Here is a 144,179-nt window from a genome sequence, read left to right as displayed (position 1 = left end):
ATTTGGTTCTTTAACCAGCCCAGTTGATCTCAAAGGAATATTGTTCTGTCCTAAGAAACTGCCTGGTGTGCGCTCTATTTTAGAAGTACACTTATTGTTGCTCCTGAAATGCCATTTTGCCTTTGGAATCGCTTATAGGAAGCAGCATTCACAAGGTGAAAAGATTTGCGAAAGCCTGAAAATTTCTCTGCAGGAACTCCAATTCTCAAAAATCTCAAAGAGAACACAGACTGGGCCATAGTTAGTCCAAACACAGTAAGAGACGGGAAATATCATTCAAACTATAAAGTCGTGGCAATTGTGATGCAATACAACAATGAGAAAAAAAATTATTATTAACATTAGTTACCACACATTGTGTTAAGTGCTTGAAACTCAGTATCCCTATCTTTACCATAGGCTCTTTAAATGTAGAAAGTAAAGCTCAGAGAATTTATGCACTGTAGTCATGATTACACAGGCAATATATTATTTAATACAGATTTGAACCATATTAGCTGTTGTTCCAGTCATCCTTAAAATAAGTAACTTAACTTATGCAATGATATGGTGAAAAATAAGTCCCTTTTGATAATTTTTTCATGTGAAGTATTTCATCCATAGACATTTATTGCTTTCAGAGTTTCAGTGCAGAATAGCAAGATGATGGAATTCTGAAAATACATTAATAATTGACCTATGCCTACTAGATATCATGTACTTTCCATTTTTCTCGTTTTTAAAACTGTCTGTCATGTTACCTGGTACAATTGGCATTTAGCATGTGTGAATAGGAAAGGTGGATGAGGGTCATGGATCTAGAATGTGATTTCTTATATTCCTAAGAATCTTCAAGCATTCTTTGGTGTCTTAGCAACTTGTGACATTTTGATACTGATGCTCTTATTAACCTAGATTTTCTTAATAATTATCTTGGCATAAACTATATCCAAGTTATCATAAAATAAATACTACCATAGAAGCTATTCAGAAAAATAGACAAGAGTAACTATTTAAAATAATTTTATATTAGTGTGACATTATAACTTCTTATTGCACTACTGATTCAATCAATTATTTTTAATAAAACTCAAGAAAATTTTACTTGTCAGTATATAGTTGTAAATGTATACATATATTATATAAAAGTTTAGGGTTGGGGCACAAATATCAGTTTCCTGTGGATGCAAATGTCTTCCTTTTTCCTTGAATTTACAGAAACTTGTTATCAAAATTACTTACTGACATAGTGGTTCTTTGTTACAAATGATCACTATATTCAGGGGCTTTAACATAGATAGTTTATTTAATTCCTCAAGCTAAAGACTGAAAATAGAAATGGGCTAATACATACTTAATTGTTCAATATACATTATTTGGTGATAGTTAAATGTGACAAGGCTAAATGCCATTTATTATAAAGTAGTATACACCAGTAATATTGCTAGATTGAAAGAAGAGTAGTAAGTGAATAAACAACCCTGAAAACAACATTTTAAAGTATCTGCTTAGATTGAGCCTTTTCCTCTCCTATCAGTTAAATAATGACAAGGCCTAGGGAATAATATACAAAGAACACAATATATAAGAAGATTTGGTACAGATTACTACAAATGTGATCTCTATCTATCATCTATCTATCTATCTATCTATCATCTATCTATCATCTATCTATCATCTATCCATCTACCGATCAATCAATAATTCTCTCAATCTATCTGTACTTCTGTCCATCCTTCTTCCTGTCTCTCTGTTCATATATAGTCTTGTCATGATTATTCATACCATTCTATATGCAAAATACTCTTTTCTCCAAACCCATGACTCAGTTTTGTGAATACTTCAAAATCTCATGTTTGTTAAACATGTAGCAATTCTCGCTGTGAATGCAGCCTGTACCATACAAATGAGTGGTAGATGTTGCTGAACTATAATCCAATCACATGTAGCTTTTACCCTCAACCTCTGAAACAGGGTTGTTTTTCTAACTTTCCTGGTCATTTTTGAAAAAAAAAAAACATTTAGAAACATCAGTTCTAAACAACTCTTTAATTAAATTCCAAAACTTTAAAGGTCTGGAAGCTTTGGATAATTTTATAGTCCCATCTTTTTAAAAATCTTAGTTGTTCCTTAGATGGTTAGACTTTCATATAGACACAAGTCATGTCTCCTCCACTGGCTAATGAATGACTGGAACCATTATTCTTCTGAAAGTGGTCTTCTAGTTCTGGGGGCTTCATTAGTATTTCTTAGGTCTGCCAACCCTCCAATCTAATGTTCTTAACATCCATAAAAATATTTTTCTAGATGAACGAGTTTACAAGTTGTTATAAAGTTCTATATAGTCTACAAACATGCTTTTGTTTTAAGTACTAAGAATACAGGCCTTTCAGCTCCCAACCTTTAAACTTTAACCTTTATCTCCCAGTTGTTGCACTTTACCACACACAGAAAATAGGATACAGATATTTTCAATATTGTTCCTAGCAGTACCATTTTAAACACAGTCCTGCGTACACACACACACACACACACACACACACACACACACACACACACACACAGGTTGTATGCCTTCTGTATCCTAGGTAACTGCATATTACATCACAGTTTTTCCCATTACGTGTTTCTCCTTACAAACATTTTAGCTGCATCTATTTCTATACTTTCTTTAGTCACTCACATATATTTATGCTTTCATTACCACATCAGTTTGATTCTAAATTCAAATTCTTGTATTTGCCATCCAATACTGTAAGATTTCTTCATAACCAACCAATCTCTTCTCAGTAATTTTAACTATTAGCCACTTGTTTAGCTCACAAAAAAAACATTTAGTAATGATTTAGAAATGATTCTCTTGGGCCATTATTCAGACTGTAGTTGGCCTCACAAGCACATTTGGAGGCTGACTGGCTGCCATCCAGGGTACCAGCCATGACTAAGCCATGTATCTTACCTTATACAGCAGCTAACTTGACATTTCTATTATGAGGGCACACACACACACACACACACACACACACACACACACAAAAACAGTATAAGAAATAGACATTCCATGTAAAGTTCTGAGGATCTGACTTCTTTCTATTTTCTTTTTTAATTTCTTAAAATTTAGTTTTTGAAAATTTCAAACTGTTTTCGAATGTTTCATTGGCAAAATTAGTTTCTTAGCCAAGCCCAGAATTGATGTAGGAAGGTACTGCCAAAACTGTCAACATGAGAAGACAGGAAAAATTGCAGTCATTAATACAGTAAATGTGGCATATTTGAAATGTAACTGTCTCAATTATGAATACTTAATTTCTTTCAAATAAAATTATAGATGTTTTGAAAAATGAATTGTGGCAATTTTTGTTTTTAGTAGTGATTTAGCATTTATCTTCTAAAATAGATGATAAGGACAGAAAAATAGTTCAAGAAGATGACAAACTATTCAAGAGTTTTCAGCATCCAACAGAAATATAATATAATAATTAAAGAATCTAGTGTACTCAGTAAATAGGGTGGCCTTGAAATTGACATAGTCCAGCTAAAAGCACTATTTTTCCATTGCACCATAGCACCCAAATAAACTGTCAGGTATTCAGTAATTTTTCTCAAATGAGGACTGAAATCTAGATTTTGATGTAACATGCTTTAAAAACTGTGGCTAAAAAATCCATGAAAAATAAATATACTACTAACAATATTCTTATTCTTTTTTTTAAAGTAAATTTTATTAAATTATAAAAGTTTCCATTTCCGCCCCTCTTCCTAACACCCTCCCACTCCCCCCACTCCCTCTCCTCCTCCCTCTTCCTCCCTTAGGGCAGTCAGGGTTTCCTGCCCTGTGGGAAGTTCAAGTTCCTCCCCCCTCCCTCCAGGTCCAGGAAGGTGAGTATCCAAACAGACTGGATCCCCAAAATCCAGTATATGCAGAGGAAACAAGTCCCAGTATCATAGTCAATGGCTTTTCAGAAAGACTTCGGGCCAGCCACATTCAGAGAATCCGGCCAAATTCCGAGAATCTGGTTAGATCACGTCCTCGTTCAGTCCCAGTCCAACTGGCCTTGGTAAACTCTCATTAGATCCGTTCCCTTGTATCAGTGGGTGATAGCATCGCTCGCAGTCCTGATTTCCTTTTTCATGTTCTTCGTCCTTCTGCTCCTCATTTGGACCTTGGGGGGCTCAGTCCGGTGCTCCAATGTGGGTCTCCGTCTGTATCGCCGTCCTTCCCCAGATGAAGGATCTATGGTGATAAGCAAAATATACATCAGTATGGTTATGGGCCACGGCCGGTTCAGGCACCCTCTCCTCTGTCCAGAGAACAATCTGGGGGATCTCTCCTTGGACCTGGGATCCCATATATAATCAAGTCTCCTGTAAACCCTAAAATGACTCCCTTAGTTGAAATATATTCTTCCCTGATCCCATATTCATCCTTCCTCCCCCCCCTCCATCCCAGGCCACCGAGCTTTCCCCATTCCTCCCCTACTCCCTTCTCTCTAACCCTTTCCCCTTCCATGAACCCTCCCACCCCCCAACCCATGCACCCGAGGTTACCTGGGACTCTTGTCTATTTCCTACCTCCTGGCGGATAGGAACACGGTATGTATTCACTCATAAGTGGATTCTAACCATAATTAAAGGTCTTTGAGCCTATTATTCGTGATCCTAGAGAAGCTAAATAAGAAGATGAACCTGATGAAGATTATTTAGCTATTCTTATTCTTATAATCAATCACAGAAGAAGAATCTACAGCTTAAGTCAAGATCAGTCCTGTGGCTTGACAGATGATCAAGTTTACTTTAGGCATTTGTCCACAGATATTTTAGAAGGATTTTTGTGTGGTTATGAGAATAAAAACAAGGTCTCATACTTGCTATGTAAATGTTTTACTGTTCATCTGTATGAACAGACAAGCAAATGGTTCTTGATTTGAAATTCAACATGTCACAAATTGTTCTAATCTGGCAATAAACTCCTAGGAATTAGCATATAATCAATGACTTTTTAACTTTCTAGTAATACTACATAGGTATTCAGATATTTTCTTAATTTCATGATGGCCATACAAAAAAAGTGGCAATTCAGTCAAAAGCCTGTTTGAAAATCATTTAGGCTCAATATAAAGCTCATAAATCTATCTAGCACCAAATAGATAGCTGAAAATAGCCAGTGACTGTATGAAATTCTTAAGTTCATTCTTCCATGTAATATATGGGAAAAAAGGTATGTGAAAATAGTACAGAGTAGTGAACCGAAATTAAACAAATTTAATTGTCACTACTTAAACTTTAGAAATCACTCCATGCTGTCATACATTAAATAAATAAGAACAAATCTCTTCTTGGACTCAAAAATAGCAAGTTATTTTAGCAATTTGATGCACAAATGATACAAACAATACAATTTTTATCTTATATTGAGTTTGCATTTAAAAAATGAAGTTCCATTTCAGGATACATTTACAACAGAGTGAAGATGATAGTAATGTACAATGACTTACTGTTCCAGTATTCTGGAAACGGAAGTGGTTCCCTAGAAGTACAGCTTTCAGTGTCAAAACAAGCAGAACAAACTTACAGTAGGAGGGCCTTCTGTCTATGTATTACTTTCATTGGTTAAATAAAGAGACTGCTTTAGCCTTTTGATAGGACAGCAATTTAGATAGGCGGAGTAGACAGAACAGAAAGGAGGCAGAGGCAGAGAGCCGTCCACCATGAAGCTGCCAGATATGCTGAATCTTTCCTGGTAAGCCCTGAGCTCATGGTGACATACAGATTATTAGATGGCTTGAATCAATATGTGGGGTTAGCCAATAAGAGGCTAGAGCTAATGGCAAGGCAGTGTTTTAATGAATACAATTTGTGTGTTGTTATTTTGGGATATAAGCTAGCCAGGTGGTCAGGAGTCAGGCAGAGGCAAGCGGCCCACCGTTCCTTTTACTACAAAACTAATACAATGTGAGCATTATAGAGGAAATTTAAAACAACACTAAGGAAATAAATACTAAAAAAGGATGCCAACACACATATCCCAAAGAAGAGCATAGAGCAGGCATTTTCAGCTTTTCTGTGTATATTTGAAAGGATGTTGCCATTATTTATGTGTATGATTGTGGGTTGATAAGGGCAAGTAGGTAACTATGTAGGTAGACATAGATTGTTTTAATATAAGAAAAATTATCTTTCCTACCCGAAGACTGAATTGAATAGATCAGGGGATAGTCTTTGATGAGATTCCTCAAGTAATGGACGAACATCATAATGATTCTTTAATAATGCTAATATTGCTTTAGTAATTACTACTAAACATCCATGTAAAGGAGACTTAAATTTTTGATGTAGAAGAAATATCAGCTCTTTATTTTCAAATTGGTTTATGTGTGATTCAATTAAGAGAATATTTTTATTTAGCTAAATAGCAAGTACACATTTAAATATCTTATATTTACCATCAAAAAGGAGTAAGAAACTTTGCAAAGGGCAGTAATGAAACTAATATCAGTCTGGGGTTAGTGTAGCAACTGATGTAAGCTGTCAAGCCACTTTTGAAGCAGCCTTGGATAAAAGACCAGCCATGGATGAAGAAAGACCATATTAGAAGAGAATGAGAAACAGTCACAGAGGATAGTGAAATAATTCAAGCATTAAATTAATTCTTACATGTTTACCAAAGGGATGACGAGAAATATGCCTCCTTTTCTACTTCTCAAAGAGTGTTTAAGCTACTAGAGCGATTGAAATGTCAACTACCCAGATAGCATCAGTGCCCCATTTAAACCTGAGTTTTGCCTGAACCAATTTCTGTATCATTCACCTAAAGAAAAAAATCTTAAGCCTTATCCATAACCTCTTACATTTGGGTCAAATAGCACCAGGAAGTGGTAATATGGAAGCCTTAGTCACATTTCAAAATACTTCCATCTGCCAGACACTGCCAGTTTTATTACCCACAGGACAGAGCAGCCCTTCAGGAGATTGAATGAAAAAGAATTGGCTATACACCAGATCCCTAGGCAGTAATACAAATCTCAATTTTGTTATCAAAATTATTGCTTACATAACACAGTATATATGAGTTTGCTAATTTACAATACTCCCCCATCCTTATTTCCTTATTTGATGTAAGGTTAAGGTTGTTTTCAGATTACTAATTGCATGAGAGTAAGCTACAGTGAGATACGAATAAGGTTGCGAAGACCAACAGAAGCTAAACTTATTGTGCTCTGAATAAATGCAGTTCTGTATATAACTTTCATGGAGCTACAGAGAAAAAAGTAAGAACACAACCTGAATTTCTGAAGCTTGCACTTTCTGCAGCAAGACAAAACAAAAGATTCCAATTTGACAAGTATCAGTGCAACACATACTAAAGACTTAAAAATCTTAACAGGTTCACCTTAGAGTGGAAATGCACCAAAATTTACAGGTGAAGAAAGGAGAAGTGTCCACTTGGTGATGCTTATGTGTCTTTCTGCTTTACATCTTCATTTGCCTATTTTAAATAATATCTTGTTTTAATCCCCAAATCTCCCGTTTTGATGATAAATTATGTGTTCATCCCAATTATTGGTGTAATAGGTGTCAGAATCCTTGTTTTGTCTCTTCTTTTGAGCATGAACTTAAACTGGAAATTATATTATAAGAATCTGAGCGAAACCAGTTGCTGCCTTCCGAAAGCACTTTGTGAATATTGTCATTTTCAGATCCTCATTCGTCTTTATGCACACACCCTTAATTCTCCACACCTGAGGCTCTCTGCTCTGTCATCCTTATCTATTCTCTCCCACCATTATTACAGTCACTACTACAAATTTCAACTGTGGACATTAGAAATTTAATATTCACATTGTTGATTCATCCATCAGTCCATCAGCCCAATTTCAAAATTCTTTGACTCTGAACTAACAATTGAGTTGGTTGGTACACTCAATCTCATGACTGTTTATTAGGTGGATATAAGCTGACTATAAGGATTATTTTACCTCAGAAAACCTAAAAATTCAGCATACTCACACACAAAAACTTTATCTTATTGCTGAAGTAAAATGATGATATAATTCTTACCTAACAAACTTGCTTTAAGCTCCTGGAAATTTTATATTTATTGACTCCAATGTTTTCTGCCAAATAAACAACATACACCTGGTCTTGCTTTCTTTTTACCTAGAGTAGAAGTGAAAATATCTTTTTTATATTATTGTTTTATATATATTTTGACAACACTGAAACGAGGAAATATATTTGTACCATATGGCTTCCCATAAAACCTGGATCAAAACCATTACTCAATAAATGTATTGTGAAAAAACATAAAGTAATTATCACAGTGGATATTTCTGGTTCTTTGACAACATTTTATCCTTTCAATTCTCAGAGTTACAAATAGTACATCTAAAAAGACTCTCTGGTACAGCACTGTTATAATGACTCAACTTCTCAGGTGAACCAATTTGCTTTCAATTCCACATAAATTATTCTTAATCTTTGCACAGCTGCGCAATTTACTATTAATTTTGTGTCTTGATTTGTAAGGTTCACACTTCTACAAGTGTTTATTATTTAGTCTCCCCTCAATACGTGACAGTTCCTAGACTTGGGATTCATACTATAAGCAGTTTTTTTCCCCATAGCAATGCACATTGCTTATGGGGCATTATAATTTACTGACAGATGAGCATGTTTTCTTTCTCTTTGAAAGAAAGGTAATAGGATTATATGAAATTCTTGTATAGCAACATAAAAAGGAGTGTTTAAGAGAGAATGTCACATTCAGCAACCAGTCTTTTTCAAAATATGGATACATTCATATAGTGAAATTGCTTATGTTTAAACATTTAAGTGTTTTAAATTATTCTACAATGTAATTAGTCCTTTGTGAAGGACATCTTTTTTTACTCACCATGAAATTGCTTTTCCAGGCCAGGTTGTTCATGACTTGACAACCTCTAACCAGTTTCACTTCATTACCTCTTGGTAGAAAAGCTTCTGGCAATGTCAGCCTTGCTGTTTCAGAACAATTGCTCTTTTGAGGACATACAAAAATTATGGACAAACCAAGAAATAACATTAGATTCATACTAATAATTTTAAAGTATAAATTGTATATAATAATGTCCAGATACTGTAATATATAATTATATTTAGATATTATACATAATTTGATAATAAAATAACTATAAATTAGAGTTTACAATTATGAAAGAGGAAGGTTTCAGTTAGATATCTCAGACATTCAACTGGGAAGCCAAAGGGGCTGAATACCTGAGTAAGGATGAAGTTGAGTAGATAAAACTTTATAAAGATAGTTACTGGATAAAAAACATTATAATTTAAAAAGATTGTGATTATTTTCACTGAGCAAAGTGCAGAAGTCAAAACTAGATAATTTCTGCAGTAAAATAATATCTAAAAACTGAATTATTCTACAATGTTCGATGTAATTGTTTGGCAATAAATCATAATCATAACAAACTATGCCCAAAGGAAATCATGTCATGAACTAAAATTTCATTGTCAACTGTAAATAAGGTATTAATATACTAAATTATCAGACAATGACTATAGAAAAATGATTATTATAGAATTTTTAAATCTTGTGAGAACCAGAAATTTTAAAACATTGTATGCTAACTTTATTATTTAAAAAGTAGATAATTGAGAAAACTCAAAATATGCTTAAAAATAAGATACAAGCAAAGGAATAATGAAGTAGAATATTGGATATTACTCTATAAAATTATTTATTTGAAAGCACTGAAGCAAAAAGAAATTAATGTAAGTATGCAATTTGTTTACTTCTCCAAACACGTGTGAGTCTGCTATATTTGCTAAATGAACCCTTGTTTACTTTAGAGGACCTGTGAGTTAGCACACAGGACATGATTTTATAAGAATAATAAGATTGTTAATGGCACAAAAATTAAATGTTGTGATAATTGTATTTCAAAGAAATCTCATACGTCTGTCCTCTTATCTCAAACAGGTTTATTTGCATCATATGAAAGTCAGACAAAGAGAAGCTTTATTACTTTGATGTCCATTCTCAAAATAATGTCCTATCTAGTGAATTGTCTTTGAACTAGTATCAATAATTCTGGTGCAATCATAACAATAAATAAAGTAATAAAACCAAAAATTTAGAAATTAAGAACATATGAACAGAGTGGGAAAAGAAAATTGGGCAGAGCGATATTGAGGCATAATAACTAAAAGGTTAGAGACTGATAAAAAGCTTGAAACTATAGAATAAAAAACAATTGTGAATTCCCAAATATGAGTAAAATAAAACAGCACCTATGGATATCATAGGAATAATAAAAATAAAATACAAGGGAGAAGTATTGACTCCAACAGCAAAAAAAAAAAAAAAAGACGTAATACCTAGTCAAAGAAGCAACAATATAAATACGGATAGCTTATATTAATGTCATATTTTGTTGCTGTGATAAAATGCACTGACGATAGCAGTTTCAAGGGATGAAGGGCTTATATTAGGATAAGGGTCTAAAGTGGATTCTGTCTGTCTTTGTGTGGAAGTAATGGCCATTGGAGCTTTAAGTTGAACAGCTATATTGTATTGTTAGGAAGAGAAAGTTGGACAGATAGATAGTGGGGCCAGGATATAAAATCTCAAAGGTCACTCCAGTAGCATATTTCTCCCAACAAGGCCCTACATGCTAAAGGTTTCATAACCTTCCAAACAGTACCACCATCTGGGACCCTCTAAGAGTTTAAACACCTGAGACTCAGAATGACATTTTCCGTATAAATCACAGCCCTTATTTACAGAAAGAATGTGATGATGTTGTCAGAGTTCAAAAATAATAAAAGTTTTGAACCTATAGATATACTCAATTAAAAAGAATTTTTATCTTATGAATGGGAATTTAAACTTCTACTTTTGTCTTAGGTGGAATAGCACATATCAATAAAACGTTTGATAATGCTGAAATTAGAGGTACAACAGAGAAAAGTATTCTGATAATTGATAAAGATATGACAAAGATAGGTGATAAGACCCTTAAATGAATGCAACTCAGAGAAAAAAAGAAAAGGTAAATAACACTAGAGTCAATAAGACTAAGATGACGATTCTATTAAATCTTCTTCCTATAATAAATGCAGCTTCACAAAGAACAGAGCTTCCAAGTTTCTATTCATGTCTAAAAAATATTCAATTAAAATCAACAAAAATGGTATTAAATCCAAGAGAAAACTCCAACAGTAGAAATAGATTTGGTTGTAATCAACTCATTGAAGTTATAAAATGGAAACATAAACAATTATGATGGATTTTATCCTAGCATATAGAAATATTTCAGAGATGATTACACAATTAAAATAAAGAAATTAGCATCTTGGGAATAAATAATAAAATAGTTGCAATTAAAAACTAGATATTTTTTAATTACCATTTTAGACAAAATGGAGTAGAAAAAATACTTGTTTGAAAGACAGATTAGTTTTAAAAAGGCCCAAGATAAAGTATAGGAAGAAAAGTTATTTTAGTAACATTTGACTATGCTCATCAGAGGTATTGGTCTGTAGTTTTTGTATTTTTATTTGGTTTAAGTATTCTATATAAGACTGGCTTCCTGGAGTGAGAATGGGAGTGATATTTCACTTTTATTTTTTGTCTATCATATATTATTTTTTTAAAAAATTTGAAACATAATTCTGTCACTTTCTCCTCTTTCCTCCTATTTCCTTTAAGTTACCCTCCCTTGAACTCCTCCAATATTTCCCACTCTCAAGTTGATAGCCCATTTTCCTTTGATTATTATTGTTACATGTGGTTGTGTGTGTGTGTGTGTGTGTGTGTGTGTGTGTGTGTGTGTGTGTGTGTTCACAAACATATACAAACATAATCTTCTGGATCTGTTTTTGTTGTTTATGTGTATATGGTTTCAGGACTGACTATTCTGCATTAGACAGCCAATAAGGGATTTCACTCCTGGGTATGCTCCTGGCCTTTATGTTGTTGTCGTTGTTGTTCCATGGGCATTTCTAAATTTAATAATTTTGATTCTTACATTTTCTGTTTTGTTCTTTTTTTCTTTTTTTAAAGGTTTCAAGATGTACTAGTTGTAATTATTCTTTGAAAGTGTGGGAGAATTCTGCTATAAATCCATCTGGTCCTGGGTTTTTGTTTTAAGTTAGTAGGATTTTTATTACTGTCTTCATCTCTGGTTTTGTTATTAGTCTGTTTAGGATGTTGGTCTACTCTTAGTTTACTTTTAGTGGTTTGAGTGTATCAAATTCATCCATTTCTTTTAGATTTTCTCATCTAATGGAATAAAGGTTTTTAAAATATCAGCTTATAGCTGTGCAGTGGTAGCATATGTCTTTAATCCCAACACTTGGGAGGCAGAGGCAGGCTGACCTCTGTGCATTCAAGGAGAGCCTGGTCTACAAGAGCTAATTTCAGGATAGGCTCCAAAGCTACATAGAGAAAACCAGTCTTGAAAAAAAACAAAAAATCCCACTTATATTAGAAATATTCTCTATTTCTTTGGTTTCTGTTGTAAAGCTTTCCTGTTCATATCTGATTCTGTTAATTTATACACTCTCTTTTATTTAGGATTTGTCTAGCATGTTTATCTTCTTTATAGGTTTTTAATTTATTAATTCTGCATATTATTTTTTGTTTCTATTTCATTAACTCCTTGTTTGAGTTTTCATTTTTTGTTGCCATCTACTGGATTTGGGCTTGGTTTTGGCTTGTTCTTGTTTTTTCAAATTTTTCATTGCATCCTAAAGTCTTTCATGTTTATTCTTGGTTTGGATATAGGTACTAGGTCTATAAACTTCCCTTTATAACTGTATTTAATATACCATGGTAGTCTTGTTTTACTGTGTTTTTTCTTTCCATTTACTTCCAGGAATATTTAATTACTTCCTTTGTTGCTTCTTTGACTCATTTGTCACTCAGTAATAAACTGCTTAAACTCTATGTGTTTATGTACTTATTAGAGTTTTGTTTGCTTTTGAATTCTTTACTATATAATGGTCCAGAAGAATACCTGGGATTATGACTTCTTGCAATTTTCAGACATCCTTATAGATTCTTTACTTATTCCTTCTTCTATATTCATCTTTCTTCCCTTCCACAAAGAGCCCCAGATTCTACCACTTCTCCATCAAATCATTTTACCTTTCATTCCTCTTTATCTTCTTCCCTCTTTCTTTCTGTACTAAAACTCCTCTATTTCCCAAAGGGACCCCTTTTGCTTTTTCTAAGATCAGATTACTTGTACCCTGTAATATTCCTCTCTAACGTTCTCCAACTACCTTATCCTGGCAAATGACACCTTTATTTTCCTGGTTTCTGTAGTTAGTATAGGCAGTATATTCACATCTGAAGATTTGGAACTAGGTACCTCTAATATTAAAGAACATATGTTTGTCTTGATGGGTCTGAGTTACATCATGCAGTATGATCAATTTACATGTAAAGTTCATGAATTCCTTATTCTTTACTGTTGTCTACTATACTATAGTATATATTTACAGTATTTTTATTATCCATTTGTCAGTAATATGGCATTCAGGTTGTATCCATTTCCTAGCTGTTGTGAATTGAGTGGCAATTAACCTGGCTGACTAAGTATTGGTGGAGTAGGATATTGGATATATTGGTGGAGTAGGATATTGAATACTTACTGCATATGTCATAGAGTGGGTCATGGTAGATTTATTTTTACATTTTTGAGAATTATCCACACTGATTAACATAGAGGCTGCACAAGTTCACAATCTTACCAATGCTAAATGAGGATTCCATTTCCCTAAATTCCTTTTCTGCATTGTTGTTCTATTGAACTTTATCATTCTGACTGGGATAAAATAAAATTTCAAAGTTGTTTTGATTTGCATTTCTCTAATTCCTAGGCATTATGATTACTTTTGAGATATAACTTAGCTACTCTTTTTTCTTTCTTCCTTCCTTCCTCCCTTTTCTTTCTTTCTTTCTTTCTTTCTTTCTTTCTTTCTTTCTTTCTTTCTTTCTTTCTTTCTTTCTTTCTTCTTTTTTCCTGTTACTTATTTCTTTTTTTTTTGAGTACTTTATATTCAATAACCAGACCCAATTTTTGACTGGTGATTTTGACTCTTTGTTTTTTGAGTTCTTTGTATATTCTGTCTTTTGAGGCCACTGATACTTAGAGTTATAACTGGAAAGTCTACATAGATTTCTGTCATCTTGTTGTTGTTATATTTTTGCTATTTTGTGTTATTTGTTGTAGTTTGTCAATAGGCCAAGCAGTGGTGTAACAGTACAGTTTCTGTGTGGTTATTTTGGGTGTGGGTGGCCAGGAAACAAATGAGCAACTTTCCTCAACATATTGACACAAGAACCTTTTTGATAAATCAAAAGCCTTGTGGTAAAATATAAAATAATAGAAAAGCATTAATTTAAGATGTAAGAGCTAGCTAGAAACATACTTAAGCTATTGGCCAAACATTATCCCAAGTTAAATATATACATTTTTTTTCACCCAACAGAAAGCAGGAAGCAGTTTGCACAGAATTACACCCAAATTACCAAAAAAATGCTTATAAATGTTTATTTACATTTAAAGGAAGATATGATATAGAGATGAATACTTTGCATTTGTATGGGTCTTGATCTAATGATACAAATTTAAGGTCAAATTTGTTGTATTATATGTCTGCTCTTTATTAAGGCATTGTGCATTTGTGCAGCTCATTTAAAAATGTAATGTATAATTAAGAAATACAGGTTAATAGATAGCAATCTATAATAGTCAAGCTTGTAGTCATGTTAACGAGACTCAAGATATACAGAGATATAGTTCAGAAGGATAATTATTCTTCAAATCTTTCAAAGACTAAAAGAATATGGCATTTAAAATGTTTTTAAAACTTAGGACTTTTCATAACAGTGTGATATATCTATTCCTGGCAGCACCAGTTACTTCAAGAGGAAGACAGGCATTTAAAAAGCTGTTTATGGAGTTTGCTAGCCATTTGGGCAAGAAACTGTTCTTTTCTGGACTGCTTGATGGAATGATTTATGAACTAGACATGCAGAATCCACAGAAAAATGGCTGCTGAACTTGCCTAATGGTGAGACGGTCCTTCGGGGTTCTTGTTTCATGAAAGACTCTGCAAGACATTATGCAGGACACAGAAGAAAGTGACTGACAAACTGCCAATATAGGTGAAAATGTCTTTGAAATTTCCTGCTTCATGGAAATATGGGCCAGATATTATAGACCTGTAGACTGAAGGTGGGTGCCCCAATGTTACAGTAGAACTTTGGGTGACTGTCCAGGCAGCGAGATGTCTCTGTCAATTCTAGAGTTTTGGAAGTTTATTACAATGAACTTCCTATTTACTTAGGTAGTATTATATTCTTCTGGAGTCTTTGATGAGTAGATAGTTATAATTATAGTTTTCCTTAGTTATGATAAAAGATAAAGTAGATATAAATATTATAACTATAATTCTTGCTCAATGCCTGTTTTGTTATGTGCAATTTCAATATGTTAAAATTACAACCTTCCTTTTTATTTGGACAGAAAAGGTGATGTGGGATTTCTCTCTGTATGCTATGAATATGTTTTATTGCCATTGGTAAATAAAGTAGCTATGTTCAGCCAATAGCCTAACAGAGTACAGCCAGGCTGGAAAAGGTATATGTAGAGAGTAGGCTGAGTCAATAAGAAGCCATGTAGTTGCCACAGGAGGCACCAACCCCAGATGGAACCTAACCAGTAGGCCACAATCACATGGTAATATACAGATTAATAGAAATGGGTTAATTTAAGACATAAGAACTAGCCAATAAGAAGCATGAGTTAATAGGCCAAGTAGTATGGTAATAATACAGTTTTGTGTGGTTATTTTGGGTCTGGAAAGCTGAGAAACAAACAAATTGCCTCTGTCAACATTTTGTTTTTCATTACATTAATAATTTTTTTCTAGAGTTTTTAGATATGCATATTTATAATGTCTGTTACATTTTATGTGTAAGTGTACTATAGAAAAAGGAGAAAACATAGATCTGAAAAATATTTATAACAGTTTTATAAACACACATTAGAAAAACACACATAAAGTTGCATATGTTTAGTATTCTAATTTCTGAGATGCAAAGAAATTTGTGATATCATCTAAAGGAAATTTTTTAAGAGACCAGTTACATTTCAAAGAATAACAGTATGTGTGACAACCTTTTTACACTGACATGATGGACAAATACAACAGTTCTTTAAAGAAATGAAAGCAAATGATTATAAAATCACAATTGAATATAAATTTAAAACATCCAATATTCTATCAGGCAAAAATAACTTCCTGATAAAGTAAACTTAAAAACATAATTAATATTAGATCAGTCCCACAGTCTCAGTGAGTATACGCACCCCTTGTGATCCTGACTTCCTTGCTCACATTCTCCCTCCTTCTGCTCCTCATTTGAACCTAGGGAGCTAAGTCCAGTGCTCCATTGCGGGTCTCTGTCTCTATCTCCATCCATCGGCAGATGAAGATTCTATGGTGATATGCAAAATATTCATCAGTATGGTTATGGGACGAGGCCAGTTCATGCACCCTCTCCTCTGCTGCCCAGGGAACAAGATCTAATGGGAGCTCGCCAAGACTAGCTGGACTGGGAGTGATGGAGCATGTGATCAAAATGGACTTTCTGAACGTGGCTGGCAATGAAGGCTGACTGAGAAGCCAAGGACAATGGCATTGGGATTTAATTCTACTTCATGGTTTGACTTTGTGGGAGCCTGGTTTGTTTGGATGTTCACCTTTAAAGACCTGTATTAATGGGGGAGGACCTTGGACTTCCCAAGGGGCAGGGAACTCTGACTGCTCTTAAGACTAGAGAGGTAGGGGGAGGTGGGGAGGGGAAGGTGAGGAAGGGGAGGTGGGGAGGGGAAGGGAAAAGGGAGCCAAGGAAGAGGTGGAAATTTTTAATAAATAAATTTAAAAAAGAAAAGAAACAAAAACAAAAACAAAAAAAAACATAATTAACAGAAGTTTCATATTAAGACCGTCTTGAAAAGGAAATATTTATGAGGAAAATTATGCAGTGTAGAAGTAACAGTAATGCAGAAGAATGAGGAATTCCTGAAAGGATAAATTCATGTACATATTGGTAATTAAAATAACATTAATTAGTAAATACATGGTTTAATATATAAGTGAAATAAAAAAAATCCTAGGCACCAAGATGAAAATATTTGTAGAGGGTAAATTTTAAAGTGAAAATGAAGTGGAAGTAATAACAGACCATTGCATTATTTAATAATTAGCAAATTTACTCATTCACATTTCACATTAATGAGAAAAGAATTCATGTTATAATGTTTAGGGTAACTATTAAAAAGCACAAAGACTATTAACTGTCAAGATTGTAAAAATAAATAGAATAATAGTAATGGAGATAAGAAGAATGTAGACAAGATAGGTATATTAAATGATAATGACTAAAGATTTTAGTTACAGACAAATGTTGTCAGACTGAAAATAAAGATACAATACAAATGCTGCTTCCTAGAGATAAACCAACTATGAAGAAATATAAAAGAATACTGAGGTGACAAAGAGTTGAGGTAAAAAAAAACCATGTAGTAGGATACTCCACTCTCTAGGACCTCCACAGTGGGATGAAACACTGGGCATCTTCCCCAACCCCCTCAGCTTTTCTAGCCAATCATAAGGAGAGTTTCCCGCAGGTAGACTCCACCAATACCCAACCCCATCCACCTGAACCTCCAAGCTACTAGCCCCACCCTGCCCCCAAACCTGCCTACCTTCCTGTAACCTTGGTACAACTCTGAAATACAGCTTGCTCCAATACTTAAGAGACTACAAGATTGCTTTAATACTGAGGGGACTAAGAGCTTGCTATAACACTGAGGGGACCAAGAGAGAGGAACAATTGAGCAAACCAGGAGAAAAGACAAAGAGAGAAGGCTTAAAGAAACCTCAGAGACTTCTGGAGATACATACATTAACAGTACAGAGCAGATCAAGAAAAATTTCCAAACACCCAGATTGCCACTGAAAGGATTGGATCAAGACAAAAAGACACTGTCAGCCTCATTTGAAGGAAGAGATGGGTAGGTGCCAATACAGGGATCCATCCAACACCCTTAAAAGGAACATGGTAACACCAGAACCCAGTGGTCACATGACAGGAAGACTTGATCATCCAAACACAGAAAAGCAGAAATAAATAACATTAAATGTAACTTTATGAAAATGATGGAGACTTTTAAAGAGAAAATGAAAAGTTCTCATAACGAAATGGAGGAAAAGGCAAACAAAAATTTGGAAGAAATTAAAAAATCACTCAAAGAAATCCAAGAAAACCAAGAAAAAACAATCAAACAAATGAAAGAAACAGTTCAAGACTTGAAGACAGAAATAGAAGACAGAAACCAAGGGAATTCTCTGTAATAAGGAGGAGCAGGCCACGTCCCACTGCCTGGCTACCTTAACCCCCAAAATAATCACACAGAAACTGTATTAATTAAATTACTACCTGGCCCATTATCTCTAGCCTCTTATTGACTAATTCTCACATCTTATTTTAACCCATTTCTAGTAAATTGTGTATTACCATGAGGTCATGGCTTACCGGGAATGATTCTAACCAGCATCAGCCTCAGCCAGGAGCTTCATGGTGGCTGCCACTCTGCCTTTCTTCCCAGAATCCAGTTTTGTCTTTCCTGCCTATCTAAGTTATGCTCTATCAAAAGGCCAAGGCAGTTTCTTTATTCAACCAATGAAAGCAACACAAATACAGAAGGAATTCCTACACCAATTCTGGTTATGAAAAATCTGGGTAAATGAACAGGAACTACAGAGACAAGTATAAACAACAGAATGCAAGAAGTAAAAGAAAGAAGCTCAGGGGTTGAGGATAATATAGAGCAAATAGACTCATTGGTAAAAGAAAACATTAAATATAACAAATTCTTAAAACAAAACATTCAGGAAATCTGAAACACCATGAAAAGACCAAATCTAAGAATAATAAGGGTAGAAGGAAGAGATAAACTCCATCTCAACTGCACAGAAAATATATTCAACAAAATCATAGAAGAAAACCTTCCCTACCTAAAGAAGAAAATCCTTATGAAGGACAATAAGCTTACATAGTGGATGAAAAAAAGTCCCCTTGCCATATAAGAATCAAATTGTAAAGCATACAGAATAAAGAAAATATATTAAGAGATACAAACAAAAAAGGTCAAGTAACATTTAAAGGTAGAGCTATCAGAATTTCATCTAAATTCTCAGTGGAAACCATGAAAGTCAGAAGATCCTAGACAGATATGCTGCAAACACTAAGAGATCATGGATGCGAGCCCAGACTACTATATCCAGCAAAGCTTTCAATCACCATCGATGGAGAAAACAAGATATTCCAAGACTTATTCCAGATTTAACAATACATATCCGCAACCTCAGTGTTACAGAAAGTACTAAAACATCGAATTTTGACCAAAAAAAGCTAAAATTATACAATGGAAAAAAGAAAGTATCTTCAACAAATGGTGCTAGCATAACTGCATGTCAACATTAAGAAGAATGAAAATGAATCCATATCTATCCCCATGCACAAAACTCAAGTCCAAATGGATTAAAGACCTCAATGTAAATCTGAACACACTGAATATGATAGAACAGAAAGTGGGAAGTAGTCTTCATTGCATGGCACAAGAGACCACTTTGTAAATTTAACCCCAGTAGCATGAACACTGAAAACAACAATAAATAAATGGGACCTCCTGAAAATTAGAAACTTCTGTAAAGCAAAGGACACAGTCAGTAAGTAAAAAAGGCAGCCTACTGAATGGTAAAAGAGCTTCACCAACCCCACATCAGACAAAGGACTGAACTCCAAAATACATAAAGATCTCAAGAAATTATAGCCCTATTAAAAATGGAGTACAGAATTAAACAGAGAATTCTCAACAGAAGAATCTCAAATGGCCAAAAGTTACTTAAGTAAATGTTCAACATCCTTAGTCATCAGGGAAATGCAAATCAAAATAATTCTGAGATAGCAGAGATACATCTGTCAAAATGGTTAAAATCAAAAACACCAATCATAGTTTATGCTGGAGAGGATGTGGAGTAAGAGAAAGTTTCTTCTATTGCTGGTGGGAATGCAAACTTGTACAAACACTTTGGAAATAATTATGGCAGTTTCTCACAAAATTGGGGATCAACCTACCTCAGGATCCAGCAATAGCATTCTTGGGCATATACCCAAAAGATGCTCAATCATACTACAAAGGCATTTGTTCTACTATGTTCATATCAGCATTATTTGTAATAGCCAGAACCAGGAAACAACCTAGATGCCCCTCAACCAAAGATTGGTTAAAGAAAATGTGGCATATTTACACATTAGAGTACTACACAGTGGTAAAAAAAAAAAAAACACAATGATACCTTGAATTTTACTGAAAAATGGTTGGAATTAAAAACCACTATCCTTAGTGAAGTAACCCAGACCCCAAAAAATGAATATGGCATATACTCACTCATAAGAGGATACTCACTATAAACAGGATATTGAACCTAAAAATCATGATCCTAGAGAAGCTAAGTAGTAAGGTAAACCCTATGAAAAACATTTATAGATTTACCTGGAAATTGGAAACAGACATCGCCTGACAAAGTTGGGAACATGGGGGTAGGGAAAGAAGGGAGTATGGAAGGGGAAGAGAAGGGAAGAAGGGGAGGGGTTAGGAGAACTTGAGGAAATGGAATAGTTGAGATGGAGGATGGACAGTTATGAAAGCTAGGAAAGATATATGTTGATTGAGGGAGCCATTATGGGGTTAGCAAGAAGATGGCTCTAGAGAAATTCCCATAAATCAATGAGGATGACCCCAGCTAAGACCCTAAGCAACAGAGGAGAGGGGGCCCAATATTAACTTGCCCTGTAGTCAGTTTCATGAATATCTTAAATGTCACCATAGAACCTTCATCCAGCAACTAATGGAAACAGAGGCAGAGACCCACAGTGGAGCACAGGACTGAGCTCCCAAAGTCCAGTTTAAGAGTGCAGAGAATGAGAATATAAGCAAAGAGATCAAGACCATGATGGACACACCCATTGAAACAGTCTACCTGAGCTATTGGGAGCTTACTAACTCCAGCCAGACAGGGTAGGAATGCATAGGACCAAACTAGTCTCTCTGAATGTGGTTGACAGTTGCATGGCTGGGTCAGACTGAGGGGCCACTGGTAGTGGCACCAGGATTTATCCCTACTGCATGTATTGACTTTGGGGAAACCTTCTCTCTTTGGATGGTGCCTTTTTCAGCCTAAATATTGTAGAGAGGGCCTTGGAACTTTACCATAGCAATATCCCTTACCCTCTCTGAAGACTGGATGGAGGTTGGATGTGAGGGTATGTGGAGAGAGTGGAAAAATGGGAGGAAGTGGGAACTTGGATTGGTGTGTGTAATGAAAGGAAAGAGTCGGTTTTCTTTTTAAAAAATAAATAATGAAATAAAATGATGGGGAAAAAGGAAATATAAAACTTAAAAGAGGATGAAAATATATTATTTATACAACTAGCCCAGAGAAAGTTCATTAATTTCATTAATATCACAAACACTGAAGTAAAAAAATAAAAAGGAAAATGGTAACATGACAAACTTCATCTTAGCATAATCATGAGTCAATATGAAACAACGATTCTAAGTAAACATGTCTTAAATGCATAGTTTGTATATATATGCTATTCATTTTCAGAAAAGAAATATAAAATTATGTTAATTTCACTTAAATGAAAAAACCTGGAGACTTCTTAAGGAAAATATGTAGGTTTGCTTGTTGGGGGTTTCTTTCCTCCCACCAGGTTCCACAGCCATTTAGTCCCAAAGAAAGTCACACAGAGGTTTGCATAAGTTATAAACTGATTGACCCATTAGCTCAGGCTTCGTATTAGCTCTTATAGCATATTAACCCATTATTCTTATCTATGTTAGCCACATGGCTCGGTACCATTTTCAGCAGGGCAGGTCTCATCTTCCTTCTTTCTTGCTCTGGGCAGGATTGGGGAAAGAGTTTCCTTCTTCCCAGAATTCTCCTATACTCCTTGCCCCACCTCTACTTCCTCTCTGGTTGCTGTCCAATCAGTGTTTACTTAAAACATAATTGATAGAATACAGAATTGTCTAGCACTAGAATGACATTTAGCTTGAGCTATTACTGTGTGATGCTGTAAGAATGGAGATTTTTTTTGTGTGTCACCCATCTGTAAGAAAGAACTTTAAACTATTATACTTTTTCAGGTATTTTGATATGCGCCTTTAATCACAGTACTAGAGAGGTAGAGGCAGGTGGATCTCTGTGAGTATGAGTCCAGACTGGATTATATAAGAATTTCCAGGACAGCTAAGGCTGCATATGTTTTTGTCTCAAAAACAGCAACAAAAAAATTAAAACATCTGGGCTAAATAAATGATTCAGTGAATAAAGTTCCTTGCCACCAATTCTGATGACTTAAGCCTGATCCCTGTGGAGCACATTGCAGAAAGACACAATCAACTCCAAGTTGATATGATCTCCACAAGTATGCCACAATGTGCACCAGTTCTTACATGCACAAATTCAATAGAAATAATAATAATTTCCTCAGCATTATATCAACAAAAGGATAAAGGAGAATATACCTAGAACCATTAGTTATACATGTTCTTCTAAAGGGTATAAATTAAGGACTGCTTCTTATGGTTATAAATTCTCCAGCCGTTTTAGTCTGCCATTTTGTGTATATGAGCAGCATGACCTTTCATTATGCTGTAATGCTATCAAATAAAGGATTACTTCAAATTGCTAGTAAGGCAGAACACAAGATAGTGTCCTCTGGATATATATGAGACCTTGATGGCATCTGCTACAAGAGTAAAGAAAAATAACCCAATTGACATTTATAGACATTGAGCTGAATTCTGTAGCACACACATTATTTCCAAGTGCAAAAAGAACATTTACTAAAGTAGCACATATGCTAGGCAATAAAGCAAATCCCAACAAATTTTAAATAACCAAGCACATAATGAACATGTTCACTGACCATAGTAAAATTCAACTAGAATTTAATAAGGAAATGATAGAGAAATCTAAAAATGTTATATTATCCTCCAAAGCAACCAATGCTCTAATTCTTAGATAAATATATTATGTTTTTCCTGAGGTAGAAAAACTTATCATGAAACACAGAAATCTGTCAGAGAATAATGGCAGTGATAAAGACAATAGAATATGTGGAGGGTATAGAAGTCAAGGGAAGCATGAGCACTGTACACAGAAAACATCCGTATAGGTAAGCATAAAACTGGAAACAAAATATTGGTGACAATATACCTGAATGAAATTCACACTTCCAGATATCTGTGAAGAATTCAGCTGAGAAACTAGCACAGAACATGCTAATTGTACAGATGGCAAAGCTTGGAGCTATAACCTAATATAAAAGACATAATCATGCATATACTTGTGTCGTATGACTCTTTCCCAAGAGAGGTATAAATAGATTCTTTAAATGTAATTTAAAATGTAATTTTACTGGCATTGATATTAAAAGCTACTGAATGACTATATCCTTTAATAGTATATACAAAACTGGTCTACCACCAATTATAGAAAACACATTTTTATGTTTAGTATTTACTATAACAGCACATTGTTATCTAGCCCCTAGTAACAGCTTGTTACAGTAGACCTAGCTCATCCTGCCTATCCTTGTGGTTCCACAAGGTGCCAGAACAGACTGCAGTGGTTAATTCAATATTCTGAATATTTGTCATACACAAATAGGGCTATGAATCATCTACAAAATTTAGTCAAAATACAAGTCATATAATGTAGATCAAGAATTCAAAAAATATATACTAATATTTGCTTTCAGGTAATTTCAGTTTATCTCTCTTTAATGATTCATAAATCTAATTGTGATGTTTCAGGTAGAATCTTGGGATCATCTATAGAAGTTTCCAGAGTAAGTCTTCAGAAGCACATGTTCAATGGTATGCGATCTACATAATCGACAAATTAGTCTGGGCAGTGCATATTCAGTAGTCAGTGGTCAAAGACTATATGCATTACCTGGTTCATTATTACATTATCTGCAAAAATAGAATGGAAAAATCTTGTTTCCAATAACGGTTAATGGATAAAAAAGTGGAAAACATATACACAGTGGAATATCATTTAACCTTGAGAAGAAGAAAGTCCTGTCATTTGCAACAAATGAAATAAACACAAACACACCTGAACTGCATAATCTCACTCACATGAGGATTTTTTTTCTTTTCTATTGATTTTATTGAGCTCTACAATTTTCTCTGCTCCCCTTCCTGTCACTCCCCTTCAACCCTCTCCCAAGGACCCTTGCTCCTAATTTACTCAGGAAATCTTGTCTTTTTCTACTTCCCATGTAGATTAGATTCATGTAGGTCTCTCTTAGGGTCCTCATTTTTGTCGAGGTTCTCAGGGATTGTGATTTGAAGGCTGGTTTTCTTTGATTTATGTTTAAAAACCACTTATGAGTGTGTACATAATTATCTTTCTGGGTCTGGGTTACCTCACTCAATATGATGTTTTTTAGATCCATTCATTTGCCTGCAAATTTCAAGATGTCATTATTTTTTTCTGCTTTGTACTACCCCATTGTGTAAATGTACAACATTTTCCTTGTCCATTCTTTGGTCAAAGGGAATTTAGGTTGTTTCCACATTCTGGCTATGACAAACAAAGCTGCTATGAACATAGCTGAGTACATGCCCTTGTGGTATGATTGAGCATCCTTTGGATATATACCCAAAAGTGGTATTTCTGGGTCTTGAGGTAGGTTGATTCCTAATTTTCTGAGAAATCACCACACTGATATCCAAAATAACTGTACCAACTTACACTCCTACCAGCAATGCAGGAGTGTTTCCTTTACCCCACATCCTCTCCAGCATAAATTGTCATCAGTGTTTTTGATCTTGGTAATTCTTAAAGGTGTAAGATGGAATCTCAGAGTTGTTTTGATTTGCAATTCTCTGATGACTAAGGATGTTGAACATTTCCTTAAGTGTCTTTCAGCCATTTTAGATTCCTCTGCTGAAAGTTCTCTGTTTATGTCTTACTCCATTTTGTTATTGGATTATGTGTTCTTTTGATGACCAATTTCTTGAGTTCTTTGTATGTTTTGGAGATCAGACCTCTGCCTGATGTGGGGTTAGTGAAAATCTTTTCCTATTCTGTAGGTTGTCATTTTTGTCTTGTTGAACATGTTCTTTGCTTTACAGGAAATTTTCAGTTTCAGAAGTTCCCATTTATTCCAGAGTCTGTGCTCCTGGGGTTATATATAGAAAGTGTTCTCCTATGTCAACGTGTTCAAGTGTACATCCCACTTTCTCTTCTATAAGGTACAATGTGGCTGGCTTTAAATTGAGGTCTTTGATCCATTTGGACTTGAGTTTTGTGCATGGTGATAGATATGGATCTATTTTCATTTTTCTATGGTGATATCCAGTTATGCCAGCTCCATTTGTTAAATATGTTTTCTTTTTTCCATTTTATATATTTTGCATCTTTGTCAAAAATCAGGTGTTCATAGGTATGTAGATTAATATCAAGGTCTTTGATTTGGTTCCATTGGTCCTCCTGTCTGTTTTTATGTCAATACCAAGCTGTTTTCAGTACTGTAACTCTGTAGTAGTGTTTGAAGTCAGGGATTGTGATGCCTCTAGAAGTTCTTTTATTGTACAGGATTGTTTTGGCTATCTTGAGTTTTTTGCTTTACCATATAAAGCTGAGTACCGTTCTATCAAGGTATATAAAGAATTTTGCTGGGATTTTGATGGACATTGCCTTGAATCTATAGATTGCTTTTGGTAAGCTTGCCATTTTTACTATGTTAATTCTACCTACCCAAGAGCATGAGAGATCTTTCCACTTCCTAGTGTCTTCTTCAATTTATTTTTTTTCAATTTATATCCCCTTGATATCCTCTTGTTGTCTTATTCCTCCACCTAGAGCCTCAAGAACAATATTGAATACATATAGAGAGAGTGGACAACCTTGTCTTGTTCCTGATTTCAGTGGGATTGCTGGGAGTTTCTCTCCATTTAGTTTGATGTTGGCTGTGGACTTCCTGCTTATTGCCTTTATTATGTTTAGGTATGTTCTTTGTATCTCTGCTCTCTCCAAAACTTTTATCATGAAGGGATATTGAATTTTGTCGAAAGATTTTTCAACGTCTGATGAGATGATGATGTAGTTTTGATTTTTCAATTTGTTCATATGGTGGATTACATTGAGAGAATTTCGTATGTTGAACCATCCTTGCAGCTCTGGAATGAAGCCTACTTGATCATGGTGGATGATGGTCTTGATGTGTTCTTGGAATCGATCTGCAAGTATTTTATTTAGTATTTTTGCATTAATATTCATGAGTGATACTGGTCTCTAATTACTATTCTTAGTAATATCTTTATGTAGTTTGGGTATCAGCGTAATTGTAGCCTCATAAAAAGAGTTTGGCAATGTTCCGTCTGTTTTTATTGTGTGGAACAATTTGAGGAGTATTGGTATTAGTTCTTTGAAAATCTTGTAGAATTCTGAGTGGAAACCATCTGCTCCTGGGCTTTTTTTGTTTGGGAGACTTTTGATGACTCTATTTTTCTTTTAGTAGCTATCTGTCTATTTAACTTGCTTATCCCATTTTGATTTAATTTTGGTAAGTGATATTTATCCAAAAAGTTGTCCACTTCCTTTAAGATTTCCAATTTTGTGAAGTACAAGTTTTTGAAATATGACCTGATGATTCTCTGGATTTCCTCAGTGTCTGTTGTTATGTCCTCCTTTTATTTCTGATTTTGTTAATTTGGATATTATGGCTCTGCCTTTTGATTCCTTATATTGCTTTCTTTGTTTCTATTTTGTTGATTTTAGCTCTCAATTTGATTACTTCCTGCCATCTAGTTCTCTTTGGTAAGTTTGCTTCTTTTTGTTGTAAAGTTTTCAAATGTTCTGCGAATTCACTAGTGTGACATTTTTCCAGTTTCTTTATGTAGGCATTTAGTGCTATGATCTTTTCTCTTAATACTTCATTCAGTGTGTCCCATAAATTTGAGTATGTTGTGTGGTGATTTTCATTGAATTTTAGAAAGTCTTAAATTTCTCCCTTTATTTCTTCCTTGACACATTGATGGTTCAAATGAGCATCGTTTAATTTCCATGTGTTTGTGGGCTTTCTGGAATTAGTGTTGCTGTTGAATTCTAATTTTAGACATGATGATCTGATAAGATACATGGGGCTATTGTATTTTATTTTGTATTTGTTCAGGTTTTGTTCCTTTGAGTATGTGGTCAATTTTTTAGAAGGTTCCACGAGGTGATGAGAAGAAGGTGTATTCTTTTTTTGAATAGAATGTTTTATAGATGTCTGTTAAGTTCATTTGAGTCATAACATCTATTATTTCCTTTATTTCTTTGTCAATTTTTTTGTCTGACTGACGTGTCCAATGGTGAGAGTGGAGTGTTGAGGTCTCCCACAATTAGTATGTGGGGTTTAATGTATGATTTTAAGCTTTAGAAGTGTTTCTTTTGCATATGAGGCTGCCCTTGTATTTGGGGCATAGATGTTCAGTACTGAGATTTCCTCTTGATGGATTTTTTTATGTGACTAATATGAAATGTCCTTCCTTGTCTCTTTTGATTGATTTTAGTTTGAAGTTTATTTTGTTAGACTAATATCTAACACCTTCTTGTTTCTTAGGTCCATTTGACTTGAAATTTAATTTCCCAACACTTTACTCTGAGGTGATTTCTGTCTTTGAGGTTGTGGTATGTTTCTTATATGCAGAGAAGGATGGATTCTGTTTTTGTATCTAACTTGTTAATCTGTGTCTTTTTAATGGTAAATTGAGTCCATTTATATTAAGGGATATTAATGACCAGTGATTGCTATCTCCTGTTAATTTAGTTTTCATTGTTGGTGATGTTATTTTGTGTGTTTTTCCTTTCCTTGGGATTTGCTGCTGTGAGGTCATCAATCTTCTGTGTTTATGTTCAGTAGCCAAATTCTTGGGGTTGGAGTTTTACTTCTAGTACTTTGTGTGGACTGGGATTGTGGCTAGGTATTGGTTAAATCTGGTTTGGTCATGAAATATTTTGTTTTGTCCTTTTATGGTAATTGAAAGCTTTGATGGGTATAGTAGTCTGTGTTGGCATCTGTGGTCTCTTAATGTTTGCAAAATACTTGACCATGACCTTATGACTTTCATTGTTTCCATTGAGAAGTCAGGTGTAATTCTGATATGTCTGCCTTTATGTATTACTTAGACTTTTTCCTTTCTGGCTCTTAATATTCTTTCTTTATTATGTATGTGTTTTGATTATTATATGGTGAGGTGATTTTTTTATGCAGTCTATTTGGTGTTCTGTAAGCTTTTTGTATCTTCATAGGCATATCTTTATGTTGGAAAAGTTTTCATCTATGATTTTGTTAAATATATTTTCTGTGCATTTGAGTTGAACTTCTCTTTCTTTTATACCTATTATTCTTAGGTTTGTTCTTTTCATGGTGTACCATATTTCTTGGATATTTTGGGTTAAGGTTTTGTTAGATTTAATGTGTTCTTTGACTGATGAGTCTATTTCCTCTTCTGTATCTTCAGCTCTGGAGACTCACTATCCCATCTCTTGTATTCTGCTGTTTAGGTTTGCATTTGTGGTTCCTGATAGTTTTCTCATGGTTTCTGTTTCTATAATTCCCTTGGCTGTTGTTTTCTTTATTGTCTCTATTTCAGTTTTCAAGTCTTGAATAGTTTCTTTCATATGTTTGATTGCTTTTTCTTGTTTTTTTAAGGGATTTTTAATGTCTTTCAATTTTTTGTTTGTCTTTTCCACCATTTCTTTCAGATAATTTTTCATTTCCTCTTTAAGGGTCTCAAGCATTCTCATAAAGTTGCTTTTTAGGTCATTTTCTTCTGCTTCATCTATATTTGGTTGCTCAAGTCTTGCTGTTGTAGGGTCACTAGCTTTTACTGGTGTCATGTTGTTCTTTGTGGTGTTGCATGTGTTATTGCATTGTCTACAGATCTTTTCCTCTAATTGGTATAATTGGGGCTGTCTGTGACTCTTGTGATCAATCTTCCTGGTGCCAGTGGATTCAAGGCTCAGATGGTTGCTCCTCATGGTGCAGTCAGAGCCACAGTTCCAGTCACCCCATTGGTTACTCCGTGTCCCTGGAGGTCGCTTGGCACTCATGGGGTTTGTTCTGCTCCTTGGAGTTTGCTGTCTCAGGTCTGTTATGGCCTAGGTGGCTGCCTCAGTCTTGTTTCTATAAATGTCCTTGATCTGTGGAGGTGCCTGCCTTGAGGTGTGGCCTTGTTGGAAAAGTTATGTAACTGGGGAAGGCTTAAGTTTTAAAAAAGGTTAGGGATATATTCAGTGTAGTCTCTAGCGGTCACTCTCCCTCTCTCCCTCTCTCTCTCTCTCTCTGTCTCTCTATCTCTCTCTATTTTCTTTTTATCAGATCCAGATGTGACCTTTCAGCTGTTGCTCTAGCTCCATGCCTGCCAGTCTGTTGCCTTACTCCCCAACATGATGACAATGAACTCCTACCTTTCTGAAATAGTAAGCACAAAAAACACCTTCTTTTTATAATGTGTCTGTGATGGCTAGTTTTATGTCGACTTGACACAGGTAAAAGTCATATAAAAAGAGGAAACCTTTAATGAGAAAATGCCTCCATTAGTTCAGGTTGTAGGAAAGCCTGTAGAGCATTTTCTTAAGTAGTGACTGATGGAAGATGGCTCAGCCTATTTTGATTGATTCCATCCCTAGGCTGGTGGTACTGGTTCTATAAGAAAGCAGACTGAACAAGCCATATGAGAAAATAATTAACCAGCACCCCTCCATTACTACTGTATCATCTCCTACATCCAGATCCCTGTTCTGTTTGAGTTCTTGTCATGAATTTCTTTAATAATAAACAGTGATATGTAAGCATAAACTAAATAAACCCATTTTTTTCAACTTGTTTTTGGTCATGTTGTTTCATCACAATAACAGTAATCCTAAGGCATTGCCATGGTCATTTATTTTAGCATAGCAATAGAAAATTAACCAATTCCCTTATGAAAAACTTCATGATAGATATTTCTCAAAATGAGTTTTCTTCTTTTTAGTTGAAACTTCAATATGTTCTGATGGTGCAGGAGAAAATTTCTATATTCTGTCAATTATATTTTATTTTTTTTGAAAGTAATTTTATTCAATTATAAAAGTTTCCATTTCCACCCCTCTTCCCAACACCCTCCCACTCCCCCCACTCCCTCTCCTCCTCCCTCTTTGTCCCTTAGGGCAGTCAGGGTTTCCTGCCCTGTGGGAAGTTCAAGTTCCTCCCCCCTCCCTCCAGGTCCAGGAAGGTGAGAATCCAAACAGACTAGGATCCCAAAATCCAGTATATGCAGAGGAAACAAGTCCCAGTGTCATTGTCAATGGCTTTTCAGAAAGACTTCGGGCCAGCCACATTCAGAGAATCCGGCCAAATTCCAAGAATCTGGCTAGATCACGTCCTTGTTCAGTCCAAGTCCAACTGGCTTTGGCAAACTCTCATTAGATCCCTTCCCTTATATCAGTGGGTGATAGCATCCCTCGCAGTCCTTATTTCCTTTTTCATTTTCTTCGTCCTTCTGCTCCTCATTTGGACCTTGGGGGGCTCAGTCCGGTGCTCCAATGTGGGTCTCCATCTGTATCGCCATCCTTCTACAGATGAAAGATCTATGGTGATAAGCAAAATATTCATCAGTATGGTTATGGGCCAAGGCCGGTTCAGGCACCCTCTCCTCTGTCCAGAGAACAATCTGGGGATCTCTCCTTGAACCTGGGATCCCATATATAATCAAGTCTCCTGTAAACCCTAAAATGACTCCCTTAGTTGAAATATATTCTTCCCTGATCCCATATTAATCCTTCCTCCCTCCCCCCAATCCCGGTCCACTGAGCTTTCCCCATTCCTCCCCTACTCCCTTCTCTCTAACCCTCTCCCCTTCCAACAACCCTCCCACACCCCCCCCCATGCAACCGAGGTTACCTGGGACTCTTGTCTATTTCCTACCTCCTGGCTGATAGCTAAATAATCTTCATCACGATCGTCTTCTTATTTAGCTTCTCTAGGATCACGAATAATAGGCTCAAAAACCTTTAATTATGGTTAGAATCCACTTATGAGTGAATACATACTGTGTTCCTCTTTTTGGGTCTGACTTACCTCACTCAGTAAAGTGTTTTCTATTTCCATCCATTTGCATGCAAAATTCAAGATGTCATTGTTTTTTACCTCTGAGTAAAACTCTAATGTGTATATGTTCCACACCTTTTTTAACCATTCTTCTATTGAGGGGCACCTAGGCTGTTTCCAGGTTCTGGCTATTACAAATAGTGCTGTTATGAACATAGTAGAACAAATGCTTTTGTAGTATGTTAGGGAATCTCTAGGTTATATTCCCGAGAGTGGAATTGCTGAGTCCTGAGGGAGGTTGACTCCCAGTTTCCTGAGAAACCGCCACACTGATTTTCACAGTGGCTGCACAAGTTTGCATTCCCACCAACAATGGATGAGTGTTCCCATCACCCCACATCCTCTCTAGCATAGGCTATCGTTGGTGTTTTTGAGTTTGGCTCTTCAGACAGGTGTAAGATGGTATCTCAAAGTGGTTTTGATTTGCTTTTCCCTGATCGCTAAGGAGGTTGAGCATGACCTTAAGTGTCTTCTGGCCATTCGAAGTTCATCTGTTGTGAATTTTCTGTTCAGTTCAGAACCCCATTTTTAATTGGGTTAATTAGAGTTTTAGTGTCTAGTTTCTTGAATTCTGTGTATATTTTGGAGATCAGACCTTTGTCTGATGAGGGGTTTGTGAAGATCTTCTCCCAATCAGAAGGCAGCCTTTTTGTCTTACTGACAGTGTCCTTTGCTTTACAGAAGCTTCTCAGTTTCAGTAGATCCCATTTATTCATTGTTTCTCTTATTGTCTGTGCTGCTGGGGTCCTACTTAGGAAGAAGCCTCCTGTGCCTATATCTTGTAGACTAGTTCCCAGTTTCTCTTCTATCAGGTTCAAAGTGGACGGATTAATGTTGATGTCTTTAATCCATTTGGACTTGATTTTTGTGCATGGTGATAGATATGGATCTACTTTCATTCTTTTACAGGTTGACATCCAGTTATGCCAGCACCATTTGTTAAAGATGCTTTCCTTCTTCCATTGTATACCTTTAGCTCCCTTGTCAAAAATTAGGTGTTCATAGGTTTGTGGGTTAATATCTGGGTCTTCTATTCGATTCCATAGGTCGACTTCTCTGTTCTTATGCCAATACCAAGTTGTTTTCAATACTGTAGCTCTGTAATAGAGTTTGAAGTCAGGGATGGTAATGCCTCCAGAAGTTCTTTTATTGTATAAGATTGTTTTGGCTATCCTGGGTTTTTTGTTTTGCCATATAAACTTGATTATTGTTCTCTCAAGGTCTGTGACGAAGTTTGATGGGATTTTGATGGGGATTGCATTGAATCTATAGATTGTTTTTGGTAGAATTGCCATTTTTACTATGTTGATTCTCCCAATCCAAGAGCAGGGGAGGTCTTTCCATTTTCTGGTATCCTCCTCAATTTCTTTCTTCAAAGATTTAAAGTTCTTGTCAAATAGGTCTTTCACTTCCTTGGTTAGAGTAACCCCAAGATATTTTATGCTATTTGTGGCTATCATGAAAGGTGATGTTTCTCTGATTTCCCTCTCTGCTTCTTTATCCTTTGTGTATAGGAGGGCCACTGATTTTTTGGAGTTGATCTTTTATCCTTCCACATTGCTAAAGGTGTTTATCAGCTGTAGGAGTTCTTTGGTAGAGTTTTTGGGGTCACTTATGTATACTATCATATCGTCAGCAAATAACGAAAGTTTAACTTCATCCTTTCCAATACGAATCCCCTTGATCTCTTTATGTTGTCTTATTGCTATTGCTAGAACTTCAAGCACTATATTGAAGAGTGGACAGCCTTGTCGCGTTCCTGATTTTAGTGGAAAGGCTTTGAGTTTCTCTCTATTCAGTTTGATGTTAGCTGTCGGCTTGCTGTATATTGCTTTTATTGTATTCAGGTATGATCCTTGTATCCCCAGTCTCTCCAACACCTTTATCATAAATGGGTGTTGAATTTTGTCAAATGCTTTTTCAGCATCTAGTGAGATGATCATATGGTTTTTGCTTTCAGTTTATTTATATGATGGATTACATTGATAGATTTGTGTATGTTGAACCAGCCCTGCATCTCTGGAATGAAGCCTACTTGATCATAATGGATAATTTTTCTAATGTGTTCTTGGATTCGGTTTGCCAGTATTTTATTGAGAATTTTCGCGTCGATATTCATGAGTGAGATTGGCCTGTAATTCTCTTTCTTGGTTGTGTCTTTGTGTGGTTTTGGTATTAGGGTAACTGTAGCTTCATAAAAGGAGTTTGGCAATGACTCTTCTGTTTCTATATTGTGGAATACGTTAAGGAGTATAGGTATTAGCTCTTCCTGGAAGTTCTGGTTGAATTCTGCATTGAAACCATCTTGTCCTGGGCTTTTTTTGGTAGGGAGATTTTTGATAACAGCTTCTAATTCCTCGCGACTAACTGGTCTATTTAGATTGTTCACCTGTTCTTGGTTCAACTTTGGTATATGGTACTTATCTAAAAAAATGTCCATTTCTTTTACATTTTCCAACTTTGTGGCATATAAACTTTCATAGTAAGATATAATGATTCTCTGAATTTCCTCTGTGTCTATGGTTATGTCCCCCTTTTCATTTCTGATCTTATTAATTTACATGTTCTCTCTCTGCCGTTTGATTAATTTGGATAGGGGTTTATCAATCTTGTTGATTTTCTCCAAGAACCAGCTTTTTGCTTCATTGATTCTTTGAATTGTTTTCTGTGTTTCTATTTTGTTGATTTCAGCCCTCAGTTTGATTATTTCCAGTCTTCTAGACCTCCTGGGTGAATCAGCTTCTTTTTTTTTTCTAGAGCTTTCAAGTGTGCTGTTAAGTCTCCAATGTGTGCTTTCTCCATTTTTTTTAATTGGGCACTTAGTGCTATGAACTTTCCTCTTAGCACTGCTTTCATAGTGTCCCATAGGTTTGAGTATGTTGTGTCTTTGTTTTCATTAAATTCAAGGAAGAGTTTAATTTCTTTCTTTATTTCTTCCTTGACCCAGGGGTGATTTAGTAGTTGACTGTTCAACTTCCATGAGTTTGTTGGCTTCCTGGGGGAAGCATTGTTGTTGAATTCTAATTTTAATCCATGGTGATCTGACAAGACACAGGTGGTTACTAATATTTTTTTGTATCTGTGGAAGTTTGCTTTGTTACCGAGTATGTGGTCAATTTTCGAGAAGGTTCCATGAGCTGCAGAGAAAAAGGTATATTCTTTCCTATTTGGGTGGAGTGTTCTATAGATGTCTGTTAAGTCCATTTGATTCAATACCTCCAATAAATCTCTTAATTCTCTGTTTGGTTTCTGTCTGATTGACCTGTCCATTGATGAGAGAGGAGTGTTGAAGTCCCTTACTATTAGTGTGTGTGGTTTGATGCCTGCCCTGAGTTCTAGAAGAGTTTCTTTTACATATGTGGGTGCCTTTATATTAGGAGCATAGATATTCAGGACTGAGACTTCTTCCTGATGAATTGTTCCAGTTATGAGTATGAAATATCCATCTCCATTTCTTCTGATTGATTTTAGTTTGAAGTCGATTTTGTTAGATATTAGAATGGCCACACCCGCTTGTTTCTTAGGTCCATTTGCTTGGAAAACCTCTTCCCAGCCCTTTACTCTGAGTAGGTGTCTGTCTTTGTGGTTGAGGTGTGTTTCTTTTAAACAGCAGAATGTTGGATCCTGTTTTCGCATCCAATCTCTAAGTCTGTGCCTCTTTATAGGTGAATTGAGTCCATTGATGTTAAGTGATATTAATGACCAGTGGTTGTTGACTCCGGTCATTTTTTTTTTTAGGTAGTAGAGTGTATGTCCATTCCTTCTTTGATTTGTGCTTGTGAAGGGTCGCTAGATGTTTGAGTTATTGTAGGCAGTGTTGGGAATTTTGGATTCCTTCGGTTGTGATTTTCCTTCTAATATTCTCTGTAAGGCTGGATTAGTAGCTACATATTGTTTAAATTTGTTTTTATCCTGGAATATTTTGTTTTCTCCATTGATAGTGAACGATAGCTTGGCTGGGTATAGTAGTCTGGGTTTGCATCCATGGTCTCTTAGTTTCTGCAGTACCTCTATCCAGGATCTTCTGGCTTTAATGGTTTCCATAGAGAAGTCTGGTGTAAGCCTGATAGGTTTACCTTTATAAGTTACTTGATCTTTTTCCTTTGCAGCTCTTAAAATTCTTTCTTTAATCTGTATGTTTTGTGTTTTGATTATTATATGGCGAGGGGATGTTTTTTTCTGATCCAGTCTATTCGGTGTTCTGTATGCTTCTTGAACCTTCATAGGAATATCATTCTTTAGGTTGGGAAAGTTTTCTTCTATAATTTTGTTATATATATTTTCTGGGCCTTTGATCTGAAGTTCTTCTCCTTCTTCAATCCCTATTGTTCTTAGATTTGGTTTTTTTATTGTGTCCCAGATTTCCTGAATGTTTTGTGAATTGAATTTGTTGGATTTGCCGTTTTCTTTTATGAGAGCATTTATTTTCTCTATGGTATCTTCAGAATCTGAGATTCGTTCTTCTATCTCTTGTATTCTATTGGTTATGCTTGATTCTGTAGTCTCCGTTCGTTTACCTAGGTTTTCCATATCCAGCCGGTTCTCGGTTTGTGTTTTCTTCATTGCCTCCATTTCAGTTTTCAATTCTTGAACTGTTTCCTTTACCTCTTTGATTGTTTTTTCTTGGTTTCTCAGGGTCTCATTCACGGATTTACTTATTTCTTCAAACTTTTTGTTATATTTCTCATCTATTTCTATACTCATTTCTTCAAACTTTTTGTTATATTTCTCATCCAATTCTTTAAGGGAGTTATTCATATCCTGTTTAAGGGACTCTATTGCTTTCATAATGACACTTTTTTCCACTTCTTCTGGGTTAAGGTGTTCAAGTCCTTCTATTGTAGGGTCCTTGGGATCTGGTGTTTTCATGTTGTTTTTCAGGTTGTTGGATGAGGGCTTGCCTTGGCGTCTGCCCATCTCTTACTTCAAATACTCTCTATTGGAACTTCTGGTACCGGGTCAGGTTCCCTTCTTGGGCAAGAACTTCACTGACAGAATGCCTACCTTTCCTCAGGCAGGCTATTGAAGCACAGGCACTCCCTCTTTCCGTGATGCGCTTACAATGCAGGCCCAGCTTGCAAGGCAGGTGAGCTGGGGAAATTTTATGGCCCCAGGGGGAAGGGAGAAATATAGGAATTTGTACCTGCATGGGAGCTGGGATGGGAGGCCGGAGGGGTGAGCCAGCACTGCAGGGTAACCTGGGCGTCTATGGGGTCGGGGAACACCCATGCTCCTCCTCACCGGGACCCTGTCAGGGGTCCGAAGCAAACTCACCCCTCCAATGGACCTCTGCTAGAAGTCAGGGCCTGTCAATTATATTTTAAATAAATGCTGATTGGCTGGTAGCCAGGCAGGAAGTATAGGTAGGAAAACCAGACAGGAAGTAGAGGTGGATCAGAGAGAACAGGAGTATTCTGGGAAGAAGGAAGCTCTTTCCCAAGTCCTGCACAGACATGGAAGAAGGAAGATGTGAATTGCCCTGCCCAAAAAGGTACCGAGCATGTGGCTAACATATACTAGAATAATGGGTTAATATAAGTTATAAGATCTAATAAAAAGCTTGAGCTAATTGGCCAATTACACCTCTGTGTAATTTTCTTTGGGGGCTTACTGACTGTGGAAACTGGGCAGGACAGAAACCCCAACAAGCAAGTTCTCATGTTACATTCTGACAGTACCAATTCTGGATCTATATACAAATGAAATTAATTTTGATTTTTCACAAAGGAAATATAATACTTAGATATTTCTAAGCAGGAATGTGAATATTTTAGATAGAATAATGAAATATCAGGAATGAAATAACATAAATGTAAGAATATTCTTTGTTCCTTTTTTATTGAGCTCTACATTTTTCTCTGTTCCCCTCCCTGCCTTTCCCCTGCCCCCTTCAATGCTCCTCCCAAAGTCCCCATGCTCCCAATTTACTCAGGAGATCTTGTCTTTATCAACTTCCCATATAGATTAGATCTATGTAAGTCTCTCTTAGTGTCCTCAATGTTGTCTAAGTTCTCTGGGATTGTGATTTGTAGGCTGGTTTTCTTTGCTTTATATTTAAAGACCACTAATGTGTGAGTACATGTGATAATATTCTTAAAATAAAAATAGTAATTTAATTCTGGATAAATTAATTGTAGGAGTCTTCAATACAGGTGTAACCTATCTACTAATTTAAATATGCATTAAAATATTTATATATTCAAGAAAATAAAACAATGTTATCTTCCAAGATGTATCAATTAGTTTACTTCTTCATAAGATATTGATATAAGATATTATTCAAATAATTGTCTCTTAGGATCTACAAAACAAATATTGATCCAAAAATGTATAAAATAAATATTTTGTAGAAGTTAGACTATACTTTTCCCATGATATAACCATCCAGAAAATTCTATTAAAATAAGCAAAGGACTTTTGAAAATTGGGATATTTCATCTATTCTAATTGTTGTCCTGACTAATAAAGTATACTGGAGAAACCATTAATACACATAAAATTAAAATATAAATTTCACTATATTGGCAGATGAGTTATTAGCATCTCTTTTCCCCTTCCAGAGTCCTATTAAAAGCAACTAGCCCAAAAACTTTAAAGGCAATTATATCTATAGCAAATTGACATCATTTTCTATCATTATGCCATAGCTACTTTCTTGATGTAGTATATACCTTCCTTAACTGATAGAACTATTTCTATGAATATACTGCTTAGTTCACTTGCATACCTTTAGGCTGTTTTTTAACTCAGCATTTTAAACACCTTATTATAAAGCATTTTACATGTTCATAAAACTTTAAATAATGTTACTATAGACATTTTAAACCCACCTTTTACTGTTACATTTCTTTATATTTTCTATTAGTTCTTTGAGAATTTGATGCCATGTATTTTTGTCATATTAACCCACCTCAAGACTGCAAAATACAAATCACCCCTCTTACTCACATGATTTTGTGAATACTTCTTTTTATTAAAGACTGTCAAGTCTAATTTGTTTTGTGCATATACTCTTATATATGTGATTGGAGTGTAGTAAACCCAACTGAGCACACACACTTAAGAATAGCCAATCTTCCTCTCCAAGAAGGTGTCAGTTGCCAAAAGCTCCTTATCCAGGATTGAGACATCATGCCTACTTTCCCTCTGTATATTGGGATTTTGTCTGCATTGAGTTTTTTTCACAAGTGCTACGAATTTCTATGTGCAAGTAGTGCTGTATTCAGAATGCACTGTTTTCTTGTAGCTATCTACTACCTCCTGCTCTTAAAGTATTTCTGTCCCATCTTTCACAATGATCCTGAGCATTTGATGTAGGGTTTCTGCAACAGATGGCCCATTTTATGGTAGAACATTGTGCATTCTCTAATTTTCTGCACCTTGATCATTTGTGAGTCTTTGTGTTCATTATAATCTGTTGAAGGAAGATGCCTCCTCAGTAAGGATTGAAAGATGCATTAATCTATAAACAATAAAAATCACTAGAAATTATTTTCATGTTGTTGCCATTTGACAGAAGAATAGTAATCGATTCATAGGACCTATGGTCTGACTTCTCATAAGTTCTTAGGTCTGATAACAGTACTAGGTATGGGTTTCATCTTGTGAAATTGGACTAAATTCCAACCAGGAAGTGGTTGTTTATTCACATGACATTTATAACTTTATCATAACATATTAGATCCCTGGGAAATCTAATCATCCCTCCTCCCTTACTCTATACCTAACCTTGGTGTAGGTATGGTTTATAGCCTACTTATTAAAGATTTAAAAGCCAATATTCCCATATAAGTGAATGCATGCCACTTTTGTATTTTGGGTCTGGAATCCTACACTAAGGATAATTTTTTTTCCAGGTTTTGTTCCATTTACCCGTGAATTTCATGATTTTGAATTTTGCTTTTTTTTTACTTTTATATAATTTTTTTCTCACATAATATATTTTATGTTCTCCCCTCCCTTTACTATTCCAAGAGCATTCCCACCTTCCTTCCTGTCCAATCCACCCACTGTCTGTCTCTCATTAGAAAAAAAGAGGTTTCTAAGGGATAAAAATAAAACATAAGATAAAATAAAATAATATATTGGAATTGAACAAAAGAGTCCCAGATCCTTCGTCTGGCGAAGGACAGCTATGCAGTCGGAGGCCCACATTGGAGCAACGGATTGAGCCCCCCGAGGTCCGGAGGGGGAGCGGAAGGAGGAGGAACATGAAAGACGAAATCAGTACTGCGAGGGATGCTATCACCCACTGATACAAGGGAACGGATCTGATGAGAATTTACCAGGGCCAGTCGGACTGGGACTGAACGAGGACGTGATCTAGCCAGATTCTCGGAATTTGGCCGGATTCTCTGACTGTGGCTGGCCTGGGGTCTTTCTGAAATGCCATTGACTATGACACTGGGACCTGTTTCCTCTGCATATGCTGGATTTTGGGGATCCAGTCTGTTTGGACGCTCGCCTTCCTGGACCTGGAGGGAGGGGGAGGGAGCTGGAGCTTCCCACAGGGCAGGAAACCCTGACTGCCCTGGGGGACGGAGGGGAAGGAGGGGGGGAGTGGGGGGAGTGGGAGGGTGTTGGGAGAGGGGGCGGAAATGGAAACTTTTATAATTTAATAAAATTTACTAAAAAAAAAAAAAAGAAGCAGAACGACATGACCCTTAAAAAATCAGAAAAACTATATATCTAAAAGAGTTTGTGAACATCTTTTTCCATTCTGTATGATGCTTCTGTATCTGAATGATGGGGTCCTTTGCCATATATAAGTTTTTCAATTTTATGAAATTCCATTTATTAATTGTTGTTTTTAGTATCTGTGCTAACGGTGTTTTGTTCAGAAAGTCTTTATCCTTGTTCCAAAAAGTTCAAGGTTCTTGGTTGCTTTCTCTTCTATAAGATTTAATGTTTCTCTCCTTATTTTGAGGCCTTTGATCCATTTCAAGTAGAGTTCTGTGCACAGTTATAAGTATGGATCTATTTTCATCCATCTACACGCAGACCTCCAGTTTGACCAGTATTAACAACATAAATGGAGAGTAAAGCAAAGCCTTTTCACTAAAATCAGGAAGAAGACAATGTTAAACATTCTGTCCAGATCTTTATACTTTAAGAATTATGGAAACTGCTTTCAATTTACAAAAGGGATCTGGCAGGGACTTCACTTGGCTAGGATTTTACTTCTTGGATTTTTTTTGGTAAAGTGTTTACATCTTCATAATTCTAAGTGTTTTAATTTATGTCTTCTCATTTTTGCCTAGAATGACTAAAGGAAAACAAAATAGGAATGTCCTGCAGTAGAATTAGGAACTTGAAAGTAGCAGTTCCCAACCTCTTACTACAGACACTTCCTAAACAAATAAATAGATGAAAGAAATTTAAGTGGAGTCAATATATAATGGAATGAGAAAATGTTTCATTTTTTCAAAATCACTCCTTATTTCATGAAATATGCTTTGTATTATCATTATATCCACTTTAATCTAATTTAATATCTATGTTTGTTTATATTTACATATTTTTCCTCAGCCCTTTGCCTTTCTTTAGGTTAACCTAACAAAGAATCCAAAGAAAGATACATTTTCATGATACATTTAAATATATTTCTTTATAATTAATATTATTACCCAGTTGACAGCTAGACCTGAGGCACATATTGGGTTAGAGATAAATTTGCATATTTTGTTCAAACTATGTAATATAGTGTTCTTTAATTATGGGACAATATTTCTGTTCCAATGAGTTTAAAAGTGTTCCTTAGTTTCTTTTGTATAAGATTCAGTGTATTTAACCATATGTTGAGGTCCTTGATCTATTTGGAGTTGGGTTTTGTGCAAGTTGATGAGTATGGGTCAATTTGGATTCCTCTATATTTAGCCATCCAGGATGAGCTGCACATCTTCTGAAGATGCTGTGATTTTTTTCCATCATATATTTCTGGCTTCTTTATCAAAAATAAGATGCCTGTAGGTGTGTTAAATTATGTCTTTGTGTGGACATGATTCCATTGATCAATCTGCGTGCTTTTACGCCAATACCATGTTGTCTTTACTATTATAGCTCTATAATATCACTTGACTACAGGGATAGTGATACATCCAGCAATTCCATTATTATTCAGGATTGCTTTGTGTTTCCATATGAACTTGAAGACTGTTTTTACTTCAGTTTTTACAAAGAATTGTGCTGTGCTGGAATTTTGTTGGGAATTGTACAGAATCTATAGACTGCTTTTGATAGAATGGCCATTCTCACAACATAAATCCTCCAGATCCATGAGCAATGGAGATCTTTCCATATTTTGATGTCTTCCAATTCTTCCTTTAATGTCCTAAAAATTTTATTGTAGAAGTCTTTAATTTGTTTGGTCAGAGTTAGCCTAAGTTATTTTTTAGGCTAGTGTAAATAGTGCTATTTCCTTGATTTCTTTCTCAGTATGTTTGTCATTGGTATATATAAAGTGTAATAATTTATATGTTCATTTTATATCCTGTTACTTTTCTGAAAGATATAATAAGCCACCAAGCAAAACCTGGAGCAGCAGAAATCGTTTACATATTGTTTAATCACTGGCCAAAGAACTCCCATAGATACCTCTACTACATCAAACACCGCAGGGTATTGCCAAGACTATTGGCTACTCTCTACAACCTGGTGGTAAGGACCAATTTTGAAACAACACTTACTTATATTATTAAATATAGAAATCAGGCTGCTACCCAACTAGAACTACTCCTGATTTTTGATGGTACTCTCCGCACTACTAGAGGGGAACTTAATCGCCAATATCATCCAAATACAAACATTGTGACCTACAACAATGACCTGGCCCATACATATACTGATACAGTAGTGCTATAAATGTTATGGAAATATTCACCCAGTTTTGAATTGGATTCAAGGTCTATCCCATTATGTGTATCCCATGCCTAACACTACTTATGTGGTAATGAACCTGAGACTAGATGGGTCATGAGCCTAGGGAAAAACTGAATACTATTTTTCTGCTAAAAAAACATAGCAATAAGATGATTCCCAACAACATTCTGCTATATTTGCAGATCAGTGCATTGCCCAACCTTCATCAGAGAAGCTTCTTCTTATGTAGGGAAATAATACAAAGACTCACAATAGGACAATGCACAGAGTAAAATGATTTTTGAAAAACTTAGTCCTGAGTGAAAAGTCATCATCCAAGCCTTCCCTTTATGACTCAGATAGCTATGCAGAAAATGAGGAGGGAAGATTTTTAAGACCCACATGGTATAAATTACTTCAAGGAAAGTGTCTTCCAGACACAGTAGGATTGATACACATATGAAATCTCAGAGACTGTGATAACATGCAAAAAATGTTGTATAGCTGCAAACCAGAAAATATTCTGCCCTGAGAATGGAAAGTGATAATAAAGTCCCACACATAATAAAGAAGCCATTTGAAATTTATAACTGCCAGAAAAAGAGAAAATCAGTTTTCTCAAGTGGCGTGTAACTGTGTGACAGACTCTAATGCAGAATCCATGCTCAGAAGTAACTGTTCAACAGGAGATGGACTGTATGTTTGTGGCTTCTGTTTTGTGGGGGCTGCGCGGGGCTTTTTTTTTTGTTTTACTTTGCTTTAGTATTTTTTTTTGTCTTATTGGTTTTTCAATTGTTTGTTTTGATTCTGTTGTGAAGAAAGGGTGTAAAGCTTGGGGGAGTAAAGAAACATGATAAAATATATTGTGGACAAAAATTATTTTACCAATTTTTTAAAGGAAAAGAAAAATCTCTCTATTTTTGAACAAAAATCTAATGTCTCTTGGTATAGTTGAATCTTAATGTATGCTTAGTATATGACAAATTGCTTTATATTAAACAATTGTGTGCTCTATAGCTCTTCAGTGAATTTTGTGACCTACATTTACATTCACAATAAAAATACTAAAAACAAATCATGTAATTAGAGAAATGAATTCACAAACTTTTAAGAGCAGCGATATTGATTATATTAATTAGTGAGAATTAAGTGAGGGATCCAGAGGGGTAGCTCAGAGGGAGGCATTTTCTTAGTATACAGGTGGCAAAGGCTTTGATCTTGGGTATCACAAAAAAAAAAGAGAAAAAGTCAGATAACTGGTGTTTAGAAACTATTCAGCATTTTTAACGTTCTGTTATGGTACACGTTGTTTGTTATCTCTAAAGAAAGATTTAAATGTATATATTTTAATATTGTTTAACCATGTGTGTTACCTCATAATTAGGAAAGCTATATAGATAATACAGTCACTGTTTCCCAAAGGGAAAAGCCTAGCTTTTGCTGAAATATGTAGAGATTAAAATTTTTGTTTCACATTAATTCTATTGAGTTGGAAAGTGAATACTTTTAATTTATTTTTTAATTTCATTTTGCACTCCATTCACAGTTCTCCCCCCTCCCCCTTGCCATCTCCCATCCACTCCTCCAATGGGTAAGGGCTCCTATGGCACATTAAGTTGCTGCAGAAACAAGCCCCTACTTCCTACATCAAGGCTGAGCATGGCATCCCATCATAGGGAATGGGCTCCAATAACCTAGCTCATGCACCAGGATAGATCCTGGACCTGCTGCCAGTGGCTTCTCAGTTAGTCCAAGGTTCACCACTGTCTCCCACATATGGAGGGTTCATGCTGAGTCCCGAAAATCCAATCAAAGAGACAGAGGAGGAAATATATGAGCAAGGGAGGTCAAGATCGTGATGCAGAAATCTACAGAGACAGCTGAACCTAGCTCGTGGAAACTAAAAACTTTAGACCGAGAGCTGTGAAAAAATGAATGCTTTTAAAATTAAGAACTGGATGACTTAAGGCAAAGTACTTTATAACTTATGAATATAAGATGTTGCACATAATAAATACCTATTTCATTGAATCACATGCATTACAGCAGCTAGAATTATTGCAACTAAGACACTTAGGAAAATTAACCTCTTTGTGCTGACCGATTCTTCTGTGTAATGGGTATTAATCCCTACTTTACAGTGTTATACTATGGATTGAAATAGTTAATCTTTGCAAGATTACAGAGAAATGCCTAGAACCCAAAGCTTTCACTATTATTAATGAAATTCCACGTGCTTCTATCAGAACTGTCTCAAGGGCTGGGCATGCATGAATATGTTAGTGAAAATTTTTGAAATGAACCTGTTAGAGGTTGAGAAAGGCAAAGAATGACACACATGGGTTTGAGTTATTTTATTGTATTCCTTAACTCATTTCAGTGATGCCTACATATTCAAAAGTAGCTTAAACACTTTCTATCCCTGGTAGAGCCCTTAATTATGTGTGCTGCTTGGTAGTTTATTGGCATCTCTTTTATTTAAACCACAGGGGTCCTGACATGTGCAAAGTGGTCCTTTTAGATGCTCCTCAGATGTTAATAAGCCAAATAATATAAAATTGAGGAAACACCGTTTTTGAATGAGGCTGTGTGACTAGTCCCTTAAGTGTCACTAGCACTTACAGTATGACTTGTCACAATTCCAATGACTTTCTGCTCTTTCTTTGTGTCCTCTTGGGTAAGATAGGTAACACTCTCATAATAATTAATTGTGGTTAAAATGAAGAGCTCTTGTTTCTTAGCTTAAACTCTTAAAGGATGGGAATATGAGGGCCAGGTCCTCTGTAGAAAAATTTGCTTGTTTATGTATTTTTCAAACTGCTTGTCTCAAAAAAAATTGAATTGCACAATTACGGACTGCAGGGTCATGTAGACATTCTATTTGGAAAACAAAGGTTAAGAGGTATGTCTAGAAATAAATACCCGAAGTTCTTGTTCCAATGCAATTTCAGTAGGCTATGATATTATCTGCTTTAATGCATTGCATAGGCTCTTGCTCTGCACAGTAATGCTCCAGGTTTTCTATGTGTAACTGTAAGAATCATTGATATCCATAGATAGCAGGCAAAACATAAGGATTCTGGACGACTGTGCTTTTGACAATGTCACTATCAGTATTAAATAACCACGCAGAGATGAATTGAACATCAACTGTGTTGAGCATTATGTCAAGAAAATAAGACAAGATTCTTTTTCTCTTATTGTACAAGAAACAAAATGAAAAAGATTAAATTCTATGATACCTAAGGATCCTTTTCAAGAGAAAATCTTTGTCTCAACCATGCTGGATACAGCAAGTGTTTTAATTATTACATGTTTCAAATTAAATATTTTGAGTTTCTAGCACTTTAATTTGATTTTCCTATTATCTCCAATGACCTGTAACTTCTGTTATCCATTTCACCTCTGCTGTTCTCTAATGTCCCATGTGAGACATAGGATGTCTGCCTCATTTTAGCTGCAAATCTAAAAAGTAATCTTCCGTATTAATATAAGCATTGTAGTTAGGAAAATTTACTACCTTCTTAAATCTTAGGGAGCCTTGTTAAGAGGAATTCTTGCTGAGGGATCAGGTGTCAAAGTAGTAGGTAAATTGTTGTGAAATATTACTTGGGTGCAACAATGTGCAAAGTACATGATATAAAATCCTGCACGAAAAAAGTATTTTACATTTATGAATTTTACACATAATCTGAATTCTGACAGGATGGAAAAAGGCAGTAAGTGGACAAGTTCTTTGTTACAAAAGGTGGAGATGAAATCTGAGTTTTGAGAATACTTAAGGGAAAAACACAGAAAACTTGTAACAGGCAAAATCATGCAATGCCAACTAATGGATGGATATGTTATCTCTTCTCTAGACTGCATATGTCCCTTTTCTAGAGGAGACCTCATTAGCATCCTAAAGATTTCAAGAGCTTCACCTGTCATATTGGCTCATGCCCATAATATCAGCACTCAGGATGCTGAGGCAGGAGGATCTTCATGATTAAAGAATAGTTTCTAGTACTTAGTGATTTCTACAACAGCCTAGTCTGCAGAGTGAGACCTCTTCCTTAACAGAAAAAAAAAATCAAGAAAAAAACTGAATCTCAGCCTGTGAGGTTACCTCTCCCTCAGTTCATTCTAGTTAGGATGGGATGTAAATAGGTGGAATGGCTCAGTGGTAGACTGCAAAAGTACATTTGATGCTTCTCAAAATATTATTGACATAAAATCATGTCAATCAATAAAAGTATACACTGTCTATAAAATGCTAAGAAAATGTAATTAAAAAATTTAAATGCAGTTCCAACATTGATGCTAAAGTATATGTATTAAAATTGAAAACAACATCTAAATACTTAATTATTTAATGCTTAATATACTTACATATTACTCTCATATATTTAGGACATAAGCCTTATTTATGTATGTATGTATGTATGTATGTATGTATTTATTTATTTATTTATTTATGGAACCATATAAAATATGTAGACTAGTACATATTATATATAATAAAAGAGTTTATTAAAATCAAAACTAATAAGGACAATGTCAATTGTCCTCCAATTATACATTTCTTCCATTTTTCTTCCATCCTTTTCCTTACCTCTTCCTTTGCTCAAGATCTGACCTCCTGCTATGCACCATGCACTTCTATGCAAAACATACTTCTTCTGTCTGATGGCCTTGCATATATTCAGCATTTCTGTTTAAGTGACTGTTTAGGCAATCTATTACAGCAGAGTGCATAGATTGGTATAGGTATTCAAGAAATTATGTAAAACCTGAACTAAAAAGACACTTGTAAAAGCTTAATAACACTTTGAAATTTTATTGTAATTTCATATATTGTTGTTTATAGCTGAAGTATTGTTTCAGTTCAATATCATGGAGATCTTCATCCTGCTTAGTTTTCTGAAAATAGTATAAATTATGTTGCATAACTGTGCTATTGCATTACATTCAATACTCAGACATAAATTATTTTTGCCTCTCTTAAGTGGAAAGAAAGAAGAATGTACTATATTATGGTATAAAGTTTCTTCAATCTCTCTATAATAATTTTGTTACATGTTTAAAAATATATATACATGTATATCTATTATGTAAAAACTATTAATGAAAAGAGAGGCAAATTTGAGAAGGAAGGAGGAGTTTGAAGGGAGGACAGAAGAAGGGGAAATGATATAACAGTATTATACTCCTTAAAGTTAAAAGAATTTAAAAGATAAAATAACACACAGATCACTCTATTTCTTTTTTCACAGTTTTAAAATATGTCTTTTCAAATAATGTTATTTATTCTTTTCATTTTACATTCCAACCATAGATTGCCCTCCCACCCTTTCTCCTGCTCCCTTCACCCCCCCCCAGTTCATCCCCACCCACTCCTCCCATGGTGAGTCCTTACTATTTCCTTCAGTTCAGACTCTGCACATTGCTTTGATTGAGGGCCAAGTGTATAGGTGTCAAGAAACATCTACCTCCATGTCAAGAAATCTGACATACTGTTATGTTGCTTAACCCCCTATATGTTCAGTCCCGAAGTGAGTCCCCCTCATTACCTGTGTACAAAATGGTGTTCATACCCTTATACATCTAAAATTTGATATCTGGAAAAGATCTTAGAGATTTTCTGTAGAATTAATCTACAGTGAAAACAAATAACACTAAAACAAAATGACTACCATTTATTGTTATTTGGTCTTGATAGGAACTACTTAGAAAAATCAAAATGGTTTGTACAAGATTGTTCAATTTGAAATGCAGAGAATATTTCAGCAGAGTCAAAACTACATAGTTTTCTACTGATTCAAGTAGACCATTTACATTTTTTTTAACTTTCTGTGGCCTGTCATTACTTATTTGGTGGCTTTGTTTGTTTGTTTTTGGTCTGACAGCTTTTCTTTTGAACATCTCATCAAAACAAGGCTTTGTCTGCAAAATTTAAAGCTTTCCTTCCAGGGAAATAATAATAGAAAATAAATGAGACTACATTCACTATGAAGATAGAAATACCACCTTATACCTACAAATATCAAAAGGATATGTACTACATACACACGCACACACACAGACACACACACACACACACACACACACACAAGATACAAAGACATTTAACAGCAAGGGTTAAAATGTAGATATTGCTCCATTTCATTACCATTTCCTTTGTACACTTCTCCTTTAGTCATCTCATCTATGTTTATCATTTCAAGTATTACTGCACAATATATACTCCATTTAATGTTCTCTCTTCGTATAACCAAATGCCATCAAAGCATCTCCACTTCGATATTTTCAATAATATTTCAAATGTCAATTTAATTGCATGGCGCCCTTTTCTTCCTCTAGGGCTTTCTAATTCTTATTATTAAGGAGCAAAATAACTTTTAAAATCATTCAAGCTATAAATATTTTATTTGACTCTCCCTACTTATAATTTTCAACTACTCACATATAATCAGTCATGACAATCTATTGACTGTTTCTTCAAAATGACCACTATTTTTCTTTTCTTTACCTTTTTATACTATTTTAGAGATGTACCATTTTTAATAATAAGAATTTCTGTAATACTCTGAATGGGTTATCTCTCTTCCAATATATTCTACATAACTACCAGAAAAAAACTTCTATAGTACCATTTTCACATATATGCTCACAGGTCTTCAGTGGCCTTCCAAATGACTTTTAGGACACTGTTTTAAATCAGGAGCCCACTGTTTATGCTACTGATATTCAGGATAACCTATTCTTCTTTTAAATTATTTTATGTCAACCAAATAATTACACAATTTAATGTCTTTATTCTACATGAAAGAACACACAAATGAGAGAAAGAACATAGGACACAATGAGGAAAAACACAGTATGCGCTTCATGATCTAAATGTTCTGGCCTCTCTTTACATCAGCAAAATATTTCTCAATCATTTATTTTTCCAAGACATGCTTATCCAAGTGCTCACATTCACAGTCATAATCCTATTTAATTTTTTCAAGCTATAGTATGTGTCACTTACTTGGAATTTGGCACTGTTACCCTGTACTGCAAAGAGCTATGCAAGTGTTTATGTGTCTGTCTGTTTACATCTCATGATATTGTCAACTAAGGACAGCGCAAGCCACAGCATTGCATTTCTAGCTCTCAGGAACTCTAACCCAAAGCTTAACAGTTACTGGTGTTTGATTACTGAATGTAGACTGAAAGTTTGCAGTTTACCTTTGCCCAGTGAAGGATAAAAAAATCATCTGATTAGATTCAAATGTTTGCTGTGCTTATGCCATTTTAAATGTCTGTTTGTAGACCTTGCTTGAATGAGCCTGGTTTTCCTATAAATCATAACCTGCAGAGCTGTGCACCTCTCCTTTCTGCAGATGGAGTTTCAAACTGTGACTCTTTCTTTTAAGCACATCAGTCAAAACCCTGGTTCAGAGTTATTTAAAGTGGTTTGGATTTTATGGTCCTATGAAGGCTTCACATTACAACTGCTGAGCTTTAAAAACACAGAAACCAGAAAGAGGGTACAAGGAACTGCCATCTGTCCCTATAAACAATTATCAGCCGGCCATCTGCCCATAGACTGGATAATGATTTCAACGCTGGTAATGTCTGCCTGAAATACTTTCTCTCCATGGAACCAAAGAGAGGGAACCCATTAAAAAATGCTGAGCCTTCTATTTGTTGTTTGTAAATGTGTGTGTGTGTGTGTGTGTGTGTGTTTTTCTCTTCCTCATACAGGAAGTCATCATTTAATTGGGGTTCTACATCATTCACTATGTATGGAAAAGTTATTCTTTCTAACCTATGTGCAAACACCTGCACCCTTGTAAATAAATGACTATCTACAAGTCACCAAAAGAAATTAGTGCTTCTATAAACTATTATTTAGACCTACCCATGTGAACTAAAGTATGTAATACATTGCAAACAGGAGCTAATTGTAATGGGATTGACAATGAACCTCCAGGCTCAAACTAAACAGAATAAATAAAACTACAGTCAAATGAAAAGAGCAGTTCTTCTGCATTCAAAATAAGCTCAGCAAAGAAGTTCACAGTCAGTTTAATAAGCTTACTGTTTTGTTAATTTGTCTGAGCTATGAATATTGAAGAAAATCAGCAATTGATAATCATTTAGCTTTGAATTTGACCAGAAAGCAATCTATTCTTTATAGGAACAGAATATGTTTATTTGACACTCTATAGTGTTTCACATATGCACTACACAACAAAATCAAATTGTTGCTTTTGACCATGACCCTCAGCACTGGTTCAGTCACAAAAGCATTGGTGATATAGCTTATAACCTTCATCGGTGATATGTATACTAAAGGTGAAAAACAAACTAAATGTGGAATTAATTCTCAGCAAATGACACTTCTTGGGAGATAAGTTTTTATTAAATATTTGTCTAAAAATCAATTGATTTTCAAATAGATTCAATTTTAAAATAGCATCCAATAAATTAGCCATTTTATAATTTCTTCATAAAATAAAAATTTTTATCAACATGTGATGGGGGATTCCCCTCTGTATGCTGTGAATACCATTGGTTAATAAAGAATCTGGCTTTGCCTGATAGGGTAGAACAGAGCTAGGTGGGGAAAACTAAACTGAATGGTGGGAGAAAGAAGGGCAGAGTCAGAGAGAAGCCATAGAGTCTCCGCCAGAGACAGCCTCTGCCAGAGACGGACATGTTGGAACCTTGCCAGTAGGCCACAAACCTCATGGTAAAATATGAAATAATAAAAATGGGTTAAATTAAGATGTAAAAGCCAGCCAATAAGAAGTTAGAGCTAAGAGGCCAAGCAGTGGTTTAATTAATACAGTTTCTGTGTGATTATTTTGGGAGTCTGGGTGGCTGGAAAATGAACAAGCAGACTCCTACATCAAACATGAACCTAGCTGTAAAAATTTATGTGAAAAGGACTTAGTTATATTAATCAAACATGTTCTTACTTTGCCTTAAGTATATCTAGATATCACTTTTTCTTTTCCCTAAATTGCATGGCATCTCAAAAATCTTGTTAGAGTTGTATGGGTACCTAGCTTTTTAAATATTGACTAGATCATAAAAGTACATGAGAAGATTAATGAAAGAGATGTCTTGATAGAGGGGGTCATTGTGTGGTTAAGGAGAAACCAAGTGCCAGGGAAACTTTCAGGAACCTACAATGATGACCTCCTAGCAATAGTCAAGAGGGTGCCTGAACAAACCTTCCCCTGTAATCAGACTGGTGACTACACTAATTGTTATCACAGAGCCTTCATCTAACAACTGATGGAAGTAGGTGCAAAGATCCACAGACAAACACTGGGCCAAGCTCTAGAAGTCCAGTAGAAGAGAGAGAGGAAGGATGATGTGAATAAGCTGTGGGGGTAAAGGTCACGATGGGAAAATCCACAGACACAGCTGACCTGAGCATGTAGGAGCTCACAGATTCTGGATCAATAGCTAGGGAGTCAACATGGGACAAATCTAGGCCCTCTGCATGTAGGTAACAGTTGTGTAGTTGGGCCTTTTGTGGGTCCCCTAGCAGTGGGACCAGAATCTGTCCCTGATATGTAAGGTAACTCTTTGGAACTTATTCCACATGGTGGGATGCCTTGCCCAGCCCAAGAGTGAGGAGCTTGGTATTACCTCAACTTGATTTGTCAAGTTTTGGTGACTCCCATGAGAGGCCTCACCCCTTCTGTAAGGAGACTGGAGAGTGTGTAAAAGGGATGTGGGGGAAGAGGATGAGAGGAAAGGAAGGAGGGGGAAAATGTGGTTGGTATGTAAAATATAAAAGGACGTGATAACAATTATAAAATTTAATTCTCAAATAGTTTGTATACGATAAGCTTTGTTAATTCTAGGAGGCCAGAATTTATTCTGTGATACTTGGATCTATAAATAAGCATTAATACCACACATATCTCAGGTGCTACAGTTTTAATATTTACTAAAACTTCAAGGAGAGCCAGGAGTGGTATCACAAACAGAAGACTCCAAGACTTCAGAGAATGAGGCAGAAATCCAAGGATGACAGCCTGTGCAACTAATTGAGAACCTGTTTCAAAAAGCCAAAATGTCAGAACAAAATAAAATTAAACTCCTACAAAATGGCCAGTTTTTTTTTTGACTTGGCAAATGACAATTAAAAAGTTTGTAAATTAAGTTTACAATTTAGGCCTAACAACTATTAATGATGCAGCACTTCATTTATAATTTAAGTGAAAAAATTACAAAGGGACATCAATAATAAATCTACTTACAAAAAATTGAGAGGAGGAGATATTTGTGTTTTTGTTGATTTTAAATGCATGCATTTCCTTTTCTTCTGTACTTGACAATTTTAAGTACATTGGTATGGATATTGCCATTATACTCAAATAATTGCCAGATTGTTCTTTAAGAATAAAAGGAAAGCATAAAATCTTCATGTCATTCTGACTATTTACTTCACTTGAAATTTTTACCTTTTTTTCTAAACCTTTCTGGTATTGTGATGATTCTGACAGTTCAGGTATAAAGAAATTAATACAATAAATATTACTGCCACACCCCACTATGGGTGTGGAAAAATAATGAACAAATATGCTAAAAAGAAAAAAAGGCAGGGGTGGGTCTATCAGGAGTAATTGCTTTGAACAAAGCAAATGTCAATTGATTAATCATCCCCAGCAGCTAATTCTGTACCCGGAAAAAGAACTTCACTGGAGAGACTTTTGGTTTTGATTACTTTCTGTAATTACTATATGTATGAGTATTTGGTCTACAAATGTGTATTTTCACATGTGTACCTATAGCTGGTCATGAAACATCATATGAATGCTGAGAACTGAACTCAGATCTTCTGTAAGAATAGAAATTGCTTTTTACTACTGAACCATTATCCTTCTAGTCCCTTAACAACAAATCTCTTGATGTCATGGTGGAAGCCATCCAAAATTTTATCCAATTTTGCACATTCAAAGGAGTTATTTTAACATTATTTCACAAATATCATAGCCCTAAACTAGATGAGCTATTTGTAATTCTGAGAAACTACTTAAAGTCTTTGTGACGTCCTAAACTATAAATCAAACTTATTTTATCGATAGAAATATATTATACTGTCATTAAGATGTTATTTAATATTGCTGAAATAAATCATGTACATACACAGTTAGGGCCTTAAGCAAAATGTAGTAAAAATATTGGGAATCAGAACTCATTTACCATAGAAGTTAAAAGTAACAGGGAAGGGGATTATGTTGATTCTAGAACAGATGACCACTCTCTGAAAACTGACATCATGGCCCCATTCCAGATGACAACACCCCCACAGCTCCCTGAACATAGAGAAGTCGAGCTGGTGCCTGTGTGAAGGCTTCAACCCTACATTCTGGTCTCTTTTGGTGTGGAAAGGTGCTCTCCAGGATACAGAAAGGAAACCTGGACATCAACTCAGCCTCAAAACCCTTGACCTACAATCTGTCCTGCCTGTAGAATATTCTGGGATAATGGTGGCTCAGAATACGTGGAAGTGGCCAACCAATGTTTGGTTTTAACTTGAGGCCCATGTCATGAGCTGGAGCTCATGCCCTTTGCTGCCTGGATGGCTAGGAACAGAAGGCCAGATAGCCCAGAGACCCTGGGTAAAACCAAACACGACTGGGAAAAAAAATCAACAAAATGATTTTTAATGATATTTCGCAAGATTGGTACCTTTGTCCAATCGTCATCAGAGAGGTTTCCTAGAGCAGCAGAAGGCTGTAGGTGTCGAGACCCACGACCAAGCATTATTCAGAGAGAGTCTAAATTGGAGGTCTCCACTGGATCCCTCCCCTCGGAGATCGGGCCATCCCATGGAAGAGGGGAAGGAAAGAACGCAGGAGTTGAAGTGGATGAAGGACACCAGAAGAAAATAGCCCACTAAATCAGCTGGGAAGGGCTTACATAGGCTCAGAGACTGAAGCGGCAAGCACAAGAACTGCACCAGGTACTTTACGAATATGTTGTTATGACTGTTGGCTTGGTGTTCTTGTGGGACTCACAGTGGGAATGGGTGCTATCTCCGACTTTTTTTAACCTGTTTTTGGTACTTTTTCCCTCCTATCAGGTTGCCTTGTCCAGCTGAGCTCAGTATGAGGGCTTTTGCCTAATCTTACTGTGTTTAGTTCTGTCCTGTTTGACTGTCATCCCTTGGAGACCTGCTCTTTTCTGAAGAGGAAATTGAGTGGTGTGGATTTGGGGGAGGACAGAATTGAGTGGACCTAGGAGGAGTGAAGAGAGGGATCTCTGTGGTCAGGATGCGTTCTATGACAGTCGTTTATGTATTTTATTTTATCAATAAAAAAGAACTGTAGTAAGAAAAAATAGTCTCAAGCTTTCAAATTATGTCATCCTTTTTGCTATTTAACAATTCCACAATGATTAATATGCATTTTCTTTAAGTCATTTATCTTAATTATTTTCTTAGTCATAATTTCCTTAATATCAAGCTCAGAATGTGGGTGCCCATGAACACGAGTCTGTTCCACCTTGACTGAAGTTCAAAAATTTTGAGTTATTTTTTGTTCTTTCAAAGTTGTTGACAACAGATGTAGCTATAAATTAGAGATCCTGATCCAGGGTGTGGTTAATTACTATTTTGGGTATAGAGATGGATGCACTCCACCTGAACCAAAGGTCAGAGAATTCAAGTCTATTCCTTATATCACGTTAATGAAGTCTGTTGCCTCACATGCACGCCTTTTGGATTGAAGAATATAAGAACATGGAAAATAAATGCAGGCAGTTCAGTATCCACTGAACTTCCATCCCGGTGCTGTTCTGTGTTTCTACCTTTTATTTCTCTCATATCTCTGTCCCTTTTGCTTAACAATTCTAATCCTTATGCTCCTACCCTGGAAGGCGTAAACTATGTGGAGGCTGGATACTGACAGATGTCATCCAATGCATGGCTTACGGCATTAGAAGAAGGATGAGTTCAGTGAAAATTAATCATTGTTATCTAAGTAATTTGTAAGTTTTGTTTCAAGCGGTTACAAAATGTTATAATTCTGAGTTTTGAGTAGAAGACTAAAATTTACCATATTAATTGAAAATTTAAATCTTGACCAAAGTGTGATACTGTTTTGGAGAAATTTCCTATATATTTCTTGTATCATAATTTGCACCTTCCTTTCAAAGTTTAAAATATTCCCTAATATAGTTAAGTAAAGTACTGCATTATCTGTTTCCTGGGTATTTAAATTTTTACTGTCTTTAGAAGGTCAGTGTTAATCAGATATATGCAGAAAAAAATCGTAATTCAGTCAATGGAAGTTGGAACTGTATCCTACCCAGTTCAGCCGATCCATGTCTCCACAGTGTTTTCTTTTGCTCATTGGAGTTTTTTGCCATGGTTTAATTACTTCTTATGTTTTTTTTTCTGCTCTAAGTGTTTTTTTAAAACCTTTATTTACTCTGAGACAGAGTGTAGCTTGATTCTGAAAGCAAGCCTTCACAAAATCCACAGTTGAAGAAATTCTATTTTAGCTTCTGGAAAAGTGTGACTACAGGCAACTATCATTGTGCCCTGAACTAATGTCAGAACGGAAAGACTGATGGTGTTTAAAAACTAAAAGATGCTTCTTACCAACGTGAATTTGAAAAGGAGGAACAGATTGAGCATACTGTACAGTGGTAGGGTGCTTCTTAGCATAAGTGAGGTTCTGGGATATAGTCTCAGCACTACAATGAAATGAGGATGGTATGTGCCATAGATTTTCTTTAGAGTACTAGACCTGAGGGTTCTTCCTGACCTTATCAAAGCTGAAATCTATGGAAAATGTCAATATCTGAATGTTTAAATATAAAAGTTAAATGCAAAGCAGAAATAATCTTAGTCGTGTCTATTTTTAAAGCCCTCAAAAGACATGCAAAATCTGCATCTTGATTTTGCTTAATAGGATCAGCAGCTCCTTGTATACAGATCCTTCACTGGGATGTTCTTAAGTTTCTTCAGGCAAGAGTTTGCACCTCCTTTGCACTGACTAACTTGTACTTACTCCTCCCCCACTAACGATTCCAGTAAGTACCAGAAAGCACTTTTGTAAACAGCTCTTCATCATATTCCATTTGAAGCAGAATTTGTATGATTCCAAATCCATTTCCCTGCCCACCTCCTAACATATGTCTTTAAATTCACTTATCTCAGAAGAGCATGAGTAAGCATACTGTTTGGCAGATAAACTTGTGTAAGAGGATTAGTAAATTGTCACAATTTATCTCAGAGCAGTTAAAAGTCACAAGGAAAATTGGCCTCAAATTTTAAATGGAATCACTTTTTTCCATCTTTACCAACTCAACAATAGTTAAACAATATTTATATTATCTGTATCATTTCTTTCCAACTCATTTTCATATTAGTGATAACCTCACTATATTGTTCAAAATATAAAAACTCAGTTCTATATCATATATTAAGGTAAAGCCTCATGTCTAATGTCTAATTTATTCTTGAACCAAGAATTTTCATTAAATTCAGAGACAGAATTCAGTCTGTTTTCATATTGACATCACTGTTATTAGCAAATTAACTCATTTTGACAAAAAGTAAAATCAAGTAAACAAATACAATATGGATTTTTTTGCAATTTATGGTATTCTTTTGTGTGCATTTTATTTATTTACATAGCACTAAAATCTACTTGCTTTCTGGGTAGCATATAGGTATTGTATTTATTGTATTTTGGATTTCCAACAGTTTCTTTTGCAGAGGAGCAGTTAAGGATGATGCCAAATAAGAGACTGCAGTCTAACTTCTCTATTCCTGAATGAATCTCATAGAAAGATGTTTCATTTATAGTAATGCTACAATTTGTTTGGAAAAATTCTTAATTTTTAATTGAGTGTATAATAAATTAAATACAGTATCTTTTAAATCTGAAGTAAGATGAAAATAAACACTCCAAAAACTGTATTAATCATTATCACATCACCATCTGATTTTTAGCTGGTTTTTAGACCTCTGTTTTTCAACTTGTGTCTATTTACAATCCTCTGGTCCTTCCTTTGATTGTAAGTTCTCAAAAAAATACATCAAGGATCAAACACTGATACTACAGAAAGACAGAGTCTACTAATATTGGAATAGAGGAAGGAGAAGAAGCTGATAAAAATGGAATGAAAAATATTTTTAACAAAATAATAGAAGAAAATTTCCCTAGGGTACAGAGGAGTTGTCTATTGAGGTACAAGACACATAAAGAATACCAAACAGACTGGATCAGAAAAGAAATATAATCAAAGAGATATAATCAAAACACTAAACATATAGAAAAAAGAAATTATAGTAAGGGTTGCAAGAGGGAAAAGCAAGTAACATATAATGCCAAACCCAGTAGTATAACACCTGACTTCTAAGTGGAGACTCTAAAAGCCAATAAGGCCTGGATAGATGTCCTATAAACTCTATGAAACCATAGATGTGAGCCCACATTACTGTACCCAGCAAACTTTAAATCACTGTAGAAGAAAAATATTTTGTAAAAAAAAAAAAACAAATTTAAATAGTATCCATCTATATATACAGCTCTAACAGAAGATACTAGAAGAAAAATTTAACATGAAAATGTTAACCACACCCAATAAAACACAAGGAATAAGTAATCACAGACCAGCAAATGAAAACAGGGTCAAAACCCTACACCATAACAACAAAATAACAAAAAGAAGTAACACTGCCCATTGATAACTCCCAAAACCAGTAGTCTTAATCCCTCAATAAAAGGGCACGTATTAACAGAGTGGTTGTGAAAACAGGACTCATCCTTCTGCTTTATCCAAGAAATACCCCTTGACATCAAGGATAGACATCATGTCATAGTACAGGGATGTAAAATATGATCCAATAAAATGGATCCCAGTAGCAAGCCAGGGTAGATGTTTTAATATCTGACCAAATAGATTTTATCCCAAAAACTGATCAGAAGAGTTGGGGAAGGAGAATACTACATACTCAGCAAAGGAACAATCTATTGAGAGGACATAGCAATTCTCAACATCTTTGCTCCAAACACCAGAGCGACAAAGTTTATAAAAATTGTACTACAGTTTCAATAACTATTGAGCCTCACATACTGATTTTGAGAGACTTCTATACCTCAACCTCTCTCACAAATAGACAGCTTATTCAGAAAAAAAACTAGACAGTGAAATAAACTGGAGTTTAATGACATTACGAACCAAGTAGACCTAACAGATATTTATGGAACATTTTGCCTAAACACAAAATAGTAGACCTTCTCAGCAACTCAAATAATTTACTCAAGTATTAACCACATATTTGAATATAAAACAAGTTTGAATAAATACAAGAAAATTGAAAAAGAAAAAGTACCCTGCTTCCTATCTGACAACCAGTTTAAAGCTAAATGTCAACAACTGAACCAATAGAAAACTTACAAACTCATAGAAACTGAGCAGCTGAGTAAAACATGGTTCAACAAGACAGAAATCAAGAAATTAAATATTTTCTATAATGGGATGAAAATTGTTATACAACCTAGCCAACTTATGAGACAAAATGAAGGCTTTTCTAGGAGCCAAGTTCACAAAAATAAGTGCCTACATAAAAAATGGGGAGATCTAATATTAGAAGCTTAATTGCACATCTATAAGCTACAAAGTAAAAAGAAAAAATACTGCAATAAGAAGGAGACAACAAGAAATCATCAAACTCAGGACTGAAATTTATAAAATAGTAACATCCAAAAAAAAACTCCATAATCAATGAAACAAAGTATTGGTTCTTTGAGAAACCTTAGCCAAGTTAACTAAATACAAAGAGGGAAGATAGAAATTAATAAAATTGGAGATTAAAAGAGGGTCATAACAGACAAAGTGAGAATCCAGATAATCACAAGGATATATTTTAAAAATCTGTACTCCACCAATTAAAAAACCAAAAATAAATGGATAAAAATCTCAAAATATGTATCACCTACCAAAGTTAAACAAGACCAGATTAGCAATTTAAACAGACCTATATATAACCCATTGTGAAATAGAAATGCTCATTAAAATTTTCCTACCCCCAAAACGTACAGGGCCAGATGTATTTAGCACAGAATTCTAAAACAAAAAAATTAAAAGAATAATTAATGCCAATACTCCTCAAACTATTTTTTAAAATAGAAGCAGAAGGAACATTGCCCAACTCATTGTACGAGATCACAGTTACCATGATACCCAAAGTACAAAAAGACACAGCAGAAAAGAGAATTAGAGACTAAGTTCCCTTATAAAAGCAGATGCAAATTTTTTTCAATAAAATACAAACTGAATCCAAAAGCACATAAAAAAGATTGTCCATCATGGTCAATTAGAAGTCATCTCAGAGATGCAGGGATGTCTCAACATATGTAAATTGATAAATATTTCACCATAAAAGCAGACTGAAAGACAAAAAGTATTGATAATCTCATGAGATAAAGAAGACACATTTGATAAAAATCCAACATCCCATTTTGATAAAAGTCCTGGGGAGACAAGAGATACAGTAACAATACCTCAACATAATAATGTCAATTTAAAACAAGCACACAACCAACAAGGACCTAAAGGGAAAGACACTAACAGAATTTTCACTAAAACCAGATATTAAATACCCAAGGAGACAAATATGGTATGTATTTGCTATTTTACTGATGTTAATTATTACAATTTTAATAAGTAGACTATAGCCTGTATAACCACAGAGGTAAGATATACAGTAAGTGAATAGGCAGAAGGGAAAGATCTCTGCAAAAAAGGAAAATAGAATAGATTATTCATTATGGCTAGACAGGGTGGTGTATAGACTGAATACAAAGATCAAACAAGGTGGGGTAAAGACAGGAATGGGGGGGTGAGAATAAGGGAATAGACAGATGGCCAAAAATAAGGAGCATGTAAGGGGTCATATGGAAACCTTATACTGTAAAACTTCTTAATACATACAAATATATTAAAGAAATCTAGCTCAAGTTGCCAAATAATGGAAGAAACAGAGTCATAACTGAATATCTTTCCACGAAATGAAGTCTCCAGTTCAGGGAATGTTTTAGATATAATTGAGTTCTTGGCAAAAAAGGACCCCACGGAAACCCCCAAACTATCTGGGCTATAGTCAAATTTATTGCTTAATCTCTAAAAACTGATGATAAGCTCTGTTGTTGAAGACAACACCTATATAACACACTGAACATGGAGATATTAAGTGAGTATTTACCTAGAGCCTTTACCCCATCCTAACTGTATTCCAGGTACTGGAAGGTAGTCTGCATACCACCAGAGGAGAAAGATAACCATCAATCCAGAAAATATTTTCTGCATTTTTGAACTGTAATTCTTCTTCTTCTTCCATTCTTATTATTCTTAGCTCTTCTAACAATGTCCCAGGTTTTACCATTATTTTTTTTTGTCTAGAATTCTTTAGATTTAACATTTTCTTTGACTGATGTAACTGCTATCAGACAATAGCTGCACCCTGTAAACATTTGTTTCTTGTAATTGTTTAATAAAATACTTAATGGCCAGTAGCCAGGCAGGAAGTATAAGGGAGATACCATCCAGGAAGTAGAGGTGGGGCAATGGGAACAGGGGAATTCTGGGAAGAGGATTTTGCAGTCTGCCATTGTGACCCAGCCACAGAGGAAGCATGATGTGACTGCCTTGCTGAAAAAGGTACCAAGCCATGTGGCTAACTCAGACAAGAATTATGGGCTAATGTAAGTTACAAGAATTAGTAAAGAAGAAGCCTGAGCTAATGGGCCAATCAGTTAATAACTAATGTAGACCTCTGTGTTATTTCTTTGTGACTTAACAACTGTGGGAACTGGGCAGGACAGAATTCTCAGACAACATATATCTATTTTTTCAAACATATCTTCAAAGCCTGAGTTTCCCTCTTTAATCTCTTGTATTGTGCTGGTGATATTTCTGCCTATGCTTCCTCTTTGTTTTCCTAGAACTTCCACTTCTAGAATTCCCCCAGTTTTTGTTTTCTTCATTGCTTCTAATTCTATTTGCAGATCTTTAACACTTTTATTCCTTTCCTTCAATCGTTTTTTTCTTGGATTTTTAAAATGGATGTATTATTTCCTCCAATTTAGTTTTTGTCTTTTCCTGGATTTCTTTAAGGGATTTATTCACTTTTTTAAGGATCTCTATTGTATTCATAAAATTGGTTTTAGGATCTCATTCTTGTGTTTTACTTGTGTTGTAATATTTAGGTTTTCTCTAGTAGGGTAACTGGGCTCTGTGGTTGATATATTGCTCTGAATGTTGTTGGTTGTGTCTAGGCATGTGAGTTTGGAGTAATTATAGGTATAGAAGCCATTTTCTGGGTTTTTCTTTGTTGGACTGGTGTTTTGTCCCTTGGTTTCTGTTTCCTATCTGTTATTCTGAACTGTGTATCCTTTGATTGAACCAAGGATCTCTATTCAAGTTGTGAGCTTGACTTTGGTGACCTATGTAGTCTCTTATCCAGAGCACTTCCCTGTCAGAGTTGGGAGCTTGAGTTCTTATGACCTACTTGGCTTCTTATCCATCAGGGCATGTCTGCCTGAGTTGGGGTCTGGGATATGGTGAGGAGGAAGGGGCAAAGGAGTGGGAATAGGGTAGTGAGCCTACTGGGTCTTCCAGCAGGATGTCCTATGGTTGGACAGGAAGTATCTGCCCAAGTGATACCAGAAAGTGTTGGAGATACACAGGCAGGGATATACCTAGTCTTCTAATTGACTTATTTTATGAAAATAGAATTTTATTTCAAATTGTATTTTATGTATAGATTCTAATAGGTTTTCTGTAATGCAATAATAGATTTCTGTATTGAAGAGAGCAGCGGGCTGCGGACCAGCTCCTACGCCTGGCTCCTGGCTAGCTTTACCCGAAATTATTACATGGAAACTATATTCATTTTAAACACTGCTTGGCCCATTAGTTTCAGCTCCTTATTGGCTAACTCTCACATCTTGATTAACCCATTTCTAATAATCTGTGTAGCACCACAAGGTGGTGGCTTACTGGGAAGGATCTTAAACAGCATCCATCTTGTAGAGGAGAGCTATAGTGTCTGCCTGCCTCTGCTTTCATTCTCCCACAATTCTGTTCTGTCTACTCCACCCACCTAAGGGCTGGTCAATCAAAAAGGTCAAGGCAGTCTCTTTATTTACCAATGAAAGTAACACATAGACAGAAGACCCTCCTCCATCAGGTTTCTACACCAATGCAGCAGGCCAGATGGAGCTAAATTGAAAAAGTGGAAGAACAGGTTTGTTTGAGTCTTTCAGCCCCAAACATCAGGACTGGAAAAGTCAAGTGGATGAACTAAAGCAGAGAGCTTATATACCCTGTAGGTGATGGAGTGATGACATGTCCTCCACAAGTTGGGTTTGTGTTCAAATATGGTCAAAAAATGACTTCTTTAGGTAGGGTCTTCGGATAATAGCAGCTTCAGCGGGGCAGGAGGGGGGAGCTCCAGCAGTCACCAAGAATTCAGAACTGGGCTTTTTGGCACCTTTTCTTTATGGGAGATTCTTTGAGAGGGTGGAGTTTGGAGATAGAGAAATGGTGCTTTCTGGATGAAACAAGAGTGAGCTGGAAGTTCCAGCCAAACAGATATGTTCTAATAAAAGAATGACTACTTTAACAATATCGAGTATTTAAATAAAAGAATATATTACATCTTAAAATTGGTGTCATAGACCTATGGGAATAACTAATCACTATCTTAATTGATTTAAGTTAGATGGAATCCATGCCCAATACTGCTCAAGTAACCAGAAACCTGAGGGTAGATAGGTCATTGACCTCTGGAAAACAAAATACTATTGTTAACTAAAGGAATGTAGCAGTTAATTGACTCCTAATAACATTCTGCTATACTCACAGATCAATGTCTTGCCCAGTCATTATCAGAGATCTCTCCTCCTGCAGTAGATGGGAACAAATACAGAGACCCACAACTGGGCAATGTGCATAGAGTGAGAGTCCTATGAAGACTCATTCTCAGGTGGGATGTCTCCAGGAATTCCCTCCCCTCCTGGCTCAGGAAACTCTATAAAAGAACTAGCAGAAAGACTGTGAGAGTCAGAGAGGATGGAAGACATCAAGAAAAGAAAGCCTTCTAGACACAACAGGACAAATGCACATAGGAAAGAGACTATGGCAGCATGCACAGGGCCTGCAAAGGTCTAAGCTAGAGGGGTCTCAGTGCTCTAAGCAGAAGTGGATACATCCCTAACCCTTCCTAACCCTAAAGCTATCTCCAATATTGATAATTACTTGCAAAGAAAAAAAATTTTTTTTCAAGAGGAATCCTACTGCATACTCAAACCACACTGAATAACAGGCCCCATGAGCAACAGTATAGATCTGGGAGGAATTAGGGGAGTGGAAACCATAATCAGAATATATTCTGTGAAAAACATCTGTTTTCAATTCAAAATTTTTAATAATAAATTAAAAAGTAAAAGAAAATCAACTTCTCACTGTAGAAATATTCAAACATGCCTAAAAGGTAGCAAGGCAAAGTTCCATGTCTGTACAAGCTTGCTTTAGTTAGGGCCCATATGGGTTATGCTAAAGTCAATCTCAGATGTCTTTCATTTTGTACAATGTCTTATTATATTCCTCTAATGGATGAGAAAGTATAAAACAACAATCTCACTTGTTACTAAAAATATTAATACATTCTTATTTTTTCTGGTGACATTTGGAACCAAACTCAGGGCCTTATTCAGGCTAGATGCGTGCTCTATTTCTGAGCTACCCCTCTAAACTTGTAATGTAGTACGTTCTAGACTAATGGGACAATTATGACTAGTCAACCTTTAGGTTCTGTTGATTTACCCATATAAGTTACTTTATTCCCAGTTAACCAAGTGATGAATAAGTATCTGAAGATTAGAGTCATGGGTTTTTCCGGTTAGTATGCACACCTGTGGAAGATGACCTCCTCTTAATGTTGAGTTCTTCTCACTCTTAGCTAACTTTTAGCAGCTCATTTTATTTGTAGTGGGTGAGTTTTAGAGGCCAGTTCTCTAAAATTCCTGGACATTTTTCCAACACAGCACAGCTGTTAAGTAAACCAACCTTACACTTAGCTTTATAAGAGATATTTAAATTCTTGGTTGGATTCCTCCTTCTTTATGGCCCTATAGTGAGGCAAAGTATTATAACAGCAAGAAAATATGGCTGAGCAAAGTTATAGCAGCAAGAAAATATGGCTGAGCAAAGTTGTGTGCCTCATGGCAGCCAAAAAGTTGAGAGTGGTAGCAAAAGAGAGGATTCTAGGAGATGATATAACCAATAGAAATATACCCCCAGTTATTTACTACTTCTAATAGGTTTCATACTTAAAAGCTCCAATAGGGTCTCAATATGCCATCAAATTATGATTCCATCAGTGGATTAATCTATTGAATAGATCAGAGTCCTCAAGTTATAAGTACCTCTCAGTGATTAAATCTATCAGTGAGTTATTAGGTCTTCAACATATGAGACATTTGTGGGATAATTCATACCTAAATCAAAACAGGGAGCAACAAACATGGAAAATAACTGTCACTGTCTTGTCTATAACTTAAGACAACCTAATTTTACTTACTAAAATTACCTAGTTAACACAGTTATAATAAATCTCCATACAGGTAACTCATAGTTCCAGAAAGTTTCAGTACTTCTAAGTAAAGTTTTAAAATTGCTTCCCAGCATCCAGGATCTCGAAAAACTCCTTAAAAAGTAACACATAGTGTAAGTAGGTATTTACCAGTTTTAAACATTCTTTTCTACAGATAAAGTATTAAAATGGTTTGTAATTTAAAGGAAGGAACACTGTGCCTTGCTTTGCCCTTGTTATGCACTGAGGCAATTCAATTGACTTTCCATGAGCACATACTGATCATTAGGCTAGCGGTGGAGCAAGAACAAAATGAACTGAATTTAATGAGTAGCTGGGCATTTAAGAAATTCAAAACTTCTAGTAGAGAAGTATCATAGAAATTGTATTAACAAATGTTTTCCAGTGCCTAATAGAGGAACATGCCATCCAAGTAGTCTTAAGAGATCTTTAGTCCTGATGCCTAACTTGTCCTGGGCACCTATCTAAAAATCGATAGAATTTTTACCTTTATACCTTGATCAATCTACCTTGTTGGGTTTTTTTGTTTTGTTTGACTTGGTTTATTTTATTTGTTTTTCCTAATTGATTTGAGCTACTTTGAAAATTCTACTATAGTTTTTGGTTTCTTTAAGTTAGTCAGTTAAGTAGCAAACATAATTTTAAGTATACACATAATTTGTTATCCAAATGAAGACACAATTAGAAAAAGAGTGGAAAATTATTACTAACTATGCTAGGAAAAGAGAAATAAACCATGATTTACATTGGCAATCCAGGAGGTATATTTTGTGTTTATTACATGCAAGTTGATCTGGTGTCTATGATGCCCAATTCAACCAAATTCATTTGACATATTAACTACGTACTAATATTCTTTAATTTTAAATTTTCTATTTAATATAATGAGAGTCATAATAGTAAATATATTTAAATAGAAAGTAATAATAGACAAAAATGAGACAGTTAATTCTGGTGTGGTATTTAATGCCTATGATCTCAGTAAGGCTCACACTAGACTACAGTAAGAGAATTATTATAAACTAAAAGCAGGTTGGGTATCATAGTGAATTCCATGGCAGACTGGGCTAACTTTAGACCTGTTTCAGAAAAGCCAAAATCACAAACATGATAACTAAATTATAAATAAAAAAGTAAATGAATACCCAGTTACCATTATAAGTAGATATACAAAATTCTATTTTCTTATTAGAAATTTTCATTTTATTTTTTAGGTTTCTTCTTTCCGTTTACTCCCTCTAGACCCTTCTATGTACTCCCCCCAGGTCTCCTTCAAATTTTTAAAATATTCATTCTGAATGACACAAACTTCTTTTACTTGATTTTTTAAGATAGTTCAATGAGAAAAGGAATAAAAATACTTTCATCATTTTAAAATATTATCCTTTCTTGTACAAGTTTTGAATTAAATGTCTATTTTATCTGGTACAAAGATATCTCCCTATGCTCCATTTTGATTATCATTCATATGAACTATCTTTTTATCTCCCCATTTTAAACCTCTACCTCCATGGACCAGAAGCGAATTTCATTATTTTTTCAATTTATTTCTCAAATGAGGAGTTTAAGACTTTTACATTTAAAGTAGTTATGGATTGGAAAAAGTTCTGTAGTAATTTGTTTAGTATTTTTCTGCTAGTCATACAATTGTTTTATGTTTTTCTCTCTTAGTGTTCCACCTTGGTCTTGACATTTTGTTTTGAAGTGCTTTTAAATAATGGGTATCTTAAAAATTATTTTATTCTTATTATGTAATTATGTGTGTTTCAGTGTGTGGGTTTGTGATTATGAGTGCACTGTCCAGAGAGACCAGAAGATGATATTGGGTTACCTGTAAGTGGAATTATAAGTGGCCTGACATGAGTTTGGGGAATTGAATTCTTGACATCTGCAAGAGTACTTCAGGCTCTTAACCACTCTACATCTTTCTATCCCTTAAAATGTCTTATATGTATTCTTTTTATTCTAGATATGACACTTAATTTTAAACTGGTAAAACCTTACTATCATTCACATACAAAGAGCCTACACATTTACTTTGCACCCATTACTTTATATTTTATTTTGTATTTCATCATATTGTAACTTTTAATATACTTTAATCATAATTATGTTAATATTTCTGTATTACTTTTATACTAATATTAGTAAATTAACATATTGGTAAAATCATGTTCAAATTTTAGACAGTATTTTATTTAGTTTATAGAATATTATTTAATGTATTTTGAACTGAATCATTCTCCTTATTGCCTCTGAAATGCTGTAGAGATTGCTCTTTCATTTCCCAAATACTGAGACCAAAATAATCAGAAACTATACCAATTACAGAACTGTTTGACCTCTTAGCTCAGGCTTCTTATTAACTACCTCTTACATCTTAACCCAATTCTATTAATCTATGTATCGCCATGAGGCTGTGGCTTACTGGGTAAGGTTCAGTTCTAGTGCCTTTCTCCTTCAGCAGCTACATGGCATCTCCTCTGATTCTTCCTACTCTCTCTCTCTCTCTCTCTCTCTCTCTCTCTCTCTCTGCTTGGAATTCCTGCCTTGCTTTACTCTGCTAAACCATTGGCCAAAACAACTTATTCATCAACCAATAAAAGCAACACATACACAGAAGGACATCCCACATCATCTATGTGTTGTTTAAATAAGAAAGGTTTTAATTTTAACATAGTAAAATTACAATACATATAACAGATACAAAACAAGAATTATAGTTATAATATTTCTTTGTGAGTCTAAAGTTTCATATCTAATTTATCTATTATCATGACTAAGGAAAACTATAACTATAACTGTCTTCATCTCAAAGTCCCCAGAAGAATATAATATTACCTAAGCAAACAGAAAGTGCATTGTTAGCAATGTCCATTCTCTAAGCCTGTGTCTTTTTTATAGGTGAATTGAGACCATTGATATTAACTGATATTAATGACCAGTGATTTTAGCTCCGGTTATCTATCGGTAGTGGTGTTTGTGTGTTTCCCTTTTTTGGGTTATGCTGGTGGGGGGATATCAGATGTTTGTGATATTGTGGGTCTAGATAATTTCTTGGGTTGATGTTTTCCTTCTAGTACTTACTGTAAGACTGATTTTGTGGTTATGTATTGTTTAAATCTGTTTTCATCATGGATTATCTTGTTTTCTCCTTCAATGGTGAAAAAAAGCTTTGCTGGGTATAGTAGTCTGGGCTTGCATCCATGGTCTCTTAGATTCTGCAGCACATCTATCCAAGACCTTCTGGCTTTCATGGTTTCCATTGAGAAGTCAGGTGTAATTCTATTAGGTTTACCTTTATATGTTACTTGACCTTTTTGCTTTGCAGCTCTTAATATTCTTTTTTATTCTGTATGTTTTGTGTTTCGATTAATATTTGGTGAGGGTTTTTTTTGATCCAGTCTATTTGGTGTTCTGTAAGTTTCTTGTACCTTCATAGGGATATGCTTCTTTAAGTTGGGAAAGTTTTTTTTTCCCCAACTTAAAGTTTTCTTCTATAATTTTGTTGAATATATTCTCTGTGCCTTTGTGCCTTTGAGCTGAAATTCTTCTCCTTCTTCTACCCCTATTATTCTCAGGTTTGGTCTTTTTATGGTGTCCCAGATTTCCTGAATGTTTTGTGTTAAGAATTTGTTGCATTGTCTTTTCTTTGACCAGTGAGTCTATTTCCTCAATAGTATCTTCAGTGCTTAGATTCTTTCTTCTATCTCTTGTATTCTGTTGGTTATACTTGTCTCTGTAGTTCCTGTTCATTTCCCCAGATTTTCCATTTCCAGAGATCCCTCAGATTTTGTTTTCTTTATTACCTCTATTTCAATCTTCAAGTCTTAAACTATTTTCTTCACCTATTTAATTGCTTTTTCTTGATTTTCTTGGATTTCTTTGAGGAATTTATTAATTTCTTCCAGCTTTCTGTTTGTCTTCTCCTCCACTTCTTTAAGGGGAGTGTTTCACGTCCTCTTTAAAAGTCTCTATCATTTTCATAAAATTATGTTTAAAGACATTTCTATATCTTCTGGGTTAGGATGATCATGTCTTCCTGTTGTGTGTCCGCTGGGTTCTGGTGTTACCATATTGCTTTTTAGGATGTTGGAGGAATTCTTGCATTGGCACCTTCCCGTCTCTTTCTCTAATGTCCACCAAGTATTGGTCTCCACAAGCTCACAGGGAATGCATATTGGGGGCAGGGTGGATTGATTGCTAGCAAACCAGCTCCCGGCTGGCAGCTAGGAATGTCCAAAGGACCTGGGGATGGGTCCCCTGGCTTTTCTCCCATGTGGAGATTTTAGGGAGTGGGGGTCCAGGGCCACAGTGCCACTGCTAACTCACCTTTAATGTCCACCAGATATTGGTCACCACGGAGCTTGCATTAGACTAGAAGGAATCCATAGGTTCTCATTTACTGTGTAAACAAAAGCAGAACCTCTTTTTCAAAGCAACTTATCCTTAGACACAAATTTTGAAGTCAAGATTCCTTTATGTTGGTTTAACTTAGCAGCCCCCAGAATCAAATGTCTCTCTGCAGTCAAAAATTCAAATAAAACACATTAATATACATAATCCTGAATCTCTGTGTATATTCCATCTTTGTGTGGCTTATTTTTCCCTATTCCTTTAATCTATGACTGTCTGTACTCTTATATTAAAAAAAAACTGTTTGCTTCTTTTTATAATTGTCTATACTCTTTTTCTTCTCTCTCCCATGTCTATGTACATTTTTAACACACTTTGTCTCGTTTAGAGGTCTTTTATGTCTGAATCTGTTCTATTGTATATCTGAAATCCTTTTCTGATAAGTAGCATTCCAAAATGGTAAGCAGTGTGATCATGCAGCAGCTCTGAATATTGACTCCACCTCTTTTGCCCTTCTAAAATGACTGAGGTATGTTCACCACCTCTGCAAGCCATGTTCACCACCCCATCTCCCAAGTTACAGCAGGTCTTTGTTGTCATTAAGCAATTTGTAGCACGCAGCTCACTAACCCCATTATGCCTCCCAGATCCCTGTGACACCCCATCCTACCTCATTTCCTCTTTTCTTTCCTTTTAAAATAGCTTGCTGAATCTAAATAGGGATGCTCATCTGTATGCAAGTGTGGAAGCATGGACAACCACCTAGGGTCACATCCATAAATATAAATGACTCTTCCTCCTCTATCATACAACAACTGTCAATATCTCCTGAGTTAGATATGGAGGCACATGAGTCCCTATCCCTCCATTCTGGAATGTTTATTGGCTTAATTTTCTGTTGGTCTTGTGCAGACAATCTGTGACTGTCACAGTTACTATGAGTTCATGAGTGTTGTAGCTCTACAATATCCAGGAAACATTGCTACATAGTAGTGGCGCCTGACTGTTGGCTCTTACAGTCTTCTACTCCCACATCCATGGTGTTCCCAGAGATTTAAAGGAAGAGTTGTGCTGCCCCATTTATGGTTTAGCACTTTACTGTTGTACAGTTTCTGCACTGTTATAACCTTTAAGTCTCAACTGTGTTTCCCCATGTTTTCCAATCATAGTGTGTATGTCTACAGCAATAAGGTCTTCCCATACAGTTCAGAGGACAACCACAAGCCAGGACAATGGCTGTATTGTTTGGAGGGATCTCTGTAACAGCCCCCTGATTAGAAACTCAATGAGGTTCCAATTTACTATGTTTTCAGATGGCTCATATGGTAATTTTATTTCAATTTGAAGTTTGGAATTTCTTTTATGGAATCATGATTTATTTCAGGGTTTGTTTACCTGGAGACATCTTTGTCTCTTCATTTTTGAAGACATTCTGCTAGGTAGAGTATTCTTGGTTGGCAGTCTGCATCCATCACTTAAATCAGTCATCCCACTTTCCTCTTGCTTTTTGGAGCTTTTCATGAGGAAAGCCACTTATAGCTACTGCAGATATTTGCATGTAACAAGGTTTACTTTGTTGCTAGAGGACTCTATTTGTTTTTAAATTTTGACAATTTGTTTATAAAATATCTTGCTGTAGAAAGTTTGTTATCATTTTGTTTCATGTTTTAAAATATTTGCTTTCTTTTCTTGATTTTTAAGGATTTCCATCACTAGATTATTTAAGACAATGTTACAATTGCAGGTACTCACCACTACTTCTCATGTGTTCAGTGCTGAGGTTCTAACCCAGAGCTTTTTGGAAGCTGGGCAAGCATTCTAACCAATGATCTATGTCCGCAATCCCAGATACTACTTCTTTTAGTGAGCTTTTCTTATTCAATTTAATGTTCCCCTTTCCATGTCCATATCTACTGTTTTATCTGTGGTATAAGTCCCTTTTTTTACTCTTTTAAATTAATCTAATTTTATAATCTCAATGAAGTGAACCTCCAGTTCACTCTTGCTTGATTCAGAAAACACCATTCCTCTCTTTCCAAACCCCACACACTCAGAGAATGTCCAACAAAAGAAAGGAGCCAAAAAGACCACTTCTGAATTCTTGGTGGCTCCCCACAACTGAAGCTGCCAATAACCCAAGACCCCACATAAATGGGTATGGTTTTTACCATACTTGGACACAAACTCAGCTTATGTAGACCATGTTATCACTCCAACACACCTACAGGGTATATAAGCTCCCTGCTTTTGTTCAGCCACTTGACTTTTCCAGTCCTGATGTTTGGAGCTAAGGAATTCACGCGGGAGTTGCTTTGCTCAAACAAACCTGTTCTTATACTTTTTCAATTTGGCTTGATCTGGCTTGCTGCAATGGCAGAGAAACCTACTATTGCATTACAGAAAATCTATTAGTACCTATACATGAAATACAATCTGAAATAAAATTCTATTGTCATAAAAATAAGTCAATTAGAAGACCAAGTAGCTTTCCTGCGTGCATGCATATTTCCAACACTTTCTGGTATCACTTGGGCAGATACCTCCCGTCCAACCATAGGACATCCTGCTGGAAGACCTAGTAGGCTCTCTACACTATTCCCACTCCATTGCCCCTTCCTCCTCACCATATCCCAGACCCCAACTCAGGCAGACATGCCCGGATGGATAAGAAGCCAAGCAGGTCATAAGAACTCAAGCTCCCAACTCTGACAGGGAAACACTCTGGACAAGAGACTACATAGGTCACCAAAGACAAGCACCCCACGAGTAGAAATCCTTGGCTCAATCAAAGGGTACATAGTTCAGAATAACAGATAGGAAACAGAAACCAAGGGACAAAACACCAGTCCAACAAAGAAAAACCCAGAAATTGACCCCCAGACCTGTAATTACTCCAAACCCAGATGCCTAGACACAATCACCAACATCCAGGGCAATATATCACCACCTGATCCCAGTTATCCTACTAGAGAAAAACCTAAATATTACAACACAAGTAAAACACAAGAATGAGACCCTAAAACCAATTTTATGAAGATAACAGATGTCCTTAAAGAAGTTAATAAATACCTTAAAGAAATCCAGGAAAATACAAAATTTGAATTTGAGGAAATCAATAAATCCCTTTAAAAGGCCAAGAAAAAACAGTTAAAGGATAGGAATAAAAGTGTTCAAAATCTGAAAATGGAACTAGAAACAATGAAGAAAACACAAACTGAAGGAATTCTGGAAATGGAAAATCTAGAAAAACAAAGAGGAACCATAGGCAGAAACATCACCAACACAATACAAGAGGTGAAAGAGGGAATCTCAGGCTTTGAAGATATGATAGAAAAAAATAGATACATCAGTCAAAGAAAATGTTAAATCTAAAGAATTCCTGACCAAAAAACATTGGTAAAACCTGGGACATCATTAGAAGACCTAGCAATCTAGGAATGGAAGACTGAAACGAATCTCAGCTCAAAGCCACAGAAAGTGTTTTCAACAAAATCATAGAAAAAAAATTTCTTAATCGAAGGAAAGAGATGCCTATAAAGGTACAAGAAGCTTATAGAACATCAAACAGACTGGACCAGAAAAGAAAGTCTGATTGCTACACACTAAATATACAGAACAAATAAGGAATATTAAAAGCTGCAAAGGAAAAAGAGCAGGTAACATATAAAGATAGATCTATTAGAATTACGTTGGATTTCTCAATTGAGACTCTAAAATGCACAAAAATGTCCTAGACAGATATTGAGCAGACTCTAAGAGAGTACAGATGCTATACCCAGAAAAACATTTAATCATTATACATAACAGGCTTTCTGAGACTTCCAGCCCGTAAATCGTGACATGAAGACTTATTACTATTTATGAATGCTCAGTTTTATTTTATACTTGTCCCACTAGATCTTGTAACTTAAATTAATCTGTTTCTCCTCATCAACAGTTTGCCTAAGGGCTTTAACCTTTCATTCATTCTATATGTCCTATTCCATGTGTTGCTGGCTGATGGCTGGCTGGTTCTGGAGTTCTCCCTCATTCTCTTCTCCCTTCTCTATCTTAGGTTCTTCCTCCTACTCATTCTCTCTGGGCACCACTCTACTGTCCAGCTATTATTTATTAAGCTTTTTATTAGATTAATCAGGTGCCTTAGGCAGGCAAAGTTAAAACAGAAACTTTTTTTAAGTTTAACCCTTAAGTTTAAGGGTGTGTTTAAGTTAAAACACACCCTTACATAATTAAACAATTGCACCATAAAATTGCCTAGTAAAACCAATGCAACATAAACAAATGCAACACATCTTTACATAGTAAAGGTAATATTCCACAACAATCATTGGTTGGGAAAAAGAGTATTTCATGGTAAAGTCAAATTGAAACAATATCTACCTACAAATAAAGCACTCCAGATGATAATAAAAAGAAAACTCCAACCCAAAGAGGTTAAGTACATCATTGAAAACACAGAAAATAGTCTTACAGTAGCAAAACCAAAAGAAGGAAAGCATACACACAAACATACACAAACATCACCATTACCACCACCACCAACAACAACAGCAAAAACATAGGAATTAACAATCAATGGTAATTGATATTTCTCAATAACAATGAACTCTATTCCCCAATTTAAAAAAAAAACACAAAGAGACTGACAGAATGATAGAAAAAAAACAGGACCTAACTTTCTGATACATAAAGAAACACACCTCAACATCGAATATAGACATTACCTCAGCATAAAGTCTTGGATAAAGATTTTTCAAGCAAAGGGACCTATGAAACAAACTGGTATTGCCATTCTATTATCTAACAAAATAGACGTTCAACTAAAATTAATCAACAGAGATAAGGAAGAACACTTTATACTCATCAAATAAAAATCCAACAAGCTGATTTTTCAGTTCTTAACATCTATGTCCTGAAAACAAGAGCATACAAGCTTATAAAACAATTACAAAAGTTCACTAAAACTACTACTTTTATCAAACATTACTAAAAACATTGACTCGCACATTTATAATGTGAGACTTCAATACCACACTCTCACCAATGGACGGGTTATCCAGACAAAAACTAAGCACAGGAAAAGAGGAGCTAACAGACATTGTAAAACACATGGACCTAATAGATATCTACAGAACATTTCAGCCAAACACAAAAGAATATACCTTCTCAACACCTCACAGAACTTTCTCCAAATTGACCAAGTACTCGATCACAACACAATTATCAAGAGACACAAGAAAATTAAAATAACCCCCAGTATCCTATCAGACTACCATGAATTAAACCTGAACATCAACAACAAAAACAACAGAATGCTTACAAACTCATGGTAACTGAACAACTCTCTACTGAATGAAAAATGGGTCAAAATCAAAGAAATTAAATGTTATCTAGAATTCAATGAAGATGATTGCATAACATAACCAAAATTATATGACACAATAAAAGTGGTGCTAAAATGAAAGTCAATAGCACTAAGTGTCTATATAAACAATTGGAGAGATTTCCCTATTTGCCGATAGGAGAAAATGGCAGCCTACAGAATGGGAAAAGATTTATACCAACTCCAAATCCTATACAAGGCTAATATCTAAAATATGTAAAGAAATCAATAAACTAGAGTTCAACAAACCATACAATCCCATTAAAAATGGAGTACAGATTTGAACAGAGAATTCTCAATAGAAGGAATCTTAAATGACAGAAATATTTGAAGAAATATTCAATATTCTTAACCTCAGAGAAATGCAAATCCAAGCTTCTTAGCACCTGTCAGCACGGCTAAGATCAGTAGCAGAAATGACAGTTCAAGCTGGTCAGGATTTGGATAAAGGGCCACACTTCTCCATTGCTGTTGGAGATCAACATGATAGTTTGGCAGAAAACGGACAATGATCTACTTTAAAATCCAGCTATACCACTCTTGGGCATTGTGGTGGTTTTCAATTGGTATGGTCCTCATGGATTCAGGTGTTTTGTCTGAATGCTTTGTCTATAGAGAGTACTACTATTAGGAGGTGTGGCTTCTGTGGAGTAGATGTGGCCTTATTGGAGGAAATGTGTCACTGTAGAGGCAGGGTTTGAGGTCTAATATTCTCAAACTACTAGTGTGGGACACAGTTCACTTCCTGTTGCCTATGAATCACGATGTTGAACTCTCAGATCCTTCTCTAGTACCATGTCTGTCTTCACACCACCATAAAGATAATGAACTAGCCCTCTGAAACCTGAAAGACAGCCCTAATAAATGTATTTCCTTTAAAAATAGTGCCATGGTCATAGTATCTCTTCACAGCAATAGAAACCCTAACTAAGAGATGCATGTACCCAAAAGAGGCTCCATTCTGCCACAGATACACTTTCTCAACTATTTTCAAAGTGGTTTTATTTATAATAGCTAGAAACTGGAAACAACCTAGATGTCTTTTAACCAAAGAATGCATAAAGAAAATGTGATACATTTATACAATTTTGAATAACTCAGCTGTAAAAATAAATGAAATCACATAACTTGCAGACACATGGCTGGAACTAGAAAGAATCATTCTGAGTGAAGCAACCCAGATTCAGAAAGACAACTATGATTATGTACTGACTTGTATGTGGACATTGGTTGTTTAGTAAAAGATAATCATACTGCAATCTACAAACCCAGAGAAGTTAAATAATGAAGAGTCATCTAGTGGGGATGCATGGGTTTCCCTTGAAAAGATAAATAGAATAATAGATTTTGTGTATGAATATGGGGAGAAAACAGCTGGAATTTGTGGGATTTGGAGGGCAATTAAGAAACCTAGTGCAGTGGAAAATTCCTGGAACTGTTGAGGTTGAACCTAGTCAGGAATTCTAATAATGGAGAGCACAGAACCTGAACAGGTCATCTTCTATAACCAGGCAAGACATCCAGTGGTGGGATTGGGACACCAACCCAGCCATAAAACCTTCAACATACAACCTATCCTGCCTAGAAGATATACTGTGGCAATGGTGGCTCAGAGATCATAGGAGTGGCCAACCAATGACTGACTGGTCTGACTTGAGGCCCAAGCCACAAGATGGTACCTATGACCAACACTGCCTGGAGAGCCAGGACCTGGAAGCTGGGTGGTTCTGATAGCTCAGATAGAGCTGAAAAAAAGTCAATGAATCATTCCTAGTGATAGTCTACTATATTCATAAATTGGTGCCTGGTTCAATCATCATCAGAGATGTTTCCTCAAGCAGCTGATGGGAGCAAATACAGAGACCCACAGCCAAATACTAGGTGGAACTCTGGGAACCCTACAGAAGGGGAGGAGGAAGGATTATAATAACCAGAGGGGTCGAGGACATGAGGAGAACATGGGCTGATATAGATATAAATAATTTACATTAGTATGGATTTTAAGGTCAATTTTGTTATATGTATTTCTGATCTTTATTAAGGTATTGTGGTTGTGTACTTCATTTTAAAAATATAATGTGTAATTAGAAAATATAGGTTGTTAATGGATACTCATCAATAATAGTCAAGCTTGTAGTAATGTTAGTTAGATTTTCTAGATATGCATAGATACATTTCAGATAGGCATTCTTCACATCTTTCAAAGACTACAGAATATGGCATTTAATGTTTTAATAACTTAGGGCTTTTCATGACAATGAGACACGTCTGCTCCTGGCAGCACCAATCTACTTCAAGAGGAAGATGAGCATCAAAAAGGCTCCTTATGGAGTTGGTTAGCCATTTGGGCAAAAAACTGCTCTTGCCTATACTGTTACATAAACTGGACACACAGAACCCACAGAGAGAGGACTGCTAAACTTGCCTAAAGGTGAGATGGTCTTTTGGGGTTCCTGATTCATGAAAGAGTCTACGAAACATTATGCAGGACACAGCAGATAGTGACTAAACTGTCTTTAAAAGTTCCTGCTTCATGGAAATGTCTGCTGGATACTATGGGCCTGTAGACTGAAGATGGATTCCCCAACGGTACAAAAAAAAAACTTTAGATGACAGTCCAGACATCAAGATGTCTCTGTCATTTCTAGAGTTTGGAAGTTGCTTATTTCTTGTTTACTTAGGTAATATTATATCCTTCTGGAGTCTTTGATGGAGTTAAAAAAATGGTTAGTTATAATTATAGTTTTCCATTGTTAAGATAAAAGATAAAATAAATATAGATATTATAACTATAATTATTGCTTGATAACTATTTTGTTATATGTAATTTCACTATGTTAAAGTTAAAGCTTTTCTTTTTTGTTTAAACAAAAAAAGGGAAATGATGGAGGAGGGTCATAAGTCTATGTGATACTTTCATTGGTTAATAAAGAGACTGCCTTGGCCTTTTTGATAGGCCAGCCTTTAGGTGGGTGGAATAGACAGAACAAAATTGTGGGAGAAAGAAAGCAGAGGCAGGCAGTCGCTATGACTCTCCTCTCCGAGACAGCCACCACCTCGTGGAGCAACACAGATTACCAAATATGGGTTAGTCAAGATATGAGAGTTAGCCAATAAGGGGATGAAGACAATGGGCCAGGCAGTGTTTAAAATGAATACAGTTTCCGTGTAATTATTTCAGATAAAGCTAGCCGGAAGCCAGGTGGTGGGACACAGCCTGCCGTTCCTTTTACAATGGGCCACAGAACCAACAAAGCAGGGCTCACAGGGGCTCATGGAGATTATAATGCTAACTCTGAAATCTGATAGGTCTGTGCTAAATGTTATATATATATAGATAGATAGATAGATAGATAGATAGATAGATAGATAGATAGATAGATACATAGATAGATTACTATGTATACACTATGATTGTTTAGCTTGGGGTTTTTGGTGGACTCCTAACAGTCGGAATTAGGGTATCTCAGATTTTTTTGCCATTATGGGGACCCTATTCCTCCTTCTGGGTTGCCTCGTCTAGCCTTGATATGGGGGTTTATGCCAAGTTTTATTGCATCTTGTTATGCTGTGTTTGGTTGATACCACTGGGAGGCCTGCTCTTTTCTGAAGGGAAATGGAGGAACAGTGGATCTGGAGTAGAGAAGAGGAGGGAGGACTGGGAGAACAAGATGGAAAGGATGTTATTCTCAAGATGTGTTGTATGAGAGGAGAATAAAGAAAAAAATAGAATAAGCCAATTAGTTTTATAATTTACCTTAAAATATAAAAACTTAAAATTGTCGAATGTAATTTAGAATGATAACATTTTAGGACTTACACTATACAATTTCAAGGTTTCATATAAACCAATACTTTATACAGTATTATATTAATCATGGAAGTATTTATATTTCAGTAGAAAAATAGTACTAATTTAGACAAGCAGATATATGGCCAATTTTATCTTTCTCTATTTTATTACACAAAACAAGCTAATTTTGCTGTAGGAATGTAAATAATAAACATACATGAAGCGTCTAAACATACAACAACAACAAGATGCCAAACAAGACAACCTTCCATTCATAACCCCCTATAGGAACAGAAATGATAGCCATCTATATGTAAAAGCACCTTTGTGTGACATTTGAAACTCAAGTGCAAGGTCAGTAGAGCATGACTGAACAGTATTGCTCTGGGATAACAAGCCTAAAACCCAATTGCAGATTCACCAAGTGTGAATTCAGCTACAAGCATGGAAACTGCCTCTCCTATTGCAGATTTTGCTTATGGGCTTGCCAGGCATTGATCCTGCTACAAGAAATGAGAAAAAAATAATAAATGTGCTTCTATCTATTGAAACTGAACTTTCCAAAAATAAAATAAAGTCAGACAATCAGGAGTTTACTGTGAGACTGTGTCTCCTAGTGATGTCAGAAGCTACATCCATAAAATCTTATCAAAATGATTGCCTAAACATGAGATCACAGAATAGATATGCACGAATAGACATACAAAAGTAGGTGGGACAAAGCCCAGCAGGTCTCAAGTCTACAGTAAGAACTATAGACAAGTAAGGAATGCTGATAGTAGGGAAAATAGTCTGCCACGCATCAATTTGCTATCCAATACCAAATAGTGAGTTCTGAAAATATACATACAATTAACATTTGACAGACTATACAGCTTATATTTTTGGAATATATATATATAAATATTCATATATGCATATAATAACAATAGATGAAAAAGGAGTGCGTAGATTAGAAATAGAACAAGAAGAGGTATAAAGTAGGATTTGGAGGGTGGAGAGGAAATGGATAATTGTTCTAATTATATATTACTCTCAAAAAATAAAATTTCATTGAGATAAAAATTCTATATACTCTAAACTCTGAAACAATGAGCATGGAGACTGGAGATGTGGCTCAGTGATTAAGAATGAGTTTCTTCCAAAGCATCATGGGGGCTCAAAACTGTCAGTGACTTCAATATAGGGATTCTTATTCTGTCTGCCTTTGGTCTCTGAGGGCATTGCACAGATGTAATATACTGACCTCCATGCAGGCAAAACCCTCAAATACATAAAATAAACTAAAATAAATCTGTATAAACAATGACAAATGGTGATGCAGATACATGAAAATGCCTATGGATTGGAAGAATTATTAGTCGAAATTTCTATATAAGTCAGACCAATTCACTGGAGGTAGTATAGATTAGTGAGCATAAAGTTTTGTTGTAGAATTTAATGCAGAGTTGTTTAGGCTTAGCTCTGGACACTTCTTTGGGCTTGCCTGGAATGTCAAAATACTAGTGGCTCCATTATATTTGACTGCTATTTCAGTTAGCATCACCTATAGCTGGTTGCAGCAGTATCAGTCAATGAGTATATCACCACAATAGGAAGCACACACACAAAAAAGGTGGGTCTTGTTCCTTATTCAATGTTGTGCGTAGCTTCATGATCTATGAGCTCAGTATATGACTGATCTTGACCACAAATAAGATGGAGAAGCCTGTGTCTAGTCCATCCACAGTGACTCTGTTCAAATTAGAGCAAACCATAGAGGGCAATAGGCCAATAACTTTAGAATAGATATCAGTGTCTACTCTGTAATAGCTTGTAAGAGCAATGTACACTTTCTTTGCATTCCCTTATATCTTTCTGAAAAACCCAAAGAATGGATTATTTAGAATAAAACTAGGTTGGATTGTCCTCTGGTACTTAAACAGCAATGACACTTTGAGGGACATTTGGAAAATATGAATTTATACGCAATCGAGTGCACAATAATATAACTGATTGTAGGCTCAGAATTAATACTTTCAAGTTGGAATTTAAAGAAAAATAGATGTAAACAGTGTCAGATTATGAAGGCTAGAATAAATGATATTATCCAGTGTTCAGATGACATCATGAACAAACAATTTACATTACTATCAATGAATTTCAGGAAGTAAGAACTCACCTATTAGTCAAAATAAGTAGTCACAACTTACCAGTAAATAATCTGTATGAAAGAACTATCCTAGAATTTAAAACAGGTTATTAAGTACACTCAGCGATCTTGAAGAAATTCAGGCAATCATTTCATTCCCCTAATAGAGAACTATCAAAAATGAAAATAATTACTAGTTCTTTGGTAATTTCCTATAGCATATTTGGTTTTGGTTTCTTTGTGTAGCCTTGTCTGTTCTGTAATAAACCAGGTTGACCTTGAATTCACAGAGATCCACCTGTTCAAGTGCTGGGATTAAATGCATGTGCCACCACTGTTTTGCTCTATTGCATGTTTTAATAATATTCACCCTGCCTTCTCTACTTTCCCCATCTCTTTGAAGATCTACATGCCCTTTCTTTCTCTTGCTACTTTATGTTCTTCCATTTCTCATTAAAGCAAATTTGTTTTGTCCAAATATCCTTGGATGTGCGACTTTCTCCTAGAACATAGAAAAAAAATTAAATTAGAATGAATGAGTTAAATAATTCACTTTAAAATGTTAAAAACACAATGGAACATATTGATAACAGGATAGGTCAAGTGGAATAAAGTTAGTTTATTGAAATGTCAGATATTTTAAAGTACTCTGTTTGAGGAGAAAGACTACAAATGATGATGCATTCGAGGCATGGTGGAAGACACCTTTAATATTAGCACTGGGGAGGAAATGAAAGGTGGAGTCCTATGAAGTTGATGTCAGTTTGGGATACATATCAAGTTAAGAACAACCAGGGCTTCACAGTGAACTTTGTTTCACAAAATAAATTAAAAATAATAAGGTTAAATGCTGATTAAACCTTATGGACCTCTGGGAAACTATTAGAGTAAATATTCAGGTTACTGTGTTCAAATGATCCTTGAAAGTACCAAAGAATCATAAAGTTCACTAAAGGAAAGGCTAAAAGAAACATTCACAAACCTAGAAAAGGATATAAAAAAACAAAATAAGTTTCAAGCCACTAGTCTAAATTAACTCAAACAGAAATATATTAAGACACATTATAACTAAGCTCTGTCAGTTAAAAAGTAAACACAAGTTTCTCCACATTACAAAAGACAAGAAACAAATAGCATATATGAGACCTCAAATTTCTGACAGCTAATTTCTTAATTGAAAATTTACAGGTCAGGAGAATCTGTTCTGGAATTTCTTCAGTTCTGAGAAAAAGAAAAAGAAAAATTACCATGTAAGAAATACATATTCAATAAAACTATCCTTATTAAGAAAATATTGAATCTTCCCAAAACACAAAAGATGAGATAGTGTTTTTCCACCAAACCCACCATACAAAAAAAGTTGCAAGATGCAGTTCAAACCAAAATTGCATGTTAATGAGAAAGTAAATGTAGGCAAGCACAAACTAACTCATGAGAGTTATTACACCAATTTAGAATGTTCTGATACTGTAAGTGTAATACATAAATCATTCATATCCTTAGTATAATGACTAAACAGAATATTAACTACCTTAGCAATATTAAACAACAAAGAATATAGAAACACAAAATGGAATGCCAGGTAACAAAGTGTAATGAATAAGCGAATGCAGTCATAGAATTTTTCTTATATTGTCACTATTTGAGGTTAACATTTTCGTATATAAGAGAGCTCAAGCCATCTATCAGCAAACTATTGGAGCTAATAAATGAATAAAATATGGTGTTCTCTCTCCTCTCTCTCTCTCTCTCTCTGTGTGTGTGTGTATGTGTGTGTGTGTGTGTGTGTGTGTGTGTGTGTGTAAACCAGGTAGCACTACTAGAAGCATAAAGCAAATTCACTGAAGTAGAAATTAACAATCCTATTCGTTGCATTTCTAAGACACTTACAAATAAAATTAACCAAAGTGGCAAAAGCTTCTACAAAAAAAATCTGAAAAGTACTAATGAAAAAAATTAGATATGACACAAACATATAAAAAGACATCCTGTATTCTTGTTTTGGAAAAGTCAGTATTGTTAAAGTCCACACTACTGCAACACTTTATAGAATCAGTGGTATATCTATCAAAACCCTAATGGTAGTATTCCTGGAACTAGATAAAATAGTCTAAAGCTGTGAAGTACTCCACTGTGTAAATATTCCACATTTTTCTTATCCATTCTTCAGTCGAAGGGCATTTAGGTTGTTTCCATCTAGGGTCTATACAGCAGAAAAAATAACATCTTGAATTTTTTCAGGCAAATGGATGGAGCTAGAAAACATTATTTTGAGTGAGGTAACCCATACACAGAAAGACAGTTATCATATGTACTCACTCATAAGTGGTTTTTAAACATAAAGCAAAGAAAACCAGTTCCACTAATCACAATCCCAGAGAAGTCAGACAATAATTAGGACTCTAAGAGAGACATAAAGAGATCTAGTATACATGGGTAGTAGAAAAAGACAAGATCTCCTGAATAAATTGGAATCATGGGGACCTTGGGAGAGAGTTGAAGGGGAGGGGAGAGGCAGGGAGGAGAGCAGACAAAAGTGTAAAGTTCAATAAATTTAATTTTAAAAAGTCTAGAGCTTACAAGGAATCATAAGAATGTCAAATAGTGAAAGTCATTTTAAGCAAAGAGAACAAACCTGGTTTTAAAGTAAGCTATGAGCTCGTAGGATCAAAATACTGCATGATAAATAGAATAAAGACTAATGAAATATAATGGAGAACATTAATATAAACACACATTTCTCTTTAATGATTTTACAATAAAGATATCAAGAATATGGGTTTATAAAAGTCAATCTTTTCAAGAAATAAATATTTACATCCGGAGGAATGAAGCTAGATGCTTATTGATCATCATTTATAAAATGTCAATTCAAGAATATCCTAAAGATGCCATAAACAAAGGACATTGAACCTATAATTCGTGATCCTAGAGAAACTAAATAAGAAGGTGATCCCAAAGAAAAACATATATTTATCCTTCTGGATATTGGAAATAGACAAGATCGCTGGGCAAAAGTTGGGAGCATGGGGGTGGGGGTGGGGGGAAGGGGAGATGGGGAGAGGGAAGAGAAAAGGGGAGGATTGGGAAGAGCTTGGGGAATGGGACGGTTGAAATTGAGGGAGGGTGGGTATAGGAGCAGGGAAGAAGATACCTTAATTAAGGGAGCCATTTTAGGGCTGACAAGAGTCTTGGCTCTAAAGGGGTTTCCAGGTCTCCAAGGAGATGTCCCCAGCTAGGTCCTTGGGTAGCTGAGGAGAGGGTGCCTGAACTGGCCTTCTCCCATAGCCACACTGATTGATGAATATCTTGCATATCACCATAGAACCTTCATCTGGCGATGGATGGAGATAGAGACAGAGACCCACATTGGAGCACTGGACTGAGCTCTCAAGGTCCAGATGAAGAGCAGAAGGAGGGAGAACATGAGCAAGGGAATCAAGATCGTGAGGGGTGCGTCCACCTATGGAGATGGTGGGACTGATCTAATGGGAGCTCACCAAGGGCAGCTGGACTGGGATTGAATGAGCATGTGATCAAACCAGACTCTCTGAATGTGGCTGACAATGAGGGCTGACTGAGAAGTCAATGGTAATGGCACTGGGTTTTGATTCTACTACATGTACTGGCTTTGTGGTAGCCAAGTCTGTTTGCATGTGCACCTTCCTAGACCTGAATGGAGGAGGGAGGACCTTGGTCTTCCCACAGGGCAAGGAACCCTGACTTCTCTTAGGACTGGAGAAAGAGGGGGAGGAGGAGTGGGGTGAGTGGGATGGAAATGGGAGGAGGGGAGGAGGTAGAAATTTTTAATAAATAAATAAATTTAAAAAATATCCTAAAGATTTAAATGTGAGACCTAAAACTGAGAAAGTACAGAGAGAAACATATGCAAATCATCTAGTAATTTAGAATAAACAATGTGTTTTGAAGAGATAGAGGAAATGAGTACAAAAGTAGGACAAGGCACGGGAAATTATAATGATAAGAATTAGTATTGCATCCAACATAAAACTTTTGAGCACTGACAGAAACAGGGAAGAAAATGGTGAGAGTGAAGAGGCAATCTATAGAGAATGGAGTACTATGTATATGGGGTATATCTGCTTGCAGTTTAAATATACAATCTATATATGCAACGCATGTATAATAATATAAATATTTACAAGATAAAAATAAATAACTCATTTGAAATGTTAAAAAGTTATAAATATCTGTTGCTCCAAAGAAGAAAGACAAACACCCTGGAGGTACATGGAGAAAACACTCAAGGACACTAATCATAATGGAATGCAAATCAAAACTGTAATGAAATATTCACCTCACTCTAGTAAGTATGGACTATCAAAATGAATATATATATATATATATATATATATATATATATATATATATATATATATAAAACAAGTACTGATGATGATACAGAAAAAGAAATCCATTGCTACCTGCTGAAATAAATACAAATTGGTAAAGACATGGAAGAAAACAGTATGAAGACTCTGGAAAATGAAATTTAGAACTAATCCATGATCTGGAAATTCCAATCTTGAGGATATATGCAAGCAAAACGAAATCAGTACATTTAAGAGACAATTGTATAAATTGTCATCAGTGTTTTTGATCTTGGCCATTCTTACAGGTATGAGATAGAATCTCAGAGTTGTGATTTGCATTTCTCTGATGGCTAAGGATGTTGAGCATTTCCTTATGTGTCTTTCAGTCATTTTATATTCCCCTGTTGAGAGTTCTCTGTTTAGGGCTATACTCCATTTTTTATTGGATTATTTGGTTTTTTGATGATAGGTTTCTTGACTTCTTTCTCTATTTTGGAGATCAGACTTCTGTTTGATGTGGGGTTGGTAAAGATCTTTTCCTATAATGTAGGTTGTCATTTTGTCTTGTTGACCATGTCCTTTGCTTTAAAGTAGCTTTTCAGTTTCAGGAGGTTCCATTTATTAATTGTTTCTCTCAGTGTCTGTGCTGATGGGGTTATATTTAGGAAGTGGTTCCTGTGCCAATTCATTCAAGTGTACTTCCCACTTTCTCTTCTATAGTGCCACAAGGACATGGACTCAACTATGTTCATTGCAGCATTGTTTGTCATAGCCAGATCCTGGAAACAACCTAAATGCCCCTCAACTGAAGAATGGATAAGAAAAATGTGGTACACTTACACAATGAAGTACTACACATTGGAAAAAATAATGACATCTTGAATTTTTCAGGAAAATGGATGGAGCTAGAAAACATTATTTTGAGTGAGGCAACCCAGACACAGAAAGATAATTTATCACATGTACTCACTCATAAATGGTTTTTAAACATAAAGCAAAGAAAACCAGCCTACAAATCACAACCCCAAAGAACTTAGAAAACAATGAGGACCCCTAAAAGAGACATACATGGATCTAATCTACATGGAAAGTAGAAAAAGACAAAATATACATGTGTGTGTGTGTGTTAATATCCTACATTATGCATACATACCTAAGAAAAAACTATAAATGGACTTATTCTATAGTGGAGAAATAATATCCATGAAGACACCATTCAATAACAAAACCAAAAATCCCTGTGCCATAAAGGGTTCCCTCCTAAGGAACTGTTTCCCAGTGAGGTACAATAGACCTGAAAACATAGATAACTACTAATTGCTAGTGAAGTCATGGTTATCAGAGGAGAATTTACAACCACTAATTTACTAAACCAAAATAACACCTAACAACAATCTGTAAACAGTTGTCCCTATACAAACCAGATAATTGCTTTCCACCTCATCAAGGAAACTTCATTTTGTAGGAATTGGAGAACAGTGAAAAAAAACAAAAACTAATTAAAATGCAGAGTTTTGGGTCCCAGTCCTAATGATTACAAAACATTACAAGATATTGTCAATGTTTTTGGTTACCTTCCAGACGATAAAAGATTTTCAACCTGTGGGTCATGACTCCCACAGGGTTCACATATCAGATATTTACATTATGATTTGCAGCAGTAGCAAAGTTACAGTTATAAGGGTGCAACAAAATAACTTTATAGTTGGGGCTCATCACAGCATGAGAAACTCTATTTAAGGGTTACAGCATTAGGAAGGCTGAGAACCACTTCTTCCAGATCATGATGGTAAAACCCTATTGCTTAAACCACCACATACTTGAGTCACAGAATATTGTTACATGCAGCTGGTACTTGAGATGGTAGCTCCATCCCTACTGAGTAGTTGTTATAGTGATGAAAGGTTCTATGTACAGTATTGCAGGACAACAGTAATCACCAGTTTTACTCATATGGCAAAAATGAGTTACTATTAGAACTGCCCTGGCCAGACATACTTACTAATGCAACAGTGACACGGATGTCATGTCTACCACAGTTTTACTTTGTTACTTTTCTAATAGTGTGAAGTGGCAATATGACCAATGAAAGCAACTTATAGAAGGAAGAATATATTGACTTACAGTTTTAGAGGGTAAGTCCATCTTGTGAAGACAAACATGGCTCTGAACCAGTAGCTAGAGTTTACATTTGATCCACAAGCAGGATGTATAAAAAGAGACAGACATCTAACTTGGAATGGCACAGGCTTTTCGAACTTCAAAACCCACCCAGTGGCACATCTCCAGCAAGGCTACATCTCCCAGTCTCACCCAAGTAGCTTTGTCAACTGGAAATAAAGTATTAAAATATATGATCCTATAGAAAGACTGTAAGAACCAGATGGGGTGTTTGACTACAAAGAAACTGTTTTCTGAGCACAATAATGGATTTGACTCACAGTACTTTTAGGAATATGAACAAAATTTGAGCAAGCTGAAGCCAGAGGAAATCCCAACATGAAGAGGAAAATAACCCTGAAGTTCCATTCCAATAAACTGAATGATTGGTAAATGATAGCCACTAAAAAAGGGAGAGTCAAATTTTTAAAGCATTTCCTACCCAGGTAAGTTGATTCGACTGCAGTGGAAGGACATACAATATTTGGGCAACGTAAATGTAAACTGATGGACTTTACAAAAAGACTACACAAAGTTGCGGGGAGGCTGTATATAAGTGGATCTGAGAGAAACTGTGGTAGGAGGTGAATTTGACTTAAAAATATATTGTTTGAGATTTTAAACATACTAGTAAAAATTTAAAAACATATATTTTAAAATTTCTAAAACTTAGGATATAGAGGAATGCTGTGAAACAGTTTCCTCTTGATAAAACATAGCTAATATAATCACGAACATACAGAGACTATAGTTACGAGGAGAAAACTGACACACAAAAACGACATGAAAGTAGGAGGAAGATTAAATGGGAAGTATAAGGGTGTCTGTTGGAGTGGGAGGGAATATGAGATCAACAAGGTGAATATACTCACAAAATATCTTATACATGTATGAAATTTTAAGATTTAAAAATTTAAAAATCTTAAAATTCAACAGGAAGACAATAGGTAGCATTGATTTTAAGTATGGTTGCACAATTTGTCATATATATTATTAAAGAAGATACAAGACTAGAGAGATAGATGAGTGGTTAAAAAAGCTTGCTAGTCTTACAGACGGCCAGAGTTTGTTGACTAGAGCTCATATCATGTGGCTCCACAACCACCTTTAACTTAAGTTTTAGGAGATCCATAATCGTCTGGCCTCCAAGAGGTACTTCTACTCACCTGTACAAACACACACACACACACACACAGAGAGAGAGAGAGAGAGAGAGAGAGAGAGAGAGAGAGAGAGAGAGAGAGAGAGGTGAAGAAATTAAAAAGGGCAACACTCATCCGTTGTTGGTAGGAATACAAACTTGTGCAGCCACTTTGGAAATCAGTGTGGCAGTTTCTCAGGAAACTGGGAGTCAACCTACCTCAGGACCCAGCAATTCCACTCTTGGGAATATATCCAAGAGATGCCCTATCATACTACAAAAGCATTTGTTCAACTATGTTCATAGCTGCACTATTTGTAATAGCCAGAACCTGGAAACAACCTAGGTGCCCCTCAATAGAAAAATGGTTAAAGAAGGTGTGGAACATATACACATTAGAGTTTTACTCAGTGGTAAAAAACAATGATATCTTGAATTTTGCATGCAAATAGATGGAAATAGAAAATGCTTTACTGAGTGAGGTAACCCAGACGAATAAAAGAAGAATATGATACATACTCACTCATAAGTGGATTCTAACCATAATTAAAGGAGATTGAGCCTATAATTCACGATCCTAGAGAAGCTAAATAAGAAGGTAAACCCAAAGAAAATCATATAGTTATCCTACTGGATATTGGAAGTAGACAAGATTGCCAGGCAAAAGTTGGGTACACTGGGGTGAGGGGTGGATGTAAGGGGAGATGGGTCTAGAGAAGGGAGGAGGAGAGAATTCCCCCGGATAGGTTGGGGGAATGGGATGGGTGGGATGGAAGAAGGGTGGATATGGGAGCAGGGAAGTAAATATCTTAATTAAGGGAGCCATTTTAGGGTTTGCAAGAGACTTGACTCTAGAGGGGTTCCCAGGTCCAAGGAGAGGTTCCCAGATTGTTCCTTGGGCAGCAGAGGTGAGGGTACCTGAACTAGCCTTGTCCCATAGCTACACTGATGAATATCTTGCATATCACCATAGAACCTTCATCTGGTGATGGATGGAGATAGAGACAGAGACCCTCACTGGAGCACTGGATTGAGCTCCCAAGGTCCAAATGAGGAGCAGAAGGAGGGAGAACATGAGCAAGGAAGTCAGGACCACGAGGGGTGCTTCCACCCACTGAGACAGTGGGACTGATCTAATGGGAGCTCACCAAGTCCAGCTGGCCTGGAAGTAATGGAACATGTGATCAAATTGCACCCTCTGAATGTGGCTGTCAATGAAGGCTTACTGAGAAGCCAAGGACAAGGGCACTGGATTTTGATTCTACTGCATGGACTGACTTTGTGGGAGGTTGGTTTGTTTGGATGCTCACCTTTATAGACCTGGATGGAGGGGGGAGGACCTTGGACTTCCCACGGGACAGGGAACCCTGACTGCTCTTAGGACTAAAGAGGGAGGGGGAGGTGAGAGGGGGAGGGAAAACAGAGGCGGGGAGGAGGTGGAAATTGTTAATAAATAAATAAATAAATAAATAAATAAATGAAATTAAAAATAAATATTAAGATTAGGATAAATGCTCTATATGACATTGGGAAAGGAAATTAAAAGAAAAGACACATTTGAGATCTACTAGTGTGGCAAGGAGGTGGTTGCTGTCATTTTATATAAAGTCACTGGCAACACAAAGCCCTAAAGAGAATTTGACATACATATTTACCATTTATTTAATTTGAGAATGCAAAGTGCTAAAGGTATTTTTAAACAGAAAATGTTCTTTTAAAAAGTAAACATTTACTAGGATTTGGCAAAGTAAGCCCACACTTCATGCTTTGGAGATTAGTTCACTAAAACCCAAGAATAATTATTGAATGGAAAACCATAGAATGAACTATTACTGAACAGCAAACAGGCTAATGCACCAATGTAGATTAGAACAAGGGACAATAATATTATGAAAGAAAAAAGCCAAGTTAAAACAGGACCTTCACTTGATTTTCTGGAAAAACCTGAAATTAATGAGACGACTAGCAGAACATTGCTTTACCGGGACCACAGTTGAGAGTTAAATTTAAAAGTGAAGAGGGAAACACTTTAAAAAGTGTTGTAATTTTATAGATAGACTATAAACTTTAGGTTACTAAGCATATGCTAGACTGTGAAGAATTCTGTATGAAAATGGTAAATTTTCCTGCACCTGAAACATTCATTAACTTTTAAAATGGCACCGAATAGGCACCTCTTATTTTCCCCATATACACAAATTCAAAGTTTAAGTTAAAAGACTATAGCTTAAAGCAAACTCAATTTTTTTGGCCTGTTAAATGTACACTATAGTTTCACTTGCAATGGTATTTTGTAATGTTTTGCACTGCTTTTATTCATTTTCCCTTTTTCTCTAGGGGCATATAAGCTACTGACTACAAAATCTGATGTGTCATATATGGTGTAATAGTGATGGAAAGTAATAATTAATATGGGTCCAGTATTAATTTAATTTTGCACAGTAATTGAAAACTAGTACTTTAAGACCTATACTTCATTGAGTTTTTCAATTGTTCAGAATTTGATATTTCAATATAAATTCAGTAATACATCATTTGCTTGCTCAGAAATAGAATAAAGCATTTATTTTTACATGAGACCAAGTCCCCAATTTCCTCCCAACCAATTGACAACCCAGATGAATTTGTTTATTGACATTATTTCTACACAATAAAATGTTATGGTTATTCTTCATTTAATTGTCAAAGCTAACTAAAATTTAAGAAATTATGTTTGCATTGGGAAGGCAAACAGGAAGAAATCCAGATTCCCAGCCATTATATTAAATAAGCTATTGTGAGATTAATCTACATTGCATGATATTATTCTATTTAAAAACAGGGATACTGTTGAAATACATAGGAAAAGTATCCATCTATATATAATTTCCTGTTGCAAGTATGTAATGATTTAATTAGGGTAAAATTATGAATACATACATTTAAAAATATATTTTACTCTTAATTTTGTGTATGCATGTTTTTCTCTGTGTGTTGGTGCACAGTGAACTCAGTGCCTAATTAGCAAGAAAAGAGTATCTGATATCTTAGATTTTGAGGCAAAGAAAGTTGCAAACAACCTAATTTGAACTTTGGGAGCTGAATTTGGGTCTTCTGCAAGATTATTAAGTAATCTTAATTACTGAGTCATTGCTCTAGCCCTGAATAACTTTTAAAGGAAGAACAAAATAAAGGTCCCCTATAGCTTCTCCATCAATAAAATGTAAAGAAATGATTATACTGGAAATTGGTAACCATAGTAGAACATTTTCTCAATTGAATATGCTAGAATGTAGAGGAAAGCATGTACTCAAATGCTATCGGCCTCTGCAACAGAGTTAGACTCCTTAATTTCTGAGCAGTCTCCTCACATAGTCTGGTTTTATAATCAGAAGCAATAAGTTGTACCTGGAAATTAAATGTAAATGAGCCATTTTGCACTACTTGGTAATCCAACAAAGGTGAATTAAAAATTGAGAATTCCATGTCCACTCATGGAGCCTATAGTTCATTATCCTAGAGAAGCTAAGTAATAAGGTGAACCCAAAGAGAAACATATATAGACCCACCTGGAAATTGGAAACAGACAAGATCGTCGGACTAATTTGGGGGGTAGAAGGAAGAGTAGAAGGGTAGGGTTGAGGAGAACTTGAGGGAATGGTATAGTCAAGGTGGAGGAAGGACAGATATGAGAGCAAGGAAAGAGATATCTTGATTGAGGGAGCCATTATGGGGTTAGCATGAAACCTGGCACTAGAAAAATGCCCAGGAATCCACAAGGATGACCCCAGCTAAAACCCTAAGCAATAGAGGAGAGGATGTCTGAACTGTCCTTGCCCTGTAGTCAGACTGATGATTATCTTAAATATCACTATAGAACCTTCATCCAACAACAGATGGAAACAGAGGCAAAGACCCACATTGAAAGACTGGAATGAGCTTCCAAGATGCAGTTGAAGAGTGGAATAAGTGAGAGTGTGAGCAAGGAATTCAAGATCATGAGGGGTTCATCCACTGAGACAGTTTACCTGAGCTAATGGTAGCTCACCAACTCCAACTGGACTGGGAGTGAATGAGCATGGGGACAAATTAGTCCCTCTGCATGTGGCTGACAGTTGGGTCAGACTGAGGCTGCATTGATAGTAGCACTTGGATTTGTCTCTACTGCATGTACTTGCTTCTTGGGATCCTATTCTCTTTGGATGTATAACTTGCTCAATCTTGATGTACTAGTGAGGGCCTTGGACTTTCCAGAGGGCAGGGTTTATTGTCCTCTCTTAGGATTGGAGGGGGTGGGTGGGAGGGTGTGTGAAGGGAGTGGAAGGGGAGTGGGAAAAGAGGAGGGAGTGGGAATTTAGATTGGTATTTTTTTAAAGTAATAAAATAAAATAATAAAAAATTAAGAATTCCAGTGATGGTTTGTTATTGTTGTTGTTGTTATAACAAAGACCTATTCTTGACTGGCCATCAGAGGCAGACAATGTCATGATATGTAACAAATAGTTGTCTGCAAAATTAGGTTATTATTTACGCACATTACAAACACTATAAATTTTTGTAACTGACATAAAAATTATTGATTGTAAAAAGAAGGTTTATAAATTTGTGTAAAATAAGATATATTATATAGTAGGTTCAAATATTGGTAGCACATTTGAGTGACTGTGTGTTTTAGGCAAGTAATTTTCTGAGTCTGAGTCTCAGTTCCTTCATCTGTGAAACATAAGGCTTATATGTGTCTCCCAATTCCTTAGCACATCTAGTAACTTTCTACAGTCTGAGAAAGTAAAGGAGAGTGCATGCAGTCTTTAGTGTTTGCTCCAGTAAAATAAAAACATTTGTTAACAAACAAAGATGGTTGCAATAACAAAAACACAAAACTTTCTTTAAGTTAATAGCCAATTGCTTCCCTCTGCTATCTGCAAGAAAACACCACACTGTGAATAATAATAGAGATCAAAAAATTGTATCCTTGTTTCCACACAGAGCCAATGATACAGAAGTATTTGATAAAAAAAATGCTTAACATTTTATTATCCATCTTTGCTCAATGTAGTCAAAATCTTTTCTAGGAAAAACAAATGTATTAGTAGTAGTTTAGAAAACTCTATACATACCTAATCATCAGAGATTTTAAGAGACTCCATTAAGGAAAGATCCATCACACTATGATTTTTGTTTGTTTGGTTTGGTTTGTCAAGATAGGATTTCTCTGTGTAATAGAGCTAGCTGTCCTGCAACTAGCTCTTTTAGACCAAACTATCCTTGAAATCACAGAGATCCTCCTGCCTCTACTACTCTAATGCTGGGATTAAAGGCATGCATCACCACTGCCCAACTCTATCATGCTATGATTTAATTGAAGGAAGGAAAGCAGATTTGTGTGTTTTTTCAAATAACTCTTGTAATTTTACTTTTTAAAGTGTTGGCTTTTCATTCATTTGACTTAGCTTTCTAAAGATGGTCATTAAAATCCTAGCTGCTCTTATCATCTGGAAAACCTTTAGTAAGTGGTTCATGTTTTTCTCTTTTCTCTAAATTCATGACTTTTTCTTTAATTATTATTGTTAAATAAGCATACATGTAGATATAAATACAATATGCTAAGTCTATTTTATGATGTGTTACTGAGTGTGTGTGTGTGTTTATGTAAATGTGTATTATTTAGGGACAACACTTGGGACTAGATAACCTATCAGAAGACTCAATGCTGGTGAAGATTGACTCTTCCTTCCTAGATTCTATTTATAATAGGGATAACTAACATTTGCCTGATTGAACTTAAAGTGCATGCAATAGGAAGGTCTTAATGTCTGATAGAGTAAAATTAGACAACTTCTGTAGGCCCATGTTTTTATATGGTGTGGCAGCCAGGCGCTAAAGCCATAGGCCACATCTGAGGTGGTCACATAGCCCTGCAGACAGGTTGTCTCTGCCTAATAAAGGGTCAGGATGCTGTTGCTCCTTTCTTTGTAATTTGGAGGATGCCTTATAGAGATGCTGATTCAAGCCTATGTGACAGCTAGCATATACAGCAGACAGGTAGATGCATACGTGACAAAACGCCATTCATCTGGTTACCTAGGAGACAGGTTTGGTGTATTTTCCCGCTCAGTTAATGGGTTGGTATAAAAGCTGTTTGGAGAATAAACGCAGGGAGATCTTTAGGAGAGAGAACCCTGAGATGCCCTTTCGTGATGACCATGTAAGCTGTGTCTAGTTATTCCTTGCATCTCCGTACCAGTCCAGTTAGGGAAAATAGTTATCTAAGTTGGGGCCCACGGTCTCTAACAAACTTCCTGTGGTTTGTGATGTTATATACCTTAGAAAAGAAATTACTTTTGCCACTGTAGAATTTTTAATTTTAATGCTTGACAAATCTTAATAGTCTTAAATGTTTTAATTATTCTTATCAATTTATAGGTAACATTTTAACCTACTTGCAATTTATCTTTATTTTCTATGGAATTGGAAAAGGAAATACATACCTTATTTTTTAACAGCACATTATTGTGCTTCATGGAATAACAAATATATCCCTATTCCAAACAAACTATAGTACATTGTACATGGGGAAGGGAAATGTACAATTTCTAAATTGTAATTCTGTTTCAAACAAAGATATTCAAATTATGGTTCAAATGAATTATAGATAAATTATAAAGGAAACAAAGTATTATCTTCCATTTCTATATGGTCACTTAGCAATTAAAGATACAAAGATGATGAAATGAGTATTGTTATCTTATCGTAAACCCCTTGCACACTGAGGAAACATGTCACCTATTCAACTGATGCTGGTAGCAAGAAAAGAATGGCTATTGTTTCAGACTTTAAGAAATGGCAGAAAGCCTTACAGCTATCTCCAGTAATAAGAAAATGCATTATTTCTCTCTCAACTACTTTTATTTGAAAGCATTGGGAATACTCTTGCCTTAGAAGAGTTATTTATTTATCAGTGTGTGGGTGCAGAAATGGCTGTCAGAAAATGACTTTTCAGAATCACTTCTCTTCTTCTGCTGTGGAATCCGGGGATCGAACTAAGGTCATCAGGCTTCTGTAGCAAGTGCTTTTATTCACAAATGCATCTCAGGGGCCTTGGAAATCTTTGTTTCTAGTAAATGAGCAATTATGTACAATACAAACATTTTATGATGACTCCATTTTCAAATCTTCTATTGACTTCAAACATACTTCATCATAGTTACCAAGATATTTTAGATTGTTGAACATTGGTGATTTTGAATAGTTTGAATTATAGTCTGTGGAACTTCTGAGTATTTTCAGTAAAAAGCTTTGAATAACAGTTTAAAAAAAGTCTGATGAGAATTAAATTCCATTCACAGGAATAATGAAAGGCAGTGAGTTTGGAGGTAGAGAATAATTCTCATTTCTGAGTACAGGTCAAAAACGTAAATAGGAGGCTAATATTAATAACAATTGGGACCTTAAACTTACAAATTGTAATTGCTTAAATTTATTCTTATTTTTCACACATGCATTCATATATACATATAGTGAATATTAGCCATGTTCACTTCCCATTTACCCTCTCAATTCCCTCAACTTCTCCTAATAAATTTCTTCTTTTTCTGAACAAATCTTCTACTCGTTTGTGTACGTGTGCATGTGTGTGTGTGCATTTGTGTGTGCATGTATGTGTGTGTGCATGTGTGCATGCATGTGTGTGTGTGTGTGTGTGTGTGAGAGAGAGAGAGAGAGAGAGAGAGAGAGAGAGAGAGAGAGAGAGAGACCCAACACCATGGAAGAAGGTGTAGAAAAATGGAAAATATGGAGGCTGTGTGCTATGAAAAGATATTTTCTGGACATGGCAATGTACTTATAAACTCAATGCCACTGTGGGTTACCTCCAAAAGGCCTATAAGAGTGAGCCTGCCAGGGAAAAGGACTCATGAGTTCCAACAAGTAGCTGAGGGACTATAGATGTACACAGTTTATAATTTTAGCAGAAAAATTTTTAAGGCACAGGTGACTCTATATCTCCTGTGAGTGCAATGCCTTACTATATTCAAGTTCTATATTTGCAGAGGAATCATTTGTGTGTTATCTCTGAAAGAAATTTGTACAAATATACTTATTCTTTCTCAGAAAAACATAGAACAATTACCCCAGAAAATTTTATTGTAACTGACTTCAATTAGAATGAACAAAGCAACAGTAGTAGGGACTAAAATTAATCTATCCTGCCCAATAGTTCACTGGTTAGAGTAAGGTCATTACTTTCCTAGAGTCTTTGTAAGTAAGTGATTACAAGGGTGTGTTTAACAATAAGTAACAAAATATTATCAAAGTATTAGTAAAAAGCAATAAAAAGCCTGAATGTGATGTCTCACCTTTAATATCATTACTCAGAAGGCAGAGACACAAAAATCTCTGTGAGTTCAAGAGCTCCCTGATATAAATAATAAGTTCCAGGACAGCCAGGAATGTCTCAAAACCAAGGACAGCAATAGAGATGCTAAAGTGGAGAGGAGGAGAAAGCCTATGCAGTGTCAATTCTACTTGAAGAGCTACAGGAAACTAAGTGCTGAGTGCTGAGAAATAAACTGTCTTTCCCAGCAAAGGACACACCCATTGGTCATTGGATACCAAATACACAGTCCTGTGTAACAGGCTTTCTTGGGCTGCCAGCCCCCAAATCATGACATGGAGACTTGTTTTTAGATATGAATGCTTGGCCTTATCTTATGATTGTCCCATTAGCTCTTATAACTTAATTTAATCTGTTTCTCTTCATCTATGTTTTGCATCCAGTCTTTTTACATTTCATTCTGCATGTCCTACTTTTCTGGTTCCTCCATGGTTGACTGGCTGGCAGCTGTCTCACTGGCTGGTCCTGGATATCGCCATCTCTTTCTCCCTCATTCTCTTGAGTCTAGACTCTCTCTCCTACTTATCTCTGCCTGACAGCCCTGCCTATTCCTCTATGACCTAGCTATTGGCCATTCAGGAGAGTCTCATGATATTTTGGCAGGAATAACCATGTCAGATGGTTATCAGTGGTGTTAAGAAACAGAATTGAGTCATTGGTTTTCATATTGTGCTTTTCAACTTTGATTAATTTGCTCATTAAATATAGTAAGTTTCTTATGGACACACAATAGTCTTATTTTCAGATGACATATATTTGGATAATTGTGTTCTCCCCAGATTTCTAATTTTCATTACCTTCAGTGGTAAGTTTGAACTACCTGTATTTAAAGTACTAATAACCAATGAGGAAAAATTACTATTGCTATTTTGCTACATGTTTTCCATATAATATGGATTTTTCTTTATTTTATCATCCATTAATACTTTATTTTGACACAAAACTATTTACAATTTCCATAAATATGTATATATAATTACACGCATACATTTATGTATGATTATTTATCATTTTTATTATCATTAAGTTACATTTAGTATTCTGATTTAGTATTAGTCTCTTTCTGATTAGTATAAACTTAATTCAAAATAGTGAATGAAGTTGCTTTGTCCCGGTCCTATGTTGCTGATACAAAGTCAGTTTTACACAGTTTACCCTCAATAACTTATTTATATAATAATGCTTTGTGCATTTACCTTTAAATACTGTAGGAAATAGAAGATGGAGTTAAAGACTAAATATTCAATAAATGATTTTAATGTTTTCCCATGCATTTGCCTTTACGGGAAATCTTTAAAGATGTCACCAAGTCATCTATAGTATACATAAATTGTACTTGACCGATCATAATTCATGTTTTTTAGAGTAATCTACATGGTATCAAGTGAATAAGTTTGTTTATTTTAGTGATGTCATGCTTTCATTATTCAATTTTAAATAAAGAAAATAATAGGTTCAAAATTTTTATGAGATTTATGATTCAACACATATGAGTCACTTCAAAAGTTACAAATCACTTTTGAGTTGGAAATCTGTAAATGTTCATTATTTTAACCTTGATCACGCTCTTGCTAGCCTATCAGAGCCATGACAATAGCCCACAGAGAGTGCTATACTACACAAACTTATTCCAGAAAGATTTTATGATATTCACATGAAGAAAAATAGAAAGTAAAATTCTTAGGACATTAGATCTGGTTTTATATTTTTAGAAACCATGGTAGTATTCTTTTATAACCACATTCTTTATCTTAATACCATGCTGTTTCTTTTCTTTTTATCAATTAATTTTATCATATTTTCCTAATTATTATAACACTATAATAAGTCTAATAGTATCATAGACTTTGTATCTTTTAGCCAAAAGCTGTCATACTCTGCTCAAATTATTTAATTCTTCTGATCACATGGATTTACAGAGCCTGAATCAACAACCAGGGACCCTGTATAGGACTGACCTAGGTCTTATGCATATATGCCATAGTTATGTAACTTGGCCTTCATGTTAAAATCCTAACGGTGGGAGCAGGATCTGTCTCTGACTTTGGGGATTGGAACCCATTTTTCCAGTTGGATTACCTCACTAGCCTTAATAGAAGAGGAAATGCCTAGTCTCGCTAAAACTTTATATACTATGGCTGGCTGATATTCGTGGGCAGTTTGATTGTATCTGAAGAGAAACAGAAAAGGACGAGTGGATATAAATGGGGTGGGGAACAAGGGTCTCAAGGGAAGAATGTGGGAAAGGCTAGGAGGAGAGAAAACTTTGATGGGAATGTAAAAACAACAGCAGCAAAAATAACAAATAGACAACTATAATAATTAAGACAATATGTCATTATTCATGGTGTGAACAAAATACTAAAAATGTATTTTGATAATGAAGAAAAAATGACATAATATTAATTATTCTGAAGTGGCTGAGCAGTTCAAATAAATATGGGATTTAGGGAGATTTTGACATACGTTATGACTTGACAGTTTTAACAGTGCCAATATTCTCATTTCTCCAAGGGGTATTTTGGGCTTGATTTATATGCCATTTGCTGACAATTAAATATTTTGACTTTTTTATTAATTAAATTTGTTTTATGCTAAATTCAACATTTGTATATAATATACACTGACCATTCTCACTACCTTTCATCCCATAGAAGTCTATTTTTTGTTTTCATGTCTATTCATTTTCTTTTGAGCTTCACTGAGTTTAACCAAAGACATCCATTTGACCATGTGTTCTTTTCTATCCTTTGGAGACTGATGTATTCAGCAGTGAGTATATAACTGAAGACAGTCAATTCTCTTTGCAAAGATTTGATCAACTAATGATAGTTCATCAGTAATAGGCATGATCCTATGTGTCCCTTCCCTTTTCATGACTGATTGTTGACAGGGGCAGTCTGATTTGACCCAGTGAAGGTAACATCAGTTGTGAGTTTTTGACTGCAAAGATTGCACTAGCCTATGGCATATTTCACAGCCTTTTACCATGTCCTCTAGCTGTTGTATGCTTGCTGTCATCTCTTCAGCAGTTCTCTCTGAACATAAAATTGGGTGGCAAAATGTCTTCTTTAGGGACAGAACCCTCAGCTCAGCTCATTACTTTTCAGCATCTTGAACAGCCATCACTCTGCATTCATTGTTATTTGCTGCAGAAAGGCTTCTCTGATTAAGGCTGAGGGTAGCTTTTGCCTATGGGTGTAAACCTTAATATATAGAAGGCAGTTTGATACTATCTAGTAAGTTTCCAACTTGATCCCATGACTTCCCAAGATAATTGAGCTGACAGTACCGGGTATAAGTTCTCTCCCGTGGAATATATTTCAAGTTCAACCAAAGGGCAATTAGTTACTTCCACATTTGTGCCACTTTTACACAAGTAGACATGTCTCTTGACTTTTAAAACTCCCCAATTTTTTTTAAATCCCAACTAATATGAAAAAGATAAGCTGTCCCACATACACTCTCTATATAATGGGCCTATAAGGTAAAGAATAGAAAAAAGTGGTTCTTTACCCAGGTTTGTAAAAAAGGCAATTAGTTATCCATGTAATATCTACCTTAATGACATAGTATTTTATAGCCTACTAAATTAAATAATAATAAAAGAATGTGACATTAGATAATACCAAAGCTACTTAGCATAGAACCAAGTTTTGGCTTTTACATGCATTCAAATCTTAGAATAAATAGTTAGACTTATATAATATATAAACGTGTAAAAATAACATGATTACTCACTTCCCTCCTCTAATCATTGCTGTCACTATGCTTTAGATTCAGAACTTGCCAAAACTTATTCATTGGCACAACTTTTATTTTTAGCTATGTTGTTCTTTCTCAAATAAATGTCGCTGATGGCACAGAAATTTTCCATCCAGTCACTGACTTGAAAATGATAACACATGGTATTTTTGTGGCATGTCAAAGGAGCATACAGCAAAGTCATTCTCTAAGCTGTAATTGTAACAGTGCTTCAGTGTGAAGCAATTTGCTTTTAAACATGAAACAGCATAATGCCCAAGGATTTTTAGTACTAGAAAGTATTATCTCCATTAGTATCTTGGAATATTTGTCAAATCATACTAATGACTTTGATCGATCACAAAGTTACCATAGAGCCCTATGGTTCAGGAAGTCCTTCTGTATTTGTGTTGCTTTCATTGGTTAATAAACTGCTTTGGGCCTGGTGATAGGGCAGAACATAGGTAGGCAGGGAGAAAGAACTGAATTCTGGGAGGAAGAAAGCAGAGTGAGAGAGCCGCCATGGAGATGCCAGGTCAGACATGCTAAACCTTTCCCCATAAGCCACTATCTATTAATACAAATGGGTTAAATCAAGATGTGTGAGTTAGTTAATAGGAGGCTAGAGCTAATGACCAAGCAGTGTTTTAATTAATACAGTTTCTGTGTGGTTATTTCAGGTGTAAGCTAACTGGGTGGGAGGAAACAAAGGGCTACCCCACTCTCCATGCAATAGCCCTATGTCAAGACTAAAGAGGCAACCCCAAATGAATTGAAATACATTGTAGTTATTGCTTATATATACTTATATATAACATGTATATAATATGTATTACATATATAAGTATTGTGAAACCCCAGAGGATTACCAAGGCTAGTTATAGGATGTTCATAAAAATTCCTATAACACAAAGCTAACTAAATATATTGAGGGATGATTCTATATATTCACATATACTTGTGACTGCTTAGACCTAAGAGGTAATTACTCACACTTAGCATTTAAAACTATGTTAAGTCATTCTATTATAAGGACCAAAGAATATTTTCATGTTTATTTTCTGTCATAATAAGTTATGAATTTATTGTCATATGTATGTTCAAAGAAATTAGAAATATATTGGAGACATAAAGTATTTATGTCCTATGAAATCATTCTCTAGAATAGTTTATAATAACCAAAATCATGTTACTCACCAACCAAACTTGAACTGTTCCTGTCTTGAAGTAGACTCAAGGTAAAATATCAAAAATCAACTGACTCAAGTCACAAAGTTATAAGTATCACTCTTTTGTATTATTTGATTTATTCTTCTTTTATTTCTTTTTTTAACATTAATCAAGTAGATAAGTTTATTAAAGATTTTTTTCTTTTTTTTTTTTTGGTTTTGTCTTGTTTGTGAGACATTGCTTCTCTGTGTAGCCCTGGCCAATCTGGAACTCTGTAGACAAAGATCGCCTGGACTGATTCGCCTAACTCTGCCTCCTGAGTTCTTTTTTTTATTTTTTTATTTTTTTATTAAATTATAAAAGTTTCCATTTCAGCCCCTCTTCCCAACACCCTCCCACTCCCCCCACTCCCTCTCCTCCTCCCTCTCCATCCCCTAGAGCAGTGAGGGTTTCCTGCCCTGTGGGAAGTTCAAGTTCCTCCCCCCTCCCTCCAGGTCCAGGGAAGGTGAGAGTCCAAACAGACTGGAGCGCCAAAATCCAGTATATTCAGAGGAAGCAAGTCCCAGTGTCATTGTCAATGGCTTTTCAAAAAGGCTCCGGGCCAGCCACATTCAGAGAATCTGGTTGGATCACGTCCTCGTTCAGTCCCAGTCCAACAGGCCTTGGTGAACTCTCATTATATCAGTCCCCTTGTATCAGTGGGTGCTCGCATCCCTCGCAGTCCTGATTACTTTTTTTATTTTCTTCATCATTCTGTTCCTCATTTGGACTGTGGAGTGCTCAGTTCGGTGTTCCAATATGGGTCTCCATCTGTATCGTCATCCAACGTCGGATGAAGGTTTCCTGTGCCCTTGCCTTCTTTGCTCACGATCTCTTTCCTTCTGCCTCTCATTTGGACCTAGGGAGCTAGGTCCAGTGTTCCAACGTGGTTCTCCGCCTCCATTTCCATCCATCGCCAGATGAGGGTTCTATGGTGACATGCAAAATATTGATCAGTATGGTTGTGGGCCAAGGCCGGTTCAGGTACCCTCTCCTCTGTCCAGAGAACCATCTGGGGATCTCTCCATGGACCGGGGATCCCCTTTATAATCAAGTCTCTTGTAAACCCTAAAATGATTCCCTTAGTTGAGGTATATACTTGCCTGATCCCGCATCCATCCTTCCTCCCTCCCCCCCATCCCAGTCCCCTGATCTTTCCCCAATCCTCCCCTACTCCCTTCTCTCTAACCCTCTCCCTTTCCGACAACCCTCCCACCCCCCCCATGCACCCGAGGTTACCTGGGACTCTTGTCTATTTCCTATCTCCTGGCGGATAGCTAAATAATCTTCATCAGGTTCATCTTCTTATTTGGCTTCTCTAGGATCACGAATAATAGGATCAAAGACCTTTAATTATGGTTAGAATCCACTTATCAGTGAATACATACCGTGTTCCTCTTTTTGGGTCTGGCTTACCTCACTCAGTAAAGCGTTTTCTATTTCCATCCATTTGCATGCAAAATTCAAGATGTCATTGTTTTTTACCGCTGAGTAAAACTCTAATGTGTATATGTTCCAAACCTTTTTTAACCATTCTTCTATTGAGGGGCACCTAGGCTGTTTCCAGGTTCTGGCTATTATAAATAGTGCTGCTATGAACATAGTAGAACAAATGCTTTTGTAGTATGATAGGGAATCTCTAGGGTATATTCCCAAGAGTGGAATTGCTGGGTCCTGAGGGAGGTTGACTCCCAGTTTCCTGAGAAACCGCCACACTGATTTCCACAGTGGCTGCACAAGTTTGCATTCCCACCAACAATGGATGAGTGTTCCCCTCATTCCACATCCTCTCCAGCATAGGCTATCATTGGTGTTTTTGAGTTTGGCTATTCTGACAGGTGTAAGATGATATCTCAAAGTTGTTTTGATTTGCATTTCCCTGATCGCTAAGGAGGTTGAGCATGACCTTAAGTGCTTTTTAGCCATTCGAAGTTCATCTGTTGTGAATTCTCTTTTAAGTTCAGTACCACATTTTTTAATTGGGTTAATTAGAGTTTTAGTGTCTAGTTTCTTGAGTTCTTTGTATATTTTGGAGATCAGACCTTTATCTGTTGAAGGGTTTGTGAAGATCTTTTCCCAGTCAGAAGGTAGCCTTTTGGTCTTACTGACAGTGTCCTTTGCTTTACAGAAGCTTCTCAGTTTCAGTAGGTCCCATTTATTTATTGTTTCTCTTATTGTCTGCCCTCCTGGGGTTCTGCTTAGGAAGTGGTCTCCTGTGCCTATATCTTGTAGACTACTTCCCACTTTCTCTTCTATCAGGTTCAAAGTGGTCGGATTAATGTTGATGTCTTTAATCCATTTCGACCTGAGTTTTGTGCATGGTGATAGATATGGATCTATTTTCATTCTTCTACAGGTTGACATCCAGTTATGCCAGCACCATTTGTTAAAGATGCTATCTTTCTTCCATTGTATAGCTTTAGCTCCCTTGTCAAAAATCAGGTGTTCATAAGTTTGTGGGTTAATACCCAGGTCTTCTATTCGATTCCATAGGTCGACTTCTCTGTTGTTATGCCAATACCAAGCTGTTTTCAATACTGTTGCTCTGTAATAGAGTTTGAAGTCAGGGATGGTAATGCCTCCAGAGGTTCCTTTATTGTATAAGATTGTTTTGGCTATCCTGGGTTTTTTGTTTTGCCATATAAACTTGATTATTGTTCTCTCAAAGTCTGTGAAGAAGTTTGATGGGATTTTAATGGGAATTGCATTGAATCTATAGATTGCTTTTGGTAGAATTGCCATTTTTACTATGTTGATTCTCCAAATCCAAGAGCAAGGAAGGTCTTTCCATTTTCTGGTATCCTCCTCAATTTCTTTCTTCAAAGACTTAAAGTTCTTGTCAAATAGGTCTTTCACTTCCTTGGTTAGAGTTACCCCAAGATATTTTATGCTATTTGTGGCTATCATGAAAGGTGATGTCTCTCTGATTTCCCTCTCTGCTTCTTTATCCTTTGTGTAAAGGAGGGCTACTGATTTTTTGGAGTTGATCTTGTATCCTGCCACATTACTAAAGGTGTTTATCAACTCTAGGAATTCTTTGGTAGAGTTTTTGGGGTCGCTGATGTACACTATCATATCATCTGCAAATAACGAAAGTTTAACTTCATCTTTTGCAATTCGAATCCCCTTGATCCCCTTATGTTGTCTTATTGCTATTGCTAGAACTTCAAGCACTATATTGAAGAAGAATGGTGAGAGTGGACAGCCTTGTCGTGTTCCTGATTTTAGTGGAAAGGCTTTGAGTTTCTCTCCATTCAATTTGATGTTAGCTGACGGCTTGCTGTATATTGCTTTTATTTTATTTAGGTATGATCCTTGTATCCCTAGTCTCTCCAACACCTTTATCATAAATGGGTGTTGAATTTTGTCAAATGCTTTTTCAGCATCCAATGCAATGATCATATGGTTTTTATCTTTCAGTTTATTTATATGATGGATTACATTGATAGATTTGCGTATGTTGAACCAACCCTGCATCTCTGGGATGAAGCTGACTTGATCATAATGGATAATTTTCCTAATGTATTCTTGGATTCGGTTTGCCAGTATTTTATTGAGTATTTTTGCGTCAATGTTCATGAGTGATATTGGTCTGTAATTCTCTTTCCTGGTTGTGTCTTTGTGTGGTTTTGGTATCAGGGTAACTGTAGCTTCATAAAAAGAGTTTGGCAGTGATTCTTCTGTTTCTATATTGTGAAATACATTAAGGAGTATAGGTATTAGCTCTTCCTGGAAGTTCCGATAGAATTCTGCATTGAAACTATCTGGTCCTGGGCTTTTTTTGGTAGGGAGATTTTTAATAACAGCTTCTAATTCTTCACGACTGACAGGTCTATTTAGATTGCTCACCTGTTCTTGGTTAAACTTTGGTATATGGTACTTATCTAAAAAAATGTCCATTTCTTTTACATTTTCCAACTTTGTGGCATATAAATTTTCGTAGTAAGATCTAATGATTCTCTGGATTTCCTCTGTGTCTGTGGTTATGTCCCCCTTTTCATTTCTGATCTTATTAATTTGCATGTTCTCTCTCTGCCGTTTGATTAATTTGGATAGGAGTTTGTCGATCTTGTTGATTTTCTCCAAGAACCAGCTTTTTGATTCATTGATTCTTTGGATTGTTTTCTGTGTTTCTATTTTGTTGATTTCAGCCCTCAGTTTGATTATTTCCAGTCTTCTACTCCTCCTGGGTGAATCAGCTTCTTTTTTTTCGAGAGCTTTCAAGTGTGCTGTTAAGTCTCCAATGTGTGCTTTCTCCGTTTTCTTTAATTGGGCACTTAGTGCTATGAACTTTCCTCTTAGCACTGCTTTCATAGTGTCCCATAGGTTTGAGTATGTTGTGTCTTTATTTTCATTAAATTCAAGGAAGACTTTAATTTCTTTCTTTATTTCTTCCTTGACCCAGGGGTGATTCAGTAGTTGACTGTTTAACTTCCATGAATTTGATGGCTTCCTGGGGGTAGCACTGTTCTTGAATTCTAACTTTAATTCATGGTGGTCTGACAGGACACAGGTGGTTACTAATATTTTTTTGTAGCTGTGGAAGTTTGCTTTGTTACCCATTATGTGGTCAATTTTCGAGAAGGTTCCATGAGCTGCAGAGAAGAAGGTTTATTCTTTCCTATTTGGGTGGAATGTTCTATAGATGTCTGTTAAGTCCATTTGATTCAATACCTCCAATAATTCTCTTATTTCTCTGTTAGGTTTCTGTCTGATTGACCTGTCCATTGGTGAGAGAGGAGTGTTGAAGTCTCCTACTATTAGTGTGTGTGGTTTGATGACTGCCTTGAGTTCTAGAAGTGTTTCTTTTACATAAGTAGGAGGCTTTATATTAGGGGCATAGATATTCAGGATTGAGACTTCCTCCTGATGAATTGTTCCTGTTATGAGTATAAAATGTCCATCTCCATCTCTTCTGATTGCTTTTAGTTTGAAGTCAACTTTGTTGGAGATTAGAATGGCCACACCTGCTTGTTTCTTAGGTCCGTTTGCTTGAAAAACCTTTTCCCATCCCTTTACTCTGAGTAGGTGTCTGTCTTTGTGGTTGAGGTGTGTTTCTTGTAAACAGCAGAATGTTGGATCCTGTTTTCGTATCCAGTCTCTTAGTCTGTGCCTTTTTATAGGTGAATTGAGTCCATTAATATTAAGTGATATTAATGACCAGTGGTTGTTGACTCCGGTTATTATTACTTTTTGTTTGTTTGATTAATAGAGTTTGTATGTGTCCCTTCTTTGAGTTAAGCTCGTGAAGGGTCGCTAGATGTCTGAGTTATTGTAAGCAGTGCTGGCAATGTTGGACTCCTTGGGTTGCGATTTTCCTTCTATTACTTTCTGTAAGGCTGGGTTTGTGGCTGCGAATTGTTTAAATTTGTTCTTATCCTGGAATATTTTGTTTTCTCCATTGATAGTGAATGATAGCTTGGCTGGGTATATTAGTCTGGGCTTGCATCCATGGTCTCTTAGTTTCTGCAGTACCTCTATCCAGGACCTTCTGGCTTTCATGGTTTCCATAGAGAAGTCCGATGTAAGTCTGATAGGTTTACCTTTATAAGTTACTTGCCCTTTTTCCTTTGCAGCTCTTAATATACTTTCTTTTGTCTGTGTGTTTTGTGTTTTGATTATTATAGGGCGAGGGGATGTTTTTTTTTTTTTTTTTTGATCAAGCCTATTCGGTGTTCTGTATGCTCCTTGAACCTTCATAGGTTCATTCTTTAGATATCATTCTTTAGATTGGGAAAGTTTTCTTCTATAATTTTGTTGAATATATTTTCTGATCCTTTGATCTGCAGTTCTTCTCCTTCTTCAATCCCTATTATTCTTAGATTCGGTTTTTTTATTGTGTCCCAGATTTCTTGAATGTTTTGTGATGAGAATTTGTTGGATTTGCTGTTTTCTTTGATCAGAGCATTTATTTTCTCTATGGTATCTTCAGACTCTGAGATTCGTTCTTCCATCTCTTGTATCCTGTTGGTTATGCTTGATTCTGTGGTCTCTGTTCGTTTACCTAGATTTTCCATATCCAGCTGGCCCTCGTTTTGTGTTTTCTTCATTGCCTCCATTTCAGTTTTCAATTCTTGAACTGTTTCCATTACCTGTTTGATTGTTTTTTCTTGGTTTCCCAGTATATCATTCATGGATTTACTCATTTCTTTGATGTTTTTTTTTATATTTTTCATCCATTTCTTTACTCATTTCTTCAATTTTTTTGTTATACTTCTCATCCAGTTCTTTAAGGGAGTTATACATATCCTGTTTAAGGGACTCTATTGCTTTCATAAGGGCATTTTTTCCCGCTTCTTCTGAATTAAGAGGTTCAAGTTCTTCTATTGTAGGGTCATTGGGTTCTGGTGTTTTCATGTTGCTTTTTAGATTGTTGGAGGAGTTCTTGCCTTGGCGTCTGCCCATCTCTTCCTTCAAATGCTCTCTACTGGATCTTCTAGTACCAGGTCAGGTTCCCTTGTTGGGCAGGGAATTCACTGACAGAAGGCCTACCTTTCCTCAGGCAGTCTATTGAAACACAGGCACTCCCTACTACCGGGTTGCACTCACAACCCAGGCCCAGCGAGCAAGGGAGTTGCTCTGGGGAGATCTTGTGGCCCCAGAGGGAAGGGGGGAAGAGAGGAAGGTGTACCTGAATAAAGGCTGGGACGGGATTCAGGAGAGCTCCGCAGGGAGGAGTCGCCTCTGCCTGGTGACCAGATTGTCGAGGGGGGCGGGGAAAGGCTGAATTCCTCCTAGAGGAAGCCCTCTGGCCAGGAGAAAACTCACCCCTCCTCCAATGGGAGTCTGCTAGAAGTTCACTCTCTCCTGGATACAGGCTGGGATGGGATTCAGGAGAGCTCCGCAGGGAGGAGTTGCCTCTGCCTGGTGACCAGATTGTCGAGGGGGGCGGGGAAAGCCTGAATTCCTCCTATCAGAAGCCCTCTGGCCAGGAGAAAACTCACCACTCCTCCAATGGAAGTCTGCTAGAAGTTCACTCTCTCTTGCTGGCCAGGAATGTCTCTTCTTTTATTTCTTAAGACATACCTCAAGATCCAGCAATACCACTCTTGGTCATATACTCAAAGGATGCACACTCATATCACAAGGTTATTTTCTCAACTGTGTTTCAAAAGCATTATTTGTAATTGCCAGAACCTGGAAGCAACCTAGATGACCCTCAACTGAAGTATGGATAAAGAAAATGTGGTATGTTTACACAATGGAGTAGTTCTCAGTGGGAAAAAAAAAAGCAATGGCATCTTGAAATTTGTAGGCAAATGGATGAAACTAGAACAAACCATCCGGAGTGAAGTAACCCAGAATCAGAAAGACAAATACAATATGTACTCACTCATAAGTGGCTTTTAGACATAAAGTAAAGGATAACCAGCCTATAGTCCATGAACCCAGAGAAAGCAGAGAACAAGGAAAACACTGAGACATACATAGATCCCCATGTGAAGGGGAAACAGACAAGATCTCCTGGGAAAACTGGGAGCATGGAGGTGGTGAGAGAAGGGTGAGCAGAAGAGGACAGGGAGGGGAGAAGAGAAGGGGTTAGGAGAATGTGGGGGAATGAGAAAGCTGTGATAGGGAAAGGTCAGAGAGGGAGAGCAGGGAAAAAGATATCTTGATTGAGGGAGTCATGATGAGGCTAGTGAGAAACCTGGCACTAGGGAAATTCCAAGGAATCCACAAGGATGACCCTAGCTAAGATCGTAAGCAATATTAGAGAGTGTATTTGAACTGGCCTTTCCGCTGTAATCGGATGGATGACTTCCTTAATTGTCATCATAGAAACCTCATTCAGCAACTGATAGAATGAGATGCAGAGATCCACAGCTTACTGGGCCGAGCTCCCAGAGTTCAGTCCAAGAAAGGGAGGAGTGAAAATGTGAGCAAATGGGTCAAGACCATGTTGGGGAAATCCACAGAAACTGCTGACCTGAGGTCGTGGGAATTCACCGACTCTGGAATGACAGCAGTGGAACCTGCATAAGTCCAAACTAGGCCCTCTGAATGTGGGTGGCAGTTGTGTGACTGGAGCAGTCTATGGGGCCACTGGGAGTGGGACCAAGATTGCTCCTTAGTGTTTGTACTGACATTTTGGAACCATTCTCTTTGGAGAGATACTTTGGTCAGCCTAGATAGAAAGGGAAGCCTTGGTCCTGCCTCAAAGTGATGTGCCAGACTTTGTTGACTCCCCATGGGAAGCCTTACAATCTCTCAAGAGTCGATGGGTGCTGGGGTGAGGGAAAGTGAGGGGAGTGGGAGGAAAAAATAGAGAGGGAACTGGGTATGTAAAATGAGAAAAGATTGTTTTAGGAAAATAAAAAAGGAGATATCAAAAGAAAAAATAAATAAAATAAAACAAAAAAAATAAAAAGAAGATATATTATTAGTAATATCCAAAGCAAACTAGCAGGTATAGGTATAGATACTCAACACTTTTTCCCTACAGTAGGAAAAATTATTTGCAATTGAAATATAAAATATGGTCATCAGCAACACGTAGGAAGCATAAAACACCTGCACTGGATCCCATAAGCATAAAATGTTTGATATTCTGTTTAGAGAGTACTATGACAGTCCATTTGTCTCCAGTTTGTGATCAATTTCAGGTATATATAGTCTAAGGACAGTGAATCATATCAGGATATGATGAGCCTTTAGCACTCTGCAAATCTAAGCGAATCGCTGGCTTTCAATTTTCTGTTTGTGGTTCAGTTCTCAACAATTGGATTCAGATCTATTTACCTGCCTTGTCACAGTTTGAACCATAATGTGACCTGTGTATAGCTTCTCACTCTGAGGAGCCATTTTCTTCATCATTAAAAAGAAATGTACAGTTTACACAAGGACTGTTTAGGAAATACTTGACCTTTGTTATAATCAGTATTGTACATTTCTAAATGTTTTTCTAAGGTGTCAAAAATTAGCATTCAAGTGAATAACATGCTTTCTTCTTTAGCTTATATGACATGACCTTTAAATAAAAAAGTTTGTTTTTGAAATAAATGAATATTTATGTAATTTATTCACAATATGCACTGAATGTTTTATAGTTCTCAAATACTTTACATTTTTCACAGGTATCATTTCTTATTCTCACAAAATTCTTTTTTAAGAGGACACTGAATTGGAGTAGTTCTGACATTTGGTTTAAGGTAGCATAGAAGGCAAAGCAAATTATGAGCGTATTAATTGAATGTATAAGTTGAAATTTTTGTTCTTTTTCTCATATTTTCCTAATTATAAAACCCAATCCCAATTTCATTACAATGTCTTAATTCACTGCTATTTATAAAGAAGTAACTATATAACACAAAGACATATGTCACCAGATTATTTTGGTCACACCTTTCCTAGTACTTTGGACAAGATATTTATTGTTGTTGCTGTCTGTTAAGAACTGATTTGCACAGTATAAGATGATTTGCACTTCTGTGTGATTTACATAGTAGTGCAAATCATCTTACAATGTGCAAATAATTAGATACCAGTGGCAAATTCCATCCATTTCTAGTTGTGCTCAATAAAATTTTCTGCAGACAGTAGCTCATTATGAATAAAATCTCTATCTTTTCTTTGAAGTTATTCTAGTCTCATCAGTGATCATCTATGTCTCTGTCCAAGAAAAGACAGATTGATCACAAGTTTTCCAATGGTTTCATGAAAACCGTAGATGTTTTCAAATGAAAATAAGCTACTAGATTAATAGATAAGCAGTCAATATCTATAAAATAGAATATATGTAATTGTTTCTTCAAAGATTGCTTGTTCCATTTTCAACAAGAGTTTTATAGTAATCAAAGCAGGTACTTATTTCAGAACTAACACATTGAAAAAGGGAGCTATAAAGATTGCTTTGCTGAATTAATATGCTATCAACTATAGTTTTAAAAAATAAAATTTGGGCTAAACAATTGAAATTTAAGTGGATCAAGGCTATGCCATCAGAGAATATATCCACTTCCTTTATCATTCTCCTTTGTCAAGAAGGCTCCATTTTATTTTGCTAGCGATGTTAATTGCTGCCTATCACTCTGCCATTATGCTCCCCTTCCAAAATAAATAATATTTATGAAGCACTAGAATAATACATAAACTGGTTGTTTGTTATGTTTATTCAACACTGGTGCTTCCTTTCCAAATTGCATTGCTCAGTTTTTATTGCTGTTCAATCAGAACCATCATGTTTTCCAAAATGCCTTGCCAACATGTTTGTCTTTGCATACACACATTGTTTTCTTCGAGAGTTAGAGAATAGCAATTAGGCAATTCCAGGTGGCGTGGTTACAAGAAGATATTCACATCTTGAAACCATTTGAGACATCACACACAATGAGACTGAAACCCTCAGGGGTGTGATTATCTCATTTTTGTTCCTCTTCAGACCATGTCGGTATCCTCTTCTGTTTTCACAGTGCTAACTTACAGATTCTTTGACTCCATTACCCCCAATTAGAACTACTCTACCATGTAATCACTCTAAGACCACTGTCAGAAAGCAGCAATCAAAAAGGCCAACACGGCATTGTACGAAGACAGAATCCTGCAATGTTTTCTTTTTAACATTTAGTTGCACCATGTCTTAAATTTTTATATAATTCGTTGTTTTGGGGAAAACTGCAGGCAGCGAGACTCTAGAGAGATCAGACTTTAGCAAGAATCAGCCATGTCTCATTTTCCTCAAATTGCAATCTTCTCCTGCTGCGTGTTTCCATGATGTTAACATGTGGTGTGACCTAGAAAGAGTACACAGTTATTGCTTCCTCTAGCGAGTAGAGTATTTGCAGTGAGTCAATGAAATACAAGAATATCTTAAATAATATATTTTAGTTTAAATGTCCATAAAAGAAATATTTTCAAATGAATCTTTACTTTTACTACATCCCTTAAAGTGAGTCTTTGATACAATGGTGTACTTTAAAATATTAACAGACTATAAAAAGTAAATACTTGTGCTTGTTGAAGTTTTAAAATATCTAGGTTACTTATATTTTATTGGTCTATTAAAGTGCCTGAGAAATCCTTCACTTCTGGACTTGGGATTTCTTAGGAGATTTTTTTTTCAGGAAGATATTTCTAAGATTTACTTCATTTAGAATCCATTTTTCATTTACATTAGATGTTATAGGAATAAATAAAGTTATTGATACATATGACCTTCCAAAATTAAACCAACAGAAAAACAACTTAAACAGATCTATAATAAGCAGTGAAACTGAACTATAATAAAAAGTCTTCCAACTAAAAATAAGTCCTAGTCCAGATGGATTCACTGCTGAATTCTATCAGATCCATGAAGAACTAATACTAGTGATTCTCAAACTTTTCCATAAAACAAAATACAGGAGTTCTATCCTGATACCTACATCAACAAAAGGCAACAATAGCCTCCCCCCCAAAATGAAACATAAAGGAAAAATCCTTGATAAAACTCTGGTAAACCAAATTAAATAACACCAAAAGAATTCAATATTATCAAGTGAGAGGGAGACAATCAAATCAATGAATATAATATATCCCATAAATAGATATTTCTAGTTTACTTTTTGTCTGTCTGATAAAACTTTCACCAAAAACAACTTGAAGAATAAAGGACTTATTTCATCTCACTCTTCCAGGTAACTCAGCTTCATCAGTGCAGGAGCTCAAGGCTGGATGTTAGAGTCAGGAATGAAAAGAAAACCACAAAGTAACAGTACTTACTGTCTTGTTCCACTTCGTATCTGTTGCTGTCTTTCATGGGCATCCTAAAGTCTTGGCATCTCCAATATGTGGGGAGCTCCTCTGCAACTGCAGCTATACTGTCAATAATGGCCTCCCCTGACCTCTCACTGTGGAGGGTAACAAGCCAGTAGTAGCTCCATCCTCAAGGCTGGATGCCTTAGCAGTCCTGGTCTAGTGCTGAAAGCCTGGAAGGTTCACAGAATGTGATTGGTCCATAGTCCAGAACGAAAGTCTGGAAAAACTAGTTCTGACATCAGCAAAGGAATCAGCTGCAACCACAATAACAGAACAAATTCAACTTGACAGCAAAAGGGAAGGCCAAATGCACAGAATGCAAGAGACCTTCCTTCTGCTATATCTTTTTATGTGTACTTCAGTCAGAAGGTATTTCCCACAATGCAGTGGGTCTTCCCACATTGGTTAACATAATCAGGATAGTTCTTCAGGTGAGGTGCCATATTCAGATGATTCTAATTTGTGTCAAGTCAATGTTAAACCAACCATAATATAGGTCACAGATAGCGCATGATCATATCAGTAGATACAGAAAGCCCTTTAACAAATACAGCTTTACTTCATTATAAAAACAGTGATCAAACTAGGGACAGAAGCCAGGAGTATTGACACACTCCTTTATTTTCAAAACAGGGCTTTGGAGTCAGGCAGATCTCTGTAAATTTAAGGCCTTTTTGAACTACATAACAAGTATCTGGCCAACCAGAGCTGCACAAAAAAACCCTACTTTTTAGAAAATGAAAAGCCAACAAAAGCTAGGAATAGAAGGAATATATTTCAACAAAATAAAAATATACACAAGCATATGCCAATTATCATACTGTCAAATACCTAAAATATTCAATTAAAAATTAGGCAAGGTTGGTCACTCCACAACTCAAAATAATATGATATCTCAGCTAAAGTAATAAAACAAAAGAAAGAAATAACAGGAATACAAATAGGAGAGGAAAAAACCAAATTATCTCTGTTTGCAGATGATGTGATCCTATAGGAAACCAAGCTTAAAATCTCAAAACCGAACACCCTTAGATTTGAATGCTCTTTCCGCAAAGTAGCAGAAGAAAAATTCGACATACATAAACTAGTCAGTCACCTTGCTATTTATCAATAATGAAACTTTGAGCATGAAATTAAGGAGATGATCTTAAAGTAGATTTTAAAATTACCTGGAAGAAATCTAAACAGGAATTTAAATATCTCTTTAAAAATTAAGACATTGAAGAAAGAAAAAACAAACACAAAATCGGTAGGATTCCTATTAAAACAAAACAAAACAACATATCCCAATGATGAAATCAGAGAAACAATTCAAAATTGTATACAATTCATTGAAATTAACGAAGGAAGTAAACAACACTATAATGGACACACTTTTTGTTTTCTTTGAGAGTTTCATACAACAGTTTGATTACCCACTACTCCCAGATAGGTTCTCTTTCCATACCCATCTAACTTGGTACCCCAAACAAACAAAAAAAAAACAAATATAGTTAAATGTGTGGCCTGCAGCTGAAGGGTAGTCTGCTGACCAGGGGTAATATCCAAAAAAACAGACTCTTCATCTCCAAGTGTTATAAATAAGCAGTATCTCTTTAACTAGCGATGAAACTTAAAGTTCACCTCCAGTGGCCACAATGGAATTGTGTGGCCTAAATATGCGCAACTCTTGTGAAAGTTGTCCCAACTGATATATATTCATAAGTTTAACTGCCTTGGTATTTGCAGAAAACACATTTCCCTTGTTATCTAAAACCTATACTTTTTACAATCTTCCCACTATGATGTGTAAGCATTAGACGGAGGGGCTATGATATAGATGTCCTGTAGAGAGATGAATGTTCTGCAGTCTCTAATTCTCTGGACCTTAAATAATTATGGGTTTCTGTGCTGATCACCATCTATTGCTAAAGAAAGCTTTACTAATGAGGTTTGTCCAATGTTCTAACCAACGGATATAACAATAAGTCATTAAGAGTGAGTTTAATACAGCATCCACTGATCAGAGTAATAATGGGTTCATTCCTAGCATTTATGACATGTCTAGTCATAGGCTCTTATTCCCAATAACATTGAAAAATAAGGATTTCAACTTGTCCAGGAGGCCTTAAATCCACCCAGAATGTGACTGGGTACTTCCATAGCATGTATGCTACTATTGCACAGTTGGCCGTGTCTTTGCCAGGGCAGTCATTATTTTAGTTCAAAGGATTCATTGCTGTGTAAGATTTCGGATTCCTTTGCATTTCAGGTGGCATACCATGGACCTTTCCAGTAATATAAAAGTTAACCAGTCAGAATGAGGCTTCCAGATGAGTAACAGTTTGATTTCTGTATGTTCTTTAACTCTAGCATATTGTGCCTTGAGCAATGGGGCCTTAGCATCTAGTTCTGGGGGTAACCAAGATCTTTGGCCCAGTTACAGGAAAATATATAAATGTGTATGTATACATTTTATAAGGATTCTACAGTAGTAGATTTCCATATGACTTTTGAAACATCTTTGGTGTGAATTGACCCTCTCAATATTCCCTCATCTACCATCTCCTCCCATTCCCTACCCCATTACACTCAACATGTACTATGATTTCCCTTTAATCCTTTGCAACTCTGCTGTACTCCCCTGCCTTAAAACCATCCTTCTATTGCCCTAATAAATCTCCCAAGCTCTAGAAGTATTCCCATAAAAACAAACATCTGAGGATTCAAGTTACTATTCACGTGTTCACTAATGGGACTGAATTTGTAGTACATTACTTAGAATTATTTCCATCTCCACCCATGTACCTGTGGATTTGATATTTTCATTTGTCTTCACATCTTAATGATATTCCATTGTATAAATGTACCACATTTTCACTATATCTTCTTATCCTTATCTGCATCCAGGCCTCCTTTTCCAGTTCCTGAATATATATATATGTATATATATATATATATATATATATATATATATATATATATGTGTGTGTGTGTGTGTGCGTGTGTGTGTGTGTGTGTGTGTGTGTGTGTGTGTTTGATCAGAAAATATGGATGAGTGAGTATCTCTCTAGTAGGATGTAGAGGCCTTTGGGTATATGTCCAATTGGTAGGTGTACAATGTGGTAGATTTATCTCTAGCTTTTTGAGGAATCTCTATACTTACTTTCATAGTTTCTGTACATGTTTGAACTCACACCAACAGAGAATAAGTTCCTGTTTTCTCACATCCATGCCAGCATTGATCAGCATTTTCATTTGTTTTGGGATCTTAGCCATTCTTATTTAGGTAGGATACAATCCCAAAGATACTTTAATTTTCATTTTCTCAATAGCTGTGGATGTTGAACATTTTAAAAATGATTCTAAACCATTTATTTTTCATTTTGGAAAACTTCTGTAGTTCCATGCTCAATTTTAAATTTGGTTGTTTGTGTTTTTAAAGCTTACTTTCTCTTAATTTTTTTATATAATCTAGATACTAACACTTTGTTGAATGTACAGCTGGCAAATATTTTTCCCAGTCTGTGATGGTATCCTTTGCTATATAGGAGATTTTATTTCATGAGTTTCCATGTTAATTGCTGATCCTAATGCCTGTGCTATTGGAGGGTTCTGCTCAAAAAGTTTTTTCCTGGGTCATCAAGCTCAACAATGCTCCATATTTTCATCACTGACAGATTCAGAGTTCTGGTTTTTATATTGAGAACTTAAATACATTAGTAGTTGAGTTTGTTTAGAGTGAGATATAAGAATCGACTTTCATTACTCTATAAATTTTATCCAGGTTGACAAGAAAGAAAATTTTGTTGAGTGTACTGCCTTTTCTCCAATGTTTATCAATGGCCTATTTGTCAAAATTCAGGTGGCTGTAGCAATGTGGGCTTATATATGTATCTTCAATTCTGTTCCATTGATCAATGGAATGTGTCTGTTCCTATACCAGAGCAATACTAGTTTTTATTACTGTAGTTATGACGTCTATCTTGAAATCTGGGGTAGTATTACCTCCATCAGTTCTTTCATTCTTCTTGCTTGTTTTGGCTATCCTGATTCTTTGGTGTTTCTGTGTGAAATTTAAGATTATTTATTCAACTTCTCTGAATGATTGCATTGGAATTTTGATGGAATTGTACTGAATATCTAAATGGCTTTTGGTCCGACGGCCATTTCACAATATTAATTCTGTCAATCAAAGAAAAAGGAAGTTCTTTCCATTTTCTGGTATCTTTCAAATTTCCCGTTTATTTGATAATGTTTCTTGTATAAGCTTGCTTGAAATGTTTATTTTATAAGTTTTTCACTTCCATAGGAAGATTCATGTTGTGAAATATTAGCTTAAGATATGTTACATTCGCTTATGTTGTGGGATATTTCTTTAATGATGCAAAGATGTCTTGCATTTATGATGCATTTGTTTAACTCTGTAAAGTTGTATCTTTGCTTGTCTAAAACACCTGATTGGTCTAATAAGGAGATGAATGGTCCATACCTAAGCAGGAGAGAATATGATGGGCTGCCAGGCAGACAGAATAAACAGGAGGGAAAATCTAGGCTCAAAAGGAATAGAGAAGAAGGGGAAAAACAAGAAAAGGAGAAGGGGAGGAAGATTCCAGGGGCCAACCACCTAGTCACGTTGTGATCCACGGAGTAAGAAGGAACATAAGATATATAGAATAAGGAAAGTTAAAAAACCTAGAGGCAAAATGAAGTTAAAGAGACACAGGATAATTTAAGTTAGAAAAGCTGGCTAGAAACAAGCCAAACTAAGGCCAGGCATTCATAAGTAAAAATAAGACTCAATGTGTTTATTTTGGAGCTGGGCGGTAGGCCCCTAAAAAAAATTAAAAAATTACTACAGATTTATTACTATATTTTGATGTTTTTATAAGTGAAATGTTCCCTAATTTTCTTCTTAGTATTTTTATCCTTTGTATATAGGAAGACTGTTGATTTTCACATACTGATACTTTGGTGAATGTGTTTATTAGGTCAGGTGACTTTTAATGTAGTTTTAAAGGACTCTTATTTATAAAATCATATGATCTACAAATAAGGGTACTTTAACATCTTCCTTTCCTATTTGCATCACCTTTATCTAGGTAATTTGTTTTAATGCCCTAGCTAAGACAAAACTTTCAGAATTATATTGAATAGTCTAAGTGGGAATAGAAATCCATGACTTGTTCCTGATTTTAGTGGAAATACTTTGAATGTATACCCCATTAGGATGATAATTGTGATGACTGACTCTGATCTTCTGTGTTAGTTTTATCATATTGAGATACATTCCCTTTAGTATCAGATTTCCTATGAAGGGATGTTGGATTTTTGTCAAATATTGTTCCTGTATCTAATAAAAGTATTGTGTGGATTCTGTCCTTGAGTCTATTTACATATTAGATGCTGTGTTTTGAATTACATATTTTAAATCATATCTGCCTCTCTGAGATGAATAATATTCTTGATGTGTTTATTATTATTATTATTGATCTCTACATTTTTCTCTGCTCCCCTTCCTACCTCTCCCCTCTACTTCATCCCTCTCCCAAGGTCCACATGTTCCCAATTTACTCAGGAGATCTTGACTTTTTCGACTTCCCATGTAGATTAGATCCATGTATGTCTCTCTTAGGGTCCTCATTGTTGTCTAGGTTCTCTGGGATTGTGGTTTGTGTGCTGGTTTTCTTTGCTTTATGTTTAAAAACCACTTACAGATGAGTAGATGTGATAATTGTCTTTCTGGGTCTGGGTTACCTCACTCAAAATGATGTTTTTTAGCTCCATCCATTTGCCTGTAAAATTTAAGATGCCACTATTTTTTTTGCTGTGTAGTACTCCATTGTGTAAATGTACCACATTTTCTTTATCCATTCATTGGTCAAAGGGCATTTAATTTTTTTCTAATCTCTGGCTATGACAAACAATGCTGGTATGAACATAGTTGAGCACATGTCCTTGTGGCATAGTTGAGCATCCTTTGAATATATACCCAAAAGTGGTATTACTGGGTCTTGAGGAAAGTTGTTTTCTAATTTTCTGAAAAATTGCTACATTGTCATCAAAAGGGGCTACACCAGCTTACATTCCCACCAACAATGCAGAAGTGTTCTATTTACCCCACAACCTCTCCACCATAAGTTGTCATCAGTGTTTTTTATCTTGGCCATTCTTACAGGTGATAGATGAAATAAATCTCAGAGTTGTTTTGATTTGCATTTCTCTGATGACTAAGGATGTTGAGCATTTTCTTAAGTGTCTTTGAACCATTTTAGATTCTTTTGTTGAGAGTTCTCTGTTTAGGTCTGTGCTCCATTTTTTTAAATTGTATTATTTGTTCTTTGGATGACCAATTTCTTGAGTTCTTTGTATATTTTGGAGATCAGACCTCTGTCTGATGTGGGGTTGGTAAAGATCTTTTCCCTTTATGTAGGCTGTCATTTTGTCTTGTTGACCCTGTTCTTTGCTTTACAGAAGCTTTTCCATGTCAGGAGGTCCCATTTATTAATTGCTTCTCTCAGTGTCTGTGCTGCTGGGGTTATATTTAGGAAGTGACCTCCTGTGCCAATGCATTAAATTGTACTTCCAACTTTCTCTTCTATAAAGTTCAGTATATCTGGCTTTATGTTGAGGTCTTTGATCTATTTGGACTTGAGTTTTGTACATAGTGATAGATATGGGTCTATTTTCATTCTTCTACATGTTGATATCCAGTTATGCCAGCACCATTTGTTAAATATGCTTTCTTTTTTTCCTTTTGATATTTTTTGCTTCTTTGTCAAAAATCAGGTGTTCCAAGGTATGTAGATTAATATCCGGGTCCTCGATTCGGTTCCATTTTTCCTCTTGTCTGTTTTTGTGTCAATATCAGGCTGTTTTTAGTACTGTAGCTCTGCAGTACAGTTTGACATCAAGGATTGTGATGCCTCCAGAAGTTCTTTTATTGAACAGGATTGTTTTGGCTACCCTGGGTTTTTTGCTTTTCCATATAAAGATGAGTACCTTTCTTTCAAAGTCTATAAAGGATTTTGCTGGGATTTTGATGGGCATTGCCTTGAATCTGTGGATTGCTTATGGTAAGATTGCCATTTTTACTAAGTTAATTCTACCTACCCAAGAGCATAAGAGATCTTTCCACTTTCCGGTGTCCTCTTCAATTTGGTTTGCAAGTATTTTATTGATAATTTTTAATCCAAGTTCATCAGATATATGCCTTTATGATATTCACTTTTCTAGATTTTTGTCTGTATTTGATATCAGTGTGATAGGGCGTTAGTAAAAGAGAATTTGGAAATGTACTTTTTATATTTTATAAAGTAATTTGACATGGTGTCAATTCTTCTCTGAAGTTCTGGTGGAATTATATACTGAATCCATGTGCACCTGAGCTTTTCTAGTTGAGAATGTTTTTTTGGTTTTTGATTTTTTGGTTCTAATCTTTTCTTTTGTGTGTTTGGGTGTTTTGCCTGCATGTTTATCTTTGTCCATATTTTGTACCTATGAAGGTCAGAAAAGGACATCAGACATGATGGAAGTGGAGTTACAAGCAGATTTTAGTCACATTGTTGGCACTGGAAACGAATGTAGGTTCTCTACAGAGTAGCAAGTGCTCTTAGCCACTGAGACATTTTTCTAGCCCCTAGTAGGGAGATTTTTAATTACAGTTTCTATCAAATTGGAGATTATTTGTCCATTTAAAATATTTATTTCATCTTGATTTGTTTTGAAACTTCATATATATCTAGAAATTGGTAAATTTCTTTTAGATTTTCTAGTTTGGTAGAATATAACATTATAAAGTATGTCCTTATGATTACCTAAACCTCAGTGTCTATTTTGTGTCTTCCTTTCATCTTTTATTTTATCAATTTGAATACCCTCTCATTTTGTTAATTTGGCTAAAAGTTTCTTAATCTCATTTATCTTTTTGATAATGAGGCTTTGAAGTTTTATTTTCATAACAAATGTAATTTCAAGGCATGATAATTTCTGCTATCAAAATATAGGATAATTTTTTAGATTACAATTGATTTAAATCATTTCTCCCTTTCCTCTTTCCAAGCCCTCCCACATATCCCTCCCTACTCTCTTTCAAATTTGTAGCCTCTTTTTTCTTTAACTGTTAGTGCAACGTATATGTATATCATATATTCCAAAATATAATCTTTTCAGTACATGTGATGTTACTTGTATGTCTATTTTTATATGTTACTAGTTACTATTGGACAACCAACTTGTGTGCTTCTTCTCTGGGAAAGAGCATGTCTCCTACAGCGTTCTTTACTTGCCATAGTGTAAGATGAAGGCTTCTTAAACTTTTCCCTGTCTAGTTTGTCATGTTCATTGATGTCATGTTGGTGAGATTTTAAGTAGCTTCTGATATTAGCAGAAGACACAATCTCACAGAAAACTGCCTGATCTTCTGGCTCTTAAAACCCTTCCATCCTCCCTAACTCAGTGTTCCCTGAGTCTTAGGTACAGGACTATTTTGTAAATACATACATTGTGACTGTGCTCCACAACTCTGCATTTTGATTGGTTGATGTTTCTGTAGTGGTCTTTTATTGCTACAAATAAAGTTTGCTTGATGAAGGGCAAAGACTACACGTTTCTGTGGGTATAAGCATATATGTTTGTAGATTATGATTAGGGACTTTTGGGGGTTAGCAAATTAGTGGTTGTAGATTCTCCTTCAATAACCATGACTTCACAAGCAATGAGTAGTTAACTAGATTCCAGTGCAAGGCATGGGTTCCCTCTTGTTGAGCAGATCATTAGTCCAATTAGAGAGCTATAGGTTACCACCAAAATATGGGTGCTAGTGTTGTATCCTTCAAGTTAGTGTGCAATGCTGGTCATGGATGTAGTTCATAGGCATCATAGCTAAGTGGAACTGTTGGTTGCCTCTCTTCTTTGGAAACTGGCATGGTGCCTTCTACTACTATGAATACTAGTGCTCAGGTAAGGGGCATTCAGGTCAGTTCTATCTCAGGGATCTCTAGGGCTTTAATTCTTCAATTTATGGTATCCTCAGAAATAAGGACTTAATTTCCACCTCTGGGGTTCAATTAAGTGCAATATCAGTAGGCTGGTTGTATTGAAAATCAATAATGTAAAAGAATGACTTGCATTGATTGAGGTTTTAGCTAGGTGGTCTTGGACTCCTGGAAGGAGCACAATCAGCCCAGATGAGAAAAGTTCATTAAAATTCTACATGTATATTTTTACATGGAATTATGTGTATTATAGAATTTTTTACTATGTTGATTCTCCCAATCCAAGAGCAGGGGAGGTCTTTCCATTTTCTGGTATCCTCCTCAATTTCTTTCTTCAAAGACTTAAAGTTTTTGTCAAATAGGTCTTTCACTTCCTTGGTTAGAGTAACCCCAAGATATTTTATGCTATTTGTGGCTATCATGAAAGGTGATGTTTCTCTGATTTCCCTCTCTGCTTCTTTATCCTTTGTGTATAGGAAGGCCACTGATTTTTTGGAGTTGATCTTGTATCCTGCCACGTTACTAAAGGTGTTTATCAGCTGTAGGAGTTCTTTGATAGAGTTTTTGGGGTCACTTATGTAAACTATCATATCGTCAGCAAATAACGAAAGTTTGACTTCATCCTTTCCAATTTGAATCCCCTTGATCTCCTTATGTTGTCTTATTGCTATTGCTAGAACTTCAAGCACTATATTGAAGAGGTATGGAGAGAGATCAAGAAATCACTTTCCTTGCTCTCCTCTCTCCTTCCCTCATCTCAACCATTCCTTTTCCTTATATTCTCTGCCCCATCTCCTTTTCTACTTCTCCTCCCCTGCTGCCATTTCTCTTCCCCACCCCCACCTCATGCTCACTTCTCTTAGGGTTCTCCTTGTTATGTAATTTTTCTGGGGTAGTGGACTATAGGCTGGTCATCCATTGTTTTATGTCTTACATCCACTTAGGAGTAAGGACGTACCATGTTTGTCTTTCTGGGTCAGGTTTACCTCACTTGGGATTTTTCTGCTAGTTTCATCTTTTTGCATGCAAATTTCAGAATGTTACTGTCTTTTACCACTGAGTAGTACTCCATTGTGTAAACGTACCACATTTTCTTTATTCATACTTCAAATGAGGAGCATCTAGACTGTTTCCAGGTTCTGGCTATTACAAATAATGCTCTGAACATAGTTGAGCAAATATCCTTGTACTATGATTAAGCCTCTGTTGGGTATGTGCCCAAGAGTGATATTGCTGAATCTTGAGGTAGGTTGATTTCCCTTTTTTTTTTTTTTTTTGGTATGGATTTTGCTTTATTGATATAAATTTAAGATCAATTTTGTTTTTTTTTTCTTTTTTTCAATTTTTATTTTTTTATTTATTACAAATTTCCACATCCTCCCAATTCTCTCCCACTCCCCCCACTCCCTCTCCCCCTCCCTCTCCAGGCCTGAGAGCAGTCAGGGATTCCTGCCCTGTGGGAAGTCCAAGGTGCTTCCCCCTCCCTCCAGGTCTAGAAAGGTGAGCATCCAAACACACTAGGGTCCCATAAGGCCAATCCATGCAATAGAATCAAAACTTAATGCCATTGTCCTTAGCTTCTCAGTCAGCCCTCATTGTCAGTCACATTCAGAGAGTCCAGTTTGTTCACATGCTCCATCAGTCCCAATCCAGCTGGCCTTGGTGAGCTCCCATTAGATCAGTCCCACTGTCTCAGTGGATGAACGCAACCCTCGTGGTCCTGACTTCCTTGCTCATATTCTAATTTTCTAAGAAATTGACATACTGATTTCCATAGAGACTGTACAAGCTTACAGTCCCACCAGTAATAGAAGAGTGTTCCTCTTTCTCCATATCCTCTCCGTCATAACCTATTATTGGTGCTTCTGATCTCAGCCATTCTGACTGGCATAAGATGGTATCTCAGAGTCATTATGATTTTTGCAATTCCCTGATGGCTAAGGATGTTGGACATTTCCTTAAGTGTCTTTTGGCCATTTGAGATTCTTCTGTTGAGAATTCTCTGTTTATTTCTATACCCTATTGTTGGAGGGCCACTTGGTTGTTCCAGCTGTTTGGAAGCTCAGACCTGAAATAGTCACACAGAAACTACATTATTTACGTCACTATTTGGCCCATTAGTTCTAGCTTTTTTTTATTTTATTTTTGCTATTGTATATGTTTATATCTGTGTGAGTGGGATGGGGGTGTCTGCAGAGACCAGAAGAGGGTTTCAAATATCTGGAGCTGGAGCTAAGGCAGTTGTGAGCCACCTGATGTGGGTGCTGAGAACTGAACTCAGGTCTTCTGCAACAGTAGCAAGGGTTTCTGAGCCATCTCTTCAGCTCCAACCTCAAGATTCTTAAAGTTCAACAGTTCTAATTCTTTTTACTACTTCTGAAATTCTGAGTATAGAAAATGTTTACCTTGAGCCCACACATTTCAGTCCAGGATTTCAAATGCTATTCACAAATCTAGGGCTATCAATAACATCACTGACATGACGTTTAGGAAGACTGAGTGGCAACAAATTTTATATTGAGAAACAGTAATAGAAAATTTATTTATTTATTTATTTATTAGAAAGTAATTTTATTAACTTATAAAAGTTTCCATTTCCGCCCCTCCTCCCAACACCCTCCCACTACCCCCACTCCCTGTCCTCCTCCCTCTTCATCCCTAAGAGCAGTCAGGGTTTCCTGCTCTGTGGGAAGTTCAAATTCCTCCCCCCTCCCTCTGGGTCCAGGAAGGTGAGTATCCAAACAGACTGGATCCCCAAAATCCAGTATATGCAGAGGAAACAAGTCCCAGTGTCATTGTCAATGGCTTTTCAGAAAGACTCCGGGCCAGCCACATTCAGAGAATCCAGCCACATTCAGAGAATCTGGTTGGATCACGTCCTCGTTCAGTCCCAGTCCAACTGGTCTTGGTGACCACTCATTAAATCAGTTCCCTTGTATCAGTAGGTGATCGCATCCCTCGCAGTCCTGATTTCCTTATTCATTTTCTTCGTCCTTCTGCTCCTCATTTGGACCTTGGGGGGCTCAGTCCGGTGCTCCAATGTGGGTCTCCATCTGTATCGCCATCCATCGTCGGATGAAGGTTTCCTCTGGTCTTGCCTTCTTTGCTCACGTTCTCTTTCCTTCTGCTTCTCGTTTGGACCTAGGGAGTTAAGTCCAGTGTTCCAATGTGGGTCTCTGTCTCTATCTCCATCCATCGCCAGATGAAGGATCTATGGTGATAAGCAAAATGTTCATCAGTATGGTTATGGGTCAAGGCCGGTTCAGGCACCCTCTCCTCAGTCCAGAGAACAATCTGGGGATCTCTCCTGGGACCTGGGATCCCATATATAATCAAGACTCCTGTAAACCCTAAAATGACTCCCTTAGTTGAAATATATTTTTCCCTGATCCCATATTCATCCTTCCACCCTCCCCACACATCCCGGTCCACCAAGTTTTCCCCATTCCTCCCCTACTCCCTTCTCTCTAACCCTCTCCCCTTCCAACAACCCTCCCACTCCCACATGCACCCGAGGTTACCTGGGACTCTTGTCTATTTCCTTTCTCCTGGCAGATAGCTAAATAATCTTCATCAGGTTCATCTTCTTATTTAGCTTCTCTAGGATCACGAATAATAGGCTCAAAGACCTTTAATTATGGTTAGAATCCACTTATGAGTGAATACATATCGTGTTCCTCATTTTGGGTCTGGCTTACCTCACTCAGTAAAGCGTTTTCTATTTCCATCCATTTGCATGCAAAATTCAAGATGTCATTGTTTTTTACCGCTGAGTAAAACTCTAATGCGTATATGTTCCACACCTTTTTTAACCATTCTTCTATTGAGGGGCACATAGGTTGTTTCCAGATTCTGGCTATTACAAATAGTGCAGCTATGAACATAGTTGAACAAATGCTTTTGTAGTATGTTAGGGAATCTCTAGGGTATATTCCCAAGAGTGGAATTGCTGGGTCCTGAGGGAGGTTGACTCCCAGTTTCCTGAGAAACTACCACACTGATTTCCACAGTGGCTGCACAAGTTTGCATTCCCACCAACAATGGATGAGTGTTCCCCTCATTCCACATCCTCTCCAGCATAGGCTATCATTGGTGTTTTTGAGTTTGGCTATTCTGACAGGTATAAAATGATATCACATACTTGTATTGATTTGTATTTCCCTGATCGCTAAGGATGTTGAGCATGACCTTAAGTGCCTTTTGTCCATTCGAAGTTCATCTGTTGTGAATTCTCTGTTCAGATCAGTACCCCATTTTTTAATTGGGTTAATTGGAGTTTTAGTGTCTAGTTTCTTGAGTTCTTTGTATATTTTGGAAATCAGACCTTTGTCTGATGAGGGGTTTGTGAAGATCTTCTCCCAGTTGGAAGGTAGCCTTTTTGTCTCACTGACAGTGTCCTTTGCTTTACTGAAGCTTCTCAGTTTCAGGAGGTCCCATTTATTCATTGTTTCTCTTATTGTCTGCCCTCCTGGGGTTCTGCTTAGGAAGTGGTCTCCTGTGCCTATATCTTGTAGACTACTTCCCACTTTCTCTTCTATCAGGTTCAAAGTGGTCGGATTAATGTTGATGTCTTTAATCCATTTCGACCTGAGTTTTGTGCATGGTGATAGATATGGATCTATTTTCATTCTTCTACAGGTTGACATCCAGTTATGCCAGCACCATTTGTGAAAGATGCTATCCTTCTTCCATTGTATACCTTTAGCTCCCTTGTCAAAAATCAGGTGTTCATAAGTTTGTGGGTTAATACCCGGGTCTTCGATTCGATTCCATAGGTCGACTTCTCTGTTGTTATGCCAATACCAAGCTGTTTTCAACACTGTTGCTCTGTAATAGAGTTTGAAGTCAGGGATGGTAATGCCTCCAGAAGTTCCTTTATTGTGTAAGATTGTTTTGGCTATCCTGGGTTTTTTGTTTTTCCATATAAACTTGATTATTGTTCTCTCAAGGTCTGTGAAGAAGTTTGGTGGGATTTTGATGGGGATTGCATTGAATCTATAGATTGCTTTTGGTAGAATTGCCATTTTTACTATGTTGATTCTCCCAATCCAAGAGCAGGGGAGGTCTTTTCATTTTCTGGTATCCTCCTCAATTTCTTTCTTCAAGGACTTAAAGTTCTTGTCAAATAGGTCTTTCACTTCCTTGGTTAGAGTAACCCGAAGATATTTTATGCTATTTGTGGCTATCATGAAAGGTGATGTTTCTCTGATTTCCTTCTCTGCTTCTTTTTCCTTTGTGTATAGGAGGGCAACCGATTTTTTGGAGTTGATCTTGTATCCTGCCACATTACTAAAGGTGTTTATCAACTGTAGGAGTTCTTTGGTAGAGTTTTTGGGGTCGCTGATGTACACTATCATATCGTCTGCAAATAACGAAAGTTTAACTTCATCCTTTCCAATTCGAATCCCCTTGATCCCCCTATGTTATCTTATTGCTATTGCTAGAACTTCAAGCACTATATTGAACAGGTATGGAGAGAGTGGACAGCCTTCTCGTGTTCCTGATTCTGTGGAATAGCTTTGAGATTCTCTCCACTCAATTTGATGTTAGCTGTCGGCTTGCTGTATATTGCTTTTATTATATTCAGGTATGATCCTTGTAAACCCAATCTCTCCAACACCCTTATCATAAAGGGGTGTTGAATTTTGTCAAATGCTTTTTCAGCATCCAATGAAATGATCATATGGTTTTTTTTCTTTCAGTTTATTTATATGATGGATTACATTGATAGATTTGCGTATGTTGAACCAACCTGCATCTCTGGGATAAAGCCCACTTGATCATAATGGATGATTTTTCTAATGTATTCTTGAATTCGGTTTGCCAGTATTTTATTGAGTATTTTTGCGTCAATGTTAATGAGGGAGATTGGTCTGTAATTCTCTTTCTTGGTTGTGTCTTTGTGTGGTTTTGGTATCAGAGTAACTGTAGCTTCATAAAAAGAGTTTGGCAATGATTCTTCTGTTTCTATATTGTGAAATACATTAAGGAGTATAGGTATTAGCTCTTCCTGGAAGTTCTGGCAGAATTCTGCATTGAAAACTTCTGGTCCTGGACTTTTTTTGGTAGGGAGATTTTTGATAACAGCTTCTAATTCTTCATGACTGACAGGTCTATTTAGATTTTTCACCTGGTCTTGGTTCAACTTTGGTATATGGTAGGGAGATTTTTGATAACAGCTTCTAATTCTTCACGACTGACAGGTCTATTTAGATTGTTCACCTGGTCTTGGTTCAACTTTGGTATATGTTACTTATCTAAAAAAATGTCCATTTCTTTTACATTTTCCAACTTTGTGGCATATAAATTTTCGTAGTAAGATCTAATGATTCTCTGAATTTCCTCTGTGTCTGTGGTTATGTCCCCCTTTTCATTTCTGATCTTATTAATTTGCATGTTTTCTCTCTGCCATTTGATTAATTTGGATAGGGGCTTGTCGATCTTGTTGATTTTCTCCAAGAACCAGCTTTTTGATTCATTGATTCTTTGGATTGTTTTCTGTATTTCTATTTTGTTGATTTCAGCCTTCAGTTTGATTTTTTCCAGTCTTCTACTCCTCCTGGGTGAATCAGCTTCTTTTTTTTCTAGTGCTTTCAAGTGTGCTGTTATTTCTCCAATGTGTGCTTTCTCCGTTTTCTTAATTGGGCACTTAGTGCTATGAACTTTCCTCTTAGCACTGCTTTCATAGTGTCCCATAGGTTTGAGTATGTTGTGTCTTTATTTTCATTAAATTCAAGGAAGACTTTAATTTCTTTCTTTATTTCTTCCTTGACCCAGGGGTGATTCAGTAGATGACTGTTCAACTTCCATGAATTTGTTGGCTTCCTGGGGGTAGCACTGTTGTTGAATTCTAACTTTAATCCATGGTGGTCTGACAAGACACAGGTGGTTACTAATATTTTTTTGTATCTGTGGAAGTTTGCTTTGTTACTGAGTATGTGGTCAATTTTCGAGAAGGTTCCATGAGCTGCAGAGAAGAAGGTATATTCTTTCCTATTTGGGTGGAATGTTCTATAGATATCTGTTAAGTTCATTTGATTCAATACCTCCAATAATTCTCTTATTTCTCTGCTAGGTTTCTGTCTTATTGACCTGTCCATTGGTGAGAGAGGAGTGTTGAAGTCTCCTACTATTAGTGTCTGTGGCTTGATGACTGTCTTGAGTTCTAGAAGTGTTTCTTTTACATAAGTAGGAGGCTTTACATTAGGGGCATAGATATTCAGGATTGAGACTTCCTCCTGATGAATTGTTCCTGTTATTGGTATAAAATGTCCATCTCCATCTCTTCTGATTGATTTTAGTTTGATGTCAATTTTGTTGGAAATTAGAATGGCTACGCCTCCTTTTTTCTTAGGTCTGTTTGCTTGAAAAACCTTTTCCCAACCCTTTCTCTGAGTAGATGTCTGTCTTTGTGGTTGAAGTGTATTTCTTGTAAACAGCAGAATGTTGGATCCTGTTTTCGTATCCAATCTCTTAGTCTGTGCCTTTTTATAGGTGAATTGAGTCCATTAATATTAAGTGATATTAATGACCAGTGGTTGTTGACTCCGGTTATTATTATTTTTTGTTTGTTTGTTTAATAGAGTTTGTATGTGTCCCTTCTTTGAGTTAAGCTCGTGAAGGGTTGCTAGATGTCTGAGTTATAGTAGGCAGTGTTGGCAATGTTGGATTCCTTGGGTTGCGATTTTCCTTCTATTACTTTCTGTAAGGCTGGGTTTGTGGCTGCAAATTGTTTAAATTTGTTCTTATCCTGGAATATTTTGTTTTCTCCATTGATAGTGAATGATATCTTGGCTGGGTATAGTAGTCTGGGTTTGCATCCATGGTCTCTTAGTTTCTTCAGTACCTCTATCCAGGACCTTCTGGCTTTCATGGTTTCCATAGAGAAGTCTGGTGTACGTCTGATAGGTTTACCTTTATAAGTTACTTGCCCTTTTTCCTTTGCAGCTCTTAATATTCTTTCTTTAATCTGTATGTTTTGTGTTTTGATTATTATATGGCGAGGGGAAGTTTTTTTTTTATCAAATCTATTCTGTGTTCTGTATGCTTCTTGAACCTTCATAGGAATATCATTCTTTAGATTGGGAAAGTTTTCTTCTATAATTTTGTTGAATATATTTTCTGGGCCTTTGATCTGCAGTTCTTCTCCTTCTTCAATCCCTATTATTCTTAGATTTGGTTTTTTATTGTGTTCCAGATTTCTTGAATGTTTTGTGATGAGAATTTGTTGGATTTGCTGTTTTCTTTGATCTGAGCATTTATTTTCTCTATGGTATCTTCAGACTCTGAGATTCGTTCTTCCATCTCTTGTATCCTGTTGGTTATGCTTGATTCTGTGGTCTCTGTTCATTTACCTAGATTTTCCATATCCAGCCAGCCCTCGTTTTGTGTTTTCTTCATTGCCTCCATTTCAGTTTTCAATTCTTGAACTGTTTCCATTACCTGTCTGATTGTTTTTTCTTGGTTTTCCAGTGTATCATTCACGGATTTACTCATTTCTTCCAACTTTTTGTTATACTTCTCATCCATTTCTTTACTCATTTCTTCAATCCTTTTGTTGTACTTCTCATCCAGTTCTTTAAGGGAATTATTCATATCTTGTTTAAGGGACTCTATTGCTTTCATCATGGCATTTTTTTCCAATTCTTCTGAATTAAGAGGTTCAAGTCCTTCTATTGTAGGGTCGTTGGGATCTGGTGATTTCATGTTGTTTTTTAGAGTGTTGGAGGAGTTCTTGCCTTGGCGTCTGCCCATCTCTTCCTTCAACTGCTCTATATTGGATCTTCTGGTACCAGGTCAGGTTCCCTTGTTGGGCAGGGACTTCACTGACAGAATGTCTACCTTTCCTCAGGCAGTCTATTGAAACACAGGCACTCCCTCCTGCCAGGTTGCACTCACAGCCCTGGCCCAGTGAGCAGGGAGCTGCTCTGGGGAGATCTTGTGGCCTCAGGGGGAAGGGGGGAAGTGAGGAAGGTATACCTGGATGAAGGCTGGGATGGGATTCGGGAGAGCTTTGCAATGTGTAGCCACCACTGTAGGGCGACCAGAAAGTTGAGGGGGGCAGGGAAAGTCTGAATTCCTCCTAGCCGAAGCCCTCGGGCCAGGAGCAAACTCACCCCTCCTCCAGTGGATGTCTGCTAGAAGATCACTGTCTCTTGCTGGCCAGGAATGTGGCTGAGCTGATTCAGGCAGGCTCTCAAAGCACAGGAACTGCCCCTGCCCAGCTGAGCCCACAGCCCAGGCTCAGCGTGCAAGGGAGCAGCTCTGGGGAGATCTTGTGGCCCCAGGGGGAAGGAAGAAAGAGAGGGAGGTGTACCTGGATGAAGGCTGCGATGGGATTCCTAGAATTTTTAAGGTAAATATTTAATAGTATGATTCCTTGTGGCTTTTTCCCGACATCTTTATTGTTATTTAACCTGCCTCTCTCATTTCCTTATATTTCCCTTTCTCCTCCCATAATGGATTTTCTTTTCCTCATATACCTGATCAGAACACTTGTACCCTACTATTGCCCTCTCTGTTGCTCCTGAACCCTACCCTGGCAATGGTCCCATTTTACTTTCCTGGTTTTTGTAGTTACTCACAATGAAGATTTGGAGCTAGGACCCTTCAATGAAAGGAAATCATGCGACATTTCTCTTTCTCAGTCTTGTTTACCTCACTCAATATCTTCTTAATTATCGTCTATTTACCTTCAAATTTCATTATTTCTCTTTTTTTGTAACTGAGAAGTACTCCATAGTTCATATGAACCAAATTTTCATTATTCACTTCTTGGTTTTAGGATGTTTAGGTTGTTTCCGTTTCCTAGCTATTTTGAAATGAGAAGCAATGAATATAGCTGAGAAAATATTGGTGAAGTAGGATGTTGAGCCTTTTAAGCATCTGTCAAGGAGTGGTATAACAAGGCCATATGGAAGATTTATTTTTAATGTTTTTGAGAATTTTCCCCACTTATGTCCACAGTAGCTCCACCAGTTTGCAATCCCGCCAACAGTACCATCACCTCCAGCATTTATTGTTAGCTTTTCTATTAATCTTTACCATTTTGTCTGGGGTAAGACAAACACCCAAAGTTGTTTTGATTTGTATTTTCTTAATTGCTAGGGGTGATTAACTTGTTTTTGAGATATTTATTGAGTATTTTTTCTTTCTTCTTTCTTCTCGAAGTTCATCTTTTTGAATGGGTCATTTGTATTTTGTTTTTTTTTTCCTTGAAGGTTTTTTGTTTTCTTTGTATATTCCGGATGTTAATCCTCTGACAGATGTAAAACAGGCAAAAACTCCTCCCATTCTGTGGGCTGCCAGTTCCCCTAGTTTATTGTTTCTTTAGAGGTGCAGAAACTTTGGTTTCATGAATTCCAGCTTGTAAATAGCTGACCTTAATTCTTAAAGAAATGAAGTTTTATTTAGAAAGTCTTTGACTATACTTAGATCATACTGGGTGCTGCTTATTTTTTCTTTTTTTCTACATAAATTTTTCATTGTTTATTTGCACACACATACACACACACTGCCACCACCACTAACATCATTACTACCAAAACTAACAATCACAGCTGCAGCAAATAAAACAAACCCTTAAACCCATCCTCCTATGCTAGTCTGTGGTGTGGACAATCCTCGTTGAGATCAGTTTCCCTGGACAGCTACAGTTCCTTCTCTGCTGAGGAACTAATATGTAGTATTTGATGAGAAAAAACATGGCTGTCTCTGTTTTTGGTGAGTGTGTGTCTGGTTCGATTCCAGCATAGTTTGACACAAACACTGGGAAAAAATAAAAACAAAAACTGCAGAACCAGTGCCATTAATGGCATCCTATGATTGAAAGGCTGAGCAGGATTGGTTCAGATGTGAGGAGAAGGATGATGAAGGCAGTGATTGGCTCGTGTGAACGTCATTGGCAAGGACTGACATGCTGACTGCAACAGAAATGGGATATTAAACCTTGTGCGGAAGATGTTATTTAGGCGTTTGCTTTTTCCCATCCCCTTTCTTCTAACAAATCCCCATTAATGGCATTTTATATTACTTGAGCTTTTTTCATATTTTTATTATGTTTATAACCAATTGCCTCATGACCCTACTGCGCTGACATTCCTGCCATGACAGACGATATCTTCTTCAACCACAAGGCAAAAGACTCTCTTCCTTAATTTGCCTTCATGAGGCATTTTGTCTCTCTAATGAGAAAGGAAACTAATCCAGAAAGCCAGTACTCGGTATAGAAGAGTTGCTGAGATAAACCCGACTATGTAGAGTTGATTTTCACAGGAATCTGTGAGTATTTAGAGAGCACTAGGGTGCGATGAGCAGAACTCAGTGGGACATTCTGCTGGGGATTGGAAGAACAGCACGCTAAGAGAGAGAGACAGACATCAGAAGCCTGCTATGATACTCAGAATGAGACTAAAAATTAGGAACTCATGAAACTGAAAAGCTTCTATATGGCAAAGAAAAGTATACCATCATTTGGACAAATTTTCATGCTAAAAAGTGGAAAAATTTTACTATAATCAGATAATAATATATCTGATAAGGGGTTATTATTTTGAATAAGTGAAGAACCTGAATTTTTTGATGTAGGCACTTAGTGTTATAAGTGTTATACTTTCCTTGTAGGACTGCCTTCATTGAGTCCTAACAATTTTTCATGTTGTTTTCATTTTTATTGAGGTCTAGGAGACTTTATGATTTTCTTCTTTATTTCATCCTTGGAACAATTATCCTTTAGTGGTGTGTTATTTAGTTTCCTTGAATTGTTTACTTTCTGTATTTTCAATTACTGTTTATGTTCTGCTTTATATCATGGTGGTCATATATAATGGATGATGTCATTTCAATTTTTGTATATTTGTTGAATATTGCTTTGTGTCTTATTATATGGTCTATTTTTGAGAAGCTTCTATGGACTTATGAGAACAATGTATATTCTCTGTTCTTTGGTTGCATTTTCTGTAGTTATATTTTAGGTACATTTAGTTTATGATGTCATCCATTCACAAGCTTTTCTATTTAGTTTATTCCCATGTGACCTTTCTCTTGGTGACAATGTGGTATTAAAATCACCCACTATGCCTGTATGAGGGTCAATTTGTGATTTTGGATCTAAATTGGGTCCCCTGTGTTGGTGCATATATATTTAGGATTTTAATAGGCTAGTTGAGGATATGGGAAATGGAGGTTCCTAGTCCAGCAGTCTGCAGGACTCTGGAACTTTAGGTCACATGTGATGACTACAGGGCCCCTTGCAACAACTAGGCTGGTGTCAGGGGAGTTCCAAAAGAAATGAGACAGGTTGAGGAGAGTGATCTTGGTATGCTGCTATGGAATTTGGGTGCCAACAGTAGAGTTGGAAGGTAGGGAGAATATAGATAACCTACCTGAGTCCACAACTGCTCTTCATAATGAGAAGATTAAAGCATTCTAGATGTAAGTGCAGGAAGATAGTAGTAAATGAAAAGAACTCTCACACTCATGGATGGCAAGATCAGTCCTTTGAAAATGACTATCTTACCAAAAACTGTTTAAATACAATCAATCACTATCAAAAGAGCAACATCAGTCTTCACTGAATTAAGAAAACACACAAGAATTCTGATCGACAAAGCCTCTTTGAGCACAAGAGGAAAACGATTCTTAGCTATCATCATGCTGGTTTTCAAGTTATAGTAATAAAGCAACAGGTTATTGGCACAAATCAGTTAAACAAAATAGAGATCCAAACATAAGCATTCCTTTGTACAGCCACCTGACTTTTGACAAACATGCCAAACACATTCACTGGAGAAAAGATAACCTTTGAAAGAATGAAACAAATGGTCCCAGGACAACTGTATATCTACATATACAAAGATAAACCTTGATCCTTATCGCTTCTGCTGCAAAAAAATTAGTTGCAAATAGATCAAAGACCTTAATTTAAGATCTGCAATTCTAAACCTGCCAGAGGAAAACAAGAAAACACTTCAGAATATAGCCGCACAAAGGCATTCTGAACAGGACTCTAGTCACTCAGAAAATAAGGTTGATTATCAACACACGATAAGTCATGAAATTGAAAAGCTCCTTTACAGCAAATGAAACAGCTGATGAAGAGACAACCAACAGACTGGGAGAAAGCCTGTACCTTCAATACAACTAGCAAAGGGTTTATAGTTCAAATATACAACGACCTCAAATGATTAAGCAATAAAAAATCAAATAAGCAAATCAAACAACAGGCTACTGCCAACAGAAGAAATACAAATGGACAACAATCCTTTGAAAATTTGATCAATATCCTTAGCAATAAAGGAAATGCAAATTAACGCTATATTAAGATACCATTTTACACTCTTCAGTATAGTTATCATCAATAAAACAAATGAACAAATGACAACAAATACTGGAGAATATATATATATATATATATATATATATATATATATATATATATATATATATATGAACTTCTCTGATGTGGGTGTAAAGTGGTATGGCTATTGTGAAAATTCAGTGTGGAGCTCTCTCTAAAGACTAAAAAGAACTATCATATATTCCAGCTATACCACTTCCAGGCAGATATCCAAATGATTCTATATCCCATTTCAGAGATAGTTATCATTCTATTCCATTCTATTATTTCTATTATATTTATTTCTATTCTATATTTATTTCTATTCTAGCTAGAAAATCACACCAACCTTTAAGTCCATCAATGGATAAATGGATAATTATATGTATATATGTGTGTATATATATATATATATATATATATATATATATATATATATATTCATTCATCATGAATAAAAATAAGCATATATTAAATTTGTAGGAAAATTGATGGAACTGGAAAATATATTGAGTGAAATCATTAAAAAAATCCTGAATAATTAAAAATGTCCTGAGCCAAAAGAACAATGCTGGAGCCATCCCACCACCTTATTTCAAATTATAGGACAGATTTGTAATAGAACAACATCATGGTTCTGGAACAAAAACAGGCACATGGACCAAGGGAACAGAATAGAACACAAAACAATAGATTTATATGGCTTTAGCTACCTGATTTTTTATGAAAATGACCAAAACATATTATGAAAAAAATCTTCTTCAGTAAATTTATACCCACATGTATAATAATGAAACTAAGTCCATGTCTTATACCACATTCAAATAATTATTTCAAAGTACACATTCAACATAAATTAAAGATCTGAAAATTGAAAACATTTAGAGGAAAATCTAGGGGAAAACTTCAATACATACATATATGTATATGCAAGTTGTTTCTGAAAAATGTTTCAATAGCTTAGGAAATAAAAACTGATTAGTGGGTTTATAACATATTAACAATAAAGAGTCAACCGAGATCATAGAAAGCCTGTAGAAGAGAGAAATGTTTGCTAGATATGAAGGGGATTAATATCTAAATTCTAGATCAATGACTCATTGCAATGAACATTCAGAGGTGGAGCTGATTGGGCCAAAGTATATACTGAGTGATATACCACAGCTCCCAGTACCACTAGGACCAATGAAGAGGTCTTGGAGAAATGAGAAGGACAGAGAAGCCAGGTGGTTTTGTTTGTTTTGTTTCTTTGTTTTGTTTTGTTTTTAATTTATTGGGGGTATTTTGGGGAATCTTGCAGGGGTGATGGAAAGACATGGAGAGAGTGGGAGGTGAACAGAATTGAAATTCCCAAAGAATCCATTAAAAATGTTTTTAAAAAGAAATGTACAAAATTTAAACCATGCAAAAATTGCACTAAATCAGAAAGGCCAATATTAAATGTTCTCTTCTCTATATCTTCTGTCTGTCATTTGTGGATATTAGATTTTACACAGACAAAATCATTTGTAATAGAAAAAATGAAAATAGATGCAAGACTGTCAGTGCAGTTGGTCTCAACCTATGTGTCATTTTGGCAGAGTTCTAACTCCAAAAATATTTACATTATGATTCATAGCAGTAACAAAATCACATTTATGAAGTAGCAACAAAAATAATTTTATATTTTGGGGCCATCACAACATGAGGAACTCTATTTAAGGGTCGCAACATTTGGAAGGTTGAAAACCACAGGTCTAGAGGAACAAAAAAAAACATAGTGAAAGGATGAAGGGGCAGAGCAAATGAGTATCAATGTACAATAAACACATGCCAATAGAAATTGAAAAGACAAATATTACAAAATAACTGGGATGAAGAAAACATTCCACATTTAATATTGAAAAAATTAGTATAGTCGTTTCAAGCTTGGACTTAATAAACATGCTTCCAGGGATCAGTGGTGACATCTGCTTTTTAAGCCAAGCTTAAATGACTAATAATGTATATTTTTCAATTTGTACTACATATTCATTCACCTATCAAAACACCAAATGTCCTAATTTTAAAATGTAATATTTGTATTTTCTTTTTAGGGTTTCAAAAGTCAGAGATGAGAGGAACCATTATCAATTAAAATAATTCATGTTAATGAAATTGTCAGAGCTCACAGAAGTGAATTTGTTCCACGTGGACCAAAGGTCAGAGAATTCAGGCCTGCTTTTGTTCCTTCAAGGTTATGACAGGAAGTTTGACCCAGAGTGTGGGAAGTTTGCCTACAGGATGATTGACCTAAGGTGTGGCCACTGAATGTCTAGCCTAAACAACAGAATACATAACTTAGGATATAGTTACTGGATGTTCGGTTGAAGAGGGTAATTACTTTGTTCCTTGTTTGTCTCATGGTAAAAAAAAAAAGTCTTGCCTTCTTTCTACTTTTTTATTGGGGCATTTTAATAAATCATATGGAAAATAAACACAGATGATTTCAGTATTCACTGGGTTGCCCTCCTGACTATTTGACTATTCTGTCTCTCTCCCTCTCTCTCTTTCTCTCTCTCTCTCTCTCTCTCTCTCTCTCTCTTTCTCTTTTTTATTTTTTTTTCGAGACAGGGTTCCATTGTAGTTCTAGAGCCTGTGCTGGAACTAGCTCTTGTAGACCAGGCTGGCCTCGAACTCACAGAGATCTGCCTGCCTCTGCCTCCCGAGTGCTTGGATTAAAGGCACACACCACCACCGCCCGGCATCTCTTTTTCTTTTGTATCTGCTTTTTCTGCCTAACATTTCTAAGCCACATGCCTCTACCATGAAACATACAAACCCATCAAGCTGGAACCCAACAGATGATGCCCAATGTGGGACCACAAGAAATGTATATGTAAAGTGAAATTTTGCATTATGTTTGAGATTAAGATACATTATATTTATATCTTCTTTTAACGTTCTTGAACATATTAGTAACTAGTGTTTTGAAGTCCTTGCCTTGTGCTCCAGCCATATCATATTTTTCAGGGCCTACTATAATAGGATTTTTGGTTTCGGGTGGAAGCTATTGTCTAGAGATTCCCAAACATACTACAAAAGCGTTTGTTCAACTATGTTCATAGCAGCACTTTTTGTAATAGCCAGAACCTGGAAACAGCCTAGGTGCCCCTCAATAGAAGAATGGTTAAAAAAGGTGTGGAACATATACACATTAGAGTTTTACTCAGCGGTAAAAAATAATGACATCTTGAATTTTGCATGCAAATGGATGGACATAGAAAACGCTTTACTGAGTGAGGTAAGCCAGACCCAAAAAGAGGAACACGGTATGTATTCACTCATAAGTGGATTCTAACCATAATTAATGGTCTTTGAGCCTATTATTCGTGATCCTAGAGAAGCTAAATAAGAAGACGAACCTGATGAAGATTATTTAGCTATCCGCCAGGAGGTAGGAAATAGTCAAGAGTCCCAGGTAACCTTGGGTGCTTCGGGGGGTGTGTGGGAGGGTTGTTGGAAGGGGAGAGGGTTAGAGAGAAGGGAGTAGGGGAGGAATGGAGAAAGCTCGGTTGACCGGGATGGGGGGAAGGGAGGAAGGATGAATATGGGATCAGGGAAGAATATATTTCAACTAAGGGAGTCATTTTAGAGTTTACAGGAAACTTGATTATATATGAGATCCCAGGTCCAAGGAGAGATCCCCAGATTGTTCTCTGGACAGAGGAGGGGGTGCCTGAACCGGCCTTGGCCCGTGACCATACTGATGAATATTTTGCTTATCACCATAGATCCTTCATCTGGCGTTGGATGCGATACAGACGGAGGTCCGCGTTGGAGCACCGGACTGAGCCCCCCAAGATCCAAATGAGGAGCAGAAGGACGAAGAAAATGACGAAGGACTGCGAGGGATACTATCACCCACTGATACAAGGGGTCGGATCTAATGAGAGTTTACCAAGGCCAGTTGGACTGTGACTGAACGAGCACGTGATCCAACCAGATTCTCTGAATGTGGCCGGATTCTCTGAATGTGGCTGGCCTGGAGTCTTTCTGAGAAGTCATTGACAATGACACTGGAACTGGTTTCCTCTGCATATACTGGATTTTTGGGATCCAGTCTGTTTGGATGCTCACCTTCCTGGACCTGGAGGGAGGGGGGAGGAACTTGGACTTCCCACAGGGCAGGAGACCCTGACTGCCCTTGGGAACAAAGAGGGAGGAGGAGAGGGAGGGGGGAGTGGGAGGGCGTTGGGAGGAGGGGCGTAAATGGAAACTTTTTATAATTTAATAAAATTACTTTAAAAAAAATTTAAAAAAAGTTCAAGCAGACAAGCATGAAATCTCATAAATTTTATACTATTGTATGCTATACAAATTTATGCTCTTGTATGCTATAACATTTATACTATTGTATGCTATAAAAATTTGCCAACATAAAGCTACCTTGATAAATGGAATGCAAAAAATGTGGTGCATCTATTCTCCTGTTTCTGAAATTTCATGGTTCATTCAACAAATTTTTATTCAAGATCTAGTTTGTGTCTGAGTCTGTTGCATATACTAAGGCAAACAGATAATTTAAAAGACAATGACATTCTCTTTAACATACACAGTAAGGAAGTAAAAATAATGAAGGAGGATCAAATCTTAAATTATAATTTATTCACTTCAGTTGGTTCTTATTTTGGTTCCATTTACCATGTGCCTGCTCATCTTTGTCTGATCACTTTATTTTTTGAGGGAAGATCTCACTCTGTAGTCCAGACTGGTAGGAAACTCACTATTTAGCTAAAGCTATTGTCGTACCTATAGCATTCTTCCTGCCACAGCATCTCAAGTACTGAGATTTAAATGTGTGAGCCACCCAGCTTTAACATATCATTCCAACACAAAAACTTTCTACTTATGTTATCCAATATAGTAATAGCTCACTAAATACAGCTACAGATTAATTGTAAGCACACAAAGACCATTTCCATTTTTAAGGTAATTTTATTGGAGAGCTATTATATGAGGTATTAAAAAAACCCTTGCAAAATTATAGCAGTCTAAAAATCAGTGGTTGTAGGTTCTGGAAAAAAATGTGCTTTCTGCTGACATTGACTCTCATTGATCATTATTGCAAGGAAGTTTGATGTGGTTTCTCTAGCCTATACTTTCTGCCAATTCAGTGTCTTCTCCCTTCCCCTCCCCTTCCCCTCCCTCTCCCCCTCCTCCTCCTCCTCCTCCTTCTTCTTAGTTTTATTCTTCTTCATCTGCTTTTCATCATCTTATTCTCCTTCTTCCTCCCTCCTCCTCTTCTTTCTCTTATTCTTTATGTTCATCTTGTTTCCAGAACCCTCATTCTAGATATCTCTTTCTAGTGTGTTTTCACAGCACTTGAGACGTATCTATATCAGAATACTGACTTCATAAATAGAAGATTGATTTGCTTGTTCTCTGCCTGGGTATTGTATCTCAAGTATATAAGTTGGTATATCATACAAGAAACTTATTAAGAAACTTCTTAATGAATTCTTGTTAATGAATATTTTAAGGAGATTAAAAAGGAAGCACCCCAGGTTTCTCACAAGCAAAAACACAGCATGAAATATTTTGAATTAAAATTGTGTGCTAATTCTACTTCTCAAACCCCTTTTGCAAGAACAACTTCTTATATGCTGTTTATATATAAGTTATATATAACTTTATTTGTTGTACTGACTTTCAGAACTGAATGAGTATGATAGCAGTAGGCTATAAATACAATGCAATGGGAATGAGTGTTTTCTGGCAGTATGATTAACAAATACAAAAGTGGAGAAATTCAACTAATTTGATATTTGGGAGACAAAAATGTAGCAATTTTTTCACTGCTGTGTATTAAAATGCATGAGATTTAACATACTGGTAGAGGCAGAAATAGAGTTTGCAAGGCAATGCGTTGTAGCTAAGCATCCACTTGGCTTTGTGTTAATTAATTTCCCAGGGTTATTGTTTTTTATTATTCTCTTTGTAATGAAACAAATGTACAGAGATTGACTGCGCTGGGAAATAGAGAGATCACAAGCTTGGTCATGGTAAAATATTTTGCCTCTTCATAAAAGTAGAATTGGCTGACATATAGAAAGGCTGGGACACCTGGGATTGCAGATTATACAGCACAGCAAGTTATGTAGACAACATAGCTGCTTTTGATAATTAAAGCTGGCCTGCTTAGTACTTTAAAGGCTCTCAAGTTTTCCCCCAGTAATATCACAGGCTATCAGTACTTCTCTGACAAATGAGACCATGTCTTTAGGCAAAAACCCGTACCTGGTTTCAAAATCTGATAGAACTCTGGTTCTTCACTTTGCCAGTATGTTTCTGAAATGGTCCTTAATGTTGAATCTCCATTCCTTGCATTTCCATTTCCCTTGTGAGACCTCGATTCTCACTGTTGTCAGCGGAAGCAGTTGCTCAATGTGGTGCAACAAGCCTGATGGATGGCTCTAATTCACGGGTCCCTGGCTGCCTGTACCATTGCTCAGGTCCCAGGGAGAGATGGTCACCCAGACAGTAATCAAATGCCTGTGTTTCAACTCTGACTCAACGGCCTGGAGGCGTGGGAACTGTTGCCAAGAAAGAGATACAGGAACATACTTCTCGTGATTTCTTCAATACCAGATTTTAGTTGCATATTGGAGGTGTTACAGCAATAAAATTCCATCACAGTTGACCACAGTTTCCCATTTGCCATAATTCTTCAACTAAAATTAATTTTCATACATAGGATTGGAAATGTCTTTCAAAGAAAAGTCTCTGTCTTCTGTATCTTCTTTACTCTCCGCCATTTAAGATTTTTCTTTACCATTATTGTTTTTACTTTCAATTATCATTCTTGAAATTATAATATGATTACATTTCTCCTTCACTTTCCTCCCTCAACATCCTACCATATACACTTCCTTGCTCTCTATCAAATTCATGGCCTCTTTATTCACTAATTGTTATTACATAACTGTATGTATATGTATGTACATATATTCTTAAATATAGGAATACAACCTTCTCATTCTGTATAATGTTATTTATATCTATGGTTTCAGATGCCAAAATGTCAGTATAAGAACACAATTAACAACATTCAGGCAATAAATATGTCACCAGCAGAGCCCAACTATCATATGACAGCAAGGCCTAAATATTCTAATGTAGTAGAATCACAAGAAAATGACCTGAAAATCAACTTTATGGTAATGATAGAGATCTTAACGAGGAGATAAAAAAGCTCCCTTAAATAATCGAGGAAAAGTATAACCAAGAATTGGAGAAAATTAATAAATCCATTAAAGAATGTCAAGAAAGACAAGAAAAAAACCACAAACAGGTAAAAGAAACTATTCAAGACATGAAAATTGAAATAGAAGCAATAAAAAAAACCCACATACTGAGGGAATTCAGGAAATGGAAAATTTGGATAGGACAACAAGAACTACAGATGCAAGCCCAACCAACAGAATACAAGAGATAGAAGAGAAAAGTTCAGGCATTGGAGATACAACAGAAGAAATTGAGTCACCATTCAAAGAAAATGTTAGAGGTAAAATGTTCCTAACACAAAACATCCAGAACATTTGGAATACCATGTAAAGACAAAACCAAATCCTAGGAGAAATGAATAGAATGAGAAGAATCCCACTTAAAATCACAGAAAACATATTTAACAAAATCATAGAAGAAAATTTCCCTAACCAAAAAAAATATTTCTTAAAGCATGGATAAAAATATTTTTTTACGTATCACTTTTATTATACAACCACTAGTTCAGAATTTTTCACATGTTAGTATAATTATATTCCATATTTCAAAGTTTGGTGTTTACTTTATTATTTTATCTATGCAACCTGTTGAGTCCATTAACTGCTGATTGTATATAGATGTGTTTAGGGATGATCACTCAGAATGAAATAACCTATCAGATGATTCATACCTGGAGAGGACTGATTGGCTCCCATATAAGCAACCATTCATAGCATGTAGCACGTCATCCAGGAGTGCGCCATTGTGAGATTTCCACCACTCACATTGTCAAGGTAGCTCTTGTTTGCATAACTGTGTTGTCGAGATTTCATTCACCTAGATTATATAAAAGACACTGTTTCATATCAGAAATCTTGCCTGTCTTTTTCTTTTCAATCTTTCCAAACCTCTGCTGTGGTGCTTTCTGAGTTTTATGTGTAGGACTGGTATTGTAGAAGTATCAATTCAGGATGAACAGTCAAAACTCCAGATCTGTGGTTAGATTCTTGTTATCCTATTAGATTCATTTTTAAAAGAGAAACTACACGTTAAAATAAAATCTCAAAAATGCTATTAATTTTATGCATCATTTCATATAATAATTCATAAATAATGACAAAATCACTAAGAAATTCAAAATTCTGTTTTATAATTTATGCAACTTTTTAAATTTTTTCAATGATTAATGAGATAATCTTAGCAAAGTTAACCATGATTCCAGGACAAAGTGATTATTTTGTGCATGAATAGCCAGTGTTACTCCATCTTGAACTGAAAGGTCATCGTTCCTCCATGTAGCTGCTTCATACTTGTGGCTATCGTGCTTTGCCCGCCTCTCCAAATGTCAGGATAGAGGATGTTCATGCCACCTCGGTTCTCTGACAGGTTTTAGAAACGTTGATTTTAAAGTGTTCAGTTTTACTTGCAAAGGGATAACAGTTTGTAAGCTTTTTTCATGTTGGTACTGAAACTAAGTTTCACACTTGTTTTTAAAGAAAATTATAAACTTATGTAAC

This window comes from Myodes glareolus, chromosome X (assembly GCF_982192425.1).
Source record: "Myodes glareolus chromosome X, mMyoGla1.1, whole genome shotgun sequence".
In the NCBI taxonomy this organism is placed as follows: Eukaryota; Metazoa; Chordata; class Mammalia; order Rodentia; family Cricetidae; genus Myodes; species Myodes glareolus.
The sequence above is the reverse complement of the archived record's forward strand: the minus strand, read 5'-3'. Positions refer to the sequence as shown.